General features: G+C 50.2%; 4 protein-coding genes and 2 long non-coding RNA genes across 11 annotated transcripts; 1 reads left to right on the top strand and 5 right to left on the bottom strand.

The window, feature by feature from the left end:
• Positions 1–48,930: 48,930 nt before the first annotated feature.
• Positions 48,931–65,604, bottom strand: MYBL2 (MYB proto-oncogene like 2). 2 transcript variants are annotated; one of them, XM_042050456.1, is made up of 14 exons: positions 65,492–65,604; positions 61,574–61,667; positions 60,393–60,464; positions 59,948–60,040; positions 58,115–58,335; positions 57,800–57,956; positions 56,784–57,053; positions 55,181–55,567; positions 53,686–53,825; positions 53,286–53,385; positions 52,590–52,703; positions 51,958–52,074; positions 51,647–51,793; positions 48,931–49,654 (listed from the first exon to the last, which is right to left on the bottom strand). In XM_042050456.1, exons 3-14 carry the CDS (start codon positions 60,447–60,449, stop codon positions 49,526–49,528), a joined length of 1,932 nt encoding a protein of 643 aa, XP_041906390.1. In that variant the 5' UTR covers positions 60,450–60,464; positions 61,574–61,667; positions 65,492–65,604; the 3' UTR covers positions 48,931–49,525. The 2 variants fall into 2 exon arrangements, with proteins under 2 accessions (XP_041906390.1, XP_041906380.1); XM_042050446.1 differs by lacking the exon at positions 65,492–65,604 and adding an exon at positions 62,222–62,299.
• A 2,062-nt stretch (positions 65,605–67,666) lies between these two features.
• IFT52 (intraflagellar transport 52) lies at positions 67,667–76,645 on the bottom strand. Its single transcript, XM_042050433.1, has 13 exons — positions 76,414–76,645; positions 75,432–75,519; positions 75,043–75,172; positions 74,092–74,167; positions 73,933–74,004; positions 73,469–73,595; positions 72,815–72,901; positions 72,458–72,526; positions 71,581–71,735; positions 70,471–70,558; positions 69,212–69,320; positions 68,569–68,714; positions 67,667–67,981 (listed from the first exon to the last, which is right to left on the bottom strand). Exons 1-13 carry the CDS (start codon positions 76,530–76,532, stop codon positions 67,934–67,936), a joined length of 1,314 nt encoding a protein of 437 aa, XP_041906367.1. The 5' UTR covers positions 76,533–76,645; the 3' UTR covers positions 67,667–67,933.
• Positions 76,646–77,220: 575 nt separating this feature from the next.
• Positions 77,221–95,970, bottom strand: SGK2 (serum/glucocorticoid regulated kinase 2). 4 transcript variants are annotated; one of them, XM_042050412.1, is made up of 15 exons: positions 95,716–95,970; positions 91,970–92,137; positions 86,633–86,702; positions 85,381–85,438; positions 84,862–84,911; positions 84,236–84,293; positions 83,566–83,649; positions 83,131–83,262; positions 82,193–82,305; positions 81,658–81,694; positions 81,021–81,107; positions 79,666–79,761; positions 79,239–79,394; positions 78,787–78,876; positions 77,221–78,579 (listed from the first exon to the last, which is right to left on the bottom strand). In XM_042050412.1, the coding sequence occupies exons 2-15, from the start codon at positions 91,980–91,982 to the stop codon at positions 78,424–78,426; spliced, it is 1,200 nt and encodes a 399-aa protein (XP_041906346.1). In that variant the 5' UTR covers positions 91,983–92,137; positions 95,716–95,970; the 3' UTR covers positions 77,221–78,423. The 4 variants fall into 4 exon arrangements, with proteins under 4 accessions (XP_041906346.1, XP_041906336.1, XP_041906356.1 ...); XM_042050402.1 differs by having other exon boundaries at positions 91,986–92,137; XM_042050422.1 differs by lacking the exons at positions 91,970–92,137; positions 95,716–95,970 and adding an exon at positions 90,321–91,720.
• Positions 95,971–99,878: 3,908 nt separating this feature from the next.
• SLC32A1 (solute carrier family 32 member 1) lies at positions 99,879–106,715 on the bottom strand. The gene is made up of 3 exons (XM_042050366.1): positions 106,630–106,715; positions 102,869–103,629; positions 99,879–102,049 (listed from the first exon to the last, which is right to left on the bottom strand). Exons 2-3 carry the CDS (start codon positions 103,238–103,240, stop codon positions 100,862–100,864), a joined length of 1,560 nt encoding a protein of 519 aa, XP_041906300.1. The 5' UTR covers positions 103,241–103,629; positions 106,630–106,715; the 3' UTR covers positions 99,879–100,861.
• LOC121675197 lies at positions 103,792–107,159 on the top strand. 2 transcript variants are annotated; one of them, XR_006019989.1, is made up of 3 exons: positions 103,792–104,487; positions 105,328–105,427; positions 106,660–107,159. It is a non-coding gene; the product is annotated as an uncharacterized LOC121675197 (long non-coding RNA). The 2 variants fall into 2 exon arrangements; XR_006019987.1 differs by having other exon boundaries at positions 103,792–105,427.
• A 1,243-nt stretch (positions 107,160–108,402) lies between these two features.
• On the bottom strand, positions 108,403–116,269 carry LOC121675204. The gene is made up of 2 exons (XR_006019999.1): positions 115,319–116,269; positions 108,403–113,518 (listed from the first exon to the last, which is right to left on the bottom strand). It is a non-coding gene; the product is annotated as an uncharacterized LOC121675204 (long non-coding RNA).
• Positions 116,270–140,802: the final 24,533 nt, after the last annotated feature.

Below are 140,802 nucleotides of genomic sequence, written 5' to 3'. Positions count from 1 at the left end.
GGAGAGAAGTGGGAAAAGAGCTGAGGGGGAGCTGAGCTGGAGTTCAATCACAACAGTGATTTAATAGTGAGTGAGGCTGAAAAAGAATTGCATCAGTCCCCAACCATTTTTTTTCCAAAAGTTACAATTTTCCTGTGCGTTGGTTTCCTGGTGTCCAATGTGCTGCCCCAGGCAGAGCTTGCATTGAGCCCTTTAAGGGTCCCTCACCAAGTCCCACCTGAGGAAGCCCAGCACGGAGGGGACTGAGGGGCACCTGAGCTTCCTCAGTGCCCCAGCAGTGACACTCCAGCCTGAGGAAATCGGGGAGGCTGCAGGTGCCAGCCACCCCTGCACCCACGCTGACAGTCCCACAGCAGTCGGTGCAGTGATTATCCTGCCCTGCAGAGCTGCAAGCACACCTCCAGAATGGCACAGGTGGGTATTAAATGCTCTTTCTTGCACTCCTACTGTTCCACACCATCATTAGGATGGATGGGGGGACTGGGAGAAAGTCAGGGAAGGTTGTGTCTTTTCGCTCCCCTGTGTGCTGAAGATTAATTTAGAACACATTAATTACATTTGGATATGCCTGAAAGCCAGCAGAGCAGTAAGAGTCCTGGAGGTAATTGAGTACTGCAACAAGAAAGTTATTTTGGCAGGATTTTCTTTGCAGAGTGGGGCAAAGCAGGAGATGGGAAGAGGAGCAGAGCACAGAGCATCCCTCCTGGACACTGCAGCATCAGCAGCACATCCCTGTGGGACTCAGCTGCTGCAGCACAGGGACCCATCCAGCCCAGAGCAGTGATCTGCCTCCTGAAGGGCTGCCAGGAGTGCTCTGAGGAGGATATTCAAGGCATTCGAGTACATGAGTGTCCTTCTTGGTACTCAGATCTCTGTCTAAACACACATCCCTCATACAATTGCTCTCCTTATTCCTGCTTCCTCTTCTCCTTCAAAGGATTCTGACATCAAGAAATCTCGGTGAAAAACTTTCTCAAGGCCAGAAGAGGCTAAAACTGGGACTAGGTCACATCTGTGTCCTTTCAAAGCACTTCACCTTCCCACTCACCTTTATCCATCTCCCCCATCCCTTCCACATACACCCAGCCCTCCAACACTTGTCTTGGAGCAGAGGCATTTGACAGGAGAATGAACCAGATTTTGGATCTCTATCCCCCAGGTGTTTTTCCCCCACACACACTTCCAGCACTCATCTTGCAGGCCTGGTGCATTTGAAAAAAAAAAAAAATTAAAAATGAAGTCTCTGCTCTTACCACATCCAGAGAGTCAAAACAAAACTGGAGCTTTAGACCTGAGGAAATGCCCTTTGCACCACTGCCCCAGCTCCAGAAGTGTGGTGGAAACTTGTGGTTGAGGTATTTTATGTAAATACTCCAAAGTGGGGAATATTTTGGAGGGAATAAAAATTTCCTTCACCCTACCCACCACACGAAGAGCCTGCTCTCCAGGCAGAAACACTTTGTGCTCAGCACCTACTTAGTTCTTTCCTGAGCTGCTCCAGTTTTCCCAAAATTCTCTTAAATTTCGTACAAAAGAAGAAGTGTGAACTCTCTCCCCCCATTTTTTGACCTACATTCATTTATCAAATTGTGGCTAAAAATAGCGCCAACTATGCAGAAATGTTTTAAACTGTTTTTTTTGCACTTCCTCTCTTTTACCGTCTATTTTAAGGCTGCCCTAGCACTTTTCAAAATACAACAAATGAGGGGTATGTGGTGGGCAGAAGGGAACATTGCCATCCCATCAGTGGGGCCACAGATGGTCCTCCAGCTCAGAGGCAGAACCCAAGAAAGAATTGGATCAACAGAACTTCTGCTCATATCCCTGAGACTGGCTTGTGGTGAGCACCTGCAGTGTGGAAGGGCTCAGTGGTTCAGGAGGTGGCCCTGCTTCTCTCCAGGTTCAGCTTGGGCAGAACCAGCCCTCCAGTCCTACCCCAGGGCAGAGCAAGGCTGTGGCCACCTCAGAGTTCACACGTGGCCACCCTGAGCAAGCAGTTCTCTCTTGTTGTCTCAGAGCACGGAGCTCCCACGGGCAGAGATGGGAGGCAGGAGTGCCTCAGGTCACAGCACAAGGCTGCCCTCAGCCCCAACAGCTTCACAGCACCTCCACACCCTGTCCACCTCCTGAGCTCTCCATAGCAAAACACCTTTCCCAGCATGGAAAGGAATGGAAAAAGCTTTTCCCCCACACTTATTGTACTTAAAGATGAAGCTTTCATGAGCATTTGTCTGGATTTCAGGTGAAGGAGGAACCTTTTGTGGTGGCTGTCCAGCTCCTGGAGGCCAACCCACAGCATGCTTGCACCCTGTGAATGACTCAGCCTGCCAAACATTTTCTGACTGCACAAACCTGTATTATTTCCACACAGAAAATTAGCGTTCTAGGAAAAGCAGAAGCAGGAGAACTGCCACCTGCCCTTGCCCAGGGAAGAAAAACCAGGGAGTATTTGGCAAAAAGCTGGAGAGAAACTATTGAAAAAGTGGGTTAAGAACAAGTACTTTGCATGGAAATAGTTACAGACTTCTGAGCACAGCAGCTGCTGAGCTGAAGCAGAGGAGCTCTGGTTAGTCCATTACTGCTCTCCCAGCTCCTCTCACTCCTCGCTTGTGCAGTTGCTCGTGCAGCTGTGGCAGGGCACAGGAGGAGGATATCACCTGCAACAGGGCCTGGAGGAGCAATGAAGGCTGGAACGATCTCACACTTGCAGTGCAGCAAAGTGCTCAGCGTTCCTGGGATCACAGCTGTGTGAGGGGACTTCTAACCTTTGCCTTTAGTTTCAGTCTCCTGGCCACTGCTCCAGCTCTCCATCTTCCTTAAGAGCTCTGAGCTGGTCCAGAGGAACAAGGGGAACCTGCCAGCCTGTGGGAAGGAAGGAACTTGTCCTCCAGGCAGCCTCGAGGCTGGTTACAAGCACTGGGCAGCACTTTGATGCAGCCACAAAAACCCACAGCAGTTTCATCACAGAGCAACTCAGCATCCCAGTGAAGAACACCAGCACCTCCCCTAAAGCCCCAAACCTGCATTACAGAGTGGTTTTAGTCTTGCTGCACACTCATGCCCAGTGGGTTTGATCACAAACACCAAGCTCAGCCCTGCCCATCAAACCTTCATTTCCCTCCTTCTCTCCCAGCCCAGACCTTCTCCAGGCTGGCCAGAGCAGCCTCCCAGGCTCTCACAGGTGCCCAGGCAGTGTAGAGAGCACCACGGTGGTAGCAGATTTTGGTAATTGATGATCAGGCCAGCATGGCAGAGGGGGAATTCAAGTGGATTTCGGTGTCAGCTTTAAGCTGATAACAGCAACTGTGGGTATCACTGAGAGCAACAGGAAGGAGAACCATGCCTGTGAACAGGAGAGAGGGGCTGAGGGGCAGCAGCCCAAATGCCTGCCCAGGGACCATGCCCAGCCCTTCCTTCACACTCAACCTGATGGAGATCTGTCCAAGCAGCTTGCCTGAACCTCCTCCTTCAGGTCACAGCCCACCTCCACAAGGGCAGGCAGGCCCAGTGCTCCCAGTGCCCACAGCCATTCCTCCACAGCCTGAGCCTCTTGCACTCACCCTGGAGCTCAAATTCAATGCTGCCAGGTGCCAGGGGAGAGCTGAGGGGGACTGGAGTACCCTGCCAGAGCAGTCTCCTGCATACTATTATAATATTTATTTAAGGAAACCAACCTTTTCGCTTCTCAGCAGGCAGCATCTCATTAAATGTGTTGGGTTACTGGCTGCACCAAGCAGCTGCTGAAGTGTTAGAGCTTCTTGTCACCTTATTACAATCCACTGCCAGCTGCTTCCAGCACGCCTTCCCTCCCCTCAGCCTTATTTTTGCACTCCATGCTTCCCCAGTTCTTGCACCCCTCCCTCCATACGCCATCAGAACACACCACAGGCAGCCTCTCCTGCTTTAAAACCCTGCCAGCAGCTGGGAGCAGAGTGGGATCTTGCTCTGAGACCTGAAAATCAGCTCCTAAATCTTGCAGCAGCCTGGCCAGCTTCCAGCTCCCACAGAGCGTGGTCTGCACAGCAACAGCAAGTTTTGCTCACCTGGAAATGGTCCTGAGGGCACTGGCAGCTTCCAGAGTTGTGGCATCAACACATGGACCTTTCAACAACCCCTTCCTGCTGCATAAACCCCTGACACATTCTCCCTCCTCAAGTTCTGCACTGACATTTCACAGCTCATCCCTCCATGCAGCAAATAAGAGAGTTTCAGGGAGAAACGAGATCAGCCCTTCCATTAATGAAAAGCATTAAGCACAAATAAAATGAAACAAAAGCTGACCTATCTGGAGATAAAGTGTCAAGAATCAGCAAGGAGAGGCTGCTCTGCCAAGGAAGATGAGCCAGGAGCTCAGTCCCAGAGCAGGGAGAGCTAATTTTGAGGGCAGCCCTGAAGTCAGAGCCAAGGAGCAAGGCCAGGTAAGGCACCCACACAGCCCAACCAAGAGGAAGAAGAAAACTGAGAGCCTGAGCTGAAATACACTCCTGACTAAGGGCTGAAGGTGGGTGGGTCACCTGGTCCCAGGTGAGGCTGGTGAGGTGTTTAGAGCTTGGACAGGTATGCAGACCTCTAGGAAAGCTCTCCTTCCTGGGGCTTGGCCAGGGTGCCAGAGCCACCACCACGGGAGGCTCCAGGATGATATTAAGCTCCTCTTACACTTCGAGATTTCCTGTGCTTGATCCTTGTGGTTAATTGCACCCCACTCACACTAATTACACCACAAAACTCCAGATTTGGCAGCTGAGGAATTATCAGTGCATTCCCTGAAGGAGCTGTCCCTGGAGTCCTGCCTAGGCAGGAGCACATCACTCTGCTGCTCCCCAGATGCTGCTGTCAACCCAGAACCACCAGTGTGTCCCAGTGTGACCAGTGCTGCTGGTCCAGCATGGGAGGAGCAGAGTGAAGACCCCCCATCCACCCTTCCCCATGGCCATCAAGCCTGATTGAAACCTCTCTTTCAACTGAAACCACACATTGCTGACACCTCTCTCCTCTGGACCCTTCTCCTCCAGCAGGTTTGTCCTCATGATGATCATTTCCACTTGTGCCAAACTTCACTCCTTTGTGTTTCTTCTCTCCTTCACTTTCTGGGTCCCATGAAACTAATCCATAATAAGCAGCTGCTGTTTTTCAGGCTGTACATTAGCAACAAAAACAATCCAAACTCTTCTTCCTCCTCTACCAGAAAATGAATAAGTAAAAGTAAAAAAAAATAAAATCCTCCCAGCACAGAACAAAACAGGAATGGGAAAGGCAGGTTTCAGGCAGAGCCAGATAAACCACCCCAGTGTCTCTGGGCTAGGAAATGGGTCAGAAGGGGGATAGGGCTGGGGTTCCCATGCTTATACCAACCACCCTCAAAATGATTCTGCAGCTCTTAACGACAGTATGAGAACATGAGGATTTGTGCTTAGAGAATTGTTTCCATTAAAACCCTTTGGGTGCTTTTAAGGGCTCTAATTCATTAACCTTTCCTTGGCTGAGACCAGCTAATGGATATCCAGAAATGCAAAAAGCAATTAGACAAATTCATGGGGAAAAAAGTCCATCAACGTTATTAACCACAGCCCCTCAAGGAAGTGCCTGAGCTGCAGGCAGGGAGAGCTGCTGTGGGCTGGGGAGGTGCAGCTGCTGTTTTCCCTGAATTCTACCCATTCCCTTGGCAGCTTTTTGGAGATGAGGGTGCTGGGGTAGACAGACCCTTGCTCTGACAGGTAATCACTGTCCCCAAATTAAGCTTTATTGATGGCAAAGCCCAAGGATGGCTGACCTTTCAGATCCCTCACTCTATACAGAAAATATTCAGGTTTTCTTTTGGCCACAAGACAACTCCTATGGAGAGTGAGACTTGTCAGAGAAGGTCACTTTTGGGGTGGCTGGTGCAGCTCCTGCAGCAGCTCAGCAAAGCACAGCCTCACATGGGCAGCACATGTGCTCAGCCAGACACAACTGGGACAGACACCTGCACACTGGGCCTCCTCCTTGATCCCAAAGAAATTCACATCCATAAGGACACAGAACCACGGGAGTGGTGTGAGCTGGGATGATGCAGGCAATGGTGACAACACTAATGCTGTCTGAGTGAGCTCTCTCTAATGCACAGCCACTCTCCAAGAACACCCTCCAAAAAGCTGCTCACTCATGGAAATGGGAACAAATGGGAGATGATGACTGTGAACATGAGCCCTCAGCCCTGACCCAGGGAATGAGACAGGATGAGGTGTGGATGAATCCTCTGCTTTTCGAGGAAAGAAGGAACCACCTGCAAATGCACAGCCTGCTCTGCCTGGGACCTGGGGTATGCAAAGAGAGGGGGGAGTGGAAATTAGGGGGATTTCTAGGGTCCTTTATGAGCCTTTTCTGAAGCTTGTCTGCATGTGACAATCTCCGGGGAGAGCAAGTTATTAAACCAGAGAGTGACCTCCTTCTTCCAGGATGCCCCACAGGGGTTTCAGCTGGCTTGGCAGTGCTGCATGGAGCCAGGCTCTGGGTACCACCACACACCCCGCAGGCAAGCAGGTCCCTGAGCCCCCAGCCCCCCCAGCTCTCAGACAGGGACAAACAGAGAAGATATAAAAGGAGACACAAACTAGAAGTAACAGCTATCAGCAGCCTTTAACAAATAACTTGGGGCTGCAGAGGGTTGTGTTTCCCAGATTTAATGTGCTGTGTACACAGACAATGTGCTGTGAGCCTCCTCCTCTGGCATTCAGTGCAGTGCTGAGGGCATGGCAACCGCAAAAGTGGGAGCCAGCAAGAAATGGAGAGCCCAGTTAAGGGTTCTGGCTGGCACCGACCAAATCTGTCAACTCCCTTACACAGTGGGGACAGATTCCTGCCAGGCAGGGCTACCTGATCCAGCTTCCCTGAGGAGAGACTGGCTGGATCCTTCCTGAGAACTCCTTCACTCTATGTTTCTATATGTTTCCCAGCAGTTTTCAGGTGGCAGTAGCAGATATTCATCTGTTTGATTCAGACCTTCACCCAGAAGGTGAACAGAGTAGCAGACACTGACAGATGTGGGTGGGAAACCACAACACTGGCTACCCCAGAGGCCAATCTGCAGGTTGCTAAAAGCTGGTCAGGAGGTGTGGATCTCTGCCAAAGAGTTTCTGGGGCAACCACAAGGATTTCCAGCTGGGAAAGAATTGGCCGAGTCCTTCAGAGAGGTACATCCCTGCAATGCCTGAGGGAGACCAGGTAATGGCCACCAAGCTGGGGCTGCAGGAGGTGTCTTCTGGTTGTGTGTGACAGGGACTAGTACAGGAGATCTGTGGGATCATGGAGGGAAGGCTGTGAGGAAAGAGCTGCCCCTGGCAGGTGCAGTGGTGGAGCGGTGGAACTGGGGGGAGATGCTGAGCTGCAGCAGGTCCATGGAGTCCGTGGCAGATGTGTCCCCAGGAGCCACAGCTAGATGGAGGCTTTCACCCAGCAGCTCTGCCCCAGCTGCCTGGACCTGCTGGAGCACAAGGAGGGAGATGTCCACTCTCTCCTCCTGGCTGCTGCTTGGGCAAGGGCTGCAGGGACCAAGAGGTCTTGAAGAGGAAGAGGAGGAGGGCTGATTACAGCACAAAAATAATTACAGAGCACCGAAGGGCATTTTCTGAAAGCACTCGTGTCATTATTTAGCAGATGCAGAAGAAATGAAATCAAAGAGACTGAAAGCTCAAATTAAAACAGACTTTGATGTTGAAATGGATTTTTTACAGTTGTAACAAGAAGGCTCTTGGGAAAGGGGTACATGGCAGTGTCAGGCTCTGCTGGCCCTTCCCTGGTCAGGACCCGTGCCCCCAGCAGCAGTTCTCCTCTCATCCCTGCCCGGCTCGGGCAGGCAGGGGACAGGGTCACAGTGCTGCTGCTGCTGCTGCAAAGGGCTCCAGCTTTGCTCAGAGCTCACTGTCAAAGTTCTTCACATGGTGGCTCAGCTCTGCTGCATCTTCATTGTTGTTTTCCCCTCTTCCTTCCCCCTTCCCCACCTTACAGCTCCCCATATCATACCATATCATATCATATCAATCATATCAAATCAATCATATCAATCATATCATATTAATCGTATCATATCATATCATTCTTCCCCCTGTTTCTTATAAAAAATGCAAGAGTCTGATTTCCCTCAGATGCCCTCTTTGTATCACTTCAACATTTCTTATCAGGCATTCAGCATCATGGGCACCTCAGGTCTGCCCTGGAGCCGACCTCCCTTGGCATTCCCAGCAGCTGCTCTGTCCAGATACCTAAGTCAAGGCACTTACTGGGTGGGCTGGTGTTCTGCTGTTGTGTTGTTAGGTTTTTTAGTCACAGTTTATGAAACATCTGCTGCTTATAAATTATTTCTTTTGAATGTCATAATCTTTACAGTTGTGTGAGACAGCAGGCACCTCTGAGCAGCAGAACAGTGCTGCCAGCTCTTGGAATTGGCACACATTCCAAAGGCTGTGCTGGGATGAGGTGTGCAGACCCCTGTCCTCCAGCACACACCTGTGTGCAGGCACATGTAGAGGGCTTTGGGGCCCTGGCACAGGGTGCCCAGAGAAGCTGTGGCTGCCCCATCCCTGGAAGTGTTCAAAGCCAGGTTGGACGGGCCTTGGAGAAACCTGGGATAGTGGAAGGTGTCCCTGCCCATGGCAGGGCTGGAATAATTTTAAAGTCCCTTCCAACCCAACCCATTCTCTGATTCTATGTACACACACAGCCCTTCTCTGTGCTACAGGCAACTCTTCAGAGTCACCTTCTGGCCACAAAAAGCCTCAGAGACACCCACACCATGGGCACAACCTCAGCCTTTGCCAACCCTGACAGCCAAGCCAGGCATGGACACACAGTGAGCCAACACACAAGCACACACACGCATTTTGGGAATTCCTCAAAACACAGCTAAGACCTTATCAGACAGACTTCTCCTAGAGGAATGATCCCCAAAAGCCTCTGACACAGCACCAAAGCCACCTGTGCCCAGCCCAGCTCATGCTCCTCTGTGCAGGGCTGGAAATGCCAATGGACTGAGGAGAAGCAATGCCTGGTACTGCAAATCTGCTTATGAAAAGTTAGGAAAGTACAGGAAAATTCTAAGAAAAAGAACCAAACCATGTAACTGATGCATTTGAACATCAAAGTGCTCTCAGCCAGCTCTACCCCGTTATTTTTGGTTTACTCATGGGTTTAATTTTTCTGCTTTGTTTTTTTTGTTTGTTTGTTGTTATTTCCTTGAGAGAACATGAGAACCCTCTGGGGGATCAGAAGATTTTCTCGTTCTGCTCAGTGAAAATTCTCTAATGATTGTAAAAACAAGGCAGAAATCAATAGAGGATTATTATCTGCAGGGATTCAGCTGCTCTCTGCCTGAGTGACAGCAGAGCTTTGCCAGACTGTCCCTCTGACACTGGCTCCTGCTCTAGTACCAAAGTGGAAAGGGAAGAGCAAGCACTCCTTTTTCATCAAGGAAGGAATATTTTAACTTATTTTTACTCTGGACACATCCAAGGGTGTTTCAGCCCCAATCCAAACTTTAGACCGTCTCCCTGCACACCTCTGCAGGACAGAAAAACCAAGTGGAGCTTACACCAGCTGGTAAGAGCTAACTGGAACTAACTGGTTGAAGCTTACACCAGCTGGGAAGCCCAGGGCACGAGGGTCTTGCAGAAGACTCAGTAATTTGTCCCCTTCTTTAAAAGATCATCTAAGTCCTTCTGCAAAGGCAGGTGGAATAGGGGATGGAGAATCCTTCCATGCACTTCCAAACTTCACAGCCACAAAGGGCTGTTCTAGGGGTGATTTCCTTTTGGTTTTGGCCTTTTTTGGGGTGACAAGTGTGTGCCTTGTGAACAAAGACCAAGGTGTTGACACACACCCACTTCCCAGAGGCAGGAGCTGGTGGGTTTTTAGAGGCAAGGACAACCTCAAACAGCTAAATACCCACTGATGGAAAAAATCACACTTACTCCCTAACCCTAACACTTCTCACAAGGAGTTCTCTCACAGAGCAGCTTCTCTAGAGTCACATCCCTTCTGTGCTGTGACATTGTCTCAGAAGTCAGTCAGGCAAGGTGAACACAGGGGCAAAAATGGATTAGAGATCTTTCATGCAGGCACAGGGGAGATGACCCACCAGAAGTGCCAAACCTCCCAGTCCTTTCTGGCAGGAAAGGTTTGGCTCAGGAAGGAGTTTTCAGAAGAGAAATACATGGAAAAAAAAAAAAAAAAACCAAACCACAAAGTAAATCTCTTGAATGCCTTCAAATAAAATAGACTAAAGATATTTTACAAATAAAACAACCAAACAATGAATGAAGATCGGGAGGAGAGACAATATAACGAATAATTAGACAATTAGGTTAATCCTCAGGAAATGGGCTAATTCCCAGGTAGACAATAGCCAGGGACTGATTAATTGTTCTGCCCCGGGAGGTACCATGCAGGGGACAAGTCCTGCTTCAGATCTTCAGCAAATGAGCAGGCAAAAATACTTCCTGGGGCTTCTCCTCTCCCTTCTGGGACTGGGTGGCCCCTGGGATCCTGCTCAGCCCTGCCAGCGCAGGGATGAGGGAGGGGACAGTGCTGCTGGAGGTCACCACACACCTCCAGAGCCAACAGGAGCAGGGGCAGAGAGCAGGATAGGAGCAGGAACTTGGATTAAATGAATGCTCCACGCAGCTGGGGTGAACTGAGCTTTGCCTGAGTGCAGTGGAAGTTGTAGGGACAGGAAGCACGTGCCCAATGCTTCCCATGGAGTGAGAGCCAGGAAAAACAGCAGGAGCACCGTTGTGCCCACAGGCATTATTTTTATCTCCTCAAGATTAAGATGAAATGTTATAATCATATTTATCTTACTTCAATGGAGATATATTAGGGATATAAGAAAAGTGGACTCTGACATTCAGATACGAATTCACCACGTCAGATCTGTGTTACGTTATCCTTTATCAGCTTCTTGTATGCATGACTAAATAACATTATTTTAGTCTTTTACCTTTATTTAATTTTTTAGCCTGAACATCCTTGCTGGCATGGATTCTTTGAGCTCTGGTGATTTTTTTTCAGCCAGTTTCTGAGGGTCAACACAGGCACACAAGGAATAGGCTGCCCATGTCACTGGGAAGCTGGGTCTTTTTCTGCATTAGTCCAATTATGAACTCACTGATTAAGGCCCCAGCCCACCCAGTTAGTCCTTTTGGATAAGCAAAGGGGTGGCCAAGCATCTAGAGCAATTCCTGCTGGAGCTGGCAGGCATTCCCCCACTCCCAAATGGAGGTACCAAAGCACATGAGGAAGCAGCAAAATGCACGATGTGAGCACCAGGGAGAGATTTTCTGTCCCTTCAGGCAGCCAACAGCTGTCATTTGATGTGGTTCCTCATTAAATCGCTCATTAACACACCAGATCTGGGCACTGCTCTCACTCCTGCTCACACTGGGGATGTGGCAGCCCCTGGTATCGCTCCAGTGAGACAGCAACTTTTCACCTTTTTTAACTTACCCATCATCATTTTTCCCAGCAGATGGAGTTGCACATTGAAGCTCCTGCCAGTGGTTCTAGTTTGCTGTAGCTCTCAGCATGCTCAGGTTAGAGAAGGAGCTCTAAACCCAAGCCCCAGAGCCGTGGTGATGGTTTGCTGTGACAGTGATGCTGGATGTCACCATAACACCACGTCAGCACACACAGCCAAAAGCTTGGCCCAGGCTGGCTGTGCAGCTGCAGCAAACAAACCCCAGCGTGGTGAGACACCCTCACTGCAAACGCATCCTCTGCAGCAGCTGCCAACAGCTCAGACCCTTGCTGATGCACAGGAGAAAGGGATGATATTCCTTTGCCCCATTGCGAGGCTGAGGATTAATCCTAACACTGATTTAAAAAGCTGTAAATTGGCATTTGGAGGAGAGGAGGGGGTAAGGCCAAGGATAGATTTTCTCACTGCACCTGCTTTGGGTGTCTGGCCATGGACACAAGCACCCCAGGGCGAGCTCTTGCGTTTGATACACTGGTAATGGTTTGAGAGGTAATGAACACATCTCTGCCAGGACACGGGTTCCTGCATATTTGATAGTGATGCTGTAACATTGCTTATTCTCCACTTTTCCCTCTCTCCCATTTCAGTAGCTTCCCCTTGCACAGCTGCAGAAAGAAACCTCGGAAAGGTTTTGTGCCTTGGAAATCTCCAGACGTTGTGTGTTGAGAGGCAGGGTAGAAATGTGTTTGAGCTCACACCCAGCAAAGCCACCAACACCAGCCTTGTGTCAGTGGGGTGGATCTCATATTTACACTCATCTGTATAATGCTGAGCATGGGGTAGTGTTGTGGTTACCCCACAAACACAGCAGCAGCCAGATGGAAGCTCCCAAAACACAGATACCACACTGGGGATGGCCTGGGAGGGGCATGAGCAAGGCCAGAACACCTCCCTGTGCCTGCACTGCAGGGTCACACATGCGTGAAACCCTCTCTGGTGGCTGCTGAGGGTGCAGAGCTGATGCAGGGAGGGTTTTCACAGGCTCAGGCAGCTTTGTGAAGGAGTCAGGATGGAGGGGTGCTGGGAGAAGGATCTGGAATTTTGATGTGATCACTGATGGCACTTTCACTTTGCATCCAAGTCCAGAAATAGTCTTTGCTGGGCTTTTCTGCCTCAAATCAAACTACATCCAGCCTCCTGACACAAAGAAGGCCTTTCCCAGCCCTCCAGCTGGATCCACGGATCCCCCAAACTCACCTGTGTATGGTCTCAGCTTGACAAGAGCCGGCACAGCTCTAGGAGGGGAACATCAGCTCGTTCCTCAGATGTGCAAAGACACCGGCATGTGCTTTCCAGCAGCACCAGCTGTACTACTCGGGGCCATTACCGACAATGGTTTGATTAAGAATTTATACATGTGTTTTACCTTGCTTCTATTGCCGCTGCTGGCAGCAGCAGCCCTCAGCTGAGAGCTAAAACCTCACAGCAGAGAGAATGCAGGGTCTAGCTAAAGGTAAACTCACTTTTCTTGGAAATCCCTCTGGGACAAAGTTTCTGGATTTCCGAGGGGAAGTGAGGCCCGTGGTGTAGGCTGTGAGAACACCTTGGTCTCCTACCTTCCTGTGGGGACAACAAAGCCACTCACTGGAGACTTGTCTGGGTGTCCCAGGTGGGCAGCAGAGATGGGATGTCTGTCTCCAAGGGTTATTGGGGATCCCAGAGGCCAAAGCCTCCCTTTCTCACTCTCCAGACAGGGAAAACCCAGCCCCAGTCTGTGCCTGGATGCAACAAGGATGCACCTGGAGAATCAAGAAGCCAAACAGAGGTTTGACAGTGTACTCTGTCTTGCTGAAATGAAAAACAAAAAAATCCCAACAAACCCAGACACATACAAAAGAAAATTCAATAATTTTTTTTCTGATGAACGCCGGTGGGGTTGCTCTTTTTTGGTACTTTGGGCATTTACATATAAATTGCTCTGTAATGGCTCTGCCCTCCTTCTCTTCAGTGTGTTGTTAATGAGCTGTACAAAAGGTCAGGGGCTGAGCAAATGCTGCTGCGGGCAGTGGTGTGATCCTGTCCTCCTTTCCCTCCCGAGCTCCCCACTGGCCAACCAGGTTACCAGGCACCCAAAAAAGCAGTTGGTCACCTCCACGATACCAGAGGAGTCCTGTCCCAGCAGCAATGAAGTTTGCATCCCATTCCCAGTGAGGTTTTGTCCATCATGTAGATGTGTTATAGTGGCACAGCTGGCAGAGGCGCTTGGGCTCTGCTGGCACCAGTGACAGGAGGATTAATTGAGTTTCTCACAAGCCTCCTCCAGCCCAGCATGCTCATGGCTGTCAGCCTGATAACCCCATCCTGACAGCGCTGCAGAGGCCAGCATCACCCTGAGTGAGGACATTTGTCCTGAGACATCTTGGGACACCCTGAGACAAAACGGGAAGAGCAGCCAGCCAGGCCCCTGCAGGGCACATGGGACAGAAAGGGGAGGCTGGCAAGTCGGGGACAGGCTGTTCACCTGGCAGGGGGGTTTGGGGAGCTCTAGGTTCCTCCAAGTATAGTCCCTGGCCCCCAAAGGCAGAAGGAGGGCAGGTGGGAGGCAGCCCCAAGTGCCCGACACCGACCGAGGCAGAGCTGACCCCATTCCTGCCATCTCCCCGGGATGCTCCTGTCTCCAGGAATGGATAAGGGTCGCATTGATCAATGCAGACTCGTGTGCCAGTCAGCTTTGGTCCACGCAGAATGGTGGGAGCAGGAGGGAGGGGGCCACACCGAGATGGGAGAGCCAGGGGGGACGGGCTGGAGAGAAATGCCATCGTGGGTGACTGACGTGGAAGTGACAGAGCCACAAGGCCCGTGCCACTGCCCAAATTGCCTCCAACAACAGGGAAAAAGAAATAAAAGGGAAAAAAAGAGCAACTTCATGCTGGAGTCTAAGCAGGGGAGTGGCTGCATCTGCAGGAGTAGGACCCGCCACTTCACCAGCATCAATCATCTCGTGGAAGATGAGCCTGTGCCTGCAGAACATGGAGAGTGTCACATGGACAGCTTTTAAATCCCTTCAGGGATGGTCACCCACCACTTCCCTGGGCAGCCTGTTCCTGACAACCCTTTTGGTGAAGAGATTTTAACTAATGTCCAATTTAAATCACGCCTGGCACAACTTGAGGCTATTTTCTCTCATCCTACTGCTTGCTGCCTGAGAGGAGAGACTGCCCCTGACCTGGTTCCACTCCTGTCAGGGGGTTATAGAGAGCAATGAGGGTCCCCCTGAGCCTCCTTTTCTCCAGGCTGAGCCCCCCCATTCCCTCAGTCCTTCCTCATAAGACTTGTGTTCTAGAACCTTCCCCAGCTCTGTTCCTTTTCATTGAACAAAATTTTAGTTATCTTTAAAGATTTTTTATCTTTTACCCAGCATAACCATGAAATAATTCAACCAGGAGTATGGTTTAAAATCTGAAAGGAAACATTGCTGCAGCATTTAAACTGAGTGGCACCAGGATGATCTCAGAGCACTTCATGCAGTGCTTTGGTGGCTCCATCATGGGCAACTTGTGAGCTTAGAAAAATTGAACAAGCACACAGCAAAGAGAAGATGACTTGTTAAGAGGCACCTGCTCCTTCTTCCTTGCAAATAAACTGGAGATGCCAGAAGCAGAAGTTCCCCCAGGGATCTAAAGGCCCTAGGGAGCAACAAAGGGACAGTGGAGACCAGGTCCCAAGAGCCACCTCGGGGCACAGAGTTGTGGCTCTGGGGTTGCCCTGGTCCCTCCAGGACTGCTCAGGCACAGAGCTGGGCACCCCCAAAAGAAATGCCTGTAAAGAGTAAATTGCCATTTCGTGAAGCAAAAAAACACTACATAAATTACCACCAATTCAGTATAATTTAAAGGACTGCCTTGTCCAAGGAGACAATTAAGCATTTCTCAGAACAAAAAGGGAGGTAAACAGACTGAACAATAGATTTCTAAAGCCGGAGAGAGTGTGAAATTCCTCTTTTTATTAGTCCTATCATAGTACTGCAATTAAAATTGTTGCCTGCAGGAAGGAAAGGGAAGCTTTAACCCAGCCGGTTGGATGATCCCACCGCAGCACTGGCAGGACATGGTTCCACTGCTAATCCAGACCCTCAAAAAGGCACTGAGGGACACAAGTGGTGGTGATTTCCACGGTGATCACAGCCAACTCGGCCAAGGTGGCTACAGCAAACCCCAGGGAAAGCAGCCTGTGATGGCCGTGGACACCTCAACCCTTCAGGGCCAGCTAGAGACCCATGAGCATGAACCAGAGCCTGAGCAAAGGGGTGCCCAGCATTCCTGAGGACCTGCTGATTACAGGCTGGTGGGAGAAGCTCACGTCCCACTCATAACCAGTCTCTGGAGCCCTCCCATCTGAGATGATTAGCAAAAAGCTCGTTTAGATGATCAGGGCTGCTCCCTCCCTCTCCCTCTCCTGTCACCCTCCCAGGAAGCAAGCCCTGTTTGCCATAATTGATGGACACAATTCCCTGCAATTAGTATTTCAGCAGCAGGTAGTTAACCCTCGGGGCAGAGCTGGGTGTCTCTATTTGGCTTGCTCTGCCTGGCCGTGAATTCAGAGCAAGCTCTTCCGATTCCTGTTTGTTTGCTGACCCATCAGAGCAGGCAGCCCTCTGCTCCTCCAACCAAAAAAATCTCACTGCTCAGGGCAGCAACGCGCTTCCTCAATCCCCCCTGGATGCAGAACCCATCCCAAAAAACCCCTGGGCCGTGACAGTTTCCTGCTCCAGTAACAAGGCTGAGGTCCTTCCCTGCCAGAGTGAATGCAGACACTAATGCAAAACTCCCTAATGACCCCAGAACCCAGGCTGATATTTAGACAAAAAGGGATTTGTTTATCCTCTAAGTTGCAAATAATCTGCATTTATTTTAATTGGCACTCATGGCAAGAGCATTTACAGACAGACAGCAGCTGGGAAGGTGTAATTATGTTACTGTCTGAGGCACTTGCACAGCCTACAGGGATTCTGCTCACACAATAAAAAGGCAAAAAGAACCAAAACCAAAGAAAAGGGACAGCCATGAAGCCATACAACAGGTTGCCCAGAGAGTCTGTGGGCTCCTCATCCCTGGAAGTGTTCAAGGCCAGCCCCTGAGCAACCTGGTTTGGTGGAAGGTGTCCCTGCCCACAGCAAGGCTTTGGAATGAGATTGTTTTTCAGAATTTAAACCCTTTGAACCCAAGCCATTCTGTAATTCTGTGACTTCTCATGATCATGCAGACCCAGGCCAGCGTGGAAGGCTTTGCACATCACACAGACACCACACCCCGTGCTGGAAAGAGGCTGATGTCTGCAGGGACTTCAAGGGCAGTACGGCTGAGGGGCAGTCCCACCCACAGTGCAAGGGAGGTGGAAATGTGGCAGAGAACCTTGCAGGGGTCATGAACTGCAAGAGTTTCCCTGGAGATATTAAATACCACATAATCATAAAACAGCCTGGGTTGGAAAGGACCTAAAAGACAACCTTGTTCCACTCCTGCCATGGGCAGGGACACCTTCCACTAGCCCAGGGTGCTCCAAGCCCCGTCCAGCCTGGCCTTGGGCACTGCCAGGGATCCAGGGGCAGCCACAGCTTCTCTGGGCACCCTGTGCCAGGGCCTCCCCGCCCTCACAGGGAAGGATTTCTTCCTAACATCTCATCTAAGCCTATCCTCTGTCAAATCTTCAATCTTTCCAACTCATATTTTCTGGACCTCCTGCACTGGGTGATGCATGCAAACACACTGTGGCATTTCAGCGAGCCGCTCTTCGTCAGCTGAGTTCTCTTGCTCCAAATAAAAGGTAAAATGTGTTGACTTTAAACTTAAAGGCAGTTTAAGCCAAGACCTTGGGTTTGCAGTTGGGTTGATCTAGTAGCATGTGCAGAGGCCACACGGCAGCTCAACACCACCATTGGCAGCTCATGGAGCTGCTGTTCCCCAAACTAGCTTTAATTGTGTTCATACCTCCCATATTCTAATTAAAGCTTGGTTTTCTTTTTTCCCCCTCAGAAAATAAATGGCCAGTCTTTACCAGCTTAACTCTGTCCTAGAAAACCTTTTTCTCATGAATAGTAATTTTTTTTTCAGATCATTTTTAACAAATCACAGCATGCCTCAACCTCTGTCTTAAATCCTCCCTGTCCTGGATATATTAACAAAACAGCTGAGAGCCAGCCTGGTCAGAATATTTAAAACTCAAATGGAAAAAACCACCCAGGTTAACCACCAGTAAAATAACATAAAATATACCACCACTTGCCCAAATAAACAAGGAGGAAGTGCCAGAACACAAATGGGGGACTTTACCTGCACAAATTTCCTCAGCCCCAGTGTAACAGGGCAGAGGCATCCCTGAGGCTTGGGGCTGCACCAAATTCGGGAGGGTCAGAGACGATGTCCCGCTCCCAGCCTCTCCCCCTTGCCAGCACCTCCGTGTCACCATCACATTGTCAGCCAGACTCCGAGGAACCAGCTCCTAAAGTGTAATTTGTTATTCTGTTACGGTCATTTTCCATATTAATTTTATGCGGCATCAAAAGCCCTTTCATATGTTAAACTCTAATTCATATGCTAATACCCAATTTATGGCAAGTTAATTATTTTTTGTCCAATTTATTACTCGGTGCTCATCGAGGAAAAGAGAGGTGGCAGCGGGTGGATTTTGGCACCCGGCCGAGGGGGTGAGCAGGGCTGAGCCAGATCCCTCCCATTTCCCTGCTGTGATCGTAGGGCACATCCCTGAAACCCGCTCCGGGCTTACACAGCAATTCCAGGGCCCTGCAGTTATTTCCTTACTGGTGGCATCTCTGGCAGAGAGGCTGGAAAAGTCTGCTCAGAAGGTTTGAACGGCACCGCTCAAACTGCCAGAGCTGTTCGAGCTGTTCCACTCAGCTCTTGCGTTTGTCCAAGTGCTCCAGAGCACGTGCCAGGAAAGCAGGGCTGGGGGGTTACCGAAAAAATGGGATTTTCAAATGAGTAATGGAATGATCCAGGCAGAAATCAGACAAGAATGGAGCAGGCACCCGCCTCTGCTCACTGCAGCCACATTCTGTCGTCCCATTCCATGGGTTTTTGCCCATCCTGCTCTGTACAATGAGCGTAGAATAGCTTCCCACAAACAGGCTCTGGGCTGCTCAGGACAGGCAGGAGGGGATGGGGACAGTCAGGGGTGCCCCAGACCCTGACCTGAGTGCACAGCCCACAGGGCAGCACAGTATTCCACTCTCCCTCCCATCCCAGGGAGAGTTTGGCACCTCAGGAAGAGCACCCACACCTCCGCCAGGAGCGTGTGATCAGAGCTGTGATCAGTGGGGCACACGGGAGCTCAGAGCAGTCCCTTGGTCCCAAGTGCCCATTCCCCAGCCTGCCACTGCCATGGCCTGCATGGGTGGCATTGATCATCCAGCACCACACCCGAGCCAAGCGGAAAAACGCACAGAGGAGGCACAGAGCAGGGATGGGGAGCATATGCTAAACATAAAAAACCACGGTAGCAGTTTAGCCTTCACCCTTTTTTTCTTTTTTTTAAGAGTCTATTTTCTGCTTGAGGAAGCAGGTGCATTTCCCATCCTCACAGCATCAACAGCCGACATGCTGTCGGAAGTGTGACGGCTCCAGGACAGTTGCACTGCCTGGGATTTCACATTCCTGACACATCCGATAATTATGCCAAATGAGCTCACCTCATCTTCAGCCTCATGAGCTGCACAGATTAAATTAAGTGAAAGCTGTTAGTGTCACAGACAAGGAAGGTGGGAGGGGAGAGGCACCAACCCCCCATTGTGCAGTGGGATGGGGCTCACGGGTCCCCAGCGCCGCTGCCTTGGCAGAGGATCCACCTGGAAGGGCGAGGGTCACCCCTCTGCCTCCTCCCATCTCCCAGCGCTGCCCTGGGACAGACAGGCACACCACCACTCTGCCCTTCCCCAGAGCCAGGCACTGCTTCTCCCATCTCCCCAGCTCTCTTTTCAATTAACCCTTTTTCTCAAATCCTGCACGGAACACCCCAGCCCATCCAGGGGATTTTGAGCATATATATTTTTTGATTCTCCGTCTTACATTTTTAGCATGAAAACCTCTACGATTTATTCCAGTGATATGAAGGAGCTCCACTAGGCAAAATGAAGCTGTAACTCCCTCAAGCTAAACTCCAAATTCATTTCATAATCCTTAGATAAAAGCTTAGAAGCCAGAATATTCATTACCAACCTGGGCTCCACAAGCAGCTGGGGTAGTAATGGAATGGAGCAGATTTGACACAGGGGATGTTGCTACAGAAATTAGCCTGTCATAAGATTACAGGGACTAAGTGTTATTGGGTGATAAGGTGTGATGTGTTAATATTAAATTATCTCACCAGTTTAAAAAAAAATTAAAAAAGAAAAAAAAGGCGCTGATGAAACTCACATTTATTAAAAGCCCTGAGTATGATATTAAAAGATCTAAGATAAACCAGTTTATTTCTTTGCTGGAGACCAAATTGAAAGGATTCTCCAGGAGGGATTCCTTTGAATGGAGCATTACAACAATAAAACAACAACAAAAAAGCCTTTAATAAATGTTGGGACTAAAGAAGCCTTAAATATTCCAGACTAATCTCTCTGGGGAGAGTTCATTAACCCTTCATTCCCTTGCTTGTTGCATCAAAACAGGGATTAACTAGAGAGTGTTTCCATAAAGCTCTGTACGTGCCAAATTCTCTGTCTATGGCAAGAGGAGATTAACAATCACCCCGTGCTTCATGTGGCACAAGGCTGGGACAGGATGCTAACAAAGGTTTCTGGAAAAAAAAAAAAATAAACCAAAGCACAAAGCTTAAGTGATTTGTCCAAGTCACCGGGACCAGCGAGATAACAACAGGGCCATTGAGTATCTGGAGTTTGCTTAAAAATTTGATTTGTTGCCATCAGACAGCAACAAATAACAGTGGGAACTGATGTGCATTTGTTCTGAGCTGTGTGGTCACATCCATCACACCCGGTCCGTGCTCATCCGCTCACCAGTTTAAGTCGCCACGGAGAAGCCCAGAGTGAATTCATGGCTGAGTTTGTGGGGCACTGGGACAGGGAGGGATTTATGAGGCAGGCACGGAGCAGCCAGGGTGCAGCAAAGGGATGGGGGCTCCGGGGAGCACAGCCCTGACCCACATAACCCCTATACACCCCAGCAGTGAGAGCTGGGGGGCTCTGTGGGGTGACCCTGCCCTGCAGACCCTGCACAGAGCTCCCGTGTGTTCCAGGGGGCTCCAGCCTTGCATTGCCTGGGGGTTTCACCTGGAGTTACACCTCAGTCAGAAATTAGAAGAGGTTCTCTAATCTCTTGGAGCACTAGAGCAAGAAATATAATTAGCTTTAAAAGGCTGCTAAGTTCATTACAATAAAACACAAGCCACTACCTTCGAGTAGGACAGACTGTATCCACCAGCCCACACTCCCCACAGGCACTTCCCTGTCTCTCTTACCCACAGCAGGTTGTCGTCCCCTGAAAGATCAGTGGAAAGGGGTCTGTAAATATGGTCTATAGTCCTAGGCCCCCTAGATCCCTGAAGGAGCCTCTAGGAAGGGGTCTATAAACTCCTAAGAAAACACTTGTGGTGTTTTCTCAAATCCCAGCTGTTTTTCCTTTTCCCCTTGAAAACCCCAGTGCTGTTTCCCCCCAGTGGCTGAGGAGGCAGGCGATGGTGCCCAGCATGGCAAGGTCACCCCGTGAGAGGTGCAGGGAGCAGCACCGTGCCTGGGGAGGGCAGAAATGGGCAGGCAGAGTGCAGCCCCTCCCTGCCCACCCACAGCCGGTTTTCCGAGGGTCCAAATTATTGCATCTCCTTCAACTCCTGAACCTGTATTTTGTCCTGCTGCCCCACCATCTCTCTCTCCATCCCATCATGTTGCACTCCCCTTGTTTAATTCCTTGCTGCTGTACAAACTCTAGGCACAGCCCCCTCTCTCCAGAGAGATAAAACCACCTCTCCCCCCTCCCACACCCCCTGCAAGCTGGCAGGGGGGACCATGCAGCTCCAGGAAAGCCAGGGACCCTCCCCACCCTGTGTCCTGGGACAAATGGCAGCTCTCAGGCTCCAGAGATACCACAAGTGGCGTGTTCTGCCCATGACCCAGCCGACTGAATAATTCAAATCTTTTCAAATCCAGCTGCATAACCTCTCACTTTTCTTTGCTCTGGTGCACTTGGCAGAGCTCTGGCTTCACGTGAAGCAGAGGAGCTGCAGCGATGAACCTGCACTACCCCCACACTGGCTTCTGACCTGCAGATTATTCCATCCCGAGCTGCCTGGGAGCTGCCCTGAAATCAAACCATGAAGAAAAAGAAGATAAATTTCTCTCCCCAGTTACAGCGAATTCTACAGTGGCAGGCTGCTTCTGTTCTCTCCGCACAAAGGATTACATTTTTTAAAATATTCTTTCTTTGAAATCTTTTGTGGCCCTTGAGCAGCATAAAAATGCAACCCGGGGGTGCCGAGCAAGGCTGGAGATCCACTGGGGGGACTCGGAAGCGAGCACAGTGCCGGCACTTAACAAATAATAAATAACCAGCATTAATTATTGATCACAACCCCAGCTAATCAAGTTTCAGCCCTGTGGTTACCACGCTCTCCACAGCCCCCTTTGATAGAGCCCGTGAACGGCCTTGCCGTGTGCGCCCGCCCGGTGCGCGGCTCCCCGGGAGCCTGGCGGATGCTGAGTGGGGATTCGGGAAGATGACACCCCCACACACGCAGCCCGCCCGCCTCCAGGCTCCCCGAGGATGTCTGCACATCCAGAGCATGCCAAGTTTGCAGGGCAGCAGGGCTGTGATGGCATCCCGGGGCACGGGTGGGCTGCAGTGGGGTGGCACGGTCTGGAATTGCGGCAGAGCGAAGCACGGAGCCAGCTCTGGCTTTGGTTGCACCGGGGGTTTTCTGTTGTACAGCCTGGGAATGGGTCCAAGAGAATCCCCAGGAGAGCATCCCCATGCAAGGATGCACAACCCAGACCCAGCGAGGTTCTGCCTCTTGGCCAGACCCTTCCAGGGAGCCCCAGCCCCAGTCCCAGCAGCCAACACTGTTTGTGGGTCAGGGCAATCCCCCTCAGGGACTGGGCTCCCCAAAGCCCACCACAGCCACCTCTTGCCTTCCACCCATCCGTGGCAGTGGTGCCTGCTCTGGCCAGGAAGAGGGAAGGGACACCACCTCTCTCTGCAGCCACCTGCCCCAATTTCACAAGTAGTTTGTGGAAGTGTAGTACACAGGAACTCTGTCTCGTGGTCCTGACAGGAGCTGCTGCCTGCTCCCTTTAGGGGATGTTAAATCCTGTTATTAAATGCAAGCCATTATCAGGATGTCACCATTGCCTCTTGATGGAGCTCTACACCTGTGCAGACAGACAGCCCTCTTTAGCTTATTTACTATTCATTATGAATGCTCCACATTGATTTGCCTCATCCTAATCTCTCTGCGGCTCGAGGATTTGTTTTCTCTGTGTGAGTTCAGGGCACTGGACCTCACTCCCTCCTCCCCAGAGATGTAGATGAATTGCCATTGCCGTCCTGCCCCAAAACTGGCACAATCTGGGGGGAAGAAAAAAAGAAAATATGAGGGTTTTCTCCTCATGTCCATGTGTTTTTCCTTAGGGAGGACAAAAGCCTTAGGAAAAGTCAGAGCTGGAAGTCAGGAAAGCAAACAGGATCTTACCAGGACCAGAACAGGGACTTGAGTTCCATCTTCTTTGCAACAGGAGATGCAGAAAGCCCTTCCCTTCCCTCTGAGCATCCTAAGCAGGCCAACTACTTAGCAAATAAGAATAAAAGCCAAAAAGATTTGCTGAAGGAAGAGTTAAATACACACTGCAAGTCCTAAAAGCAACATTTCTGGAAGCTTTGATAACTCTGCAAACAGAAGATTGTGCAAATGTTTTACCCACATTCATATTTCCCAGTAGATGCACCCTTCCCCCCGACAATTTATGAGCCTTCATCCAGACCAAACATCCATCTTTCTCTCAAAGACATTATGACCCTTTCCAAAATCTCCTTGAAAATGTGCATTTCAGTGATTCTTTCTTGCTGGAAGCAATAATGCCAGTTCCAAGAGCTAAAAAAAAATCAGACCTTCTCAAAGTGCATGAGATGAGGTTAAAAATCAGGAGGCTTTCACGTAACTTGCACAGATCTTTCACTTCAAGACACCATGGGGTTGGCAGCAACCCATTCCCAAGTGAGGATTTACTTTCAAAGGCAATTCCGGCTGCAGGTACCCACTGGAGAGATGGGAATGTGCTGGTCCTCATCCTTCCCTCCTACAGGAAAGGGCAAAGACATCTTGCAAGCCACGTGTAGTTTTTAACCCTCCTCTTCTGATTTTTAAGCACCCACCACTGCTTCTCACTCTGGGGAGTCCTCCCCACACAACACTGACCATGAGCGTGGCCAAAAGTTTGAATTTTTGCCAGGTGTGTTGGGAAAGCTCTGCAGGGACACATCCCAGCCAGGGAGCCAGGCACAGTGACACAGACATCTCCAAGAAATCAGGGCAGCGAGAGCAGCAGTCCCTGGGAGAAGAGCTGCCTCCTGCCTCATACAAGTTTCCTGATCACATTGTATTCCCTCCTGCTCAGGCAATATGCATTTGCTAATTTGTGCTGGAAAGGAGGGAATTCAATATTCCCCTCCCTCGCTGCATGGGGAATAGCCCAAATTTTCCAGAAATCTCCCCTGACTTGTCCTTCAAATAAATCTTAAATAATGCCATACCGTCCTTTAGGCAGCTGATGTCAGATATATTAAGAAATACAAATATATACTCATTTACAGAGAAATATATACACAATACCCTCTTTCAGGCTGCACAGCAAGTACAGCAGGAAAACACACCAATTTTCAAATATCTACAGATGAGTATTGTGGGTCAGGCCATTAACCCTTCCTTACCCCCACAGGATCCCTGACAGACACTTTGGAGAGCTGCTCCATTGCAAGGCGCTAGCCCTGAGCAGCCCCACCGCTGCTCTCCCTCTCTCGTTATTAGCCACGGGGTCGGGTAAAGCACGATGCAAAATGCTGTGATTATTTCCTGGGAGGGAGCAAAAGGAGCCTTTCAGCCTGGGTGATGCTGGGAGCTTTATCTTGCATCAGAAAAGGAATCAGTCTTGGCTGGAGCTGTGGTCTGTCCCACAGGGAAGGGAGGCAGAGAGGGGCTGAGACCCTCCTGCTTCATGGACAGACCCGACCAATGCCACCAGGCTCGAGTCATTGCAGCCATGACCCTCCTTTCTGGTAGCCACCAGCTGCTAAAATCCCCAGAGCACCCCATAATCTGGGTCTCTTTCTAAAGTCATCCCCAGTGTTTAACCCCACGGTGGGAAATGCGCATTCCCATCCCTGCAGGGGAGGAGGGGGGTGCTGGGGACAGAGATGCCCCAGGAGGACACAGGATGGGGCTCCTCAGGGGCAAAACACTATTTGCACCCCGTTCCCACCCAAGCTGGAGCTTTTTATCCTCCACAGCAAGCCAAGCAGGACTGGGAATTTTCCCTCTCCTCTTGTCATGCCTTTCGTCCACGGAGCATCCTAGAGCTCCACAGATCTTATGTTGCTCCGGGGTTTAAGGCAGATTCTCGCTGCCTGATTCAAGGGATGTGGAAATCAGCATAAAATGGGATTTAGAGAGCAAAGCTGTTACTAGGGATAACTGAGAGAAGAACAGGGGATGTCTGCGGGAGCCAAGGACCCTGCCCGGCTGCACACCGTGCTGCTGCCTTCCCACACCCGTGTCACGAGTATTTAGGGAAGGAAGAGGCATCCACGAAAGAAATTCCGCTTGCCCGTGGGGCCGAGCATCCCTTCTGCCCCGGCGTCCCTGCTCAGCTCTCCCTGGGGCCACAGGGACCTAAGCCCCGGCTCCTGCCGGAGGAGAGCAGGGAAGGACCTGGCACGGATAGGCTTTTTTCTCTCAATGGCATCGATTATTTCTGTAATCAGCACCTCGTTGCCGAAACTGAACATCCATTATTACAGGATTCTAAAACAAAAATAACCCAAGGGAAGGAAAAAGATGTAATTCAGACACCGCCGCTCCTGAGCCGTGCGCGTTGGGTCAGTGCCATCTAGAGGCAGCAAACCAGTCCAAAACGCCCAAAAACACCCACATCCCAGGGTTCTCCCGATGTTTGGAGACCTTGTGGCCCCAGAATGTTGGGAAGGGACATCAGAGGGGATGCTCTGTCCCGTCCCGGTGATGCAGAGCCACAGGTCCTGGCTGCTGCCCCATCGCACCGCGGTGGGAGCCACACCGCAAGCAGCACCGCATCCCACATGCCAGCACCGCATCCCGCATCCCGGCACAGCACCGGGGGCAGCCGCACCCCCCGGGATGGAGGCACAGCCGAACGTGCTCGCCGCTCGCAGGCAGCCGCTATTAATATGCGTGGAGCTGTATTAATAGAGCTGCTAAACACCGCCGCGGGCCACAGGAACAGTTCAGCGCTTCGTTTTCATCCCAAATTAGACTGGAACAGCCAAACAGGAACATTTTTTACTTTTTTTTTTCACTGATGGAAAGTTCAGGAAAAAAAATATCGAATGAGAAAATGAGGGATGAGCAAGTGCCACATCATTGCCGTTGGTGGGATCCGGGCTGGGGGTGTATCTGCCTGTGCTGCCCTGCCTCGTGCTCGTGCACTTTTAGGGCACCTTATTTCAGTGTGACAAACCTGCCCACAGGACCCAGCTGGCCCTGAAATGGCTGCAGACACCCCCGGGGTTTATGGCTGGTCTGCAGACAAGGCCAGGACAGAGCTTGTAACAGCTTCCTAATTGAGACTAAATCCTTGCCATCATCCAGCCCAAAGAAGCCTTTGGCACAACCCCGGTGGTCCCTGCTCCCATCCCCCCAGGAGCAGCGAAGATCTTCAAAAGCATCTCCCCTGTACAAACCTTTCCATTCACTTCTGTTCACTTCCTTTTTACCCAAAAAAAAAAAAAAAATTTCTCCTCATCATATTTAAGAGCAAAGAGCCTGCATAATGAAAGAATAAAATTGCCTCCTGTCCCTGGAAACGCTGTCCTATTTTGCAGTGATTTACTCACTGTATTTGCATACTGCCCATTCCTGGCTAAAGACTCAGGGGGACAATTTCCAAACACTTTCTAATCTTGCACGGCGCCTGCACGCAGTGTTGTCATTTCCTGACAACCCCCAGAGTGGCTGCATCTGGCAAGCTCCACTTTTGCTCCCTTTTATTGATATTATTTCATATTTCCACTGCTGGCTTGCCCGCTGCCAGGCCCTGCCATGCTGGGTGCTGCACTAATGAGAAGTGGAACATTGCTGCATAAATCAAGTGGTGCTCACATGAGAAATGGGCTATTAAGACCCATCATGGGGGCATCATGGGCTTTGCTGAGTTTTCTTTCCCATGCTCCCTGTTGGGGTGTCAGGAATTGCTGTTCCTTTTCTCCCCTGGGCTTTGCAGTGGAGGTTTCCCAGGACTGGGTCTCCCCAAAACACCTAAACATCCCAAGATGGTACCTATCTACTGGCACCTATTGATGAAAAGCAATGGGTCAGCCCATGCAACCCCAAATTATGCACTATACACCCCAGGCTGTCTCTCAGGGGAAGTACGGGACCACCAAGTGTCTTTGGGGCTGGGAATGCAATTGGAAATCAAAAGGGTTGGGCACTCTCTAATTGCTATGGCAGGGTTTTATTAAGCAAATTATTACTGAGCAAGTAAATAAAGCAGCAGGAATCAAAGTGGCAATCAATAGGATGGTTTGATGCAGGGCAGCCTGAGCATGGCCTCGTGCAGATCCCACAGAGCTGCCAAAGCCAGTGCCAAAGCCAGAGCCGAGGCGGGACACCCCAGTGCACAGTGCTTGAGGGGACCCAAGTGGGAATTCACGGAATAAACCCTGAAAAAGAGCTAGAAGGGCACTCCTGAGAAGCATCTCAGGAGTTTCCACCCTTTTTTTATACCACTTACACACTGGCCCCACTGCAGCCCTTCCCTTCCCCCCTGTGGATCAGCAGCACAGAGCAGCACATGCCCCTTGTAAGCCCTTTTTCTGCTGCCAAAAGCACCAGCAGCCCCCATCAGTGTGCTCTGCTGCAGCCCCCCTCGGCACAGGGCTGTCCCTTCCCAGCAGAGAGGGAAAGAGCCGCACTGGGAGTTCCTAATCTCCCATAAAAGCTCCCGTGTTGCACTTTCCCCTCTGTGCAGATGCAGGAGCCAGCACGGAGCACTTGGAAAGCTTCCTGAGCGCTCAAAGCAAAGCTTTCCATCTCCACACCGAGCCTGCCCTGTTTGCCATGCCCAACTGGAATGCAGCATCCTTTGTGGCCAGACTGTGGCCTGGGGTTGGACACAGAGGTTTGCTGCCCTCCCCGAGTGGCTGCCCCCTCCCCAGCACAGAGCATCCCACAGTCCCAGCCACTCCCAGTGGCCTCGGGGCTCACCCAAACCCCTCTGCCAAGCACAGCACCAGGGCAACTCCCTTTGGTGTGTATTTGTGGGACTGGGGGTGATCGAATGCTGGATATTTGTTAATAGAGCACAACAGAGGTGAGAGACGCCTGCGTGCCCTGGCGGGGATAAATCCCAGGCCCAGGGGAGCGGTGATGGACATGCTGGGTGTGCTCAGGCTGCATCACTCACCAGGGGCAGCACAGCAGCGTGCCCAGGACTGAGGACATCGATTTATTGGCTTGGGAGTGTTGTTTGTGACTGACCCAGGCCCACGGGGAGCAGCCCTGCATGGGGATTTTGTCACAGCAGGGGAACGTGAGCTGGCTGTGGATGTGTTCACCCTCACAGTCCTGTGCCCAGAGAGAGCAGTTCTTTCATGCTTCCCACCTCCCTTTGTTCATTCTTGTCTCCTTTCTCCCCAGCTATGATCTGAGGGAAAGGGTCACTATTTGTCCCCTTCCATGCAAACCCAGAGTAGAGCCCTCCCTCCCCAACACACTCAGGCAGCCCTGCACTGCTTGATGCTACTGGGAAGTGTCAGTGTCCCATATGTCCCGAATTTCCTGCTGCACCAGCCCAGCTGTAATCAGCTTTGGATTACCGTAGTCTCCTAAAGTACCACACTCTGATAACATCCCTTCTGTTACTGACTCCCTAAATCTCCCCAGTCACGCAGATGGTTTCCCCCCAGCAACCCAGCACCAATTACTAGGATGGGAAAAGAACCCCAAAACAGAAAAAAAAAAGTCAATAATGAGGGGAAAGCCAGACTGTTGCACTGAGCAACTGGGGGCTGGTTTTTGCAGCAGCACAAAGCCAAGAGGATATGAAGTGAAATCAGACAGCAGTGAATTTAAAACTGGCCACTCCCCACAACGTGTCGCTAACTTCCAGAAGATGCTGCTGCAAATTATCTCTGAGGGCTCAGTGGTGCAGGGCTTGGGCTGATTGGAGGCTCAAATTGATGGTGAGGGGAGCCACGGCCACCTGAAGAACAAGACAAAAATTGCCGTGGGGGTTTTAGGGGTTTATCCTTCAGGACACAGTCCGAGGGTTGTCTGAGCACATAAAGAATTTCCCTTTTCTCAACAGTCACCATTTTTTCCCATCCTTGCCGTGAAGCAGCAATAACTGGTCCTGTCCCAGTGCTTTGAGCAGCCTGGAGTGTACTTCTCATCTCTGATGTTCCAGCAGGTCCCCAGAGGCTCCTCACCTGAGCTCCTTTAACATCAGGATACTCTTTGGTCTCCAGCTTTCCAGAAGGTGCCGTTTTCCAAGCAGGAACGTGCTTTGGTGAGGAGCTGCACCCACACCAGCACAGCCCATGCACTGCAGGGTCACAGCACACCAGAGCCGGCTCCTCTCCCCATCACGGATTGGAAAGTGGAGATCCTGAAATTCAATGACTGCTGCTTTCCAACACTTCTCCTCATTCCACTTCATTCCGGGTTTAGACAACCTTGCAGAGGGGTTTTTATCACTCTGGTTGCCTCAAGTGGTAAAACCCAGGTCACATGGGAAAGAGATGAGGCCCAAATATAACTGCAGCAGCCAGAAAACAGATACAGGTTATTAATCATTATTTTAAGCCTCTATCCTCTGGGGTGCCTCCCACACCACAGCTGTGGGCCTGGGGCAGCTCTGTGAGGGGCAAACAGGCCCAGCATGGAGCAGCACAAGGAAAGCTGTCTCCCACTGACCTGGGACAAGGAGAGTGACGCTGGATGTTGTCCTTAGGGACCACATTTTGCAGCACTAATACATTTAAAAGCCCTGTGCAAAGAGCTGGGAGAGCAGGTGTTCATGGTGCAGGTGCAGGACAGTCCCAGGGGGACACTTTGGTCCCCAGTGCTGTCCAAAAAGCTTCACCGCCCACATCGCATCAGTGCCTGTGCAGCTCACAGCGAGCACCAGAGCCTGTGGGGAGGGACACATGGCAGGGCCACCGCTAGCAGAGCACAGCATGTCCCAGGAGTGCCCCTCCTGTGACCCTGCACTGGCCATTTGTCACCCTGACCCAGCAGCGAGGGCAGGGGCAGCCAGGAACAGAGGGCTCACAGCCCAGCCAGGCACAGAGAAGGAAAAAAGAGCTGTCAGAGAGCAGTGTGAGAAACTTTGCAGGCTCTTGTTGTTACCCCTCTGCACGGCGAGTGGGGAAGGACGAAGGGAAGAGGCCGGCACCTCTGCGGGGACACAGCGGCGGCTCTCGCCGTGGCACGCAGGCCTCAGCACTGCCATGCACGGGGTTTTCCTCTGGGGGAGGCAGACGGGGGTTTTAAATTCTTTAACATTTTCAAAAGAACGATAAGGTAAATCCTCCAGGCCCCAAGCAAGGCTCCCACTGGACCCCACGGGAGTTTCGCCTGAATACCTCAGGATTATTATAGCCAAAATATTTCTGTGGATTCAAATCTGAGGCTTTTCATCCACAGCCTGTAGCTGCAAGTTTTGTCAGAGAATAGTCCCGATAAAGCCTTCCTGGTTTTCCCCCCCCGTTTTAATATAATTGGTATTTCTCTCGCTGTAATCCAGGCAGCTCCTTTTCTATGCCATTTCACACCAGCACTAAGGATTTACTTTTTTTCCTCATAAAAGGGAAAAATCAGTTTTTCCACCCTGTGCCTCAAATGTTCCTTTTCCACCTGATCAAGCCCCAGGTGGCCCCTCTGAGAGTGCCACATGGACCCGAAAGCTGAGTGGAAGAGAACAGCAATCCGCGTCCTGTGGCATCTCACCCACCCCAATGGGATGGGAAACAGAGTCAGAAACAGGAGGGGATTTTGTATCCACCATCCATGTGTCAAACTGCTGCCCAGCAGAGTCTGGCCTTGTTGATGGAGGCAGGGGGCACACCTGGATGGGTCTGTGAGGCTGGGCTGCCCCAGGAGCTGCAGTGCTGGGTGAAACACCCAACCCCAAGGCTGGGGGACAGGGCAGTGACAGCTCTGAGGACTTGCTGCAGGCAGTGATCACACTCTGCCCCAGCTTCTTGTGAGGTTTCAAGACAGCAGAATTAAGTCTATCCATTCGGCTTAGTGCCCTGAGCTGCTCAGCAGCTTTGCCAGCTCCGCCTGCAGGGCAAGGGGTGAGGACTGGAGAGAATGCCAGCCTGGAAAGAGATGCTGAAGCAGCATCTGGAGGAAGGATTTTCTTCTCGGTGATCTCTTTTTGGTCATCAGCATTTATGACACCTCCTCTTGGTGATGTCCTGAGAGATGCCATCACCCAGCAAAGAGGTGAAGCTTGGAAGTTTCTTTAAAAAATGCTGTGCCCATGTACACCTCCAAGGTGGTACTTCAGAGAGGTTTCAGAGGCTGTACCCTCTCTCCTAGGGACCAGCACAGTGGAAAATTGAACCTGAAAGGAGGAAAATAGATTTCCTTGCTGGGACAGTGCTGTGCTGCCCAGAGGTCCACGAAGGAGCTTTGCCCCCGAGGTCTGAGCCTCACCTGGGGGATCATCTGCAGCCACAGCACAACTCCCCATTCCAGGCAAGGAGGGATCAGCACTGCCAGTGTGTGCCTGCAGAGCCCCAGAGCAAATGGGAAGGAAGAGGAGCGAGGCTGCAAAGCCCAGGTGATGTGTAAATCGATAGCACAGCAGCTCAGCAGCATTTCCTTACAAATCCAGGCAGCCACGCTCGCAAACGCCTCCCGTTTAACAGCAGAGTTCCCATCAGCTCAGCAAACCAGCACAGCTCAGGCACAAGCCTGCTCTGAAGGGCCTCTGCCTGCCTGGGGGAGAAATAGCAGCTGCTGCCACAGAGATGGAGTGGCAGGGGTCCCCAAAGACACCCACTACAGAGCTGGAGACAACCCTGATGTTCCTGCCCAGCTGTGTTCCAGTGTTTGGCCCTCCCTTCTCCTCCACCACACAGCGATATCTAGAGACCACTTACATCAGCTCTAGGGAAGAAAAAATAAACTATCCATAGAGGAATTAGCAGTTTTGCTAGCTGAATGTTTCAGCCAGGCCGTGGCTCACCAGGCTGTGTTATCCCAGAGCAGGAGGATGCCCAGCCCCCAAACTCAGTCTGGAGCTGGGTGAAACACCACTGAGTGGCACAGCACCCCAGGGAAATGGGTTGGCTCTGGGACAGGCACACAAACCCCCTGTGTGTGTGGCAAGGCAAGTTGGGGTCAATCCCTGCTCCCAGAGACTGCTTTTTGATTTCTGGGCCAACCAGCATCTCATCCCATCCCTCTCCTCCCACTAACCACTCCTTGCCAGCTCTTCCCGGCTTGTTAAAACCAGATTAGGCTTCTGGCTTCAATTTACTTTCAGCCCCTCTGTGGCTAGTGGTAAAAAGTACAATGCTCCCCTTCCACCTGTAAAAATCAGGCTCCAACTATCCCTTGGATTCTTATATTCCTCAGCCTTTCAGGAATGATGAAATGCATCGCTGTGAGCCAATCCCCACAGCTATGGGTGCCACACCAGCGTTCCTCTGCCCACAAGGAGTATTTCCTTCCACCCTACAGGGAGCCATAGCAATAAACAAAACCTCCTCAGACACAGCAACACATTTCAGCCTCACACTTGCTAGTCTCTACTCTTACAGCAAAGAGACGCTATAGAAACCAAGTGCTGAGTGCTGCTGGGCCCTGCTTCTGTCCCCAGAGTCCCACAGCCCTGGTCTTCACCCGTCATTATCCCTGCATCAGAATCAGGAGCTCCCAAAGAAACATACAGGATTTGATGTTGAGTAGTAGGGAAAAACAATTTGGAAAATTGGGAATAACCAGCAACAGGTACTCCAAAGTATTACAGCTGGTGGTGGGGTCCGAGGCAGTGACCCAAGAAGAGATGACCGGTCCGGGGAGATGGTCCCGAAAGGAATCGCCTTCCCGGGGTCCGGCGTCTTCCTCTCAGCTGCTGGCAGAGGAGCCCTTGCAGAAGCTGTCAGCTCTTTAGTGATTATCAGCTCGTGATTCCAGCTCAGTTCTGCAGGGCAGCCTCTAGGCCAAACCAGACCAGAGAGAGACGAGAAGGCTCGTGTGGCTGGTTCCGCACGAAGGGAGCTTTATTATGGGTCCCCTCCGGCGAAGGGAAGGCCAGGGACGAGCTCTCTCCCTACAGAGGCGAGCTGGTCTTCTTTTATAGGGATACAGGGGATCAGCAAGGGGACCAATGGGTCTGGGATAGACCAGTGGGTTACAGAATGATCTGCATAGGGTATCCCAAAGGATTGTGGGTCTACTTTCCCTCACCATGACTCAAAAGTCCTTTCCAGGGAGTCCTGCTGGGCGATAGCAAAATCCTTTATCTCAGCAGACATCCCTCCAGGGCAGTGGCTGGGCATATCCCACACCAAAGCACTCTGGAGGCTGTGCACAACCAGAGTCCCTCCTCCATGGACAAGTCTCCAACTGAAAGAGCTGAGCACAGAGCATCTAGAAAGGGTGTTCATCGGATGGGAAATTACTCCACAACTTTTACACGAAGAATATACACATACCTCTAATACATACATACCTCTAATACATACCTCAGCAGGATGGGAAAGCTGGGATCAATGACACCCTGCAGCAAAAGGCCCTTCCACTGCTTCATCCTAAACCTGCCGACTTATCCTCTCTGCTGAGGGATTGCACATGTGCCCGCTGGAAGGGACCAACAGGAACAGCTGTGGAGCTCCAAAAAGCACTGGTTCCTTCCTGGCAGGGGGGCAGGAAGGGAACAGATGCTGGTATTTGCTACATCTGCAAGTGCACCTCATGGCCATGAGACCAGGGGCTCTATGGAGCCTGAGCAGCACAGCTCTGCTCTGAGGGGATCACTGGCACATCATCAGCTGCCATCTCTGCTGAAGGGAATTAATTTTTTATTTGGTTTTATTAACCTTCACACATCTAGACCCGAGGCCTGTGCTTTGCAGCTCACTCACAGGAAAAGATGAAATCGCTGCATCTCCCTGTTTAAGATATTTGCAATCGTGATGTGCCATCTGCCCCGTTATTAAATGCTGTCCCAAATCCACTGATACAGGGGAAGCAATTTCCTAGGAGGTGGGAGAGCCCAGCTAACCCTCAACTCCTGCATCCCCCCACACCACCCTGGGCCTGTCCCCAACCCCTCCAGACCTCAGCCCACTTCTCTCTCTCACCTGTCTGGGACAGGGTCTCATTCCTGGCACAGGAAGCCATCACGTCTGATTTATAGCATTCAATAAGGAGAAGGAATGCAAAACAGAAGGTTTATGCAGAGGTAAGTTTTGGAATGTTTCTGCATCTCTACCTTTGTTCCCAAAAGACTGGAACTTGTTTTGAGTAGAAGAGGCAATTTGGGACAGTTTGCAGCTATCCCTGGGGCGCAGCAGAAGCTGAGAAGCTGAGCTAAAGTACACATTAATGATGTGCCCTTGTACATCCTTTCAAATACCTGCATCTTAATTACTTCAGAGAACAAATTTCTGATGCTGGAAATGCAGCTAACCCAGCTGGGGTGTCTTTCATGCCTTCCCAGCTCATTTTGCCACTGGTTCCTTCAAAGCAAACCATAAAGACAAAAACATTTCCTTGAATGCACTTGATGGGGGTTTGATGTGAGTGGTGGGCTCTTTCATCTGCTGCTTCTTCAAAACAGGCTGTGGATAAAAGGATGAAAGGAGAAGGGATCCTCATGCACGGACGTGTTGCTCCTGGAGATTTGCTTGCTCGGCACTTGCTCCATCAGCTCCAACGAGCTCCCACGTCACAGCTCCGGCTCCAGGCCTGTCCTGGTGGCCTTTGCTGTGGGACTGGGATCCTCTGTCACAGCCACCTGGAACAGCAAAAGCACAGGAGGATGGGGACAGGGCCAGCCAGCTTGTCTTGTTGGGACCAGCTCCCAGGCACCTCTGGTTAGTAGGGCAGAGGTATCCAGGGGGGTTGGGGCACCATGGTCCCACTCCGAGCCACATTTCCACAGCCCTCCAGCATCACCCAGACAGTGCCAGCACAGAGGGCAGGGCAGGGACCCCCCCAGCCCCTCATTCCCCCAACCTTCCCCCACAGTCTCTCAGGGATTCCTCCACAGTTTTTCCCCACTTCTGTCCTGGAGGGCTGAAGTTTCACCCTTCCTGGCAGGAGAACAGCTGGGAGTTGGAAGGAGGCTCTTGCACCCCTCTCCTGCTGAGGAGCTGAGTGAACAGCGCCAAACAGCATCAGGAGATGGGCCAGGCTGGGGCAGGGCAGCTTCTCTACCCCAGTTTCGCCTCACGCTGTTTGTGAAGAACTCTGAACATCCCCTTGTGCCTCCCTGCATGCCTGGGGACAGCTCCATCCCATTGCCACCACGCACACCATGGGCACCAGGCAGGATTCCAAGCATCCCTCCTTGCCACAGTTTTTGAACAATTCCCTGGGGGGGCCTGTGCCACCCGAGCCCAGCACAGGTCACAGGGACAGCGGCTGCTTGATTGCTCTGGCCTGTCCGAGCAGCAGAGAGTGGCTACTTGTCCCACTGGCCCTTGTGGGTCCCCACCTGGGCAACAAGAGCATCAGCCAGGGCCAGCTACACATATCTCCTTCCCAGGAACAAATAGGAGAGGGGAGATAAGGACGAGACAAGGATGAGAGGTGACAGCACTACCATCTATCACCTCAGGCCTTAGCCTCAGCACTCATTAAAGCCCTGAGTCTTCAAGTCATGAGATTAGAAGTGATAAAAAAAAGAAAATCAAAACAGCCTCTAATGGAATGGTTTCTTGTAGAACAAAGAAACAGCACTCTGTTGAAAAGTGAAAAAAATCTGTTTTGACTTAAAAATCTTTTGCTATTGCAAGTGAAACAGAGAGATAAGTATATTATAAATATATTTCATTTAGGTTTTATCACTACAACTCACTCTGACATTTACATTGTGTTAAAGTTTTAATATTAATACTGTGCTGCTACATAATATTTAATACCAAAATTAAATATATATATTTAAGTTAATACTTCATATGCCAAAGTCCAAATGGCAAAATCCTTTTTCTCCATCAAAGATAAAAGCACCCAGCACTAATTAAAAGTGATCTGATGCTTCTGAAGCTCAGGACCAAGAGCAGCATCAAATAAATCCCCTGGAAATAAATTGCAGTGATACCAGTGATGTTTGTAAGAGCATGCCAGGGCCCTGCACTGATGTGGGGATCAGGAAGGAAATGACCCCTGTTGCTCTCACACCTCTGTGCATCACACACTGCGAAAGCAGAGAAGGAGCAGTGAAGAACCTGTGGAGAAGTGGGATGAGGAGGGATGGTCGGTGGTGTTTTGCAGGGAAAACATCAGCTGTGAGAATGAGTCAATCCAGCCATGGCTCTGCAGGACTGGGCTGGGCACTGGTGGGGTCGGGAGCCCAGGGAAGGGAGCACTGCCTTGGGGCAGGGGCTTTGGACTGGATGCCATCTCTGTCACCATCATCTCACCTGAGATGTGTTTCTGAGCCATTCCCATTAACAAGGCAAGCATCCACACAAGGAATCCAGAGGAACTGTGCAATCCTGCAGGAAAACTGCCCTCACAGCCAGCAGGAAAGGCAGGCTCGTGCTGAGAGTGGAGCCCTCCAGCACCCAAACCGCAGAGCCCAGCCAAGCCATGCACAGTTCTGTTGGTCCTAGAAGACAGGTGAGTGCCCATATTTCCATGCAATCCACAGCTTGCTGGACAGCCAAGCCCTTTGTGGCTATCCAGGGCTTACCTCCCCATGTCCATGACACACCACCTCTCCAGAAAAAAAGAGTTCAGGTGTTATAGCCAGACACATCTCAAAATCAGAGAAAGATGAGGGGGGCACAGGGTTATTCCCCTGATTTCTCAAGCCCCTGATCCAGCCAGCAATATTCCCTTAGCCCCCTGTTGTTCACCTCTGAAGCCTCAAGCCTCCATCAGCCTGAAGACCACCCTCGCTCCTTTCCTGCTGGAAAATCCATTTGGGGTAATTCAGCATGGACAGGCAGGACCAACAGAACCCTGCCCACGGCTGGCCAGAGGCTCCTTCCCACCAGGGAGGAACAGGGAGCTGCTCCACAGGTCCCCCTCTCCCCTCAAGCCCCCGTTCCCCAACCGCCTCTGCCTAATTAGAGGCCAGCTTTGAACTGCCTGTGTATAACCAGACCTAATCTTCAAACTGAATATATTTAATGGGCCTGATCTCCATAATGGCTGTGTCTGAGGCCCTGGATTTCAAAGCAGCTCCACTTAACGGGACTTTGTCTGGAAGCTGCAACCATATAATAGGGCCTGGTTCTAACCCAGGAGTGTTTAATAGGATCTGATGTTTAAAGAGCATGTAACTAATTGGACCTAAGCTTCACAATCCTCCTTTCCTCCCCCTCTCCTGATGTTTTTCCTTCTCCTTTGCTGCTCTCCCTGCCTGCAGCACAGAGGTTCCTCATCTCTGCCATGGCAGATCCCCACCTTTCCCAGGGGCCCTACCAGGATCATGAGCTGATCTCACAAGGATCATACCAAAGTCTTTCAAAACCCTCCAGGGTCTCCCAGACAAGCTCCTAATTCCTGCTGCAGTTCCTCTGCTCTCACCATCTCCTCCTTAGGAGCTCGCTCAGGCCTGGCTTGTCCCAGAGACACAGGCACAAACCCATCATTAAAGCTTTGTTTAAACAGGGAGGCGAAGAGTGGCCAAAAGATCCCCAGACACCTGATTTGAGGAATGGAGAACACATGGGGGTTTTCTGTCCTTTTCTGCACCAATCACCAGGCTCAGACTGTTTTATTTCAGTATTTCCCTCTCTGGTGCTGTGGTAAAAGTTGCACTCTTTGGAAGAAGAGTCCTCTGCAGGAGTAGCCAAAACGTTCTGGTTTTGAGAATTATAACTGATTGCCTGAAACAACAAATCCCTTTGCTTTGTCATTTATGAAATTGGAAAAAATATATAAAAGGTTTTCCTATCATCCCTTCTTCACAAAGGTCAGGCGTGAGGAGTCAGCATCTCTTCCAAGCAAAGAAGCCACAAAATACACACACACAGTTTGTAGAGCAGCTCTGATCAGTCCCCTGCCCATCTGCACCCAAGTCTCAGATGTGCCCACCTCGAAGGACAGCAAACCTGTGTCTCAGTTTCCCCTGCCCTTGCTCCCTGCAGTGCTGTGAGAGAACAAGAACGGGAGGAATTTGTACTTCATGGCCCAATACTGTAGGACCTTCCAGCAATGCTCCTCAGACCCAAGAGGAAAATATTCCTGACACCAACTGACCAAGAGAAATCAAAGCAGAGAGAAACCAGGGGGTGTTCTCAGCAGAGAAGCTGTGGCTGCCCCATCCCTGGAAATGTTCAAGGTCAGGCTGGATGGGGCCCTGAGCAACCTGGGCTAAGAGAAGTGTCCCTGCCCACAGCAGTGGGGTTGGAACAAGAGGATCTTTCAGGCCCCTTCTAACCCAAACCATTCTGTGGTGCGGAGGACCAGGAAGGATGGAGCATGCAGATCCTGAGAGCGAGGACATCTCACATCTCCAGCCCCTCGGGTGATTGATCAACCCTTCCTCCTCTAGGAACACTCTCCGAGCTCCCTGTGCCAGCTGTAGCAGCTCCCCAGGCAGGGCAGCCCAGCTGGGACCGTGCCATGGGGTTACACACCCCCATCTGCCCCATGCTGCACCTCCACCATCGTTCACCACTGCTGGGTATCCCCATGGAATCAATCCACCCTGGTTTATTTGCAGCTGAATCCAGCTCTGGCACTGCCCTGAGATTTATGCTCCACACAAGCGGTGACAGACAGCAGGGTTGGGAGGTTAAGGAAGCAATATTTCCAGAATTTGCATAAAACAAGGGCATTTCATAATTTAGCTGATGCAGATTTGGATAAGATGAAATTGTTGGCCATTTTATAATTAGATGGCTAATCATAAAATAACCTTTGCGAGTCATCAAAAACCATTATTACACAAATGAATTCCTGCTTGGTACTAAACTTACTTTACCCTCGTCCTTGAGGACCAGAGACAGTAAAAGACGACCTTTTTTTTTTTGGTGGAATTCATTCTGCAGCCAGCCCCATGATTTTACTGTGTTTTACGGATCACAAATGCTTAATCAATAATGCAGTGCTTTCGGGAATGATGTTCTTTCTTGTGTCTCTGTCTGGAATTGTTTGGCTGGCTGCTCACAAATCTCTTGACATGGATTCATTGTTCTGGAGATACCCTTCCCTGCATCTCAGGGCAGATTCATCAGCTGAGCTGGAAGGAGTGGGAAGGTTTATTGGGGTAAAAAGAGACGTCATGGCAAGCAGGTAGAATCATTGCTCTGGGTTTGCTGGTTGACTCGTCAGGTTAATGAATGGCCCTAGAAAGCCATTAAGTATGCAGCTGCTGGAAGATCCCTTCTTCAGCAAATAAAAACAAAGCTGGGGCACCTCTTCCCACATGCCAGTGCTGCTTTTCTCAGAAAACAAGGATAGGAAAGGCAATTGCTGCCCCCTCCAAGCCCAGGAACCCTGTGCTTCTCAGTGCCTGGCTGTGGAGATGATGTTTCCCAGAAAAGCAAGTTTGCTTCCCCAGGGGTTTCCCTACTCTTAATTTCTGTCCAGTTATAGAGGCATGGGTGTGTTGCTCCATTAGAGCTCAAGAGGGGGGATCCAGCACCCCCAGCACAGACCTCCACACTCAACTCCCCCATATCACATTATTTCTCTGCCCTATAGGGTTGTTGTGAGAACTGCACTAAGCATCACACAAAACAACCCTACACCAGCCCTGGGGATCACTCAGCTCCAGACCAGCCCAGACCCAAAACTCACACCAAGCTTCAGTAGCACCCTGGGCTCCTGTGACCACATTCATCTCAGCACCAACAACTTCTACCACTCAGGCTTTGCTTCATTATCAAAGGTTGAGGGAAAGAGGCACTTAGATCAGGTACAGCTGTCTGCAGATGGGAAAAAATAGGAGAAAATGGCTGGACATTTTTAAATCTGGAGTCAAAGCAACAGCCATGGTCTGCAGGGCAGCACCTGCCCAGAGAAGGTGGTGAGAAGCTTCCCTAGGAATAGTCTCTGTAAAATAGAACCACCTCATTCCTGTCCTCTCTGTTTAACTTTCCGTGCTCATTGTAAGAGGAATTAACTGTTGTAGCTCATCCCTAATTTGTGTGCAGTGTGTAGCAGGTACTGACCGTGTTTGACTCGGCCACCTGAGTAAATGTTGGATCTGCTCACGCCCCATGGACAGGCAGCAGGGAGAGAAGGCTCTGTCAGGGTCTGGCTCATTACACAAAGCACCTGAGACTGCATCTCTCCGGGTGATCTCAAAGCACTGTGGCAAACAGCGATTAACCCATAGCCCCCCAACACCTCCACGGGCATGTGGGGCTGAGCAAATCCTCAGCTCACAGCAGGGAGGAGTCACCAGGGGCACCAGAGGCTGCAGATCCCTGCCCACCCCCTTGTCCCCACGGGGTCACACCCCATCACTGCTCCCCACAGCAGATGGGTCATCCCACTCATCCCCAAGCATACCAACCAGCACCTTTAGACACCATTTCGGCATAATCTGAACCAAGACCTTATCCCTAGCTCTGCTGCAGCTGCTGGGATGAATCAGGGAGAAGCAGGACACACAAGGACCAGCAGGTTGCGGAGCCTGCAGCAGTGGGGGGCCCTCAGACTTCTGTCCATGCAGCACAGAGCTGCTGCAGAGCATTGACTGCCTCATCAGCTGTGCAAACAGAGCGTTTCAAGGTCCAGCACATAAGCCCCTTCTCACTGCAGTACACTTATATTTTAATTAGCAGCTTATGGGCTGATTACCCTGTTGTTATCCGTGGCACTGTGTATCTGGGCTGGCGGGCTCCCAGCAGGAAGCTGGGCTCCAGGAGGGCAGGCAGGGAGCCCACACTCACTGCCTGGAGCTCCTCAGAGGGCTCTGCTAAGTGCATCCCCCCCCATCATACATTGCTCATTGCCCTGGGGCTGCTTCCTCGGGGGTGGAGGAAAACTGAGGTGAGAGAAGCAGCAAAGAGCCTCTGTCAGACTGCTGAGACATGAGATGTCCCAGCTCCGCAGCTGTAACTCACCCCTGCAGCACATAAGGCAGGCAGTTCATAAAATAACGCGAGGCTTTGGGGGCTGGGCCATCTCACCCCAAAGCCGTCAGTTACCTGATAACACTAAAGTCTTATTTTTATCCTAAGAGGGATTGAATAAACTAGGGCAGGTGGTGGAGGAAGAGGATTAAGTCCATAAACTTCTTTTTTTAAAGACAAAAAAACTACTTTAATATGTGGGTCATACATCATTTCTGCCACACACCTGCCCACATCTGCACACTGCAGCTCAGACATGTACATGATCCTCCTCTAAACCTGGTGCTAATCCTAAAATCCTAAAAACTGTTGACCCATCATTATTAATTAGCTTGCTTGCCAAAGCACACAAGAAAGATGATCATGTTATTAATCTCTGTGCTACCTGCTGTGATGCTGTCTTGGGCAGGGGGAGCCTGACAGAAAGGCTATGGAAGGATTTCCCTCCCATACCCCCCAGCAGCACCCCAGGAATCAGCTGCTCAGCCAGAGCAGAATTCCAGCTTGGAACTCGACAGTGCAGGATAGTGTGTCACCATAGCAAGCATGTAATAAACATAATTATAGAAGAAACTTATGATTATTCAGAAGAGCGTGTGGGCAGCAGCGAGCAATACATGATGTAAAAGCATTTCAGTAACTGCAGCAGAGCTTTCCAGATCTCCCAGATCCATATTTTATGAGAAGAACAGACAGAGGCATCAGCAGAGGGGCTAACAGAGCTCCCTCTTTAACCTCAGTACCGCCATCAAAAGCTCAGCATAAGCAGGGTTTGCTGACACCTCCTGCCACGAACATGTCTGGGTGTCACGGAGCTGATGGCACCCAGCTGTTTCCTCCCAGGTTTGTTTCCAGAAATTTACTTTTTCCTGAGGAAAAGACGCACTGGTGCCTTCCCACTTCTCTTTGCCTCTCCCATCACCCAACAGAGACACCCCAGTGGGGCACTGGATGAGCAAACCACTGGCAGCAGCAGATGGGAGGACACTCAGCTCATCTGGGAGGACACCAGGCTCTGTGACACAGCCCCAGCCTTGGCTGGGAGCCCCCCTGGGCATGCTGGAGCACATTTTGGCCCATGGCCTGAGCTGCTTCCAAGCCCAGGCAGGCTGGTGCTGTGTTGGATTCCCATTATTTATGGTTTGGGCGATGGGAAGCGCTACCAGACACACACACTGCACCACCACGAGCTGATGTGGATGCCTGGGGCATGTTTCCTAACAGAGCTATTATGGATTTAAATGATAGCATTTTCCAGGCACTTGCAGCAAGATGTTTTCAAAAGCCCCGTGTGCTAAGCTGTAGCTGAATAGCTGAGTGATCTCCTGCAGAGATGGGGACCCAGAAAGGAGGAATTTAGTTGATTCCTTATCAGCAATACCTAAAATGGCCTTTTTTTTTTTTTTTTTTCTAGAAGAAGGAAGAAGAAACAGTTTTTCTTAGAAACAGCAGCTTTGCCTTCCCATCCAATGGAGAGCTGGAGCCCTTTGTCCTTACTGCACCCTCCCACTGTGCTCTCACCAGCTTCCCACCCTGACCTGGCTCCTTCTCCATCTCCCAAAGTTGATCTGATGTCCTGGAATCATCCCTGGCCCAGTGCTGTGCTCACAGAGGCAGGAGAGAAGAACGGTCAGGCCAGAGTCAGATGGGCACCAGTGAAACCCCCAACTGGAATCTTGAAAAGATATGAGGGAGATGGAGAAGGTTTTGCATTTCAATGTGGCTTGTCCTGATAACAGAGGAAATTCAGCAGGTCTCCAGCCAGCCACAGAATGCTCAAAACACCCACGACAGACACAGCACGGCCTTTTATCAAACAGAAAAATGCTCACCTCCCTTCATTTTATCTTCAAAGACACCTCTCGAGGTCACTTACCCAGGGAAGGCAACAGGAAGAAATACACAAACATTATGCTTCAGAGTGGCTTTTTTTGACATAAATACTATGTGTGAATCCCCTTCCTGACCCCAAAACTGGGGCAGCTGCATGGGGACAGCTGACAGAGAGCACCCAGAGAGCATCTCCCAGGCATTTACAGCTCAACAAGCCATCCTCCCTCGGGTCACAGCCTCTGCCTGGGCACAGAGAGCCAGCACAACACCAGATCAGGCCTTCCTCCTCAGGATTTCACAGCTTGGGTGGCGTCTGGCTGGGTTTGACCTGGCAAATAGCTGTCTGGAGGAAAGTGCTTTGTAAGAATTTTGTTGATGTGGTGGGAGGATACAAGAGCCATAAACATCAGTCTGGACAGAGGCTGAGGGCCAGGAATGATCAGCCCCAGGGCTTTGGCCAGGGGGTCCCCATGAGGTGGGAGGCAAAGCAGGGCCCTTCCTTTGACACCAGCACCAAAAGTACCATGAGCTGTGCCTGAAGGCAGCAAAGGATTACAGCTTTTTCCTCCTGTTCCTCCTCCCCTCTCCTTCCCCAGGAGCAGCGTTTCCTGCCAGTGCCACAGCTCTGAACCCACACCCAGCAGAGCTCACCTGTCCCTTTACCCAGGAGGAAGCAGCACAAACCAAGAGCTGGAAGGTTTTCCAGCCTGCTGCGTGTCCCTGCTCTAGGGCTGTGCTCCTATTTACCCACTCCTGAAATGGATACAGCAGCTCCTCCCCATGCAGGCCCATCCAGCACACTGGGAAGAGCTCTTGATTTCATGGACCAGTATTTATAAGGAGTTCATGCTGGAGCCTGTGCTTCACCTCCCTGTTTTATTTTTAAGCTTCGTTTCATAGAGCTCAGACAATTCTTTCAAGGTTCCCATGAATGATCTTTATCCCTTCTGCAGCTCATTCCAATTCTGTGAATAAAATCCCTGGGTGGCCCTGAAAAAAGAAGAGAAAAAGGATGACATTTGAAGTGAAGTAAGAAACTGAAAGGAGAATGTATTTTTAAAGAAAACTCACAATTCTAACCACAGTAAGCCATAAACAAGAGTGTTTGGCATCTGTGGATGTAGATGCCAAAACCCTGTGCAGGGAGGGGTAAAAAAAAGATGGAAGGGGGTTATCTGCAGTTCGTAGGCAGAGGGACTGGGGTTCTAAGGAGGGAAAGGTCTGAACTGCACACACCTTTTATGTCTCTCACAGGGCAGGGGAATGACCTTGAGGTCAGCTGGAGCGCTTCAGGGATGACAGAAGCATCAGCACACATGAAAGCCACCAGAAGCAGAGATCCTGAACTGCCCTACCCCAATGAGCCCCTCAGCCCCATTTTTAACTCTCTTCTGCAGGCAGGGAGGGACCCTTTCCACTGGCAGTTTTGGGGCATTTCTCCTCTTCTTGATCCACTTCTTCCCGTAGCAGGGAAGCTCATTTCATCAGACTGCCAAGAGTCCTTCCACCCACCTACATCCTCATCATGCCCTCCCTACTCTTCACCAGTTTCCATCCTCCTGGGGCCTCGTGGATCAACTGGTGCCTCTTAGCCCACGCCAAAGCCGAGTGGTGACAAAGGCTGATGTTTGCGCTTATTGCCCAAGATGGGTCTGAAGTTTGTGTCGCTCCCCCTTTGATCCCGAACAGGAGGGTGTTTGCCCTGCCCTGGGTGCTGCTGTGGCGATCCCTGCTTCACTCCTGCCTTTCCCAGCCGCTCCAGGAGGGAAAGGACGCGCTGCTTCGGGCTCATCCAGCTGCTCCACGGCGTGGCAACACTCCCGCTTAGTGGCAGGAGCGGAGAATAATCCTTCAAACCAGAAATAACTCTAATTAAAGGGACAAAACGATCTCCTGGCTCGACATGGGTCCAAAGTGTAGAGCTGGGTGTTAATCCAGCTCCATTTCCACGGCGTGGGACTTGGAAAAAAAGTTCCTGGCATCCAGAAAGGGGGAAAGGATTTCCTTCCTTGCGATGGAAGGATGCTGGGTGCTCCCCTGAAGGCAGAGCAGGGTGGGCTTTGCAGGAGGGGTCAGGCAGGGTCCTCACACATCCCCTTGGCCGCAACAGCCCAGGATGATGGGCTGGGAGGAAACCCCAGGGCAGGATAGAAACCACAGCAGAGAGGGCTCCAGAGAGCTGCAGGGATTATTAGGCAGAAATTAATCTGTAAAGAAAACTTAGCAACAGTTAGAGCAAATATTGATTTTGTGTTTGTCTGCTTCTGCAGGGCCTGAGAAATGGCAGATTTAGACATTAACTGGGCTGTTTTGGCTTAATTCAAACCTCGATTTACACTGACCCTGGGAATAGATGAGTACATCAACAGAATTTAATCTAAAGTTATTATTTTTTATTTTTTTCCTCTTATCTGGTCCTTTTCTGCAGATCTGACAGCAATTTTGGCACCTGTTACCTGCTGTACAATTACAGATAACTGGCTTTATTTCCACAGCCAGACACTGGGCTCTCCCTTCCCTAATCGACTGACTTAGGCACTTTCAGCAGCCCAGTGCCCCTGGCTGAACTCAGGACTGGGCACAGCACAGTGGCACCAAAAACCCCCTAAAAACCCCAAATCCCACCTTTAAAGACATCACTGTTGTACAAGGCATCCCATTCCCTGGGCTGGCTGCCTTGCTCAAAGTCAAAGCTTTGGGTGAGATTTCCAAAACTGAACAAATTTTGAAAAACTCTAGGAGGGATTAGGAATGCAACATCAATTTATGTCCTACAGCATCTATTTAGTGTCTTGGGAAAACAAAACAAAACCAAAGCTAATGCATTTACAAACACAAACCCACTATAAAGTATTAGATTTGCCTCTCACAAGCTATTAGGTCACCAGGTCACACACGACCCAGGTGGTGATTTTGGCCACTGCCAGCTACCCTTGTACAGGCCAGAGCCTGCCCGTGGCCAGGGGAGATGAGCCTGTGCTTGCCCCCTGGGTAGTTTTGACAAGTCTTTTCCCAGCAGGGGTTTTAACTCCCTGAAATTTCTGATTCCTAACATTTTTCCAGTGAGAACATTTATTTCCTCATCCTGAACCCTTTGGTTTCCACAGCAAAATATTTTCCCCTGACCTAGTACCATATTTTAATATTCGATTATTCTGTTCAGGCAGAGATGAAGAACTGCAGTTTTCTCACTCCAGAAACAGGGGCAGGCAGGATTTTAGGTTTCCAAAGCTCAGTTGTTTTCCCATCCAGCTGCAGCCAGCTGTTAGCACAAGTGGTCTCCATCTCTTGCAAAACCCAGGAGCTGCTCAGCTAATCCTCAGCACATGTCTGCTCAGCTAAAATCATCCTTTTAATTTCCCAAACCTCTAAGCCCACAGGTTAGAGTGTCAAAACAAGCACATGGGAAATTTTACAAGGTTATTGCTGAGCTACTACTCAATGAATACCATAAGCAAAGGCAGGAGAGGAGGCACTCTGCTGGTCAGTAATCCCCGGGATCAAAGCATTTTTTGGCAAAGCAGAAACCCGGGACACCCCACACCAACCTCAGCATCCCCTTGCACTCCTCACAAGGTTCTTCCCTGCACTGAGGTGTAACCAACTAATATTTAGCTACTAATGACCCTCTAACGGAGAATTTCCTCTGCTCTGTGCCACGACACCTGTTAATGAGGAACTACCAAAGGGCAGCAGGGCAAGGCTGGCTTGCAGCAGGAATTGCAGCCAGGTCAGCAGCATGTCCTGCCGCAGCTGCCAACACCTGGGGAACACCAAAGCCCTGGAGCACAAACCGTGGATCCCGTGCCCACAGAGCCCTTGCTTTGCCAAGGCTGGCCTTGTACTCTGTTCCCCAGCTGAGCCCCATCAGCTGTCTTTTTCTTGTTTTTCCTTCAGGTGCAAGAAATGCCCAAAATACGAGGAATTACACTGTTCACCGTTTGTATTCCTCCACGGTCAGATCTCTCTCCCCAAGGGTGTGGAGCCACAGGCCCCTGTGAGCAACCTGCTGTTTGCACAGGCTTTAGCAGAATTAGCTGTGAAAACGAGACAAAAAAGCTGTGAAATCCCTTCAAGCAGCAGGAAGGAGCCCAGCAGCTGAGAGCCCTGGGAGGGACACACAGCACAGCAGCTCCCACACTGCTGACCATGGAGCTGTGTGAGCTCAGTGCTCCTCAGCCCCACCAGCCTCCATTTCAAAGCCAGACTTGCCAATAAAAAACCATGGATGTCCTTTTTTCATCTCCTTGCCCTATTATTTTTGCTTTCCCCAGCTTCTTTAAGGCCTATCCCAGCTGGAAACAACATCCTGTTAGCAGTCAGGACACTGCCATGACCCAGGAGCTCCAGCTGTGCTATTCCCTTCCCATTCCTGGTAAGAATCAATCCTTTTTCCATGTCTGGACTCAAACAGGGAGTCATCTGCTCTGTTGTGGAATGCAAAATACCGAAAGATAAACTTTAAAATCAAGCAGCAACATGGGGTTTGTGCAGGAAGTTGGGCCATGGGAGTGGATTCCTCCCACACACAGCCAATGCTCCTGGAACACTTTCATCCTGGTTTTTCATTTAAATCTAAATTAAACATCCAGATTTCCCTTTGTGAATGAAGGTTGGGCAGCCTGAGAAGGCTGTGTGAGGCTTCACAGGGACATCAGCCAGGGACAGGGAGCCTTGGACTGAGAGGGGTCTCCACCAAAACTCCCTCTCAGGGTCTCCAGCTCCAGTCCAGGAACTCCACAGCCAGCAAGTTCAACCTCTATGAAACTTTTACTGGAAGAAAGCAGAGCATCCAAACTAACAGGAAAAACAAAGCCAGTGCCACCTTTTTTACCCCACCTGTAGAACAATGTCTATTCCTGGGCCCCAGGACAATCAAGCCAGGCTGGCAACCTCCACACTAGAAAGAGCATCATTTTCAAATTAAAAGCTAATTGTCTTTTTACCCACTAACTATGCTAGGCCTTGGTATTTTTCTGCCCCTCAATCTTTCCCCACAAATGTTCTGCAATGCAGAACTGCCAGGATTTGCAGCCTCAGAGAAGCAGTTAATATTCTCAGCCTCCTCCTCCTTTAATTTGGGCACAGCTCTCAAACAGAGGTGCCAGGCCCACACCATGATTTATCCTCCAGCAGCCCCTGCCTGCTCAGAGCTCCCAGCTCGTGTCAGCTCCAGGAAGGAATTGCAATTCCAGGCTTGGGTTTGTACAGCCACACAGCGCAGGACCAGCTGAGCCCACCAAAGGCCGAGCAGACAGGGATAGGTTTATGACAATTTCTCTTAAAATAACACCAGAATGGGAGCAGCTAAAGCCAGGCTTCCAGACAAGTGCTCCCAGCCATCTTTCCAAAGCAAACGCTGCAACACTGAGAAACAGAAATAAAAATTACTTCATGGATTTGCTCTGGCCCCAAGCTTGTAAAAATGAAAAACAAGCTGGGTTTCTAAACCTCCCTCATTTCCCAGGATCCAAGGTTTTATTAACAAGTTTGTCAGTAAGGATTGTTTGACTCTATTTCCAGCATAAGCCACAACCTGAAACGAGGTTTGTGCAGCCCAGCTCTGGTTTTCCACCCTGGGGTGGGTACATCTTTGCTGTGTGCACACCCCCAGCCAGAGGCAGACCTGCCAGGACAGCTTTGGCCAAGGAAAGCACAGCACAGCTCACCCAAAAAGCTCTTCCTGTGCTGCTGAGCTGCTCCTCAGTTTTTCCAACACCTTTCCAATTGCAACGTTAATATGTTGCTAAGATCACCACATTTCATCCTTGGCTGCCTCAAAACAGGGCAGTGCTACTGTTCCCACACTGGAACAGCTACGTGGATGCAACTTTAGCGTTCACAGGAAAGGGAACAGAAAGGCTCTGCTACATCACACACTTCTGCTGCTCTTTCTCCAGCCTCCATCCACCCCTGCACCTCTGCAGGGATCCCAGCCACCCCGAGCTCAAACACACTGTGGCACCTGCCCATAAAGTAGCCCAAATTTCTGAACAGTTGATGAAACTACCAAGAGTGTGTGCTGGGGGAACGTCCCTTCTCCCCCGTGCTGAGAAGCCAACAGGAATTCAACAACTTGCCAGGAGAGCAAAGAGCCCACACAAAACCCAGCACTTCTCTGCCTTCCCCAAGGGCTGTGAGGCAGAGGCAGAGTCCAAGGGATGTGAGCACCATCATTTATTGGAAGAGGGAGCATTTTAGGTTCCCACAGTTGTGGGAGAGGCCCCGCTGGAGCCATGGCAGGACAAAGCAGGCCCATGGGGAGCAAGGGGCTCCAGGCACAGGTCACCCCACTGCACCACACCCTCCCTCCTCCTCCAGCCCAGGGGGACACTCCATCCCCTGGGGAAAGCTGGGAGGGAGGCTAAAGGCTCGCAGGAACCTTCACAAAGCTGTTCCTGAGGTAGCAGAGCAGCAGCAGGAATCCAGGGATGCTGTGAGGCCGGTCTCCAGCTCCAAGGTGGAACATGGCTGCTGCTTCCACTTTTCCAGAATTCAGGTCTTGCAGAGAGAGGTCTTGCTGTCAGCTGTCCAAGCCTCCCTGATTTGCCTTTCCATAATGATCCCAAAGCTTGCATTCCACACACTAGCCAGCAGTTAGCCCAATTTATAACAGTATAGATCTACCTGGGAACTGAAGGGGGGAAAAAAAATCCACACCCACGTACTAAGACCTGGCCAAAGATATTTTTTCCTGTGGTTCCCCCTCCACTTATTAAAAAGTTTAAAAAATAAAATTAAAAAGCTGAACAATCCTTCATGATAAGATTAAGGTCCTTGATGTGTGACTCTGTTTCAATGTGCCCAAAAACTGTCGAGCTTTCTCCTGCATGAAGAGTTGGTCTTGGGTTCCACCACAGGCCACTGCTTTCCAAGCCCTGCTCATCTGTAGAGGGAAAAGAAAGGATGTGTACAACACAGTCAAGGGAGAGGACCAATCTTGTCGACACCGTGTTCTGAAAGACTGCAAAAATAAACAAAACTAACAAGGGAAATAAAACTTCAGAACCCATCTGGCAACCAGGAGGCACTTGCACACCACCAGTTGCTCCTCACAGCTGAGGTGGCAATTTCTGGGGTTCAGGTTCAGCAGTTTCCCAGGTGAGTGCTCCATTTCAAGGCAATCCACATGCCCTTTTAGGGCTTTCCCTTAACTTGCCTCAAGACAAAAACCCCAAAGCACAAACCTATTAAAACTCACTGCCCTGAAGGGATTCCAGAAGGATAGAAGGAATTCAAGCACAGCTTTAGAGTTTATTGCCCACCAGTTCAATTCCTACAGGAGCTGCTTGGCCCCAGGCCTATTTTGATCAAATGCCATCCTTAACAGCAATTTAGCACCTTCAGCTTCAACAGGGCCCCACAGCACAAAGGAAGAGCCAAAAACCAGCTGTGCTTCAGTCTCTGCACACAGAGACTGAGGGCACCTACGAGGTGTTTCTGCACTCCAGGAAAGCCCCAGAGAATCCTCTGGTAAATGCAGCCAGGAGACAGGCAGTGCCCTGAGCTGGAAGTGCCTGTCCACATGCACTGCAGGGAACCAGGGCTCCAGCATTTGCCACAGCAGCAACATCCCACACAGCCACAGAGCAGCTTTGGGCCCACTGAGGCTCAGCCCAGAGCTGGATGAGCCTCCTTAATAAAGGACTGCCTGCCAGCAGCACCAGAGCAGCACAATAAATCCCCAGAGCCCAGCAGCAGCACAGCCAGCCCTGCTGCCTGTGGGCAATGGGATTTCACTGCACACCTGTACTCCATCACCACACAAGCTGCCTCACTGGCACCCCCGAGTCACTCCCAAAGTTTATTTATAGGGAGCTGTTAGCTCTCGGAGCAGTACGACCCTGGCGAGGACAGGAGGAAAAATTGAAGTGTTTAAGCAGGGTTTATTTGGGGAAGGGGAAGGAATTACTCTGGCTGAGGAGTACTTATTTGTCAGAATAAAGAGCTCTCACAGGACAGGGACAGATGCTGCTCACTGCAGTTTCCTGGGGACAACACTGCACCTGGGCTCTTCCTGGGATGGGAAAACACCCTCACACAAGGCCCCAGTTGCAGTCTAAGCCCCCCAACAAGGACAGCACACGTTTCCATCCTCACTGAAGCTCGAGGAGACATCCGATGACTCACCCTACAAACACCTACAAAATTATAGTCCCAATCCCTATGTCTGAGCTACACTGCCCAGCAAAGCAGGGATACCTCTCTACAAATGCATCCTGCATGCAAGCTGTGACGATTGCAGAGAGATCTGTTTATGCCCCAGAGGGCCTTTGTGGGCTGCTGTGACTCCAGCACAACCCAGTTCCAGAGCTGAGGAACAGAGCTGCTGTAACAGCACCAACCTCAGCAAGAGGTACAAGGTGCCACACCAGAGCTCTGCACTGCCACGGGGTCAGGATAAAGCAGGATAAAGCCAGCCCATGCTGCCTAAGGCACTCAGCCTTCCCCACAACCCAGAAGCACCCTAAAAAACACAGGGGTGGGAAATACCTTCCTGTTTAACCTTTATACAGCACTTCAGAGTTGCTCTGCCCTGACAAAAAAAAGGTGAGCTTCCTGCTGTCCACCCAAGGGGTGCTCACTGGAAAAAAGAAGGTTTACTTTACTGCCAGAGCAATCATCCAAATTCCTTGATGGGTGCGAATTCCCATGGGGAAACCCAGGGCCAAACATGCTGAGCAGGCCACAGCTGTGTTTTGTAGGAATGTAGAATGACACCTCTGGCTCAGCATCTCCCAGCCTGAGTGCAAAGACAGCCCTGGCAGTGTAGGGATGCCCTTGCAGGAGTTCAGAGCTCCATCCCTTACTCCTCGAGGGACAAGGGCAGTGTGCCAGATAAACTCCTGCCTGGGAGGGCAGTGGCTGCAGGGCTTACCGGCGCTGGTGGCCTGAAGTGGCTGGGCATTTTCCTGTAGGACATTTTCTCTGGCTGCACTTGCACAAAGGCTCTGTTGAGCAAACCACTGTCATTCTTCCTGCTCGAGGAGGAGAGGTTCAGGGACCGTGACAGGAAATTCACAGGCTGCACCAGGAGAAAAAGGAGAGCGTAAGGGAAGGAGAAATCCAGCCCTTCATACACATTCACATGGACTGTTCAAAGGCAGCTCCAGGCTGCTTCTGCTGCTTTGCACGGTTTTACCAGAGCAGAGCCAGCTCTGCCCCTGCTCTGAGCACACAAGCCCTCACCTGGGCTCTTTTGAAACACACAGTCTTGGGGAGGGCAGGCAGGTTCTGTGTCATGTCTTCATCCACAATATCCAGGGCCAGAGACTTCCGCACCTTCTTGATGGGACTCCTGCGCAACTGGAGGACGTAGGAAAACCAGTGTCACCATGAACCTACCCAGGAAAGTGCCCTCCTGAGGGCCCAGGGTGCACACCAAGGCCACATCACCCCAGTTCTGCATGGCACCAGCACCTCAGGAAGAAGGTGTGTGCAGCCTTCCCCACTACAGGGCACAGCAGCTTCCAGTGCCCCCCTCCTGGCACCTTGAGCCAGCAGCTTAGAGAAAGAGCTTTAGTAGGAAGGAAAGGCCACCAGGCAGCTGAGACTTCTTATACCAGCTCAGAGCCTTCTGGGAGCCCAACTTGCCCCAGGTGCTCCAAGCATGCCAGCAAGCCCTGAGCTCAGCATAAACCAGGACACTCCTGGCAGTATTTTAAGCAGGCCTTAACCTCAGGCACCTGTTGTTGATTAAGAGAGCAGCCACAAGGCTAAAAACATTTTGGCACCAAAAGCAGGATGACTAAAACCAGCCAGAACACTCCTTAAGAGTACACAGCAGATAGCAGCTGGCACTGGATGCACAGCCAGCTCACCCCTTGTTTCCTCTTTTGTTTCTCAGGCTTCACATCATCCTCAATGATTAGTTCGATGCCAGCTTCACTTCGGAGCACCTCCTTCAAATCTTCTTCCAGGTGAGGAGTCTGGGGCTGGGGTGGAAGGCAGAGAGAGCACAAGGCAGTCAAAATCTCTGTGCTAGGCAGGGTCACAAGTGTTTCCCTGAAGGGACAATGGGGTCAGGAGAGCCCACAGTGGGAGCACAAACACAACAACCTATTTGCTTCCCATCTGGAAAAGATATGACAAGCTTTCTGCTAGGCTGATGGATTTACAGGATCTCCAGGTGTGAGAGACTTATCAGCTGAACCCCACACGTGCCATCAGGAGACCAGTGTGCACACAATGCCTGGGAGATCCAGCTCCTCAGGGAGGTCTAGGCAGATCATTTCCCTGCTTTTCCTCAAGGTCATCAGTAGCCAAGCACTGCAGCCCGACTCAAGGGCAGCTTTTGGCACTTTTAGCTGGTTTACAGAGGAGCTGAAAGTCCTGTAGCTCCTTACAGTGAAAGGATCACTGTGACAATGTCCCCTTCACCCCTCCCCTCTCAGCCTGGCACTACCACACCACCCTTCGTTCTGGCACAGATAAAAGTTTGCTCACAGCCCTGCACAAACCTCTGCCCTCCATGTCTCATTTGCATTCATCAGCCCCACACCCTGCTCAATAATTACCAGAGGTCGAATTGGTCCATATTTCTCCAGGGCATTTTTGAAAGGCGTGGGAGTGTGGGGTGTGTTGTCCACCACATATGTCTGATCTGGTGTGACAAACCTGGAAGGAGAGCGGGAAAGAAAAGGGATCAGACAGGCTGGAACCCACACAAGGCCACAGCCCACCCAGCAGCTGAGCACAACAGAGGTCACTTAGCTGTGCCCCCGGCCAGCCTGGACACTCACTCCCTGCAGCTCAGAGAAGAGCTGTTTTGGGGGGGAAAACACTGATTTAAGGAAATCCCCAGCCTGCCTTGCCCCTCTCTCAGTAATGCCATGAGAAGTACTGAGAGCTGTGTCTGAACTGGAGCAGACTGCTGTGTGGAAAGGGACACTGCTCAGGGATGAGGAAAGGACTTACGCTAAGTTCTTCTGGAGCAGAGGGGTCTTGTCCCTGTGCAGCGGGGTGGTGACAATCACCTTCTGGCTGCACACGGGCGTGGAGGTCAGGGAAGGGTTCTCCAGTTCTAGTGTATCTTGTTTGGTCCAAAAGTTCAAGAACTGCACAGCACAGGGAAGAAAAATTGAAGACACTCAGTCTCAAGCATCACATCACAAGCCATTACTTTTTCCTAAATATGAGGGAAACCCTGAGGCAGGAACATTTCTCCCAACCCAGGATGGGTTACAGACTCAGTTCTGTGCATGGACACACACATGAAAGTGCCCAGAAGGTGCCTCTCACCCATAGAGATTATTCACTTCCCATAAGGGATGAGCTGATACAACTTTCACAGCTACCAGCTACAGAGTAGGAGAGAAGTCTCTCCTTGCACTGGTAATCCCAGCTCACCCAGTCTATTCCAACCTCAGGCTGGCAAACATGAGGGAAGTCCACATAACACAAAGTGTGCAAGTTAACAGGTGTTGCATTGAGCTGTCTTCAGCCTAAACTGTGAGAACACAATGAACTGTGTTAGCTCTGCTAGGATTTTACTTCCCTAGAGCCAGTAAGCAACAGCTCTGCCCCCATAAAGAACACAGTTTGTACCCAAGAACCTCTTGGGTGAGAAAAATTGTGTTTGTGACATTCACTGATGGCTGAAGCTCAGCTTGAGGTAGGACATGCACTTTGCCTTCTCAGATTCACTCCAGACGCTCCTGCCTTTCACACTCTGCAGAGCTGTACATTATGGGTCCCATTCTGATTGCTTCCTTCCTCCTGGCCTTTCCCTCAAGGTCCACCTAAACCTGCATTTTGGACTGTCCTGTGGTGCCCTCCCACGTTTTCTGCTGCAGAAACAGCAGAAATAAAAGCCTGGAAGGCACAGCTGGACCCTCGTGGGTCTGACCACCACAGAGACCACGTGTGGGGACACTGCAGGAGTCACAACAAAGGCTGAAAGACCCTGAGTCCCTTTTGCAACAAAGACAAGGCCAGGAGCGTTTTCATAAGCACAGCAACACAGATCTGCACAAGGTGTTTGCTGCCCTTGTCTGTGTGACTGAACTGCAAACAGACAGGGAAAGCAAGTTTTCAGTGTTGCCACTCTGCTGCCCACAGCTGGGCCAGCAATGCCCTGGGGACAGCAATGCCCTGGGGACAGCAATGCCCTGGGGACAGCAGCAGTGTGCTCTCCATCACAGGGGGCTCCTTCCTCACACTGGGCAGGTGCCCTGCCCCTCACACAGGATAGCTGGGCTTCCTTAAAACTGCAGGCACTCCCATATGGAGACACAGGCTGCTGCTCCCTCAGGAAGGGCAGCACTGAAGAGAAGCAGTGCCAGAAACCAGCTCTGAGCCTTCTTTTAGCACAGGAACACGCTCTGCACACTGGCACTGCCTCATTCAAGGCAAGAGGAACACAAAGAGGGCAGAGCTGATGGGAATGTATGACATTAGGGCGAGAAGATACCTGAGATGGAGAGAAGGGCAGTGTCTTTACAGGGGTGCCCTTGGGCGTCATGCTGTTGCAGGACTCCAGGAAGGACATGCTGGTGCTGGTGATGTTCTCTGTGACAGGCGAGAGGGAGATCTTCCTCTTCTTCTGCCTCTTCAGCACCGAGGGCGGGGTGCCAAAGCTGCCCTCGGCGTGTGGGGAGATGGGGATGAGCTCTCCCTTGCTGCTCCTGCTCAGGTCAGAGATGGTGTGGCCGTCCAGGCGGTACTCAGTGACGCTGGGCAGGGCCAGGGCCACCTCGCCGGGCACTGGCCTGGCCGGGCTGGCGCTGCCGCTGCTGCCACCGGCTGAGGGCTCCTCGGGCAGGTCGAACTGGGTCAGGTCACACCACCCATCTGGGTCCTGCACAAAAGGGAAAGTGTCAGCAGCAGCCCAGGGTGGAAGCTGAGCAGCCAGACTGAGCTGGGAGGTGAAATAAGTAGGGGTGTGAGATGGCACCAAGCTTTGGAAGGAGCCTGGCCAGGGACAGCTCAAGCCCTTCTCTCCTCTGCCATGGGCACAGCTGGAGCCAGATCAGGGATCTGACCCAGCTGAAAGCTGCTGCTTGTGCATGGGGCAGGTTTTTCTATTAATGCAAGGCTGGTTTCCCTGTTTGTTTCATAGCACAGCTGCACAAACAGCTGCACCCCCTCAGAGAACGGACAGAAAAAGCAGCTGGGCAGAGGGCTGGGACTGAATGAAGCAACTATCACCCAAGAGCGACCCACAGTCCTGGGCACACCTGTAAATCTGGGCACAGGGCTTGGGTGCAACCTGCACAGCTGAAAGCAGACTAAAACTAACCAGATAGTTCAGAAATGAGCTGCTTCACAGCTCCACCCCACCAACACCCAGTACCATACAAGGGCCCACAGATGCAGTGCTGAGCCTCAGGCACACACTGTCTGCCTATACACAGGCAAAGTGACTCCTTCACGGATTTTAAGTGCCTCAGGCAGGCTGGGGGCTGCAGAGGCAACTTCCTTCTGATGGCAGCAAAGAGCCCTGCTGGTTTTAGCCAGCCTCCCATCCTGGTGTGCCTCTGTCACCCAGGGGACCTCAGCACCGCTTGACTGGCTGAAAATAACTAATTTCAGTGAAGCTACCTCCACTGAAAGCAAATAGTGGCATTGTGCCAGCATGAAGGGGTCTCTCCTGCATAGTACAATGGGCTTGGCTTATTCCCAGTCTGTCCTGTCCTATCCCACCCCATAACAGGACAGAAAGGAAAGCCAATGAGCATGGGCCTGAACCATTACGAAAAGGAGAGCTGGGGACACTCTGGCTGGCAAAGAAGGGCTTGAAATCAGGTTTGCCAGCACTTAGAGCCTCCCACACAGGCAGAGCCCACACACAAGGACACCCACCTAGGAAAATCTACACAAGCCCACAGCAATACTGGCAGAGCTGGAAAGGTCTAATCCAGCCCCAGAAGAGAGAGAGGAGGAAGCTGCAAGGCAATGACAGACCCAGCTCTCCTCAGGGTGATGATCAAGGGGACCCAGTAAGTTCAGTCAAACAAAAAGGGTGAGGGTCGGTCTCCCTACAATAACTGGAGGAACAAGGGTCTGTTACTTACAGATTCAATCATGTCCAGAGCTTCACTGAAGGCTGGGGCACAGCTTGGGTACAAATAGTTGGTAGCTTCAACGACCCATTTGTACGGTGACTCGACCAATGAAGTGCCATCCTCAGGTACTGCATCATCTGGGGTCCCCTCCACGTTCTGCTCTGCCACTCCTGCAGCTGGCAGCTCCAAGGGCAACTCCTGTACACCCGTCACTTCTTCATCACTGACTTCTTCTTCCTTTATTTCAGAGACATCCACTGGCCAGTTTGGCAGGACATTCTTGGCACATACAACAAAGAAAGTCCAGATATCAGCAGAAAGCAAGGGAACAGTGTCAAGTCCTGGGGACAGAGAGCTCCTAGACACGTTCAGCTCTGCCCACTCTCCTACCTGCCACCAGGTTTGTTTCACACCCCCATTCTCCCTCACTGTTCTGTCCCATACAGTGAGCAGGAGTCCACACAACATAATAAGCACAGGACTGCTTAATCAAAGATGTCATTTTCCAGTGTCCCAGGAGGAAGTTGTACTTAGGCTGAGCATGTAGCACTAGTTCTATGCTTCCTATTTTCCAGGAGCCTGCCTTCAAAAACTATATGCTTTCTTCATGAAAACAATCACTGGGTGTACTTTCCTGCTTCCTTGTTAAGAAGAAAGGAACACAGTATCTCTGCACCCTGCTCCCACACACACACTGTCTGCAGCAGCCTCCTTCTCCCACCAGCCACAGCACAACAAAGCCAAAAGAATATTCCGTGTCCAAGACAAGCTTGTTGCTGGGATTGGCAAGGTAACAGCTCTAGCAGACTGCTGTCCTCTGCCTGGATAACACACTCAGGCTCCCATCACACCTCTAGCTCCTGAAGGGAGAGATCCGGGAGGCTGGGGAAGGCACAGACTGTCTGGGCAGACACCAGGCTGCGGAAAAGCATGAGGCAGCAGAAGGGTGGACGAACAGCTCCAAAATGCATTAGCAGGGCAGGAGACTGACCCAGCTGCCTGCTGCAAGTGTGCTGGTGCAGTACCTGGCTCTCAGCTGTCGTCTGACTTTGCCTCTCCTTGTTATCCACCTCCACAAGGAGGTACAATGACTTGGACTCCTTGGTTTCGTTGAGAAAACCTCCTGTGTCCACTTTCCGCTTGATGGTGGAGTTCCAGTGATTCTTCACAGCATTGTCAGTCCTGCAGAGAAAGCAGAAGGGAACAAATCATCACTTACAGCAGCTTTAAAGCACAGCTGGCAGCTCCAACACACGCCCCAGCCCCATCCTGAGAGCCTAACACACGGATCTCCAGGGGCCACCCAGCAGGGAAGGCAGCAGCGAGCAAAGGGGTCCTACCTCCCAGGCAGCAGCTTGGCAATCTCTGCCCAGCGGTTCCCCAGGACCTTGTGGGCCTCAAAAATGATGCGATCCTCCTCCTCTGTCCACGAGGACTTCTTCACCTCAGGGTTCAGGTGGTTATGCCAGCGTTCCCGGCACTGCTTCCCTAACCGCCCTTTCAGGTGCTTGGCTATCAGGGTCCACTGTTTGGTGCCATATTTTTTAACCAGTTCAATTACCTTTGGAGAGAGTGGGAGGGAAATAAGGAAATGGAAAAAAGGAGAGGAAGGTCAGTACAGTCATCTTCAGGCTTTGCTCTTCACCTCTCCTGGGACCAGGCACGGACAGACAAAGAAAGGCCCCTTTGGAGGAAGAGCTGGAGGGACCCAGCAGGGCAACCAGGTGTTCCAACCCTCATGAGAGCAATGATTCAGCCAAATTTCTCTAAGAGGCTGTTTCCACACAGATATTTTGCCACAGAGCGCCTGTGAATGCAGATGACCCCTCCCAGAAGATGGGGTGGAGACTGGCAGGGGCCCAGATATAGAAACACGTTCCCATTTCTGAGCAAGGGCCAAGTCCCACCTGCTCCAAGGCTCCTCTGCCCTCCCTGCTTCCGAGAACCTGGCTGTGTGACAACAGTCCCCATCAGCTGTGCACTGGGCTGCTGCTCCCTTTCACAGTGTGGTACACCTAGGACAGACAGGGCTGCAGCTCCACGCCCTGACAGCACCAGGACAAACAGGGAAAGAGCCAAATTCATTTAAGAACCATCCACTTTGCCTCTTCCCCTTCGCCCAGGGCTCAGTCACTTCTACCTGAGCCCCAACACAAATGCTTCTGGGCACTGAATCCATTCTGGGCTCCTACAATATCCAGGGCAGAGTCAGGATGAAACACTCCCTGCAATGTTCAGCCCATCAAAATCCTGGCTGAAGAGTTCTCAAAGAACACTTCTACCCTGGCCAGCTGTGCTGAGCAGAAAGGTGCAGGTAGACAGGTAACAAATGTCCCCACTGTAGACTCCTGCCTTTTGAGCACAGAAAAATGGACCCAAGATGCCAAACTGAGGCCAAGGAGCTGGGCCAAAGAAATGAGGAGTGAGTTGGAGCCCAGCCTGGCCAGGATGGGCAGGCTGGCAGAGTTGGGACAACACAAAGGGCAGAGGAAAGCAGGCAACAACTGCTCTGCTGTAAGAGCAGGGAACAACATCAGGAGAAGCTTCCTTAGGGCTTGACATAATGTAATGAGACCAAAAGGGAAAGAACTGGGGGAGCAGAAGTCTTACAGAGAATCTGCCAAACTAGGATGTTCTGCACCAGAAAACCTTGGTAAAATTTGAATTTCATTCCAGCTTTTCTGAAGTACATCAAGATGATGAGTCTGTCTGAGCTGGCCTCTCTCAGCTGACTCTGGAATCAGCAGAGAAACAGGCTCACAGAAGTCATGATTCACCCAGCCAACCTCAGACATCCACTCCAGCCTACCTACTGTGGGCACAGGAAATGCCAGTTTTATTTTCTCTCAGACCCAACCTGGCCAGGCCAGGTGGAGACCTGCCAGCAGGCAGATGAATTAATTCCCTTTTCAGCTCTCTCTCCCTTGGCAGCCTACTGTAGCAGCACTGTGTGAAAGGGAGAAGGTGTTTACCTGGAGAAGCCTAGATCACATCACATCCCAACCATGGCTGCCTGGGCTGCTCAGGGCAGGGCAGACAGAGCTGCTCTCACAGGTATCCCCCATGGGGAACAATTACACACAGTTTACAACGTCTGAGGATGGCTCTGACATCTCCATCCTCTCTGCAGACAGAGACAGCCCAACACTTTGATCCTCTCAGCCCTCACTTACCTTTTGGTCCTCTTCTTTGGTCCAAGGACCCTTAACCAGGTCTGGATTCAACACTCTCAGCCACCGGTACTGACACTGCTGGTCACTGCGGTTCTGGGAACAGGAATGGGAACAGCCCTGTGTTAGACCAGGGACTCAAAAAGCTCCAAAAGCAGCAGCAGTCCCCATACACACAGGCTGTCCCACAGAACACCTGCAGAAGCACGTGGAGAATACATATGGAGGTCCAGGGCACTGGACACAGGGACAGGAACCTCAGTTTCTCACCCCAACTCCAACAGACTCGCCCCAGAAAGCCCTCTGTGCAAGAAGGTCTCCTCCTGGTTTCACAGCCTGGAGCTGTGAAGTCAGAGCAGAGTCCCACTGCACAGACACAGGGAGCCAGCACGAGGAGAAGCAGCAACATGCAGACATGGCATTCCCAGCTGGGCACGAGGTCACTTACAGGAAAGTGACTGGCCAGGAACTTCCAGTCATTCTGCCCATAATGGCTCACTAACATCTTCAGCTGCTCATCCTGCAAAGGACAAAGACATCCACTTTCAGATACACTGAGGCAACACCTGCCACAAGGCTGATGACATTAAAAGAACAAGTTAGATATTTTGAACTGTCAAGGTTTTGTTGGCATTTTGTGTTCAGGGGAGGAAGGCAGCTCACATCAGCCTTTAGCAGCCCTCCAGTACATGGAGCCCACATGGCACAGACTGCTTCTGAGCTCTGTACTAGGACAAGCTCATACATTAAGTACAAAGTAAGAGCTCAGCCCTGTTCCTCTAGTCTGATTCAAACTCTGTGGCCAAGGGCCTGCTTATCCAGCCCCAGTACATCCCTGACCAGACAGTCCATCTCCCAGCTCAGCCACTGCTTTTGGCTGGCCAGGACAGCTGACTGATTGAAGTATATCACCACTAGCCCTGGCACTCTTCTGTCTTTCAGTGCTACAGGGCTCTACAGCATCTCTTTAGTGATCCCTGCTATAGCCTGGGTGTGCAGACTCCTACAGCTCACACAAAGCCTGTTAGAGGGGTCCTTGTCTGTGAGCTCTGGCTGGCTCAATAATTAAATTATTCCCTGCCCAACATGAGCCCAAGGCTTTGATCCCTCCCCACAGACCACCTTACTTGGTGTTCTGACCCCAGCTGTAGTTTTCACACTGCACAAACCAATAGTGAAACTAGGAGGAAGGAAGAGAATATCCCAGTAAATTCCAGGCTCTTAGCCAGGATGACTAAGCCATGATCCCAAGTGTCAATACTCCAGAAAAAGGAGTACATTTCCACTGCACATTTCAGCTTGTTGGAGGCATCAGCCATCATCTGGACCCCTCTGTGCTCACAGGAGTGTTACAGGCAGTGGTGTTTCACTCAGTACTCACATGCTTAAGTTAAAAATGTTTGAGTGCTTGCTCTTCAGGCTACATTTCAAACTCCCCTGAACCTCTGAGCCTCATTCAGGCCTGAGCTCAGTACAAAAGACACATGGTCCTCTCCAGTAGCAGGACAGCAGGAGGTGAGGTCGTGGCTGGCAGGTGAGGACTGGGGTGGAGTCACTCAAGCCCAGGGTGCCATGTCAGTGCCACCACCCCAAAGCACCTTTCTCAGCAAATTTCAAGCTCTCACTCACCTCTTCTTGTGTCCACTTGACTTTGCACCTGCCATCCCGCTGCTCCGGCACATCCAAGTCTGTATCCTGGTAATGCAGCTCATCCTGGTCCTCACTAGAAGTGAATAAAGGAAGATTATAACTTCCATGCAGGAGAGGGAACAACCTCCACCATACAGAGCAGAGCTCAAGAGCAACCTGCACCATTATAGAGCAGAGCTCCAGATCTCTCTTCCAGACCGAGCTCCAACCTCACCGACACCCACCCAGCCACCCCAGACTGAAAGGAGATCCTCAACTTTGGGCTCCAGCGTCTGCTGGCAAGTTTTATTCTGCCCAGAGCAGGGAAAAGAGCATTTCTTTCCATTTCTGCCCCTGCTGTCCCTCGGGGCGGACTTTGCATCTGGGCACCGGCCTCATTTCCCCGGTACAGCTCAGCAGCGCCCGGATCGCTGGCGCAAAGGGGCGCGGGGAGCGGTGCGGGGCAGCAGCCGCAGGGCTCCCGCTCACCCCCCGCTCCCGAGCGGATGCCGCGGGTACCGCGGGGCCGCCGCCCTGCGTCCCGCATCGCGCTGTCCGGCCGGCGAGCGGGAACGGGGCGGCCGGGAGGAGCCTGCCGGGGTTGGGAGCGGGCACGGGGAGCCCCGGCACGGCGGGGTCGGCACTCACCCGCGGGCGCGGCGAGCCATGGCGGTGCGGGATGGGGCCGGGATGGGGCTCGGGCCGGGCCGGGCGCGGGTCCGGAGCGGCGGCGCTGGCGGCACTTTCCTATCTCGCGCCAACGGCGCCCCCCCGCGCGGGGCCGGGCCGCGCATGCGCGCAGCGCCTCCCGCCCGCACAAAGAGGCGCGCGCGGGAGGGCGCCCGTCCGCCCCGCCCCCGGCACCCTCAGGGAACCCCGCGATCCCCGCACCGCCCCCGGCACCCTCAGGGAACCCCGCACCCAGCCCCGCACCGACCCCGGCACCCTCAGGGAACCCCGCGATCCCCGCACCCAGCCCCGCACCGCCCCCGGCACCCTCAGGGAACCCCGCGATCCCCGCACCCAGCCCCGCACCGACTCGCGACTCTGAGGGCACCCCGCATCCAGCCCCACGCCCGATCCGGGAACGCCACCTCCAGCCCCGGCACCCTCAGGGAACCCCGCATCCAGCCCCACGCCGCTCCCGGCACCCTCCGGGACCCCCACGATTCCCCGCATTCATCCCCGCGCCCGATCCAGGACCCCCGCAACCCTTCCTATCCCCACCCCGGGATTCTTCCACATCCACCCCTGCCCTGACCCGAAACCACCGGCATCCCCCGCACTGACCCAGGACATTCCTGCATCCACCCCTGCACTGACCCATCTCGTTTCCATCCTCAGGACCTCCGCATCCCCCTCCACATGGACCCAGGGCCCCCCCAGAAGCTCCACATCCACCCCCTCCACCAACCTGAAGCTACTGGGACCCCTCATGCCACCCCAGGACCCTCCATTTCCACCCTTGGGACTCCCTACATCCACCCCTACACCGAGCTGCGCCCCCCTCCAGCCACAGCAGTAGCCCTGGGCAAAGGGCAGGAGTGCCACACAAGCTACAGAATATTCCGGGTTAGAAGGAACCCCCAAAGATCATCCAAGTCCAACTCCTGGCCCCAGCCAGGACAACCCCAACAATCCCATACCTGAGAGCATTATCCAAACACTTCAACGTATACTATCCACATCATCCACTAGGTCTGTGTATGTGGGTATTCCTAACCAACATCTCACAAAACAAGGCAAAACTTAAAAAAAGGTGCCACCTTAATAAGGATCACTGACAGGACAAACACAACCCGGCCCTTACAGAACTCAGAGTACCTCCATCACTCAGCCATGACCCACCATCACTGCCCTTGTGCTTAAAAAGAGGCAAACAGAAGCCCCTCCCTCTCCCAAACCAGCTTAATTGGGAAACCAGCCTGTTAATTGATTACCAGAAGTATAAAACTCCTGTAAGTACCACTAGCAGAAAAGGGTCAGGAACTTTGAGGGATATTTATAGAAGCTGAAGGTAAGTAGTGCTATTTACTCTGTTTTCTTAATCTCTTTTTTATTTCTCACACACTAGGAGAAAAGGTTTTTAGTCTCTTAAAGAAGACTTTCCTTATAGACTGAGCATATGGGCCCTTTGTACTAGATTTAGGAGCTATTTATCACTGCTTAATGTGCATTCAGGGTAAAGATGGGTTTGGAGCATAGCTATCCCTTTCCTAGGCCTGCCCTCATTGCTTGGAATGGTGCTGGAAGTCAGCCAATGGTGAGGGTTATCACAAGTGAGACTAAGGTGAGAGCTGCCCCTCAACCTCTCCCATCCAAGCCTGAGCTTGGTTTTGGTGCCTCCCTCTCAAAGAGGCTCAATTCTAGCTGGGGTTAGTGGTCCTCTGACTTCAGGAGTGGGATAAAATGTTGCTTGATCCCCTGTATGGAGATAAGAGTAGTGATAAACAGGCTGAGGTCAACTAAATACAGCCTCCAGGGAGGCTCCCCAACGACCTCTGAGCAACAAACACACTGTGGTGCGCTATTTCTGACTCTAAAAAATGGATGCTCTCTTACTTGTCCTGGATCCTGCTCAGCTCCTTGCAAGACTGAGACAGGATTTTGGCAAGAGTGGTCCATGCTACTGTAAGTCTGTAATTCCTTAGTGAACAGTAATGTGTTTATTCTGACAGGGTTACCCTGATCTGTCTCTATAAGCCAGACAGCTGTTGGATTCTGCACCATGCTGTCCACCCGGAGGCACAGCGCCAGCATCCTGACCAGAAAGGAAATCCTAGAAAATGGGTTCTTGGCCGGGTCCTCCAATCATAGCCATTCTTTTCCTGTTCTGAGTTATTACATGGACTCTAGCAGTGCTTCCAAACTGGACACCGGGGAGCTTCCCATGGACTTGGACAGCACAGCAAGTGGCAGTTCTCTGTGTGTTGTCAAGCAGGTAGAGTCTCTGAGCAGCTGTGTGAAGACTGAGCTGCACAGCCTGACCCAGAGCATCTCTGACCTCGGTCTCATCTGCTTCTGCAAGGCCCACCATGGCCACGCCACCTTTGAGGTGTCTGGTTTGCCATGGGAGCACCCCAGCAGAGACGGCCGCCTGATGAATGTGTCACAGAAGACCTCGACACCTTGCAAACCACTGGAGAGCCTGCTCTTCAAGGGCCCTGGGCTGGTTGGAGATCTCTCAGCCCTTGGGAAAGTGCCAACACCCAGGTGGGACATCTCCACAGTAAAATCCTTTATGGATACCAGCACATCCCTTGACGTAAGCACTGAGGAGTTATGGTTACTGGGATGCTCCAAACCAGCCACATCATCCCTGGAGACCCCTGTGGTGATTCCTCTGGCTTGCCCTGGTGCCTTCAAGAAGCACCCTACACTGATCCACAGCTCTGCCACCCTGCAGACCCAGCTGAGCGATCCTGACACCGTCCCTGTGTTTCTGCACCGGACTCTGTGATGCTGCTGCCCTGGCTCCAGCTGGATCTGCTGGGTGCCTGCACCCTGCTGCAAGGAGCAGAGATCCACGCTGCCGCACAGAGGACGGAGCCAGCGGCTTGAGTGGTGACGGCGGCACCTGGTGACAAGTTAAATCTCCCCCCCCTGGGGTGACTGACTCGGCACTGCTGGTGGGGGATGTTTGGGCTGGTGATGGCACCCCCGAGAGCCGCAGCCTTGGCGGCTCCTCCCCCTCCTCCCCGATCCCTCTCTTTTGTATTAACACAATAAAGATATAAACGTCTCTCTGGTGCTGGTCTCCGACTCTCGCTGCATTCCCGACCTGAGGTTGAGCCCCCTAAACACCCAGGGCCGGCCTCCGGTACAACCTCACTGGGTGCAGCCCCCTCCGGCACCGCCCGGCGCAGGATCCTCCAAGGTGGCCGTGCCCGAGCCCCCCGCCCCGCCCGCCCGCGTTACCTGGCAGAGGGGTCGGGAGAGGTCCGTGCGGAGAAGGGGCAGCGGGATGCGGCTGCAGAGCCGGGGCCATGGCTGCGGGGCCGGCGCTGCCCGCCGGGAGCGCGGGCGGAGGCGCGCCGGGGCTCGGATCCCTCTCCTGGCGCAGCGGGAAAGCACAGCCTGGCAGCGGGGAGCAGCCCCGGGCACCCTGTCCTGTCACCCGCCCGCGGGAATCCAGCACCTGCCACCACGCAGGGAAGGCCTCCTCTGCCCTGTCCAAGCGCTGGTCATGAGAGAAGGAAAGGAGCCGGACTATAGCACCCACCCCTCTTACAGATTTTCATGCTCTCCCGTTAGATCTCACCCCACTCCCACAATCCTGATTTTCCTCTCCTGTCGCTGCTTACAGCAAAGAAAGGGAGAAGGACTTGTTAAAACCACATAAAAAAGGACATTTATGGTTTGCTGAATAACCAATGTTGTATGAGAGGACAGACAAAAAGGGAAAGCAGCAAGAGTTGCTTGTAACTCACTTTTGTGAATCGCAGCAATAATTTCATTAATATATAAACTCCTTCACTAGCTACGTGCCTAACCTGCCTCCTGGCCTCGCCTCACTTCTTCAAAGCACTCACCTACTTGTACTCCTTCAAAATTGTCGGTCAGCCACAAATTTTACATGTATCACACTGCCATGACTTTAAGTTTAAATACTTCCAGAGGGCTAAAGGAACAGCTTTGAAAGAGAGATGCTAGCTACATGTATTCCACCCTAGTAAAAAAACATTCATTCAGTGAAAAATTGGTTGTTCAGCTGTCAGAGAGGCCTCAGAGACACTCAGAAAACAAAGGGCTGTTTGTATCCCCTGGCTGCTCACCTGGCTTTTCTCTAAACCATATTACAACATCAGGAACAGGTGACAAAACAACTCCAAAACAGGGGTGGAAAACAGAAACTATTTACAGTTTGAAGTATAAACACCCCAGACGAGTACAAACCAGAGCTATAATTAGCAAGAGGAGCACTCGGGGACTTGGTTCAGCTGCAGTCTGTGCTGGCTGATTGGTATTGATACCACACAGGAGAAGAGATTAAGCTTGTTGTGTAAATCTGTAGCTGGAATGTACAAAGTGCTCTGGGTGACTTAAAGGCAAACAGAGGAAGAAATGAAAAATTTCCAACATTCTGCTGAGAAAAGGGAATGTCTGTAGCAGAAGAGACAAACACTTCTGCTAACATTTATATTAGCACATCTCAACTGGGCAGGAACGTGGCAGGGGCTTTGGGGCACCTCCTTTAGAAAAACCTGTGCCAAGAGGATATGTGAAGCATGAAGAAATGTAAAATAAAAAGATGTTTTTGGGGGATAAAAGATGAACAGATTTCTCCCAAAAAACAGCTTTGATTTTAAAAACCATGGAAGAGCAAGGTAAAGCACAGAAGTCATGGAAGGCCTGAGTGGGGGAAGAATTTATGTTTAACAATTTGAGTGTCAGATTGACAGCCAAACAAAGGCTTTATAATGCAATTTCACCACATTAATATAAAAAAAGTCCTTGCAATAGAGATGTGGTGTTGATGATGTTGACAAATGTTTTCTTCTCACCACTGATCTCCTTGTCTCTATTTTTGCTGTGCACTGAGCTTCAACATTTCACGGTCAATGAATTTAACCTGAATTTCCACTCCTGCACATTACTGAACTCACCACCTCAGGGAGTGGGCTAGATATCAAATAACTGGAAGTAAAAATATTCCTGAGTTTCTGTGCAGTATCAAAGTTTCTTAATAATGATCCATTAAATCTTAAGGTTTTCATCCATGTGCTGTCCTCTCTTTTTTAAATTATGTAGTTCCAGTCTGATATGAGGCAGTGATCTGCAACAATGTCATTATTGCTTAATTTCAAATCCTCCCCTCCCTTGGAAGAAATACTTTCCTTCTACAATAGCAAACTCACCTCTCCTTAGTACTCTTTGGCAGAGAGACAAAAGGAGGCTGCCCGAGGGTGATAAATGTATTTTCAGCAGCTCCTGTTAGAATCATGGCTCTACTTTTTGTCCTCAGTTCACAAATCAAAATAACAACCCCTCTCACAGTGCAATTAAGGATCTCATGTACACCAGGAGAACCAACAGTAAGACTTAACTACAAGAAAATAAATGCTGGAGCCAGAAAGAAGGACCCAAAACACATTTTCTTCGTATATTATTTTTTTAATATATTAAAAAATTACATTTTCAATAAAGAAGTAGAAAAATAAGAAATTCTTTGGAAAGTGCTTGTGAAATACAAGCAGTTCCCCAGAAGGCATTAATTATCTGAACTACCACATATAAATGATCCAAGTATTCAGTGAACTACTGAGACAGTCCTAATCAATATACTGAAAGGAGAGGCTTTAAAAATGGAAAAATATATTTTCACTAAAAGGTCTTTCTCAAACTGGGGAAAGCCAGGTCTCAGGTACTGTTCTGGAATCCAGCTTCACTTGGGTCAGTGTCGTGTTCCTTAAGTGAGGGAAGAGAAAGAAAAAAAAAAAAAGAAGGAAAATGAGTTTTAACAACAGGATAGAACTGTAAGATTTTTGGCTTAGCTAGATTATGTGTGAAACAACAGGCAATTCTTGCTAGCACAAACTGCTGCTCTGCCAATATGCTCCAAACACACTTTGAAGCATCAAATCTACTATGAGGAACTATTTCAGCACAGCTGTGTTTCAGTACAGCTGCTGAGGAACAGTGCTGGTGTCACCTCTGCACTGCAGCACTGGCCAGAGCTGTGAGCACTCCTGAGGCCTCACTGCTCTCACTCAGGCACCAGCAATCAACTGGATTTAGTTGAAATTACAAGCTACACTTGCATGTACTAATCCCCCAATTAAAATAAATGAGAGACTTAATAAATTGAGCACTACATGTTTTATAGAGATTAACAGTCATAAGTACTCTGGATCACACTTCACTGATCTCATTTATTGCACAACTAATGTCTTACATCACTGCACCTCTCGCCTGTGACAAGTGTAGCTGCTACAATGACACACCACCCTCACTGCTGCTACTACAGCTACTCATTGTACTTTTTATAAAAATACCTGATTCAGTTTCTTAAACTCAACCACTTGGAAGAAGATGTGCTCCAGGATATATTTGGCATCTTGCTTGTCCTTTGGGAGTTCACTCGTCACGCCCAGGATATCACCGCATTTCCGCACGTAAAACTCCAGGTCATCATCAGTGCCTAAACAAGAGCCCAGATGGAAGGCAGGTGAGTATCACACCCATCTGGAGCAGCTGGCCAAAAACTGCTCTGAATCTCCATTTGCTGTTGGCATTCGGGGAGGTTCAGTCCCATAACCAAGCTCAGTGGACCAGCCATGATGTATTCCTGCAGCCAGTACCTGCTCATCTTCCTTAGGTGTTTGGAATAATCCTAACGTTTTAACTTCAAAGCATAAAAAGGATGTGAAATTCATCAGCAAGAGTGCCCAAAGCAATTTATGCACAATATAGGAAACAGCAGGCAGAAGCAGGATAAAATGTCATGTAACAGACAAAATATAATGTCATGGTACATAAAGTCACACTATCCATTTCCAAAGCTTTTCAATTTCTTGGATCAGGATGAGAGCAATAGATTTTCCCAAATGAGGTCCATGCTTTAAAATTAAATATAACAGTTTTCCTCTAAAAATTTGGACTTTTTATATAAATGTGCAAAAAATCTGCTCCACTTACATTTGTTTGTGAGCTCTGCAAGACGTGCTCTCTCAGAGGAAAAAGTTTCATCCAAGTCAAACAGTTCCAAAGCGGGAGGAGGCAATTCTCTGAAAGCAGGTGGAAAAACCTTGAAGAGAAAAAGCAGCATGGTTGATTGCCACATATTTTTCTTACACTTTACAGATCTCTAAGACAACAGTTTTGAACTTTTACTGGACTTGAACAAACCTTTTAAAAAGCCATAAGCAACTCCAAAGCCCACTCAACAAAGGGGCACCATTTGAAAATTCCATTCTTACTTTGTAAAAATAACTGAACATTCCAAAAGAGTTTAGTCACAAGGGTGCCAGAATTATCACCCAGCATCACAACTAGACATTCTTATTTGCAGTTTCAGTTTTGCTCCATGAGACCCAGGTGATGGCTGAGGGCTGAGGAACTAAATTGGCCATAACAGATCACCCTGAAAAGATATTGACATCAGTTCTGGTCAGAGTATCTTCTGATTCATGCAGGCACCATTTATGTCACAAGTTGGACTTGGGTTTGTAAAAAGCAGTGCATGAGACACCACTTTCACTTGCAATCCTGCAGCTATAAGGATCCCAGCAATCTCAATAGCCAGGGTAAAGAAGGATGGAACAATGATGGCAAAATTCAGATACTCAGAGATTCCTGCTTTCTGAAATGAGTCTGACACCACCATAGCTCGTGTTGTTGCTGTCAGCTCAAATCTCTGCTGGTAAAAGTTTGATCAGCTCCTGCTGTAAAAGACCAGTGCTCCACTTTCTGCCTTTCCTGAGGGTCTGGGAGATGGAAGCAGAGCAGGACAGACTGGCTCCTCCCTGGCAGCACTCAGTGCAGTACTTACACCACCACTGCCTTCTGAAATACCACATCCTGTTTTCACAGGGAAGGCTGAGCCAGCACCTCACAGGACTGGGAGCAGCTACTCAACCAAAAGCTTATCACACAAGGATTCTGTTTTGGTACCACACACTACATTTTGAAGCTCTTTTAATAAAAATTAGAAGTGTAAATAAGTGCTCTTTCTAAAAGATGGTCCCTGTAGTGTATTCAACTCCCCAGTGATTAATGATTACTACAGTATTTCTCACCGCTTTTTTTACAGAAGTATGGAAATGACACACAGAGGTTTTGCATGAAACAAAGGAAGCAGAGACTCATTAAGGTTGGAAAAGACCTCCAAGATTCTCAAGTTCAGCTTTCATGGAGAAGGGTTCTCCCTGTACTGTACAAGCAAGAAAATTACTCACAGCTGGCTGGAGGACAGGTAGTGGACTCTCAAATTCAGGCTGAATGAGTCGAAGGGGTTCATGTTTCACATTCAGTTCTTCATAAGCTCTACAGCACAGAAAAATTCAAAGTATGCGAGAAAAAATGATACAACATCTATTTCCACTTGCAGGCTACAGAGATGGATTTTTGTGAACACACCAGCATCAAAGTTTTGCACTGTAACAGCACAAAAAAAAATGGGATGTCCATATTAGAAGGACCTCAGAGAACTACAGATCAGTAATAAACAACTTCTACAGTGAGAAAATTAAAATTGTGACAGAGGAAGATAATGATAGCTGGATATATCAGATGATCAAAAAAAAAATCACAGCTCAATTCTTCAATTGACTTTTAGCAGGATGAACATGGATGAACAAAAAGTGATCCAGCACAAAAAAGCAGAACTGGGATTTCAAAAATGTTTGTAAGGAAGTCAATAACCAAAATTTATTTTTGAAAAAAAAATTTGTTATGGTGGGATCAGAAGGGAGATCCTACTGTGAATTCACAACAAGTGAAAATACAAGAAATATAGAGTAAGAAGGAAGAGTGTCCACAGCAGAGTGGAGTTTCATGGAATCTGTGTTAAGCGGCCACTACTCAAGTGTTCAGACGTGATCTGGGTAACAGGGGAGTTATGATGGACAAAGCTGATAGTGACACAAACTGGGAAAACTGAGCAGCTGATAAACCTCAAAACACAATTATTGGGAAATGCAAAGGCGACTGAAATGCAGCTTTCAGTAAATGCCAAGTAATTCAAACGTGGGGAAATGAGCAGCTCTCAGCTATCACTCCAGAAAGTGCCCAACTTCACTGCAGACAGTTCTAAAAACATTAGATCAATGAATCTCGTGTAGTCAGAAAAAAACGGAGAGAAGAAGGCCAGAAACTACAGCTAAGACAAGCAGCAAGAGAAAACATCATTGCCACACTGTACAAATCCATCCTCTGGTATATCCATATTCAAAATGCTGCCCACAGCTCAGTCCTTCCTGCTCTTAAGGAGACACAGTTGAACACAAACAGAAAATGCAGAACACAGAATGGAATAAATAAATAATAAGAAAATTACAGATGCTGACTTGATAACTGAAGGGAGGGCAGTTGTGTCCAGCTGATAAAGGGACGTATCAAACAGCTTTGTGAAGTCTCTTGGGTTCTCATCTCCTTCCTGCAGGCAGACTCGCAGCTGCTCAGAGAGCGCGGCTGTGTCGGGGAGCACGGTGTAGTCTGAAATCTGAACACACAGGTACACATCCCTGTCATTTGAAACGGCCAACCCATTCCCATAGCCTCTTTCTAGTTTCTATCTCACATAAAATCTCACCTACAAGTTATTATTTCACTCTTTATCAGGTATGGCCCTTTGCAGTGCAGCTCACTAGATCAGTAATTGTGCCAACTCTTCTCTCAGCTGTAAAGCTACCCAACATACGGATGTTTCATCTGGATTTCTGTTAATTCTTTAAAATTAGAACAGCCAGCTTACTAAACAACCATGCAAAACTGTTGTTCTTTTATGCACACAGAGTATACAACTTTACCACATAAAGATATTTCCAAATAAAAATGGCATTTGTATACAACTAAAGCTGACACAAACGTTGATCCCTACTCACATACAGAAAATCTGCCTTTCCTTCCTGCACGCTCCTCCTGTCTGAGGGCTCAGAGTGAAAAAACTCATTACACTGGAGCAGTAAATCTCTTAAACATGGGCAAATTGAGAGAGACTTTCACAAATCCTATCTGATAACGAAGAGCAATCTAAGGCTGAGTGATACCATTATCTTTTACACCTAAGCCATCTGTCTACTCAATCTTAGACCATGAATAAAGGTACTGCAACAACAGCAGCACCCATCTGGCTGTTAACCACTCTGCTAAATACATGGTACACCAAAACTGGTGCTGCCAGATCACACTGTTCTTTACCTCCTCGTGATGGATCTCTCTTACCTCGGGGTCCTCCATATCCATCTGGTTTAAGTGGATATCTGATGTTGTGAGCCACTGGAAAAGCACATCCTGGAGAAGGGCAAAACTCAATTAATTTCAGGAGAATCCAAATAATCTCATACTATGCTTAAATATTCGTATTAAATCTATTAAATAACATGCCATGAAAAAGATTAAAAATAAGATAATAAATCAAAGAATATCCATTAGTATTGGCTTAGAATCCCTATACTGAATCCATTTCATAGCTGTCTTACTCTAAAATGAAGATGAGCCTGAAGTGCTTTGCAAACGTTGTGAAGACCCACTAGGGTGTTTTTAAAGAAAAAAAACAACTCCCAAAAAACTCCAACTTACCATGATCTTACCATTTTCTTCTTTATCTAAATACTGGTCATTGAACATGTGGGAAGATCCCAGCGCTGCCATCTTTCCACCTTTACTCTACCAACAAAGAATACAATATAGCAAAAATTCCTTCCAAAGCAGTTTTAGAGGTAATTGTTTTTGCACTGCTTTACTTGTCTACATAGTAAAAAACTGTGTTAACTTAATATCAATCCTGTGCTTGTAACCATTGACTATGACTAGATTTCTGAATTTATTTCTATAAATTAACAGGGTTGGATGAGCAAGACAATATATGAAAAATCTACTGGTTCTGAGGCGACAGGCCTCTTCCTTCATTCAATATGGTGTACTTACAAAGCTAAGGATAATTTTATTTAATAAACTATTACTAAAACAGTGGAAAAAAATCCCAAAACTTTAAAGAACTAAAGATATCCACCAGTCAACCAAAAAATAGGTAATCTTTGCTGACCAGCTCATTAACTCTCCTCTGAACCCCATGCAAAGAAGTTTATTATAAAAAGAAGTCGTCACAGGGCTCATCTGGAGTTTCCAGATGCATCAAAAATTGAGGTGGGTTTGTAAGTATCCCCAAAACATCCACTCACAGTTTTTGTGTGGGGCAGGGGGAATGCAGGGAGTGCCCCAGGCAGCTCATACCTCATGCTGATAGAAAGCCAGGATAGGCCTGTTGAGAGGGAAGCAGACGGATCCTGTGGACAGAATTGCCACTGCTGGCTTCATCACATTCAGTGTGGCTCCAAAAGGATAAACGAAGGTGAGAGCTCTGCAGGAAATACAGAAACTCCATAAGCACCTGCATGCATCAGGCAGGCTGGACAGAGTCACAGAACTCAAAATCAAACCCACAGACTAGAGGCTAAAAAGATCTGGTCATGAGAACAGTAATTCCTTTCCAAACCTATCCCTCCTGCTCCTTCAGAGGTTACCAAGCTCTACTAAACAGATTCCCCTTTCCAGATATAACCTAAGAAGCATAAGAACATAAGAAATGCATTAGAAAACCTCACCATAAGCACAGTGTACTGCTGCTAATCACAAACCTGCCAGTTCTGAGGTATTCTACGTATTTTCACATCAGTTTCCTCACAGAAAACACTCACTGTGAGTCATGGCCCCTTCCATCTTCATCTGTTGTCTCAAGCACTGTTTTCTTTGCAGCTTCACTGATTCCCCTACGAGATATTGAAAAACAAACCTTGCTGAAAACAATCCAGATGACAAGAGTTTACTGTGAGGATTCATGTACCCCAAATACTTACCTGTTCAAAACTCCATCAGAGATTAGTGCTTCCTTTGGGTGGTGGTACTTGTAATACACATTCCGTACTACAGCATCTTGAAACAAGAAAAAAATACAGAAATTCACACCTTAGCTGATCAGTGTGTTATATTTAGCAAAGAAAAATTAGTTTAGTTCTTGGATTCCCTGGGTGTTTGCTTCTAACAGCACAAAGCCGGCATTTGGATCCCAAAAGAATTGAAATCAGCCTTCACTACTGTTTCCTTTTGGACAAAACAGATTTAGGACAGGAATACCTTTGCAAATTCAAATAAAAATACAAAAAGTAAGCACATGTCCATCTTCTGCAAAGCAGAAGAGGCAAAAAGATGGTCCAGTTAAAACAGCCTGTATCAACTTTTACAGGCTGATTTTTTTAATACATCTTCCAAACACTTGATGAATCGAATCCGATTGATGCAAAAAAAAGGCACAGTTGAGAAAAGCCACCAAAGACCCAAAATATTTTATGTACACTGAGACACAGTTGCCTTGGGTTGTTGGGGGTTTTTTCCCCATTGGCAGCACAAAACTAATGAATGACATTTTGTTGGTCTGATAAAGAAAAGTGCCACTTCTTATTCAGGATGAGCATGAAGTGAGTCAATCCTTTAAAATGTGTGGAAAATATCTTAAAGGCTTTTGAATCAAGAAATTTCACTAGAATTAATTTTTCTAGTAAATTAAAACTAACAGCTACAGCAAAGGAATGGAGATGGCCGAGTTGTCCAGGTACTCTGTCCATGGAAAGCTTTTGCTGTGCTCCAGTATTACCCTGCCACGTGCATGCAGATTTAGAGAAAAAACATCTTTTAGATCAAAAGATACTTTGTGAGAAAGATCTGCTTGGCTTGTATCCACAAAGGCTGAACCTTGATCTTTCAATTTTGCTGCAAATTGATGAATAAAAGGCAGCAGTGAGCCCCATTACCATTATTGAAAATGATCCCATATTCTTCTAACAAAAAGTTAATATTTGTGCCATTCTGGGACTCTCCACCTTCTCTCAGCATCACCAGGATGGCCCCACCATCCTCCAGGAATTTCTTCAGAACAGAAAACTAGAAAACAACACAGATCCAGAAAAAAAAAACCAGACATGAGAAACTACACACAAAACTGTATGAAGTTATATTGAGAAGAGGAAGGTAAATGATTTTGACTACCTGCATTTAACTTGATCCTATGAGAAAAACATCAAATTTCAATTTATATTAATTCATTTAAAGCAGCATTACAGCAAAGTCTTCTGTCTTGCTCTTTTCTACTTCAGCAAATTTTAAAACATAATTAACTTGAAAACAATTATTGACTTTTTACCTCATCAGCACTGAACTTCTCTCTTGGTCCTGCTGTAATCCACAATTTCACCCCAAACAGTCTCTCAGATGTGATCTCATCTTTCAAGCTATGAATAGATTAATAAAGACACACATGATTCTTGGATAGAGCCCTGAACCACAACTTTTTCCTTTTATTTTTTTTAAAGGACTGGCAAATGAACACAAAGCAAACCACTTCAGTCAGTTCGCATCCTTTTATCTGGGTTTAAAGTTGACAACTTGAGCAAAAATAATCCTTATAAATGTCAACCAGCTAAACAGTGACACTCCTCTGACAAGGCACCGTGGCAGTTCCAGAGCTGCTGCAAGCTGTCACAGCTGCTATTGAACTTTGCACCTGAGGAGCTTCCTATTATTTTTTTCTTTTTCTTTTTGGTCTGGGTACATTTCATAGAAGAAGCTGAGCTGGAGGGACCCACAAGGATCACCCAGCCCAGCTCCAGGCCCTGCACATACACCCCAACAACCCCACCCTGGGCATCCCTGGCAGCGCTGTCCAAACGCTCCTGGAGCTCTGGCAGCCTCGGGGCCGTGCCCATTCCCTGGGGAGCCTGGGCAGTGCCCAGCACCCTCTGGGGGGAGAGCCTTTCCCTGATATCCAGCCTGAGCCTCTCCCAAACAGTGCATGCCGTGCCATCTTGCAGCGGCCAGATAAACAGTATCACCTGCACCGGGGCTGTTTTCTTTTTGTCCCAAACTCCAGATCGAGACAGACTCACAAATCTGCATGAGGCGCTTCATCCTTACAACTTACACTGCATCTCCGCCACAGCTGAGACACCTGTAGCTCCAAAGAACCATGCACAACATCCCACAGCGGCAGAAGATGCAACAGGGCGCAATCAACGCGAGAGAGCGACCTCAGCTCACGAGATACATCCCCAAGGCCACTCGGGCACCCAGCGCGGCCCGCACACCCCCGCCGGGGCCTCTGCGTGTCCCCGCGAGCCGCCCCTCACCTCTGCACCTTCCAGCTGCCGCGCAGCCTCTTCCGCAGGGCCTTGTAGCCGCCGGCCGGCGTGAAGCTCTCGCCCTTGGAGGCGTTGAACACTATGGCAGTGCGCGGGCCGCTCTCCATAGGCTCCCCCGGGCTTGCCGGAGGGCTCTGGGGGGCAGCGGATAAGCGCCGGCGCTGCGGCCGCCCGCGGGTCCCCACCGCGGCCCCGCCGTGCCGCCGTCACCACGCGCGCTCCGCCCTAGCAACGCTCCGGCCGCACGCATGCGCGGGTGTCCTGCCCCCGCCCCCCACCGAGTGCCGAGGTCACCGCGGTGGTTCGCTCCGCCCCCCGCCAGGGAAACGGGCGGGGCGGTACCACTGCGGAGGGCGGGGGTGTGGCGGGGCGGGGACAGGGCTGCGCGCACCCGGCCGCGGTCAGTCCGGGCCCGTGGCCGCGGGACGCGCTTGCCAGCAGGGCAGTCCCGCTGTGCTGAAGCCCCTCTTGACGCTTCTGGGCCTTTGATTGTACTTGTGTCTAAAATCCCAATCCTGACAACTGCAGGTTCTGCCCTGTGAGGGTGGGGAGGCCCTGGCACGGGGTGCCCGAAGAAGCTGTGGCTGCCCCGTCCCTGGAAGTGTCCAAGGGCAGGCTGGAGGGGGTTTAGAGCGACCTGGGAGAGTGGAAGGTGTCCCTGGCCCTAGCCTTTAAGATCCTTAACCCTTTCATGATTCTGTGATCATCTTAAATTAGGGAATTTCTCTTTAAATTAAACAGTGCAACCACCCCCTACCCTCCTCCCCTCAGATCCAAGACAGCCATAGAAGAACATCAGTGTTTGCACTTTAATATAAACCATGTCGGATTCCCAATGACTCCAGCATATACAAGATAAAGCCTGATAAAAAACCCAAACAATTGCTCCAGCACAAGGTTCCCCACAGCACGAGCATCACACAACTTTTAGAAAGGCCCTTGTTTATCCCTGTGTTGCACCAAGCCCCCTCTTCTCCCTACAGCAACAGCACAGAACAGCTTAACAAAAAAAAAAAAAGTGGGAAGTGACACTCAATGAATACACCATCATTTAAATTAAGGCAGAATAAATAACGGTTCCACAGCAGTGATGGGCATTTTCAGGTGAGTGCTGGAGCCTGGAACGCAGCTACCCCTCACTGTGCACTGCCCCGTGCTCATCACAGAAGTGTTGGTGTGCCTGGGACAAGTCAAGCACATGCTGTGAAAGCACCCCCCAACCCCAACCAGAGTTCAGCTATAAAGTTAACTTTTATTTTTCCAAGCAGCTCAGCCTCTTTCCCCACACCTTTGATCTGGGATTTTCCTCCTACAGAGTGGCTCCTCCATCACAGCCTTGTTGTTGCAGCAGTAGCATCCCAGTCCTGGACCAGAGAGATAATCCATTCCCTTTGAGGAGGGACAGACTGGCATGAAGGGCCACAGTGCAGTTCAGGACTTACAGATCTGCAGCTGCCTTTGGAGCAATAACTGATGAACAGTTTTTCCCTCAGCCCAGCTCAGTCCAGGATGAGTAGCTTGAGAGAGTTTACTTAAAAGAAGGAAGCCACTGTTCTTGGTGATGTGAAGAGTATCCTTCTCTGTGGAAGGCTTGGGGAAAGATATTGGACATAGCTGAGCATAGCTCCACAAAAAATAAAAAAAAAAAAAAAGTGTCCAGTTACAGGGCCATGGCTGTTGATGTGAATGATGGCACATTCCTCAACCATAAATACAATCACAGAGTGAATACAATTCTGCCAAGTAGCACAAGACACTCGGGGAAAATCATAATCAGTGTCCCACTTTCCCCGGCAGGGAAACATTCCTTTAGGGAGAAAATCCACCAAACAGCAAAAATTAAGAGCTCTGATCCATCCCAGCCAGTTAGTGTGTTAGTGCCAATTTCCTTAAACCATGAGCAAAGGATGGTACCAATCCTCTCAAAAGGAAAAGGAAAACAAAATAAACATAAAACCCAATCATTTAAAATATGGCTTCACAAAACCTTTGTAAAACTTAAATGTCCTCTTCAGCTGGTGCATAAGAAAATCCTAAAAATGCATCTGAGGCACTGGAGCTGCTGGCTGCTAGGTCAGGTGTGTGGGTGATGGAGGCAGAGATGGCTTCTTGGGTGAACTCGGGATCAAAGTGTCGCAGATCAGCTGGACCAGCCTAAGCCAAGGAGCAGAGACACACAGTCATGGAGTGGGCAGACCCAAACCAGCCACTTGTGTTCAGGCAGTCCAACACAGCTGCTCTTCCAAAAGAGAGATCACCACTGCATCTGCAGGTCCCAACCCACACCTCAGAACCCTCGGTGCCAGCATGAGAGATCTGGAAAGGATCCCTTTGGTACAGCAGACAGAATTACCCACTTACCACATTGGGGTTGAATGGAGGAGTAATCCTCTTGTGATATAAATCATCCCAGTTTATTGGGCTGAAGAATACGTGGTTCTTTATCTCAAGCTGTACAGAAAGCAGGAAGGAGAAGTCAGTTTTCCACCAACCCTCCTTTTCCAGCACCTGGTCTCACAGCTTGAAGCAAGACTTGAAGTTACCACATACCCATATCCACAAATCCTTGATACACGAGGGTCATGGTCCAGGAATCCCTTGAAGGGAAATGACCCATTGGTGTCCTTAGCTGGCCACCACCCCTTTCCCGTTGGGGAAATCCAAGTCAACCCCATGTGTCCCTTGTAGGAGGCTGAAGGGACAGACTGTGTGGGAAGCTTTTTCCAAGGCAGTGCTGTTATGAAAGAAATGCTCAGAACAGAAATTTTCCCATCCTCCCTCCCTCCCTCCCGATCATAGTGGAGGCCACCTACAAAGTCTGTTTTGGCACCCAGCCTCCTCTTCTGGTCCTTGTGGAGAAGTCCCTGGAGGATGTCACAAGCTGCCACAGTCTTGGTTCCTTGGATCTGTAGTGGCTTGTGCAGAATGTTGTCATACATCTGAGACACATCCCGGCTGTAAAAAGGAGGCTAATTTGAAAGAGAGGAGAAGCAGCCAGGTAAAACATGAGCTACCAGAAGGAGCCACAAATTGCAGGTCAAAATGAGTCCTGCCATGAGTAGATGAGGCAGACCTGCCACACCTCTGCTCAGAAGGGCAGAGGCAGGATTGAACCAGGTCGTTGATTCAGGATTTAGTTGTCTATCAAGTACCTTCTGAACACCAGACCAACCTCACACCACAGCTTTTGAAAATAAAGTTTCCACCATGTAAAGTAAACCAACCTCTTTCCAAACTTACCAGTCCAAAGAGCATTTCATAGAGGACAGCTCCTAGGCACCACCAGTCTACTGTCCTGTCATAGGGCTGCTTCTTTAGCACCTCAGGAGCCAGGTACTGGGAAGCCAGAAGGAAATATTTGAGTCAAATTATAAAGGAAGGGCTTTACCCTTATAAGCCCCAAACCTGGCTGCACATTATTCCTAATGTGTTGAGCAAACATTAGGAATAACGCAGATGTATTTCCTATTATTATCTAATAAACTCTCCATTTGCTTTGGTGCAAAGGCGTTGAAAGACACCTACCAAAGCCCTCAAAGTGTCCTTCCAGAGAACAGAAGGTTCTCTTCCTAGAGAGGATTTGTACAAGGGCTTGCCACCCACCACAGTTCAACCAACCAACTTGTGCCACCCTGACACATCACACCTCTAAAAAGCTGCAGTTTCCAGCCCCGGTAAGCCTGCCCAAAGCAGCAAAACTACCAAGAGCCACCACCAAGGAGCAACAGGCAAGAATTTGAGCATTCTGCAGAACAGTCTGCCACAGAATTATCTCTGTGTGCTATCAGGCTCTGTCTAGAACAGGAAAACACCAACACACAGAGCAAAACTAGAAAACAAAGCTCAAACATTCCTCCTTGGTTCATGCTATGCTATGGCATAAGAGGCATCCCCCCGGAAAAGGGGGGAAATTCCTGCCCCCTTCTGCTGAGTTTGAACACTGAAAGGTGTCATGTTTACAGAGCCTTTGTCAAGCTGTCTGGGGAACAGCTGAAGTGCTACCAAAATCCCCAGCAGGCTCCGTCAGGAGCAGGTTAAAAAGCCTCCAAGAAGCCAGACTGGAAACAGGTTTTTACAAACACCAGCTGGAACGCATTGGAGAAAAGGCATTTCCTCCCCTCTGAGCAGTGATCACATTCCAGAGGGAGCCTGGTGCTCTCCTCCATGCAGGGCATTCTGTAGCTCCTGCATGCACCAAGGACACACAGGAGAGCACAGCAAGGTCCTGTGCACGCCAGTACCAGCAGGCTCCTTGTCCTGCACCTCTGGGGTCTCAGAACTGGTAAACATCCTGCTCACAGGCTCCCAGGGACACTGTTGTCTCCACCTCCACAGCTATTTTCACAAGCCTGGCCATTTCCAAGTGCAGGAACCCCTGCCCCAATAACTGATTAATACTCAGAAATTGCTGTGTTGTTACAGGTAGAGCTGTCTCTGCTGAATAGGGAAGGCCTTATCTGAACTCCAGCTTCAGGCTGACAGCCTCAGAGAGCCCATAATTTTTTGAGGTGTCACATAAACCCAAGACCCAGAGCAACAAGTGTCTGAAGGCTTCCAGCCCTCAGGTCACAGCAAAGCCCCAGCATATGCAGTACCTCAGGAGTGCCACAAAAGGTAGAAGTTGTCTCCTCTTGCTCCATTCCTTCTTTGCAGAGTCCAAAGTCTGTCAATACTATGTGTCCCTAAAGAAATGAGATATTTTAGCTTGTCCCAGTCTTTCTGGAGAGGAGACAGGATTTCCAAGTATTCACCTATGCATTACATCTCATGTGGGTTTTAGTTTCCCACTGCTCCTCTGCCCCCCCTCCCTCCCCTTGTGTTCATCCTACAGCACAGGCACTGGAGCCTATAGAGGAAATAAAGTCTAGATTTCTTTTTTTTAAATTTGTCTACAGCCAGATAGCCATGAAGAGATGCAGCACTGTGGTGATTTTCTGCTGCTTTATCCCAGAGCCAATTTATGTAACAGTCACCACCAGAGTTGCAGCAGTGACCTGCTCTTCACACCCCTGATCCCTACCCACAGCTTCTGGGAACGAGCCAAGGGCCCCAAATCCATGCAGTCCTTCAGAGGGCAGGCCCAGTCATCCTTCCCACAGAAGTGCAGTGGGGCAGACAGACAAAACCCATGCCATCCGTCAGCTATAGCCCAGCTTGCAGAGCCACAGCCCTCTGTTTGTGGTCTTGACATTTTTAAAGGCAGCAGGAAGACAGCCCAAGCTGTGACTATACCTGGCAATCCAGGAGAATGTTCTCAGGCTTTAAGTCCCTGCAAGACAAAGTGCTGTTTGAGCAGATTTGGCCAGATATTTAGAAAACATGGATCTGAAACAGCATCAGCTAAGAACAGGAGCTGACAAAACCTCCCAATCCAGACCGCCAAGACCTTCCCAAATTGCAGATTCCCATCAGTATACATACATGCAAACATAGGTAGGCTGCTTTCACAGCCTATCAGGATCAAGCGTTAGCCAGGATTTCCACGCATAAATTGTTACTGAGAGATATTTCTTACTTATTGAGCCAGTTTTCTTTTATATCTTTAAACTTAATACTCTCAGACAGATACTGGGAAGGGGAAAGAATGGCTTATTGCCTGTTGGGTCCTGTGCAGACCCCTCTTGCAGGGTAAAGTGCCAGCAGCACAGTCTTGTCTGGGGTAGGAGATTCTTCAGCTATGCCAGTCCTGCCTTTCACTTCCCCAGTGAATCCCATTCCCTCGCAGCACTGCACCCCTGGCTGGGCAGGCTTGGTGCCCCTGCCTTACCTGTAGATGATGTTTAGGGAATGCAGGTACCCAATGGCACTGGCGACTTCCGCAGCGTAGAATCGGGCCCGGGGCTCACGGAAACAGCGCTCCCTTTGTAAGTGGAAGAAGAGCTATGGGAAGGTGAGAGGGTGGATCATGTCTCTAAATAAATGAAGGCTAATCTGGAGCAAGGGTGAAAGCCAGCTATATAAATGACAAGCATTTTGCAGCAGGTAGCACATGAACAGCATGAAATAAGCCCAAGCCAAGTAAATTTAAGCAATCCAAACACCTTTCTAGAAATTGCTTCATTTGTCCTCCTCTTCATTCACAAAAATTAATAATTAGTTCTCAAATCCTCCATCATCTGCTGACCTGATTAAGCTCCTAGCTTACTACAACCCACAAGATGATTTCAGTGGTAGTATGGCCATGAGAAGTGGTACATGCAGAGAGCTGAACATGTGAAGGTCCCCAACATGAACTCAGCTTGGGCAGGATATCTGCTTTCACAATGTCTCCCAGCCAGTTTCAGATAGCACAGAAAGACAGCTGAAAAAGGTAAGCCTCTACAGGACAGAAAAAGTCTACAAAGTTGCAGTGGCATCACACACGAGCTTTAGACATGGATCCAGAGCTGGGCCAAAAGTGAGTTTCCCTAAAGCTCACCAACACCAATACTTACCAGATTCTCCCCAGCATTTTCAAATGCCCCAACACTGCTTTTCTCAGCATCTTTACTTTGGGAATCATCTGACCCAGGTCATAGCCAGCAAGATCTTGACTGAATTTACAGGTGAGGCATCCTGCCAGGTATTCCTGGCTGCTCTTTGCCAGCAGTCAAAACAACATCATCCCTCAACATCATTATCTTCTGACAAGAAACAGTTTTAAATGAAGCAGCATGTTTGTGAAGGACCAAAAACGATTAAAACAAAGCCTGTAAGTGCACTCACCTCTCCTCCATTTACATAGTCAAGCACAAAGTAAAGCTTCTCCGAGGTCTGGAAGGAGTAGTGGAGTCCCACGAGGAAGGGGTGCTTGACATTTTTCAGAAGCACGTTACGTTCTGCCATGATGTGGTTTTGCTACCAAAAAGCAGACGAGGCATTAAGGTCTCAGGCAAGGGTCCAGCCCAGCCTGCCCTAGGGGCTCACTGCTGCTTTCAAAACAGATGGAAGCTGGGAGCCCACGAGGGTCATTCTCCAAAAGGAGAACAAATCCCTCCTATCTGACCCAATTAATCTGTGTTCTTTTGTTCTCATGGCACAGAGAAATCCGTGTTTAACACGTGAACTGCCTACATGAACACCAGGTACCCCAACTGCATTACCCAGAGAGCTCATACACCGAGCACTGTTCGCAGAAGTAGCCCAGGAGAGCAGACACACCTCCTTTTTCTTGAGGATGGTTTTCTTGTGCAACACTTTCACTGCATAAAAAGTCCCGTCACACTTGCGTTTGGCCAGGAGAACCTGCAACAGAAGGTCCTGGTCACAGCTTTCAGTCTCACCTTGGTCAGTGGTTCTTCATTAGCTCAACACTCTTGTGAGTGATCATACACAGAACTGCTTCAGAGGGCCAGATACAGGGTTTTAAAGACCAAGCTCCAGCCCTCTCAATTCCCAGCACTTTTTCATTGCCAGAAGAAAAACACACAATATCTCCACATATATCCCCTAGACACCCAATAGAAAATACTTTTGGAACATTTGGGGACAGTCCCCTTTAAAGTGAATCCTGACTGTCTCCAAGGTACAGATTTCTCTGGAGATCTTTTGCTGAACAAGTCTGAAACTTATTCTGAATCAAGCACTGCTCCTTACCATCACCCCCTGAGCATAAAGCACCTCACTCTTCAGTCCTTAGAGAGGTTGCGGGACCTTAAAGTAAGAATGGACTATTGATAACTGTCTCAGGTCTTATTTAATCTCAGTCCCACTCAGGCCAGACAGCCAGAGAGGTGCAAGCAAAGGACACAGCCAGAAACTCTTTCAGAAACACATGTTCCTTCCAAGCTGCCTCTAAAGATCTACAGCCCACCTGCACAAGCCCACTTACTTTTCCAAAGCTTCCTTTGCCAATAACCTTCAGGAAGTCAAAGTCTGTTGGCTTGGCACTGTTGGGCAAGAATGAAACAAGTTAATGTTTCTGGGAGAGAAACATGCAACAGTGACACCACCATCAAAGCAGAGTTCCTGCTTGGAAAAGCGAGTGTTTGTGAGTTTGTGAAAGGGATTAAAGGGCACTGGTGGGTGACCCTCGCTCCCAGCCAGCTCAGGATTCGCACTGTGGGTGTCAGTGCGCCCTGCAGAGCACCAAGAGCAGTTCCCAGGCTGAAGGCAGCAGCAGTGAAAGCACCTGTAAGGATAAAGTGATGCCTTACAGGGGACACAGTTTATCCCTGTTTCTAGAGAAAGGTAGTCAGGAAGCCAGCAGGGATGAGGAAGACTTTCTCTTATCACCTCTCAAAAGAAAAGGGACAAGAGGCTACAGATATGGCCAGGAGAAAATGATTATAAGTGCCAGCTACAGCTTAGTCTTGAAAGCTGGTGTGTTGGTGACACACATGGTGTTAGAGGCCAAGAAATGTAATTATTGAGACTTCTGCAGACACAGGGACCTGCTGCATCCCCCAGGCAGATTTCTTCATGCTCCACACCCTACCTGGCTTTGCAGAGGCTTACTTGGGGTTAGCAGAAGGTCCAAGGTTGATGTTGTCAGTTGGTGTTGAAGGCTAGAGAAGATAACAAGAATTTTAGTCAAAAGGACTACGCTGCACGTTGGGTTTTCCCTTCCTCAACACAGTGTCCCTCACACAGAGCCATTGATAAACACCCATCAGCAAGAGACCCAGCTGATACTTCGGCAAACCTTTCAGGTCTCTTTGGATGGCCTTATGCACACCCAGCACCACAGAGCTGCAGCCGCCCTCTTCCCAAAGACAAGAGGATACATACACATACATGCTCTTCCTCCTCTTCCTGCTCCCTAGGAATCTTCCCCTCCCCAGACTCTGGGAACATTGTGCCTTGTCCAAAAGGGCCTCTCTGCTGTTTTTCTTCGCCCAGCATCACCCAGAGGACAAGGCAGCAGTAAGACTGCCAGCAGGCTAACACAGGCTCTCTCCTTGTTTTTCATCTAAAAGCACCAGCCCCCCTCTGTCCCAAAGGTGAGGATCTGCTTGTTCAGAGCCATGATCTTACCTGGGTGCTTTTGTCTGGGCTCCGGGAACGATCCATTAAAAAAGCAACTCTCTCAGCACTTGGGAAAAGAAGAAGTAGTCAGTGTTGAAAACAAAATCCAAGGGAGAAACAGCTTCACACCATTAACTTTCCAGGGAGCAGTGCAGACCCCAGTGCACCCCATCCATCACAGGAGGGCTGAGCTGAGCTCCCCAGCACTGCTATCCCCAAAGGATGGGGATGCCCACACTCTGGAGGAGGCAGGGAACAGTGTGTGCTGACAGGAGGTTAGGGGAAAAGGGTTCCTGGGTGCACGAGCACATGAAATGTCTGCCCTTGACTTGCAACAGCACAAAGTGCTCAGGGCATCAGCACATGAGGACCAGCACAGCCCCAGCAGCAACACAGCACCAGGCCAGGTGAAGTCACAGCTCTCCTGGCCAGACCCCTCTCGAGGCAGCTGCAGCCCCCACCCCACTGCCCAGGGACACCGCAGCCCAGTGAGTATCCCCACAGGGCAGCCAGGAGAGTCCAACCACCATGGTCCATGGGGCTGGCAGCAGCCAGAGGCCACTCCCCAGGCCAGGTCAGACCAGGGCAGCTCAGGGCTGTTGACATTGCAGGAGAGCTGCCATGGCAGCCAGGACAGGCTCGGTGAGCAGAAGCATTAAAGACCAGGGCTCTTGTCTGCCTGGTGCAGCTTTTGCTGGGGCTGGAAGAGCTGGACTTGAACACTTGTTGGTTCAGATCCATCCTGCCTGAGCATCACTGGGGATAGGTGGACCCTGCTTCAGGGATTCCTCTCTTTGGTTTTAAGGGTTCCCCCATGCTCCTTGCAAAGGCCAGAATTAAGGAGATAACACAAAACAAACAGCTCTGCTCCCTTCTCCCCTACCCCAGAGAGCTTTGACTCCCCCTCACATGAAGGCTCTGAAGGCTCCCATCCCCACAGCCACTCTCTGCCCTACCCCTCCCAAAAAGGGGGTCCAAAGATCCCACCAGCCTCCCCACATCTCACCTGTGGGTGCTCCCACTCGCTGCCCCCACACAGCACCAGGCACAGACCCCCAGCCATTCCAAAGAAGCCCCTCCTGCGCAGCCAGGCTGAGCATGGCAGGAGCTGCCGGGCAGCAGCGGATACTGGCAGCTGTCCCCAGGGACTGCCCACATCTGCCCGGTGCCAGCCAGCTCCATCCGCCACCCAGCCAGCGCAGGGGTTATCGGGCTGAGCTGTTAAAGGGCTCCCATCCCACTGGGAGGGTTTCATACTCACTACAAGCAGAGCCTGGAGCCGGAGGCCTTGATGGTTTGTTCTATCCTCTCCCGGCCGTGCTTGATGAGTTCTGTGAGGAAAGTTGGAGCACCGAAGCCGATTAGCTGGCAGCGTGATCACAAGTGCACAGAGGCACATTTGTTCTTCTCTGACCTTGCTCTTCTCTCCACAGCCACCCTCCTCCCCCTTCCACTCACATACCAAAATAACCGGGAAATTATAGGAACCAGGACATCTTCCCTCCCAGCTTCACCAGGAGCCCTCAATAGCTCACAGGACAGCGATGAGTGCCACAAAACAGACACCTTCTCTGGTGGCCGAGGGGACTCAGGCTAAAGCACCACTGACAAGCCTTCCTGAGCCACCCCTGTGTCCCCAGGGGGAACAAGGAGAGTGCTTACAAGGACGAGGTTGTACTGGGATACATCACACACTTGGCACATCCACTGTCCCTTTCATCCAGGACTCTGCGAGTAATTAGGGACATGAATGAAACCTTTCAGGCCCTGCAGGAGGTAAGCCAGCACACACACAGCACAGGAGTGACTTGCCCAAGGACACATAGCCAGTGCCAGAAGCTGGGATTCCACCATGGAGCATCCCTGCTGCTCAGCCGCGCAGGCGGTTGCCATCACTCATCATCATCATCACCTCTCCCTTCACAGAAGGGCAGCCCTGAGCCTGCTCCCTGCTGCTGCACAGGCTGAGCCAGAGGGAAGCCCAAGGAGTGCAGCCTGTACAGAGGAGATCCTTGTTTTGCTTAGGAGAGTAGATAGCAAGATTATTTCAAGACTCAGTTTTACTCAGTTCTGCCACTGAAGGGAAAGGAAGAATCAAAGCATTCACAGAAACATGTGTTTACCTCAATTTAAAAAGAAGGGGCTTTGTGGACATAAGCAAGTTGTGTCCATAAATATCCTGGAATAGCTCTTCTACAGACCAGGGAATGGACAGCACCAACTGCCAGAGGCCATCTCTCTGGGCAAAGAATTTGTAGGACAATGAGTTTTGAGGCAAATGAGTCCATAACAGAGCCCTTCCCGCATGGATATTTGGATCTGCCAGGCAGAGGGACCTGTGAAGTCCTGAGAGCCACTGAACTGGCCCCACCAGCAGATCTGGGGGCAGCTCTGATGAGCAGCCAAAAAATTAAGCTGTGGGTTTAGAGTTTCTGAATGGATAAGAAAGGGAAAGCAGGAATTTAAAGCAAAATCCACAAACCATGCAGAGGGAAAACTTACAACCTCAGTCTGGCCCGAGCCCCTGACCTTGTCCGTACTTTGCCCTGCAGCAGGTCCAAGATCCTGTCCCAGCTGGCACCCACCAGCGGGGACAGCACACAGACAGCACCCAGACAGATCAAACCCCATCTCCTCCCACTGGGCATAGTCCTTTCCCGGAAAGTCTGGCTTTCCCTGGCTCCCTGAGGTCTGCTGAAGGGCATCCAACACCTGCCTCGGGGCTGCATCTGTCCCGCAGGCTGGGCAGGTATCATGGCCACAGCAGAGGGACATCAGTGCTGCTGTCTCTGACCAGACAACACTCACTGAAGGCTCAGGGCCAGGGAGGAGGTTGGCACAGCGGATGGCCAGGGCACACAGGTGTGTGTGGACAAGCCCCAAGCTGCACATGGCAGCAGTACGTAGAGGAGTGAAGGTTCCCACCCCTGCTCAGGAGCCTCTTGCCAGAGCAGCCCAACCGAACACCTCACTCCTTCTCCCTGCCTGCAGCTCCATCAGGTGATACAGCCCATTTCCTCCAAATCTGAACCCCCACAAGCCTGGGTTTGGCCCCAGGGTCAGCGTGCTGCCACTGCTCCAACCCCAGACTTGGGGGGGACATAACGACTCAGGCACAGATGGAGATATCACAGCTTGGACATCTTGGAGAGCACATGGGCAAGCCATGGAAACACATCCATCTGCTTTGGAGGTATTTACTAGCAGCACAGGATGCAGGACAAGTTCCTGGCTTGCTCCAAGGGGCTTGGACAAGCCTGTTTTAGCAACCTGCAGCTAGGCAAGAGCCCCTTCCAGCCTGGCAGCCCGTTAATGCCTCCCTCCACCAACCCTGTTCTGCTCCACTGCCTCTTTGCTGGAAGTGAAGCCACTCAACAAGTCCCTGCTGACCAAGGACAGCCTTTTCCAGAAAAGCTTTTTCATTAAAGGGACTTGCTCTGAGGTTAAAGTCTCTGGCACTGAAGTACCATACCCATTTTTAGGATGTGTATATCCCCATCCCATATCACTTTCTATTCAGCTTCAGAGCCACCTTCCCCAGCCCAAGTCCACCTTCAAAACCAGGTTAGTTTGTGGTTTAAATCTCACAAGCAGTCGAGCAGGCTTTTCTTTATCACTAACAAACCCTACTCCCCCTGAAGCACAAAGATTTCCTGAGCGCACACACTGAACAACAGAACCAGAAATAGGTCACAGAAATACGCTGGAATCCTTGGTTATACATGCCCAGCTGCATCCCTCCTTGTGCCTGCTGGTGCAGCACAGATGCTCCAGGCACAGCCAGGGCCACGGAGAGCATCGGCAAGCAAGTCTAGGAGTTTCCCAGTATAATGTGACTATTACACACCAGGAATAACCCCTGCACCCTGCTCCCCACTCCTCAAAGACGATTTCACCCCAAGTCCCAGCCAGAGGCATCCCCCAGGAACGAAGTCCCCGCTCACACAACAGAAAGCCACTACTTACAAGTTGGAGCAGTTACTGCAGCTAAATCTCCCCCCACCACACATCCCTCAGTAACATACGTTTGCTTCCCAGCACAGCACGAGCAGCTCTCTCTTCCTTGCACAGTTCTGGCAGTGCTGACCCACATTCCCATGCTAGCCCAGCGTTATTTGCTACAAACACATTACTAATGCAACGCGTACCCTGCACGGAGATACAACCTCACAGCCTCGTCATCTGCGGGCTGCCTCCCACCCTCCTCCCTGATGTCACCGCTCTCGGCAGCCTCCCCTACCTAACCTACATTGCAAACCCCTCCGAGCGAGTCCCTCGTCCTCTCCCGCTCTGGTTATACAGAAGGGCTGGCTGCCAGCATGGAGAGGCATGGCAGGGCTGTCACCGGGACAGCAGGTGATGCTTTGGAGGAAGCACAGAGTTTGGAAGGGCAGGATTGAGAGAGGGGCACCGAAGGCAGCCCACAGCTTTCACCCAGCACAGGGGCTGCTCTCAGCCTAAGGGGGAGGTGCCCCAGTTTCAGTTCAGAGAAGAGCAGGGAGAGAGGTGGGAAGGAGGGGATTCCCGCAAACACGTGCTTTTACTGGGGAGAGGAAAAAAAGGCTCAAGTTTTCCCCAGCTACAGATCTAAGAGATAGCTGCAAGCCAGTACTGAACTGCACTTTCATTCCTATTGAGGCACTACAGTAAGTCCAGGAAGAGGTTAGGAAAGACTTTAAAGCACTTCTGTATTTGAGGAAGCTTTCTTAGCCACCCTCTGGAGAGCTCCTGGCTTGTCCAATTTTCTCCTGCAGATCCTGGGACGCTGCAAACCAAAGCAGGAGCCCAGCCAAGCAGCCATGGCTCAGGGCAAGCTGGAGCCCACAGACAACCAATCCTTGAAATTTTAGAGAAAAGCTGTATGCAGAACTTAAAGAAAACAGCAGGTGGCTAAAGTTTGAAGCACTTGGCAGAAAAATAATTCCATGAAAACAAGTCACTAAACATACCTGGGAGCACATCTGCCAGAGGCTGAGTCCTGAAGCACGGGAAGCAGCCCACAACCAGTGAGTGCAGAGACCTCTCACTCCCCCCATTTCCCATCCTTGCACCAGCCCACCCTGTTAGGCCAGGAGCCCAAAGCCCCTTCCTAAAACCCAGAGGGGAAGAGCTTTGTTTCCTGCAGCAGTTCATTTAGCCCCTAAACACAACCACCCTCAACCCCTCAAAGTGATCATGCCACTGCTAGTGCCTCACTGCAACACTTTAAAGAGAGCAGGAAAAGCTGCCCAGCTGCAAAAGATGAATAGACACCTGCTAGCTATACCCTAGGAGTGAGAATTTAGGTGGGAGGGGTAGTTTTGGGTGGGGAGGAAAGGGTGTAGGTTGTGGCTAGGAGCAGATTACAGCCTAGCAGGCAGCTCAGGTGTTCTGAATAATTTTTTACAAGTCAGCTGGAAATTTGTCTGCCATCCAGTGGTTTGGAGGAAGGTCAAAACTGGCATTTGGTTTAGGTCAAACCCTGAAGGAGCTGCTTTTTCCACTGTCCTCAGGAATCCTGGAGGGCTGCAGCCAGGGCAGCCAGGCTGGTGCTTTGCAGCACTGTTAGCTGCAAACATAAACACGCAGGGAGCCTGGTGATTTGAGAGACCAGGGACTAAGCTCTGAGCAAAAGGGACCTGGGAGAAGGGCTGGTGTCTTCTCTCTCTTCGTTAAAAATAAAGCAGTCACTTTTTGCTTCCATTGTAATTTCCTACAAAATCTCCCTGTGTGCAGCTGCAGCAGCAGGAAAGCAGCTTGCAGAGCAATTTCAGTGGTGGGTGCAAGGAGGTAAAAGCCAGGCTGTGGGCAGCATTCCTTGTGGGAAGCAGAACAGCCACCATGGGATGAGTGGCCCTCACTCCAGACTGCAGCTACTGTGGGAAATCACTTGGGACATCTGATGTGCTTGGTGCCATGTGTAGCGAGGAAGGGGAAGCAGCATTTTGCTTGAAATGTTGCCTTCTCTCAGGTCAAAACCTGATTTTTTGCTCAGCCAATATTCTCAGGCTGTCAGCATTGACATCTTTTAAGAATATCCCTTAACATGTTTTTCTTTTCTCCAGCTTTGCCTCCACTTGCATTGAAATTGTCAAACTTCAGATTAATTTCATCAGTTAACTTACATTTTCTAGTCAGTGCCTTCTGCTTTTGTTTCTTTAATGAAAATCTCGGTGCTATCAACTTGATTTTAATTTCCATAGGAAGAGGCATCTTTAATTAAAACCCACTTCCTATCTAAAGACGAGAAAGCAGAAGGATCCTGTAAGGCAAATTTTAACTGCTAAAATGCATAAAACACCTAATCTGTTGACAGATAGTGATGGTAAAATGATGTTGGGTCGGTTTTGTCCCTCCTACCCGCTCTGTGAGGGTCACTGACACTCCGGGGCTGGGTGTCACTCAGGACCAGGTGTGCAATGCAAAGGTGCCACCTCCCCTCACACACGAGTCCCCTGTGTGTGTCCCATGGGAACCAGGCTCCCTGCAGCCCTTGCTGGGCAGGCTGAGCCCAGCTGGAGCCCACCGGGAAGGCTCTGCAGCCCAACACTAGTGGGAGACCTCCATGGGGAAGTCTTTTCCATGCCCTCACCGCCCCCAGGGCTTAGTGACACCTTACCATCCAGCAGCATTACCCTTTGTCTTGCCCAGGGCAGTGGAGGAGGGCTCCATCCAGGCCACGAACATTAAACAGCTGAAATAATCTCCTCTCCTCACAGCTGGGGCAGGAATCCAGCTGCTGGCTCCGGGTGTCCTCGGGAAGCAGAGCGTGCAGATGTTCCTCTGTCTGCAAAGGTGAAGGGCACAGAGTAAGAGCAGAAACAAGTCCCTGGGTGCAGCACTGGCTGCCTGCCAGCCAGGCACGGCTCTGGGACACAGGGACAGCTCCTGACCCTCGTTTGGGCAGCACCCACTCAGCATTCAGTCTGGTGGAGGTCACTGGGGGGCTCTGCCATCACCCCGGTGACAAAGTGCTTTGGGACTGGCAGACGGGGAATGGAAGAGAGCTGAGTGGTTTGGCTTCTGTACCGCAGAAGAAATTTACCCCAAAGCTGTTGAATTCATGTATTTCTGCTCTTGGGAAAGGATTTGGGGTTTAGATGCTTTTGAGGAGCTAAAACCCGTACCCGGGGTGACTGCCCTGACACTGGTGGCTCCCTGGCACAGGAGAAAACATTCCCTGGAAGCACAGGGACACATGGCCCACCAGAAAATGCCCATCCTCACTGGAGATTCAGCATCAGACACCACCAGATGCCTGGGGCAGCTGCAAAGGGCTTTGCCTGTGGAGCCCTGTGACTCTCCCTGGAGAGGTGACCATGGTGAGCAGTTGTCACCACGATGATAGGAGTGGGACAGGTAGGTGTGAGCAGGGTTAGCCTCCTGCCCTCCCCACGTGTAAGAGGTGAGACTTTCCCCTGGCCCTGTCCTGTGTGCCCACAGCCGGTCACCCCCTGCAGCAGCTCTTGTCCCTCACTGACCATCGGCCGTGCCCATGGCTGGACAGGTTAATGCTGTGCTGAAGGCACTTCTGAGTGTGGGAGCCCTTGCAGGGCACACACATCACACAGGCACGTGTCCCTGCAGGTGCCAGCAGGGTGACCGTGCCCCCTTACACCAGCACTGACCTTGGCCCGTTCCCCTGCCCAGCACCCACGCACTCCTATGCAAAATTAAACAATTCCGGTGCAGCTGCTGATCTCAGGGCTGGGTTTTGCCAGCGTTGCTGCTCTTCTGTGTCTGGCTGCTGTTTCCCTGCCCTCCAGAGAACACATCTGTGCCAGGAAAACCTCTGGCTGGACCTGAGTTCAAAGGTGAGGAGCAGCTCTGGGGAAATTTAACCCCTTCTGTGCACACCTCCTGCCTGGACCTTGTCAGGCCATAGGGGGAGCAGGCTCTGGCCACAGAAAGGGAATTTTTGCAGCTGCACTGGCACAGCTCAGAGCCTCCACACACTGCCTGTACTTGGAAACATTTTCTTTTCCACCAAGGAAGGGAAGCTACCTTCACTTCCCCAAGCCCTATAAGGGGTCAAGGGCTGCGTGGTCCTTCTGTGGCTGAGTTGGATCCCTCCAGGCAGAGCCATCCCAGGGAAGCCACATTTGCAGCTTCTCTGGGGCAGGACACATCCAGTGGGAACAACATTGTCTCTACACACAGAGAAGCACCCTCTCTCTCACACACACAATATTTTATATGTTATTTTACAGGGAAAGATAATCCTAATCTCCCTATCTAGCAATATCCATAACCATAATCATAAAAGTATCACTGAAGTGGAGCCACACAGTCCTGAGCAGTTGGAATTGCAGGGAAGGTCCAGATAAGGCTAAATCAAATACTTCTCTAGAAAGCACAGAGCAAGAGTCCGTGGATCTGCAGTGAAAGCTGACCTAAAATATTTGGCTACTCAGCTATCTCTGCTGGGTAAGAGCTAAGATAGAATAGGACAGGGTGGGATAGGATAGGACGTTCTTTAAAAGCCCAGAGGCTATTTGTTCATTTTAGGAGGATCCATAAAAGACTAAATAGATTACTGGTGACCATTGCACTTCTTTAAAATATTTCCCTTTTTTTCCCTCTCTACATTTTTCTTTCAGCTTCAAAAAACCAGGGCTCTGCCTGAGGCTTTGCCTTTGATTTTGCCAAGGAATCTCACATAGATGCTGGGATATTTCCCTATGGAGAAAGGAGACGAGACCACTGGGGATCAGGTTTTTATTCCAAAGGACAGCTAAGGTGGGTTTGAGCAACTCTTGCCACTTTTCATGCCTCTGTTTCTGTAAATATGAATGTGGCAGAATGATTACTGATCTCTTGTAAAGCCTTTACATCTTCTGAGGAATAAATTCCTGAGGTTATTATTGCCATTAAATTAATTGGCTGGGACTTTTTTTTGCTCCCAAGTGCTTTTCAAGTGTAGGCACAGTCTCAGTGAATAAATAACACGTGGTTGGAAGCAGCCTGACTGTAAGTGGCCCTTCCTGGCCAGCCTTGTCCTTGGGGAAGGCTCAGCTCTCCTGCTTGCTGTCCCCTCCTCTCCTTCCCAGCTGCACTTCAGGACACATTACAGCCCGTGTTTTAGGGTCTTTAAAAAAAAAACAAACAAAAAACACAAACACCAAAACCTGGTTTTTGGGGTGAATGCCTCTTTTCCCCTGTAGCACAGCTCAGTGTGACACAGGGCCACCACCCACAACTCAAACCCCAAATGTGCTCAGCCTGGTGGGGACAAGGGCAGAGAGGCAGTCTCCTGGCTGGATTGAGCAGGGTTTAGCAGTCCAGGAGTGGCTCTGAGAGCTGCACTGCCCGGACCCAGGCCCTCACTGCTGGCACAACACTGGGTTTGTGAGGATAGCTTATGGGTGCAGTGTCCCTGGGAATGCCTCCCCTCTGCCTGCTCCACCCCTGAGAGCTGCCAACTCCAGCTCCTCTGCATGGGATATATGTTTTCACCCCTTTTTATCCACGTGCAAATCCTGGGAAGCAACTGGTGCTGGCACAGCCAGAGAGTATCTCCAGCAGAGTTATACATACTGGATCCAGTGAGCAGCCCAGTCCAAGCTGGGCTCAAGGCATTGCCAGGACCTGTGAGCCCCTGCACAAGAGCAGCAGAGCTGTCCTGAAATCTGCCAAGCCCAGCTCTGTTCCCATGCTCTGGAACTGAGCAGGAACAGCCGTCCCTGTCCTGCCAGCGAGGGGGTTGGGAATGCCCTCTTAGAAGGCTGCTGGGCACAGCACCCCTGAGCTTCACCAGGCCGGGCCCCGAGACTCTCACAGCCCAGGAGACCACAGCCAATTCACAACCTGAAATTTCCGGTGTAAACTTCACCCTTCTGGTGCTGGCTGCAAATCCCAGTGGAGCCCAAGGCTCCTTTCCATGTGCAGGTGGCCCAGGAACATGCGGACACACACAGTCGGTCTCTGCTGATCTGCCAGCTCCTGGAATCACCCAGATCAGGAACACCTGTGGGTGCTCCCCACAGGAGCTCACCCAGTGAGCTGATGTGGGGCTGCAGGGACAAGCAGGGTGGTGGAAGTTCCTTTGATGGAACTTTCCTGAGGGAGGCAGAGCTAGTGCCATAAGTCTTCCCAACTACTGCAGCATTTGCAGGGGGAGCAAGGAGGCTGGTCATCTCCTCTCTGGACTTCTCCACAGCTGGGAAACAACCCCAGTGCTGGAACTCAACCCCCCTCCACTTCCAGCTGCTGGCCCTGAGGAGCAGCTCTTCCACTGGCCAGCTGGGCTCTTGGCAGCAAGGGATGAGTCCTTCACAAAACCCTCTGCTCCTCCCAAAGGGGTTCAGGAACTCATTAAAAGAAGGGAAAGTCACAATCATCCCAGAGAAAGCAAATGGGCATTACCTGCAGAGACAGGGCTCCCAGGATCCGGCAGCAGGGCTGGCGGGCACTGCCACACTCTCGCTGTGGGAAGCAGCTTGTACTGCTCCCTCCCGTTGTTTTTATTTTGGCAATGCAGTCTGAAGGTCGAAGAAAAAGTCCGAAGGAGTGGCTTGTGGCAGGCAGTAAATTATTACCCTGGACCGCTCTCCGAGGGGACCAAGGCACAGGGAGCCAGAGTGGGAGAGGAAAATCCCTCCTTGGGGGGATTAGAGGGCAGCTCGCTGGCAGGGAAGTGCAAAGGGTCAGAACAAAGTGCTCTGTTTGCCGGAGGCTGTGCCGGGTCACATGCCGGGTCCCAGCAGAGGTAGTGAGGCATGGGTCACCTCCCAAACGCCAGCAAGACCTCCCGGCTGTGGACATGACCTCTTGCCAATCCTCCAGCAACCCACAGACCTTGCCAGACAGGAAGGAGCTGGGTGAGGGGGAGCCTTGTCCTCTGGCAGCACTGAGGGGCAAGAAATCCAGGGACTTTTACATGCTTGATCTGTACAGGTGTGACAGTCCTACAACCTCCCTTCTGCCTCCTGTGTGCCCCCCCTTCGCTCCACACTCCCCATCCTGGGTCACTAACATGCAGGAACACCCACCTGAGCAGCCAAGAAGATCAAGCCCCACGGGCACATCAGAACTGAGCCCAGAGGAGCACTCTTAGAGCCAAAATCTACTGCCTCCATGCCCTCCCCAATTTGCTGCATTCCTCTTCCTTGCCCTCTGCACAAGCCCAGCACCAGTGGTCACACATCCCTATGTGGGGGCCCAAATGAGGGTCTGACAGATGAGTGCATTGGTGGGGTCACTGGTGGAGCCTCCAGCTCCTCACCTGAAACACAAAGATGTACAGAAAGAGTTGATGGAGAACATTGGTGCCACTGTCAAAACAGGCGTTTTCTAAAATAGCCTGGAATATGTGATACGGAGCATGAGGCCGAGATTTCCAGCTGCCACCACAGCCAAGGACTCTGGCTTCCTGTGTGTGGGGAGAAGGCAGAGCCACACCTGCCCTCTGCCCACAGGGAGGACTGGGCTCAGCCCTCACCTCACTCCAGCTCCCACCAATGGTCCTGTTGGGTGGCACGACTGTGTGGGTGCATGAGGGCAACAGAGATTTGGCATTACCCTCATGTCTCAGGAAACGAGCCCAAATAGAGGTCCCCATTGTGTTTGAGGAACTGTACGGACAGAGAGAGAAATAAATCCATTCCCTGGTAGTGCAGAGAGGGCCTTTGTTTGTCTGGTTTTCAGAGTGAGAAGGTTTAGAGGATTGTTGCAGCACATGACCAGAAGCTACGAAGCTGCAGACAAAAGCCATTTGGAGCACAGATCAGACTTTGCCATCGCGCTGGCTGTTCAGGAGATCTCTGCTTTGTTCAAGTTAAACCTGCTGCTATTTTGGGGGTTATTTTCCTCACTCCGCTGCATCCCTTGCTGTAAGGGCTGCACATGTCCCGCAGCGCTGGGCTCACGAAGACTTTCACCGGCACCAGCACAGCATAAAAATGTCTGCTGCGACGGGCTGGAGGGGCTGCCCGTGTTCCAAGCCCAAGGCACAAGTGTTGCACCGACATCTGCGTTCGCTCCAGCCACGGACAAGTTTAGAGGACAAAGGCTCCGCTTATCGCCCGGCTTGCAGAGCCGGCTCGTTTCGCAAGCTGGTCGCACGTCAGCCGCCAGCGAGCGCCGGCTCCCGGCAGGAACACGCAGGGAAGCGCCTGAGCAGAGCTGACAGCGAGACAAAGCCCTTTGGGGCTCTCTGGGTAATCGCTGGCTTCGCCACAGCTGAAATCTGCAGCGCAGCGAGCCAGACGCTGAGATGCCCTGTCGTCCCCGGGAGCAGCACCGCCGGCTGCTGCCAGCCGGCAGCGGGAGGCACGAATGCCTCGCGGAGCTCCTCCAGCCAGAGGCATCTCCCTGGATGCAGGAGCTTGGGGGGCTCCGGGATTTGAGGTGTCCTTGCAGGGGCTGAGGGCACCCTCTGCTCATGCTTCTCTGTTCTTCACCCTGAGGGATAGGAGCGAGGATCCCTGACTTTCCCCTCACTGTCACAAAAAGGGGACAAACCTTACAGCCCCAATTACAGCAGGAGCCACTTCTGCTTGCAAAACAGAGGGGGAAAAAAAGTGCTGAATTAGGTTTAAAACCTCTGCAAAATTAAAGCTTCATAAAAGGGTCTCCATCATCATGTACCCTGAACCAGAGAAGTTTTGGCCCCTGTAAAGCACAAAGACCAGGACAGGTTAGTCTGTGAGCATCCCGTATCCAGACACAAGCCCACAGGAGAGGAGAGCCAGTTGCCGCGCTGCTGCGGCATGGCATGGCATGGCATGGCATGGCATGGCATGGCATGGCATGGCATGGCATGGCATGGGTCCCTTTGCTTCCCTGGTGAGGAACAGAGAGACAAAACCACCCTGAAACCATCTTGTTCAAAGCCGATGCAAGCCACAGATGTGCAGAGCAGTGTGTTAACCTGCCGGGGAGCCTCAGCTCTTATTCCCAGGATCCGAGGGGTTATCTCAGCCCTGCTCAGGGCAGGGAGACGGGCTGGATCTCCTCCCACACTGGCCCCTTATCATCGCCCTGAGGAGAAAACAGAGCTGGGACAGAGAGTTCAGGGCAGAAGCAAGAGCAGTGAGCACCCCTGAAGTGAAGCTCCCAGGCCGGGCTGGCTCCCCTCATCCCGGGCGGATGGACGCGGTGGCTCTGGGCTGGGCACATCCCATCTCCCGGCTGTGGATGCCGTGGCCCCGGGCCGGGCACATCCCATCTCCCGGCTGTGGATGCCGTGGCCCCGGGCCGGGCACATCCCATCTCCCGGCTGTGGATGCCGTGGCTCCGGGCCGGGCACATCCCATCTCCCGGCTGTGGATGCCGTTGCTCCGGGCCGGGAGCGCCGTCGGGCGAGGGCGCTGCGCCTCCGGGCCGGCTCCGGGCCGGCTGCGGGCGGGGAGCGCACGGGGCGGGGGATCGGATCGGGCTGTCGGTGCCTGCGGCAGGGCGGCAATCGCGGGTAACCTGCATCGGGGTGGGAGCAGGGGTGATGAGGATGAATATGATGCGTGTAGGGGTGAGCATGGAGATGATGGGGATGAGCTTGAGAACGGGATAGGACAGCGCTGGATGTCCCCAGGAAAGGGCGCCGGCGTGGAGGGAAGCGTGGCTAATCCGGGGGCGCAGGCGCCCCACCACGATGCCCCCCCCACTCATCCACCCCCGGCGCCACACCGCCCTGTCTCCACATGGAATAGACCCCACAGCTCCCCTGTGCTTTCCTTTCGGAGGCTGCTCGGAGAGCCGCCCGAAATGCGTTTTTCTCCGGGCAGGGACATCCCCCGCTCCCGCTCGCAGCCCCTTTCCCAGCTTGTGCCAACACCCCCCTCCCGCCCCCGGTACCGCATTGCGGAGCTGCCCGCTAGCGCCGGACCGGACGGGGGACATGGAGGGACATCCCGGCCCTACCGGGGCTCGACGCGATTTGGGGGCAAAAATAAGACCCCCACAGGGATCTCAGCCGTGCCTGTGCTGCGAGAGTGCTGCCGGTGGGTACCCCCATCCTCATCCTCGCTGTGTAGCGGCAGCGGGTGGACAATTAATCGTTGTGGCTTTTAAAATGGTGTAAATCGAGGTGTTTTCTGTCACAGGAGTGGAGTGTGGGGCTGATTTTCCCCGCGGTGGCGGCTTTGCCTGCAGCGGGGATCAGCGCGGTGCTCCACAGCCGTGGGCAGGATTTGATGAGTTTGGATCAAGCCAGGGGTACATCCAGCACTTTTTTTCGGTTTTTTCTCCCCTTTTATTTGTTTGTAACGGGTTTTTTTCCCCTCCTTCACAAGAACAAAAACCTCGGGGTGCATCTGCAAACTCCCTCCATCCCTGGAGTCTGAGCACTACGGGGGAAAGCAAAACTGTGAGGAGGGGGTGAAAGCAGCCCCACCACCCCCAGACGTAAGACGACCTCTTCCCAAAAAAACGTGTCCTACCTCTCGCAAACAGCTTAATGCCACCTTCAATGGCAACCCAGCACTGCCTCGCTTTAAGCCGAGGATGTGCTGTAGCCCCGACACGGAGAGGATGAACCTCCTGCCCCTGCCCTGCTTCTCCGTGGCCCCCCACGAACCAGGCCAGCCTCATCATCTATGTTTTCTCTTTATTGTTCGATATATTTATGTACCACATTATATGTTAAAGATAGATTTTTTTTTTCTGATATACATTTTTCATCTTATTTACCACAATGACACCACACGTACATTGGAAACAGCTCCACGGATCTGGTAGATTGCACAGAATGAATTGTGTCGTAGTTTTGTTCCTGTAATCCTGAACGACATCAAATCCAACCATATATATATATATTTTTTTTTTTTTTAGCTTTTCATAATTTAGAAATAACGATTGTTAAAACGAAACGAAACATAAGTCACCGAGAAGTGGACTCCAGGGCTGCGATTTCAACCAGAGGCAACACATTTGTATTCGATGGGAAGCGCCGTTCCTCGGTGCAGATTCGGATGAAAGAATCAAGCAGTCCTGACATCTGTGTGACTATGGTGTAAACATTGCAGGAAAGCAGCATCACCGGCCGTCAGCTGCTGCTTGGGCTTGTTGGGCTGGTCGTACAATCTGGGTCTCATCTACATCCATCTCTCAAAGTGTTAAAACAAAGGTCCCTGCTCCTTTAAAGGCGGGTTTGCTTCCGTCTGTGAGCGCAGCGACCCAATCCCATGGGATCGGCACCTGTGTTTCAGCTCCTGAAACACTGAATTGCATATCTGTGAGGAGTGTTGAAAACTGCGACTGTTTCCCAACAGGCCGTTTGTGGGGGCCAAGCTTCAGGCAACGAGTGAGGAGATAGGGACGGGGCACCAGATAATTTCCTTCAAAAAAATCTAAATAACAAAAAAATAGATTTAAATCTGAGCTTATTTAAAAAGACATCAGGGAGAGCACTTTCATCTCTTCTTGTTTTCCTTAATTTGCAGATTCTATGACATAGAATTTGTTGGATGCACGTAACGAAAATAATGATTCTTTCCATTAAAGGGATGCAGAATTATTTGGCTATGTGGATGTTCAGTGTGATTCTCTTCCTGCACCCGACTCTGGCCCCTCCTTAGTCTTCAGCATTGGTTCTGAAAGCCTCTATGAGGCCTTCTAAAGAGTGGATGAACCCAGAGATGCTGCAGATACCACCTATAACGAAAATGGCAACGTCAAAGAAGACATGATGCCACAAGAGCTTCCTCCACAAGAGTTTGAGGTGGAAGAGACTGGGGAGCAGGAAACAGAGCCCTGCGCCTGTGAGGCTCCCAGTAAGACCCATCAAGAGGGCAAAATGGGGGACATAAATAGCCATGAGCAGGGTGAAAACTACCAGGGCACATCTGAGGGTGAGTCCCCAGGATTTGAGCCGCCCGTCACCCCCGTAGCAGTTGGGGAAGAAAGCCCTGTTTCCATCTTGGAAAAGGGACCTCTCCAGGACTTCTACAGCTGCAAAGAACGGCAAGGGGTATGAGAGCAAGGCTTTGGCCACCAAGAAAATATTGACTACTGCCCTAATGGTGGATGGCAAGTTGTCTGTAATGACCTCCTTGGTCTCATCAGCCCAGGTCAGGTAGGCGACCAAGGCAAAGAGTCCCTTAAGGATGCAAGCTGCTATGTGAGTCCAGTTCATCATGCAATGAAACTCCTTGGGGTTCTGCATGTTCCCCTCCAAGGAAGGCAGAAAGATCTGGGAGGTGTAGCTGAAGACAATGATGCCAATGGAGATGGGAAACTTCTTGACATCAATGTAAAACTTGACTTTGTCCCAGGCCCAGTCGCGCGCCCTGGAGAGGCAGTAGGCGATCACCAGGATGTTGATGACAAAGTGGGCTAAGGTGCAGAGCAAACTGAACTTGGAGACTGCCTTGAGGTTCTTCAAGAACGCACAAGGCAGGAGCACTGCCGTGGCAATGATGGACCATGACTTCTGGGAGACGGGCAGGTTGGGGAAGCTGTTGTACATCAGGTTCCCACTGACCACCACATAGAGGATGCAGGTCATGACCAGTTCAATGATCTGAGCCACATTCACAATTCTGCCCCCGAGGGTGGGGAAGCGGGGCGCGCAGCACGCGTTCGCGATGTCCACGTAGGAGTCTCTCACCCTGACTATCTCCCCATCCTCATTCTCTTCATAAAGACAGGCAATAAGGATTTTCCCAGTGTAGCAGCAAACCACTGCAGCAAAAATTATTAAAAAGAGTCCTAGGTATCCACCATGAAGGATGGCATAGGGCAGGCCCAGAACAAACATTCCCTAGAAAGAGACAAAATAGAAACCGTGTTGCTGGGTCTTGGAGGGGCCCAGGCTGAGCACACGCAGCCGCAGCACGGCGGTCATGTGCGTGCTCTGTGTCTCGTCCGCGCACCATCACACCCACGCAGGCGGTCACACAGTCACGCCATGCAGTCGCGGCCCCGCGGTGACGCAGCCCCGTGTCCCTGTGACGTGCAGCCCCCTCAGTCACACCCGCGCAGTCACACCCGCATCATCGCACCCCCGAGCGCCCGGAACAGGCCAGCAAGGCTTTGGCGCCCGGGCTTTGCCCCAGTCTCTACTGTCTCTGTCCCCAGCCCCTCTCGGTGTGCCAAGACCTCCGTAGCTGGGGACATCCAGAGGGGCCACACTTGGCCCACTCCAGTGCAGCCCCACCAGCAGCCCAGTCACGCGCGGGGCCCCTGTCCCTCCTTGCTCCCTGACCCTGCTGGGGGCAGCCTGATGGGGTCACTGGCCAGCCCCCGCCCCGCAGAAGCTGCAGTGTCACAGGGCTGGGGCCCCTCCCTGGCGCTGTGCCCTGTTCGGGGGTGGGGGGAAAAGCAGAAAGCCGGCCTGGGGAGTTTTAATCTCCTTTTTTAAAATCTATTTCCCTTTTCCTTTCTCCCTATTATTCTCCTCTATCTTTCACCTATCTTTATTTCTTTTCCCCCCCCTTTTATTCTCTTTTTCCCCTTTTCCCCGAAGCGGGTTTGCAATCAGCTCACGGCTGCTGGCCAAGACACAGAGCATGTAAGAGGAGCGGGATCAGGGAGCGCTGTCCGGCGGCCCTCGGCCGTGGCGGCGCGGCGGCGGCCGTACCTGGATGGCGTTGGTGACGTTCCATCCCGCCTCCCATGCCGTGATCTTGGGCTTGCCCTGCCCCGAGAGCTCGGAGCAGGCCTCCTTGGAGCCGGAGGGCGGCAGGGGCCCTGTGCCGTCCCGCTGGTAGTGGATGTCCCCCTCCAGGGGCGGCTCCCCGCCCTCCTCGCTGCCCTCGGACTTGAGGATGTCCATCTGCAGCCCTTGCCGATGCTCCATGTCCAGGTCGTCGCAGTGGGCGAAGCCCACCGCCTCCTCGTCGGTGGCCGCCTGGAAGCCCATCCTGGCGAACATGCCGCTCATCTTCGCCTGGGATTTGTGCGACACCGAGGTGGCCACGTTGGAGAGCTTGCTGCGGAGGAGGGTGGCCATGGCGGCGGCTCTGGTGACTCCGCTGCTCGCGGACCCTCGGGGATGCAGAGACCCGACGGGGCGGGCGGGCGGCGGGGCGGTGGACGGGACTTGGTCGTCCGGCGAGGGGCGGCTGCGGAGATCTGCTCCGAGCCGCTACCTCCTCGTGCCGGCGCAGTGCGGGCGGCTCCCGGCCGGGATGCCCAGGGGCATGACACCGCTGCGGGGGGAGCGGGCCCGCACGCCCCGCCGCCCGCTCCGCGCTGCTCCGCGCCGCTCCGCCGAGCCCCGCGGCGGGATCGGAGGGCGAATCGGGCGGGATGGGGGCTGTCAGCAGCCGGCGGATGTCACCAGACGGGCAGCGCAAGCCCCTGGCAGAGCGCGCCGCGTCTCCATCGCAGTGCGCCCACCTCGCGGAGAGAAGAGGAGAGGGGAGAGAATTGCTGCATTTCTGGGGGAGGTACCAGCCTCCCCGGCCAAGCCCAGCCCCCCGCACTCCCCCCCCGCCCCACCCACGCCCGCCGGGCCCCGCCAGCAGCGCCGCAGCCCGGGACCCCCCCCCCGCACCCGGCTCCGCATCCCCTGCACTGCCCGCCCTGCCCCTCACCTGCCCCGCACTCGCCCGCAGGCCTCCGGCCGCCAGCCCCTTCCCCACGGAGAAACAAAAGAGCCCTGCTGAGGAGGTGGACAGGCAGCTTTCGACAGGTTCTGAACGGGATTTTCCTCCTCGCACCCCCTTCTTTTTCTTTTCTCTGCCCCCCGAAACGCGCGGCTCCTTTGGAGGCGGGGGGCGGCCTGGGCAGCGGCCCCTGCCCAGGGGACTCAGCAGAGCGTGGCCACCCGCGCACAAGGAGCGAAGGCTCAGCTCTCTTTAACGATTCCTGGGATCAGGGAGCTCCAAAACCGGCGGGACAAGGGGCCCAGCTCCCGGTCGGGGCCCGCATCCGGGTGGCATCGCATCGGCACCGCACCGGTACCGCCCGGCCGCGAGGGGCACCGGCACCAGGGAGATGCTCCGTGCAGAGCTCTCGGTCCCCACCAGCCAATTCTGAGGTTCTCCTTTCTTTAAACAAAGTACCGATATTTTCCGCTTCCGTGCAAGCGCTTATGTTCGTTTGTAAGTCAAAAGCCTTACGATTTTTAATTTATTTTAATTTTTTCCGAGGTGAGCGGCCAGCACAGCCAACAACGGCAACGGGAAATGCCGGTCCTGTGCTGTGGCACAGACAAGTGGAGAGTGGCAGTGGGAGCGATGGCATTTGGGGGAGGTGTGTGGGAAAGCACGTCCCCTCTGCGGCGGGAGAGCCTTTGAATCGTTGTTAAAACAAAGACAAAACAAAAAAATTATATCTATATGTTCTTTAAAAGGCGCGTGGGGGGAGGAATTTCTGTTACCTTTGCTATTTTGGAAGGCAAAAGAAGAACATTATTTTACTACAGATGGGAGGAAAAGCCACCACTAAATTATTTCCTAATATCGTTGTTGAGGGAGCAGGGAGAGAGCGCTCAGGCTGCGGTTGCAGGTGGGATCCGGTACCGAACAGAGATGGGGAAAAAAAACCGATTCCTAGGAAAAAAACCTTAAATAACCTCCTTAAATACCTTTTAAATTTTTTTCCCAGTCACAATCCAAAAGCAAATTGGGTGCAAAAAGGTTGAAGGGCGCAAAAAACCAGAAAAAACCTAAAATATCCCCGGTGAGAGCTGTAGCCTTAAGGGGTCTCTCGGCCGCTGCTCCCGGCGGAGGGATGGGGAGCTGCTGCTACAGCCGGCCCCCCAAAAATAGGGGTTTTGATGGCAGCAGAGGAGAAGGGCGACTGAGCGTAGCGCATCCTTGGCTTTGCGTGGGAATTATTACATGTCAGTGCACAAATAGGTCGAGAAAACCGAGCGGGGCACGGCTTCGCCTCGGGTTTAGCAGCGTCTAAGGGCTGGGATTTAACGGGCGAAAGTGAAAAGCTCGGGCCGTCCCCGCTGCCCTCGGCTGCCGCAGCCGCCGTCTCGCCTCTTCACAGCCCGGGAAAACCACTGCTACGACGGACACCTTGAGGGACTCGTCCAACGATTCCTTTTTCTTTTTATTAACATTAATTTTTCTTCATCCTAAGACGAATTCGTTATGAAGGAAGACGTGAAGGAGCTCTGTTTCTGGAGGCTGCAGGGGGCATCAGGGAAGAAGGAACGAAAATGCATCCAAACCTCTGTCTGGTGCGTGATTATTTCCTCAAATAGCCCTGACACATCCCCGCCCCTGCCCCGGCACCCCCGAACGTCGGCTGGGAGACCCAAAATGGTCCCACCGGGCATCGCGCCGCACCCGGCCAGCAGCCCTCGATGCCGGGGGGTGGAGGGGGTTCCACTGGGAGCCACCCAGCTGACCTTTAAGGTCCCTTCCAACCCAAGCCTTTCTATGATCACGCCAAGGGTGGAGGAAGCGGGCTTTCGGCTCTTCGTTGAGCATCCACAATGTCACGGATGGGTCGGGCTCGGGAGATAGCGCTTAGAGAAAAAAAAAAAAAAAACCCTAACCGAAATAAATAATAATATTAAAAAGCCCCAACAAACAAAACAAACAAACAAAACCGGAACAAAAAAAACAAACCGACAGAAAACCAACCAATAAAAAAACCTCTAACCGAGAAAAGAAAAAAAAAAAAAACAAAAAGTCACAGGGAGCTTGAAAATAAGCCCAGGATGGCGGGGCCGGTGCGCAGAGAATGCCCCGGGGCAGGGGCTGCCTTGCGAGAGCCGTGGCACCCTCCGTCCGCTCGGCGGGCTCGGGCCGTTCCGCCGGCCGGGGATGCCCGGGGGTCAGGGGTCGCTTTTCCCCCTGCTGTACGGGGCCGTGCCCGTTTCTTGCCCGGGGGACCCCTCAAGCCGAGAGCCCACAGAGCGCCGGGGGGGGGCTGCCGAGCCTCGTAGGACCCCGAGGTGAGTGGGAAACTGTGAGGGGTGCGAGGATGCGCGGGGAAGCAGAGGATGCTGAGGGGTCAGGGTCTGGGGGCTCCGAGGGATACAGGAGCTGGGCGTGCCGCTCTGCCCCCCGGTTTTAACGCCGAGAGCTGAGCCCGCACCCGCCTCCCCTGTCCCCACTGGCGGGGCGCACCTCGGAACCTCCCCCGCCACCCCCTGCCCGGCTGGGAACACCCACCCGGGTCCCTCTGCCTCCGGGACGCCGGCTCGCTCCTGCCCCGTTTCCAGGAGAGGGAGAAAAAGATTTTCTGTAGCAGCGGCTGGAAAAAAAAGACTTTTCCTCCCTTCCCCTCCCCCCGAACTAATACCGGCGGCTGAAATCGGGGAGAAAGCACAAAAATAGGAACGGGGGCGGAGGGAAGGGCTACGGGACACAGAAAGAGGGAGAGCAAGAGAGGAAAACCCGGAGAGATGGAGAGGAGGGTCTGGGCATTTACCTCTGCTTCTCTCCCCATCGCTGCCCGCAGCGCGCCGGGGAAGGCTGGAGGGGCGGCTGGATGGACGGACGGACGGACGGACGGACGGATGGATGGAGGCAGCCGCGACACTCCTGGGCTCTCTCTAACTCCCAATTAACCCAAGCAGGATAACGGTGCCAGACCTTATCCAAAGGTTAGCGGCTCTCAGGGGGGCGTTTGAGCTGCAAATCGTTTCAGCCGAAGCTCAAAGGCGAGAGCGAGCCCGCGAACGAGCGGCAGCCTCCCCTCTGCCAGCGCTGACGCCGGGGGGCTCTGGCACTATCTTCTTTTTCTGCAGCTGCTCCCCGGGGCGGGCTGAGGGTCTCCTGTACCCCCCCGAGCAGCCCTAGGGGTGTGCAGCTCTGCTCCTGCGGGGAGCAGCTCGTCCAGACCCCACCATCCTCCCCTGGCACGTCCAAGCCGGAGGAGCGACTCTGCCTTATCTCTGCAGAGCAGGCTCGTGAGGGTTGTGGCTGGGTCTTCTGATTAATAAACGGAAGGGAAAAAGCTATTTGTGGTCAAAAATACTTAAAGCAAGCCAGGAAGGCCAATCCTGGATGTGCTGTCTCTCTAAATCCCTCACCACCAGCCCCTCTGCAGGTTGCTGGGCGGCATAGAAGGTGCTGCTTGCACGAAGGTGCAGTTATTTGGGAGCAGGATGGGCATCACTCCTAGTTCACTGCTCAGTCAGGCTCCAAGCCCCCAAAGGATTTGATTCTCAAGGGCCTTGGGGGACTGTGAACTGCTACAAACACACCAGACTGCAAATTGTGACCATATGAAAAAAGGAGATGTGCAAATCCTGAATGTTCACCCTCATCCTCCCCTGTAACACTCGGGGAAAACGTGGGTGTCCAAATGCAGGTGTGCAACCCCCTGATTCCTGCTCAGCCTCCTGGCCAATGCCACAATATTTCCCCACACCTTTCTAACCTGCTGCAGGGCACCTCCAGCACAGATACCAGGCTGCAGAGACAGGAAGGCCGAGGGGCACCTTCTGCCCAACCAGCCAAGAAAATTCCATGGTCACATCTGCCCGAGGAGCAAACTTCATGCAGGTCAGCAGGCACTCTTGGAGCAGCAGCCACCCCTCTGGACACGTCCATGTCCACCCAGGGAGGTGATCCCAGGAGTTGGGAGTTATTCCACCTTCCTCCAGCCGTTGCCAAAAGCAGCTCCCGCGTTTATGGCCAGGCCGATGCCACCCCAGCAGCACCAGCAATGCACAGGCACAAGAGGCTGCACAGCACTGCCCTTCATCCCAGCTCGGCCTCCTCATCCCCGCTCCAGCACCGTGCTGGGAAACTCTGACAGGATAATGAAGAGTTGCATGATATACTATAAAAAGGCAATTAGATAAACTGCTGGATTGGGACCAGCTCCTGTGACCTAGTTAATAGCCCTGGGAATTTTGGGCTGTTAGGGAAGGAAAAGGCATTGCTGTCAGGACGTGGTGCAGAGTGAGTGGGTTTTGGAGGGGAGGGAGGGCTGTGGGCTGCAGCACAGGGTGCTGGAATGCCCCAAGCTTTGGGTTCTCCCTCCTGGTCGTGTTTAGAGCTCGTCAGCAGCTGTGAGTGAAAGTACAAAGTGAAAACTCTGGATGTAGAATCAAAGAAGCTGCTGCTGGGTTTGTGCTCTGGCTGTTGGGGCTGGATCCACAGGACAGTGCTCAAGACAAAGACAGCTGCAGCCACACTGACAGATACTCTGCAGTAAAATAACCATAACAGAGCGAAATCCAAAGGCAAAGTCTCCAGGAGAAAGCCCGCAGTGGATGTCCCCTCTTTATTTCATTTTTTTTACTCAACAGAAAATGGCTGCCTAAATTAAAGACTTATAAAAAAAAGACCACACATATAAAGGACTGGGAATATCATAATTTTAGATTAATGTGTATTATGATAAGAAAATTTTACTATATGTAGAAAAAAAAAGGCTTCTTGATTTAACCTCACTATTTGCAAAATAAATAACTTCTGATCTGTAATTTGGGATACAATTTGTACAAGAATTGCTGTGATTTCTGCTTCCCCTGGGGAAAAGCCTTGATAAACCATTATCACCTATAAACTAAAAATTAATTTGCAATTTGAGCACAACACATTCCCAAAAACACTTTCAATAGGTTGGAATAATGTTTGTCTTTATGCTTCATGTCAAAATTAAGTGGTAGCCACTGGGTACCAAATTCCCAACTCACTACACAAGTAGTATTGTTCCCATGAGCTTTAACAGCATTTTCACTGACTTAATATATAAAGCTTCATCACTGTCAAATTAAATATTCATATATGTACTTGCCCTTGTATTTCACAGGAAATGACTGTGGACTAGGAAAGGAAGGTGCACACTTCATTGTTGCCAAGCTTTTTAGTATCAACTTTCAAATAAAAAGCTCTTCTGCTGCAGTTGTAGAGGCTATAACAAACAGTGACTGGTCTGAACAGGAAATTTCTCCCTGTGGCCAGATGATGCCCCAGTACTGGAGAGTTTTTATATAATCTATATTTTTTTCTTATTCTTTTAATATTGTTTTTTCTTAATTGTATTTAATCTGTGTGTGCTGTGGGAAGGGCCTCTCAGAGCAGAGGGCCGGCCGGCAGCCAGCCTGCCTTTGGGGTGTTTCTTGTCAGGAGGGCTCAATCTCAGCCTGTTCCATCCCCCATCTGTCTGTTTTCCTTCTTCCTTTATGTGTTCATTTCTGATAAAAGCAGGTCAGCAACACACAGTTACTCACATCTCCTGCAAACTTCTTCCAGCTCTACCCAAAAGCCAAGAGGAGCTCTTTGGGAAACCCCAGCCCCTGCTTTGTGATATTCCTGACACCTCAGGCAAGGCTAACAAGGGAAGGCAGTAGGCACAGGTTTGTGTATCTTCCTTTAACAGGACCTCTCTCAGTGTTTTGGAGTGACAGAAACCAGGTTCACCTAAGCCAGGGACTGGAGCAACTGGCAAAATTGCAGTTGGGTCTCTGGACCTGACTCCCACACCAATTTGTGGAGCCTCACATGTGGAGGGTGCTGTTTCCCACAGCAGGATTTGGATGTGCAGCCTCTGAGTGCAGGTATCATCAATTAGTCGGGTCTTTTTTCTAGAGAGCAAAAATAAACTCCAGGTAAAGGATACAATCAAAACCTGAGCCCAGAAAAACACCACGTGAAGCTGCTGCTGTGACCTAAGGAAAGCCAAAGGGCAAAGCGAGGTACGTCACAGCTTGATCGAAAGGGAAGGAGAGCTCAGCCCACAGCAACACTTCCCGTGCTGCTGGAGAGGATGAGACAGAAAACCTCACCTCGTGCTGCTGCCACTGAGTCCCCTGAATGCCCACTGCCAGCTGAGGGGATGCTGGTGCTCGTGGACGAGGACTGGATTCTGCACTCGCCTTGGCTGCCCCTGCTCTGCAGTGCGGGCAGAGTCCTGCTTTTAGCAAAGAAAGGCAAAAAAAAAAAAAAAAGAGAAAAAACCTCTTTTTGCAGGGAGGCTCCACACACATCATTCCCTTTTATCCCACAATGCCAGTGTGAGCAGTGCAATGCACAGTGCTGGGAAAACTCACTGTAGCACAGGGAGGGTGTGAGTGCCCAGCTCTCTGCAGCCAGAGGGGGACTTGGCACGGGGCAGACCCAGCCCTCCTGGTCCTGCACTGAGAGGGTGCAAGGAGCTCCAGTCACCTGTGTCCAACGCAAGCAATACCTGCTTGTTTTTTACATGTCTCAGAGAGACCAGCTCATCACATTTTCTTAGTCTGCTGTTGCAGGGGTGCCCATAATAACCCTCGATACCTGACAGTGCTGGCAGCTCCTCCGTGGTGACTCCAGAGCCAGTCACGGGGACAGCACTCAGTAATTACAGCCTAAATGTAGCATTTCTATAGAGTTTCTCAAATACTGTGACCTGAAAAGCTTTCCTGTCAGTGTTTCAGACTGGCAAAGCTGGGACAGGGTAATATTTATTGTCCTCACAAGCAGGCAAGCAGCCAGTTCCTTGTCCAGAGGCACCAGAAGAGTCCAGCCAGCCCTGGGAGCCTCAGCATCAACCCCACAGGCAGAACACCAGATCTTCGCAGAGGGGCCTTCCTTCTTTCATCCAGGATAATGTACAGAAAAAGAACAGGTACTAGGGCAGGACTGAAATTATCCCTCGCCAGGAGACAATAAGGAGGCAACAGACCATGAGCTGGAAATCACAGCTGCAGCAGAGGATGTATTTTTGGTGACGCAGCAGAACAGTGCACAGCTGTGCAGCTCCCACTGACACACAGCAAATCTCTCAGCAAAATAGAAATTTCACCTGTTACCACTGCAGCAAACCTCCTGTGGGGATTTTGGTCACTTCCTGGTGAGATGCTCTGCTCCATAACAGGCAGAATTGGGTGCAGGACTGGGCAAGGTGCAGGCAGGGTGGTTCTCACCAGGGTCTGCTCTGCGGCTGCCAGGAACCCGAGGGTCTCTGCTTCATGGGTATTACAGGGACAGATTCTGTGCCTTTCCATGAATTTAGCTTAAGCCTTCAAATTAAGAGAGGAGGGCAAATGGGATTTAAAAATATTCGCAAATAAGTACCTTCTGGGCACTCAAGCAGCATTTCTGCCCACTGCCTCCATCCTTGCAGTGAGCAGAGAGCAGCAGCACAGGGTGGCTGCCCGAGGCTCAGAGGTGCTCGTGGTACCAGCACCACCCCGCCCCTGAGCACTCCAGGAGCCCAGCCCAGCGTGGTGCATTCTTTTGGGACACACAGCAGGATATGGAGGGGACTTTACCCTCCCCTGCTGCTGCTTTTCCATCAGGAAGGAAACTCAAACACGGGGGAGCCTTGCTTTTTTTTTGCTGTTCTCCCACACCACTTTCCTCCTGGGACAGCTCCTAATAAAGGGGACAAGCTGGTTCATGAAGTGCGTCGCTGCATCCCGTGAAGGAGTCCATGGATGCACCAGCTGGGCTCACTCTTTGTGCCTCAGGAGCTTCCCAAACCCACTCAGGACTACCAAGAATTCAGGCACCTCTACAGCTTTGTGTGGGGATCCAAGGATCTTCAGCAAATAAAATAACCAATATTTTAGCCACATTTATATGTTTTCATCCATTTGTACCTTGCTGTAGGCCTCTGTAAATACCTACCAAAATATTTATTTCACAGGAGTTTTAAGCAGTCTTTAAACTTTGAAACTCTGACTTAGCAGTCAGTAATCTCGAAGTATTACTATTAAAAATACAGTTCTCCTAATAAACCTTTTGGCATCACAACACTATCTGCTTTTAATAGAACAGTACTTCTTAAGCAATTTAGTTAATTTGATTTATGACAAAAAGGAATTTGGAGAGTGTGAAACCTCAGGAAGAGAACAGCAGGGAAGGCAGCTCCGTGATTACCTCCCCCTGCACACATGTAAACTGCAGATGAGGTAAATTAACAATGAGACTTAAAGTTACTACTTCTCCGCGTTAGAAAGCTGAGTGAGAGGAGACTGCAAGGCTGGGAAAGGAGAGGGCTGTGCTGTCCCACAGCAGGACTGTGATTCAGGATAGACTTTCCAGTACTAAAACACCTCATCCTAGCTATTAAATAGACATGTGGTGGTTGCACTGGGTAGAAGATCCTCAAGACTTGTTTCCTAAGGCTTGAAAATGTCATTGAACTCACCAAACTGGGCACAGCACTCTCAGTTTTTCCCTGAGGAGCTGACATCCTCCCTGTCACATCAAAGGTCTTCTGCTGTTAAACTGGACACTTGGTTTTGCCAAAAACTTCTCTATGTGGTGCAAACCCCTGACGGGGAAAGGGAAACCTGGGATTCCAAATTTCCAACTTGTGCAGGAAGGCAGAGATTAAGCTTCCTTGTTCTATTTCAGGCACTGTAGCTCTGTCACTGTAGATAAATCACTGGAGCCCGGTTCAGCTCACATCCCAACTGATAATAGGACAGAAGTGCCCAGAGCGAAAGTTAAAGTAGAGGGTCTCACATTCCTTGGTCTCTCTAGGTTTGATTCTTTCTACAGACCAGGATTCCTTTCTGGGCACCTGACGTTCCCTCTATTACCTTGCTGTCGCTGCAACAGAGCCCTGCACATGGAGCCCCTCCTCACCCCATGGATCCACCACTGGCCATGCTGGAGGCTTCTGCACTTCCCAATCCATGCTCCTCCCTTCTACTGTCCCTTCTTTCCTGTCCCAGGGAGTGTCAATCCTGATGTCCCCCCTCCCAGCCCCTGCGAGGTGACCTGAGTGACACCGCTGAACTAGAGGGGCCAGAGGTAACATTTATTTGCTCTCATTAACAGATAATTACTGAGGGCTCTGAAGCTGTCAGATCTGATAAATGGACATTAAAATAGTCCTTATCTTCCTTCACTTTTGCAGTTTCCCTCAGAACAGGGCACTGAGCTCTATCTGGGAAGGTTGAGGGTGACCTTACAAGCCCCTGTCTCCACAGAGGCTGCTAAAAGCAGCATGTTCTCCTGCTGAGTCAAACCCCGTATCTGTTCAGATCACCACCCATGGCTTCTCAGTTTGTTTGTACCCATCCGTCAAATCTTTCCAAGGAAATTCAATCTTTAGAATGATTTTCCCATTAACCTTCACCACAGAAAGCCACCAGAAAGAGCAGTGAAACAGTCACATTCAAAACCAGCTCTCAGAGCAACCAAACAGCTGCTGGGTGGAAACTCTGGGGCAATGTGAGAGGCTGCAACAAACCAAAAGGGACCATTACCCAAGGAAACAGCAGCTGAAAAGCAACTATTACCCAAATAAACTTCTTGAAAGGCCAGTTTTGAAGCAGGGAGGAGGTCAGAGCAGATAATCCCATGTCTCCAGGAGCTCAGGTGGTGCCCTGCAACAAGACGGGGTGTCTGCAGAACCATCAGCAGGGCTGAAAGCAGGGAAATAAGTCAATAATTGTGTAATCACTAGCATCTTACTTTTTTTAAATGAACCTGTAGGATGAGGGTTTCCCCCCAGCACCCTCCCTCTCCTCTTTTTCCCAGAGCTCATCTTTCACTTTGTCATGCAATTCCCAGCTGGCCAGCTGCAGCCTGCCTCGATCCCTTTTCCATTACACACTCGGCTGAGCCGAGGACGAAAGGGCCCCCGGATTCCAGCGAGAAGGTAATTAATTGACTTTCTGCTCTCGTTGCTATGCGGCAAAGGTGGAAGCCGCAGCAGCTACAGTTCATTTTTAATCCTGGAAGATTAGTCACAAATGGCATCATTACCGGGGTGATCAGCTGCCCCAATAAAGACACTGGCTCAGGGAAGGGGTGTTCTCGGGAAGAGGAGGGCTGTGAGGAAGAGACCTGGAGCTATGAGTAACATGCCCACCCCCTGTTAACCCGTCAGCCAGGTGTTAATTCTGTAGCTCATCTCGGTAGTCTTTACCTCTGTATCTTAAACCTGCCCTAACCTCCAGGCTGGGCAGAGAGCAGAGCCACCACTGCTTTGCTGGCTGGTGTCAGCCGCCAAGCCACGCATTCCAGGTAGGAGCAAAAAAAATCACTTCTTGGAGCTGAAAATAAGTGGCTGATTGGATATGCTGTCCCTGGCAGTGTCCAAGGCCAGGTTGGACAGGGCTTGGTGTCACTTGGTCCGGTGGAAGGTGTCCCTGCCCATGGCAGGGGGGTGGAATGAGATGTTCTCCAAGGTCCTTCCCAACCCAAACCATTCTGTGATTCTGTGCCTGTGCCATGTGCCCAGCTCAGGCGAGCACCTTTCCCTGTTGTGGCAGCAGTGCTGTGCCCTTGGAAGTACAGACATCACCAAAATCAGCTTCTTAGTGTGATAGAATGGCAAATTCTATCAAAAACTTTTAGAAGATCATTTTTCAGATCAAAATACTAAAAACTATTCTCTAGCTGAGACGGCAGGACCAATTACATGCAGAAAATTATAGATATGCTGAAAATATGTTTGAATTTTGACTCTAGACATACACTGGAAATTAATTCCTTTCTCTTCAGCAGCAAAGAAGTAATGGCAAAAATATATCTGTTATTTGGGCACATTCATCCAGGTAAGGGCTTCTCACTGCGTTGGAATTTGACTCCCCTGAGTAATCAGCTGGTTCTCGACAGCCCCCTCTGGCTTTTGGTGATTTCTCACTTCCCAGCAGCACGATGCCTCCAGCCCCACAGGGCCTCCCGTGCTATTTGCCTGAGAAGGTCAGCAGCAGAACAAATATTTGCTCTTCCTGTGTCTCATTGAGGGCTTTATAAGAATTAAAGTTTTACTTTATGGTCAAATTCTGTATCTCTCTCTCTGTTTTTTTCCAGGTTCCTTGTCACTCTGGGATTGTTTCCTTTGATTTTCAGGTAGTACCAATGCCATTTTGTCAGCACACAGGACTTTGCTGTGATCCAAGCCTTAGTGATAGCACAGAAAATACTATTTTAATAGAATCACAGAATGGTTTGGGTGGGAAGAAACTTTAAAATCTCATTCCAACCTTCTGTCACAGGCAGGGACCCCTTCTACTGTGCCAGGTTGCTCCAAGCCCCATCCAACCTGGCCTCGGGCACTTCCAGGGATGGGGGTCTCTACAGGAATGCCTTGATGTGGGGTCAGACTAAACACATCTATAACAACAGAAGGGATTCTTCTGCCTGGGTGCCTTGTCCTCCCCTCAACAGGGGAAGTTCAGCATTTCCCACTCACTCGTGTCCCGGGACAGACTCACCTGTGCATTGAGGGCTCGGTTTTCGTCAGCCTCCAAGCACTGCATGAGGAGCACGCAGGGGCTCCTGCAGAACGTGCTGAGGGTGGAAGGAGGGTTAATGGCCATGAGGTGAAAGCTGCCATTGGAAACAAGGCAGGGATCCTCTTCTCACTTCTGGCCAGGGCCATCATCAAATTTACAACGCCTGTAAAAGCACAAGGCTCCCTCCCCTGCCAGCAATCCCAGCAGAGCTGTTTCATTCCTCTAAGGTGTCAACTGCTCTCCCACGCGGACCTGAGCGCAGGATTCACGCACAGGGGGCTGTGGAGGGGCCTCAGCTGCAACTACAGCAGGAGTAAAAGCACATCGTTAAAGGTGTCGGCTCACAGCACACGGCTGGGGCGAGGCACAGATTCATTTTCACCTTTCTGAAACTGTTGCAAAGCCTGAAAGTAATTTCTTTCACCGTTCTTTGAGCCGTGTGAACTGCCTCCTTCATCCCCTGCGTGGTGTTTGCTCGGAACCTCGATGACGGTGACCCGTGTTTCTGTACTGCTTGCAAACACCTGGTTTTATGTGATCCTCACAACCCATGTGGCTCTACAGCAGCGTCAATGTGTGCAGACAGCAGCAGCATCCCAAGAAGCTAAATCCAGAGGTTCCCACCTCCCTCTCTGTCGCTGTATCCCAGGGATTTCTGCTGGCGTCACCGATGGCATTCAAGCCCTTACCTGCATAAGAGCCGTGCTTCTCCCTCCTCCTCCCCCTCAGCCGTCTGCTCTCAGGAACTGGGACACACCTCGGAGGTGCTCACCAGAGCCATTCTGAAGAAAATAAAAAGCTAAAATGGGTTTTGCTGTTTGAACATTTAACAGCTCACGCAGATTTCATCAGCTTGGCGTTTACAACCCCCTGTACTTTTCCTGTGCCTGGCCAGGCATGCTGTGAGCTGTGGTTTATACAACTGGAGCACTTCCCTGTGCCCACAGCGGGGCTGCAGAGCTGCTGCACGATGCCTCTGACGTGGGATTTGCATCAACAGAAAAGCGGTGCCTGAGGTTGTAAAGAGGAATTTCTGAATGGGCACAGCCCCGTCAGCAGAGTACTGCCTTATGAAAGAAGCAAGTTTATTTCCCGAGACGTAATAAAATGAATTGTCTTCAAATGTGGAGGTGGAGAAATGCACACATATGCCTTGTACATAGAGTCAAGAATCTCCTGAGATGGAAGGGCCCCACAAGGATCAAGTCCGAGTCCAAGTCCTGTCCCTCCCTGCACAGGGCACCCTGAAGAATCCCACCCTGTGCCTGAGAGCAGTGTCCAAGCACTCCTTGAGCCCTGGCAGCCTTGAATAGATTCATCTATTATGTACAGAATACAGTGGCTACAGTAGATTTTTTTTTTTCCCTGTGGAGTTACAGCAGGGTAACTGATGTAACGGATGTAATCAGGTAAACCTGATTTGATTCAGGTTTTGTGCCCTCAGATTCTCTCTGGGGCAATTTCTGTGGGTTCCTGGGCAGATGCTGGAGGCACAGCCACTCACCAACATCCGTCCCTCCATCCATCCTTCTTCCAGCTGCCCCTTTGCTCAGGAAATCACTTTGCTCCTTGGGGGCCAATCGCAGAGGAGCAGCCAGCGCTGACTTACACCCTTCAGAAGGGTCGAGCTGGGCAGATTCAGAGTTCTGAATTTTGAACACTTTGTTGTGCTGCTGATATGCTGGGTGGGTATTGTTGGACCAAGTGCCAAACGCTCGGCCTACACAGAGCGAGGGGCTGTGATTGTGTAGATAGAAGGCCTGAAACAGTGTGAGGCAACCGGGAATTATTCCTTGCCTTATCTCCTCTGCTCAGTGCACGTCATCATCCCTGCCTTTCCCCGATCTCACAGGTCCCAGAGGACGTGGCTGCCAGTGCTGCTCACCTGATAAGGGAAGCTCCATCATGTGTGTTTGTACAGCTTCTTTCCTTATATATGTTGCATAGCCACGACTGTTACTTCACATTTCTTATACAAAAAGACACCTGGAAGACAGCACATGCAATGAACTCTGATTAAAATGCATGTCACAGCATCCATGGTGGGGACCAGGCCTGGAGGCCTCGTATTACAGCATCACATGCAAATTGCTATTTGATGGGAAGCAATATGATAATTGCCCCAGAAAAAAACTGCCTGCCCGAGAAGACGTGGTGAACACTCCCCTCTCTGCCTCTCCCTTCCCCACATTTTAGCAGCCGAGGTGAGACTTACTGGGCATTTGAAATGGGACACACTCAGCTACTGCAAATTGTGCCTGTACCCATCAGAGACATCAGCTGGGATCTGCAATTCCCTGTTGCAGAGCCCATCTTTAGCATTTAGCTATGGACTGTCCAGGGGGAAAAGGGTCAGCCTGTGATATCTCCTCAGCTGGAAACGAGGGAGGCTGGCTAAGAAGTGTCCATCACTCATTTAGTGGCCAATGTCTGATTCTCAAGTGTGGCTCTTTTTGGGCTGAAGCCACAGTCAGCAGACATTGTGAGTATCATGTCTGCAGTGCCAGGTGATATCCCTCAGCTTTTGTGCTTTTAGTCAAGGTGAAAACACCACAATGTCCAGGAAAGCTGGAGGCCCAGGTTTCATTTAAACAAGAGCAGGTGTCTGGGAAAATGCACACCATGGAACAGAAGGGCATTTTCTGCCTTTCAGAACTCTCCTCTCTGTTGGAAAGAGGCTAAAGGCAACTTCTAGACAAGAAATTAGGGAAGGAGATGCTCTGTGCAAGTACGATGTGCCTATTTATCCATAGAAAAAGGTTTTATTCATCCACTTCTAAAAACATGGCAGAACACCCCATATCTGTTTCTGTGTCTCAGCATGCCTGTTCAAAAACTGGCTAAGCCTACTTTTGTCCACAGCTTTTGGGGAAGTCAAATATTTTGGTCTCTACCTTTAGATCACTGGGCCCTTGGTATTTCTTTCCAGACACCCTACTCTGGTCCCATTGCAAGGGGTGGAGGAAATTCTGTTGCTTTCATGGGCAGATGGATCAGGCTCATTGGGAATTTCAGACCTTGTCTCTTTGTTGTGTTTCAGGCTTGTGTGCTTAAGAATTGGCTTATTGTCCAGCCTGCTAATGTTTTCAATTATGTGGAGCCCAATTCAATATCCCTACCTGATGGGGAGGCAGCAGGAGTTGGCTTTTTGTGTTCTCTGACCTAGAGCTGACTCCATTTGCTGCCTATCTGACTAACCAGTGAAGCAGAAAATGCTCACAATACAGCACAATTAATGACAGACTCTGAAAAACACACCAGATCCCAGAGGAGAGGAAGAAATTAGGCTCTTGCACAGTGAAGGAGTTTGTTGATGATGTTTTTCTATTTATAACATTTTAAAGGGCAGGCGTGAGCTAGGCTTAGTGGAAAATCCTGACTGCTTAATTTTTTTTCCTAAAATTGGCTTTTTTTTTTTTTTTAATTGGAGACAATAATTTTAAAACTCACTCCAGCTGTGTGGCCCTGTGGAGTGCCAAGAAAGAGAGAGGGTTTCTCTGGCCTTTAACAATCTGTCTCTCTAGGCAAACATGGCAAAGTGTTTAAACCTACATAAAATGAGAAATACCCTTTAAAAATAATTGTCAGTGCTGATATGCTACCATTAAACAGGATTTTATGGCAAAGGGGCATATGAAAAGATACATCTGGAGCACCGTGTCCAGTTCTGGGCTCCTCAGAACAAGAAAGAGCTTCTAGAGAGGTCCACTGGAAGTCACAAAGTTCATTTGGAGTTTGGAGCATCTCCTTTCCGAGGGCAGACTGTGGGAGCTGGGCCTGTTCAGTCTGGAGAAAAGCAGACTGAGAGGGGATCTCATCAATCCATACAAACCTCTCCAAGGGATGTCAGAGGATGGTGCCAGACTTTCTGGTGGTACCCATTGACAGGATGAGGAGTAATGGCCATAAACTAAAATACAAGGAATTTCACCTCAACACTTGGAGGAATTTCTTTACATTGAGAGGGGCAGAACTCTGGAACAGGCTACAGCTCGGGTTCTGAACCCCTCAGCCTGCAGGAAAACACCAACACTGTGTCAGCAATCACTAATTTCATTAAGCTCACAAAGAGGATGGGTTGTTGTAACCTCCTGGTCTTTAGGTCTGGTGCGTTGAGGTGCCTTTGGACACTGTAAAAGAACCTTCAGGAGCAGCATAAGCTCATTAATGTGATGATAGTAGAGGGAACAGGACCCAAGGCATCACAGTGAGGTGTAACAAGGCGAAAGAACAGGCACACAGAGCTATCTCAAGGCACGACCTCTGTAAACCAGGAATACACTGACTGATTTACAGTGCCCTTCTCTCCAGGTTACCTTAGGAGGAGCAAATGCTACTTTGGCAAATGTATACTAATACTTTTTAAACACTTCCTGCCACATTTACATATCCAGTGGAGATTTTTACCTCATTTTATCTCTCTGCCCTGGAAAGTTTCCCCATGCCCTGTATCCCCCCATGGCGAGGTTTCCAGCCAACACATGGGTCCTGCTTCACATCACACACGGAAAGGACACTGCTCCAGGAGGCAATAAAGAGCAGCAGCATCATCTATTTCTGCTGTTCGCTCCATGGCCACGAGCTTCATTCATTGCACAGAGGCAGAGGCTGTTCTCAATGATGAGTTCGTGTTTCCCCACAGGCCATTTTTCATGGCCAATAGAGCAACCAGATTTTTCAAGCACTAATAAATACATCTGCCCAACGATTCAGCAGGACCCGGCAGCATCAGTCCCGTCTTACCTTTGAAGCAGAGTGCCTGGCCGTGGAGTCAGCTTGAAACACACAGGATCTCCTGGTTTTCCAAAGGACTTTAATATTCTTCACCCTCTGCTATCTTCAAAATCCAAATCTCTTGGCTTTAATTGCAGACTGGAGGAGTTGGACTAGTGAAAAACCAGATCTCAGAGTATCAAGTTGCGAAATGTTAACACAGCTCTACACTTATCCTTTAGTGAGCAGTTTTTTGAAAGCAAATATTCTTTAGCTTGATAACATTAGTTTTAATGCCAATATCTGTCATTAATCCTCTCTGCAAGCACTGAGCACTGTGCCAGGCCAGGGCTGTGATAAACAGGAATGTGCCATTTGCCCTCTTTGAACTTCACATCATTTGCATATTTTGGCAGTGAATTTCTAATTCTCTCCTGCTTACAAGAGTTTGTGGGGATGGTTTTTTGTTTGGTTTTGGGAATTTTTTTTTTTTGGTTTCTTGGGTTTTTTTTTTTAATGGTAATTTAGTATCTGAACATATATTTTAGTAAAAAAAAAGAAAAAGAAAATATTTCGAAATTCCAGTTCCCCTACTGCTTTTCCACACTTCCCAACATTTTATTAGGGAGATATAACCTTGGATCCAACTGGTAATACAGGGCCTTGAGAGAGCCTGTAAATGGATTCTAAATTGATGTTTAAAAGCCTTTTTTTTTTTCCTAAATGGGAGAGGCTAATGAGTTTTAATTCCTTGAAAAGCCAGCTACTGCAGTAAAAGGAGATTTTTCTACTACCAGAAAATCATCTGGTTTGGAGACAGGTTTACTTATTTATGTAACTCCTGACTGAAAAAGTGTTTGATTAAGGCTGTGTTTTGTCTTTCAATAAATTCTAAGGAGTGCTGCTGAAGCAGGTTGTACTTTGTAAACATTTATGTGGAAGGAGAGGTGGAATGGAATAGACATTTTAGCCAAAGGGAAAAATCTGAGCATTTCTTACCAGCACCCTGGTATATACATAATTTTCATGTGCTGAGAACACTAAAACACCCACAGAGTGGTTTAGGCCCTACAAGGAGAACAGCAGCAGCTGGATCTTACTCCCACTCTCAAGCCTAGGATAATATGTCAGATTTTAATTCACAATTTGGGCTCTCCACCTGAGGGTTTCCATGTCTGCCCATGGCAGGAGAAATCCTTCCAGTTTCAAGAACAGGAAAGAAAACACTTCTGCCTCTTGCCATCTTCCTTGGGCGAGAGCCTGGAACACCAAATAAATGGGGAGGAGATGAAAAACCTGCTGTCTCTTAAAAAAAAAAAAGTGTTCAGGGACACTGGGATACAATTTGGAGGTCTGGACAGCTCCTAGCTGCTGCTGGGGCAGAGGAGAGCCACGAAAAGCATGGTGAGCGAGGCCCTTGATAACACAGCAGCAGAAGCAGAAAAAAGGGAGGGACTTGAGGGAAGGACGACAGCCTGTGCTGGAGCCCATGAACCCCTGAACTGCCCCCACTAGGATTCCCTCTGCACAAACAGAGGTGCCTGGGGACAACTCTCCATTCAGGAACAAGGGGGTGCCATCCCCTTCTTTGCACCACCAAGGAGCTGCAGGGGAGAAAACCAAAACTGGAAGCCTCAGGAGTGAGATTTATGGCTTGGTTAATGACATCCTTCCCTTCCCAATGACCCCAGTGAAGCAAGAAAAGGCTGAGTGGCTTTATCTTTATTCGTGCCTGGTCCTTCTGGGACACTTGAACCTGATTGCATCACTTTCGGTGTCAGCCTTGATAAGATGCTGATTGTGTTTCCCGGTTTTCCCGTGGCAGAGGACTCCCCCCGGCAGCCTGGATGGTTAATGGGACCTGACTGGCTCTCCAGTTTGCCAGAGCAGTTCCCTTTGGCTTCCTGCTGTAGCACATTAACACAACAAATTAACATTGTAATTGCATTTTAACTATTTATCACTGTGGAAAAGGGGGAAAAAAAAAAACCAACAACCTAGAAAAAAGGAACATCATAGGCAAGGGCCCAAGAGACAGGTTAGTGAGGCAAGTCTCTGTCTGCACCTCCCTTCACTTCTATTTATAGCCAGCCATTAAGTTATGCTAATAAACAGCCAGCCACAGGCCATGGCAAATCCCCTGCTCAGACACAGTAAAAGCTGAGTTAAATGTATTCAGCTTACTCAACTCACAGGACTGGTGTGACTGCTACCAAACCCAAAACCACAGGGATCTAAGAGCAGCTCCAGCATCTCTCACTGACACCCATTCGTGCAGCAGAGCCCTGGCAAGAGCCCGTACATTGGGCATTCATATAAATACATATGTAAATCAAGCACAGGATAAATAAAACATGGAAATTCCAACAAAATACCCGGCCTCAATGGCTCTGACTTAATAAATTATTTTGGCAAAGGCCAATTCACTACAGTTCACAAACTGACTCATCTGGGAGAAAACAGCCCTTTTAACCAAATAGCAGAGCGATGCATCTGCCACCAATTTCTCCAGAGCAATTGCATCAAAAATAGCATTTATTGTAGCTCTGCCTCACATGCAATTGGTTATTTTATTTCTGTGTATATGCAGCAGTTTAAGGTCATAGCATCAGGTCCTCACATAACCTATATATTTAATCAGATTATCCAATTAAATAATACAGCCTTAAATGAAAAGTCTGTTATTCCCTCGAGCAGTTCTGGGAATGTTTTCATTGCTTGTTCTTGTGCCTAAAATGTACTGGCAGCACTGTCTTCTGCAGCTATTTTTGGGTATGCAGACATTTGTAAAGCACCCATCACTAATTTTTAGATGCCAATACCTTGTTTTCCTCATCAGATTATGTCAGTCAGAAATGTCACGTTCACCTATAAAGTCACAGAGCACATAAAAATAACGAGTGCCGTTATCTTTTCTGACTGAGCAAACACAGGATGAAAAAGTGAGTGTGGTGATGGGGTTTTTGTGGAGGAAAGAGGGGAATCCCAGCAGGGAGATGTGATTATTGTCCCCCACAGGGCTGAGCTGCACCCTTGGGAACTTGCCAGCATGGACCTGGCAGAGGAGCAGCCAGGGAGGCTGGATAACCCCCAGGATTCCCTCTGACTTTCCCAGCAGCCAGCACAGGAGGTGCTGTGTGACAATTCTGTTCTTGGGGTGACTCATTGCAGTTCACCCCTGGCTGCCCCACACTGGCTGTGGCACTGCAGCAGCTCTGATGCTCCAGCTTTGAGGCTCTCTCTGCCCTTCTGAGCAAGGATATACAGGCATGGAAAGGCTTTTTATCAACTCTGAGCAGAAAGTGTGGGGTTTGCAAATCCCCAGAGAAGGATTTCATGTGAGGAAGGTCATCACAATGCTCTGCCCACAGGGAATGCTTCTTCCCACAGCAAGCCCTGTGAGGATGGTAACACCCCTGGCTGTTTTCCCTCCCAGTCCCATCCTGGTAGGACATGTTGCCTTACTATTGATTTACAGGTTAATCCAATGTCTCCATGTAATTTCTTAAATAGGTTACAAATACAAAGTACTGCCAGGAGAAAGGCAGGGAGGTGCTGCATCACAGCGGCCTCAGGGAGGTGGAAGAAGCCACGCAGTGGTTCAGCACTGTGGATAAGTGAACACAAACACCAAGTGTTATAACACCGTGTTTTCCCATGGGAAAAACTGGGGGAAGGTGACAGATTCAGCCTAGACTGAGCAGACTCTGCTGGCTACTGCAGCACTGAGCTCTATCCAAAAACCAGTCACAAGGTCCAGGGATGTCGATGGGACTCCAGCAAGAGGCTCTGACTTGGTGCTCAGGAGTTTCTGCCAGTCTGGCTCTCCCAGAGTGCCCAAGCTTGGGCAGAGTGGGAGGTGCTGGTCAGAGTCCAAAACACGTTCTGTGTTCAGGTATAAGTTACATCACAGCCATATGAACAGAGCCATGAGCCTGGGTATGCCACTACCACGTCAAACAAATGATTCCCAGCGAATTTTCTCCATCCACAACACCTGAAGACAATAAAATTAATTTTTTAAATGGTTAAATAAAATGTCTTTTCTATTTCTTTACTCCTCCCTACCATCACACACCTCAGCAAAGCGAGAGGCATCAACCCCTGCATCATCTCTTGGACATTCCCTGGCTTCGCAGCCCTCCCCTTCCTCCAGAGGGCAATTGGGTGGAAAGGGGATATTTTGCAGTCATTAAAATTTCATTTTATTTTTAGCCAGAGATGCTGCCGTTTAAAAAGCTCCCTGGTGAGCAGGGGATTGGCAGTCTGGGGAGGAGAGAGTAGCGACAGCAGGGGCTGGGGAGGATGCAGGGGGTGTCGAACACAGTGGGTGCAGGAGCAGCGGAGATGCTGCCGGAGCAGGGAAGGGTTGGCCTCTTGCCAGCCTGCTCTGTGCTTTGAAAAATAGCAAAGCTAATAACCTCAATTACAGCCCAGCCTCTCTGGGGGCTGCTGCTGATACCTTTGTTTATCTGAGTCCCAATGTGAAAGCAAAGATTGTTTTTTGTCTGCAGGGGCATGTGTCATACAGACACTGGAGAAATAAACAGTCCAAGTCAGGGAAAGAAAGGTCAGAGACCCACAGGCTGGTTGGGGTTGAAAGGGACCTTTAACAACCCCCTAGCTCCAACCCCCCTGACATGGGCAGGGACAACTTCCACTAGACCAGTTTGCTCAAAGTGCCATCCAACATGTCATTGAAGCCAGTACAGATCAGCTACACTTTCTTCCAAAATCCACTTTAGACACTGACAGCTGTAATGCCTTAAATTCTGACTCTTTTGGGCTTGTAGATATTTTAATTTGGCACCCAGAATGCAGTAAACCACCCAGAAGGTCCCTATCAATATCTCGGCCTCAGCTGAAACAGTGATGGGCTTTCACCCTGACCTTCTGTGGCTGTACCACTGTCCACACTTGCACTGCAGCACTCATAACCAAAATGGGTCTGCTGGCTTTTTAAAGAAGGTTGGAGTTATTCTGTAACAGCAGTTGGGAGTTGATTACCAAAATATTTATTTAATGGGCATATTAGTTAGAGAGGGATGCCCAGAAGAACTAGGCAGAAAGAAAACCACCCCATGTCTGTAGAATACTCAAGACTGATGCAACATTGCTGGACTTTTGCAATTTTTCCTCCCTGGTTATGAATCTACTCTATGTTTGGGAAATCTGGAAGGATGGGCTAAAGAAACCGCTACCTTCATCATGAGATGAGGGACCTGAGAATGGAGTACAGCAACATCTGTGATGGGTCAAGAGAAATCCAGCCCGTGGCAGAGGCGAGCTCTGCCTTCCTCACTGGGAAGAATTAACTACAATAGGTTTCACAGAAATGACTGTCACTGTAAAATCCTCCTTGTATTTAAGCACTGCTCCTGCTGATGAGACGAGCAGTGCTTTTGTTCATGCGTGGCTTCCCTCCGTGTGTCCCAGCACCCCGAGCCTGCAGGCTCAGCCATTCAGTTGGCTCTGCCAGATGGTCCCTACGGATGGGCCCCCACTGCAGCTGCAATGCAGTTTACTGTGCTGCAACTGCATTTTCTCTATAAGAAAAGCCGCATAAAGGCTTGTCAGGACCAGCAAAACCTGATGTTGTCAAGTTACAGGCTCCCCCTCAGCACCCCCGAGCACCTCAGGTGCTTGCAGCAGTACACCTCCAGGTTGTATTCGTATAAATTTCAGTGAGGGTGAACTTACGTAATGGGAGTTAAATTTTCTCAATTCCCTGACGAAGCAGAAGCAATCAGCCAGCACACACAGCCATGTCACGAGTTGACTCTGTGCCCTGTGTACACACATGAGAAACACAAGCCTTCTTCAGCTGCAGCAGCATAAATCTGAAAATACATCTAATAATCCCCAGTCCCCACTCACCAGATACTGGATGCAGAGAAACAAAGTACTTCCTCATGACATAAGCCAATAAAAGTGCAATGCCAGCCAGTTTTTGGCAGCCTACAGTTGGATGAGCTCTGGATAACAGGTTACCAGGGTGTGTTAGACCAGGTTTACACAGACTGACTAAAACCCACACCCCTCACAGCCAGCAGGGATAGTGGGGTTATGCCGTAGATATGTTTTGGCTATGAAAAACCAGGATCTAACGAGCAGTGTAACAGCTCAGGTTAGATACCCCTGCCTCGGGCTAGGAGTCAAATCTCTCCTTGGCTAAGAGAGCCTGACAATTTAACCTTTGCCTGATCTCACACATGGCTGGCTCTTAAAAAATTACAGCGGAAGAATTGTGAAAGGGGGAGGGGGGGATTATTTTATCTTTGACCTTGTTCACTCACATTACATGACAAGACACAGGAGGGTCTGACACAGCCAGGCTGAACCTCTCTGTGGACTCATGCTGGCTTTTCTATTAGCCACAAGAGGTGTTGGGAAATTCACATGAACCAGTCGTACAAGACCCACAGAACAAGGCAGGAGTCATTGCCTTGCCCTCACCACAGAGCTGAACATCACCCAAGCCACGCTGCACTAGTGCTGCCCTACCAGAGATTTGAGCCTTTACACCCTGGAACCACCAGCTGCACCTTCCTCTTCAGATCCCTTTTCTTTCTTTAAAGACAGCAAAAATTGCACAGAACTTAGAGCTGGAGGTTTACCTTGGAGATATTTCGTGATTTTTCAGTAAAATCACAGAAACACCAAATACATTTAAGTTCATCAGCCAAACCCTCCCTAGATGCCTTCAGTCCCCTCGAGTCCTCTCCTGCCTCCACACTCCTGCAGAAACACTTGCTATTCCTGCCATGTTTTGGCACACTGATAACAACTGGGATATTAACGTCCCAGGCAAAGGCAGCCAGAGCAGCAGGAGAAATAGGAGTGGTGACAGGAATATTGAAAGAGAAACTGAGTTTTGTTTGTGTGGGTTTTTTTACAAAATAATCCAAGAAACACTAAGGTCAGAGAACTGGTCAACTCCAGATCAAGACACCTGTGTGGGTGATGGACCAAATCCCAATGTGGGCCGTCCTCCTGCAGATGATGTAGATCTCACTAGAGCATCCTTCCTGCTGTCCCTTGCTGAGGAGCTACAGTTTGTCACACAAGCCCCTTGCAGTAGTGCTGACTGGATTCTGTGGGTCACCAAAAAAACACTTGGCACTAACTGGGAGAGTGACCCAGAGGTGACAACAAGCAGCCGTCAACCAGGCTGGAGCTCCAAGAGAAGAGGATTTGCAGCAGGTCCCCTAAAGCAAAGGGGTTGGAAGCAGGGCTACACCACCCAGCAACACAGTACAAACACTGGTGTTACTGGGGCCAGAGGGAGAGCTGACCTTAATATTAAAGACTAGGTGGGTAGCATAAAACAAATTCAAATAGCTCTGTGCTTCAAATTAAGGATCAGCTAATTGTTGATGCAGCAACTCAATAATCATAATTAACTGTGCTCCAATTTTTAAGCTTAGGGAGCTTGCAGACAGCAAAGGATGCTCCCCCCTCCAATAAGATGAGAAGGGAATAAGGAAGAGGGAGCAGTGCAGATGCTGTTGATGTTTTGGGGAGATCTGCATGCTCGAGGTTGATTAGCAGTTGCCAGCGTCCTTTCTGTGTCAGCAGCAGATAAGCCGGGAGCAGAACACTGCAGGCAGCTGATAGCAGCAATTCCCAGATCAGGGCGTGTGGGGGCTGAGGATGCGGAGCAGGAAAGATTTCCTGGAGAAAACAACTTGTGATGCTGAATGGTTCTGAAGTTTGTGAAAAGTGCCTTGAGCCTACTAAATACAAACATGTCATTGAAATCTTCTTCTCATCCTAGAGAACAGTTTTGTTTAAAACAGAAAGCAGTATTTCCCGAGTTCAAGCCCAAAGTAGTTTCAAATGTAGTTAAGTTTGCCAAATACAACCCTTCAGCCATCACTTAGAACCTCAACTACTTACAAATGTGCAGGTTTGTTCTGGAAAACATCACAAATCTTGTGCTGTCACCCCACACATCACCCTCACCAATAAAGGACATCAACTTCATTAAAATAAACAAGAAAAAACCCCAGCTGTAAAACAAAGCAGTCACTCATCCACTGTCAGGGGGTTTACATGGGAATGTAGGTGACTAGAAGGACTTATCCATCTTTAATTTCTTAAGCCTATTAAAAAACCCCACAACTGTTATGCAAAGAACTACAAACCCTTAGTTGCCAAGGAAAATAGAGAGATGGAGTTTCCAAGCCTCAAGCAGGACAAGTGTCCCCAGCCAGCTGGGCCATGGAGGGGCTCTGCCTTTCAGACAGAGCATCAAACTCATTTCTGGGTAATAGCCCTATAATTTAGATATCAAACCCAGGCCAATGAGGGCCCAGCAGCCACAATCACCATGTTTTTAGCCATCCAGCCTAGCACAGAAACCCTCCTGTAATCCCCTCTCCTAGCACATTTTCTTTAATCACAGGCATAATAGAGATTCAATTTGAGCCTTCAGCTGCATTTTCTTCTTTGTTATTCACAGTGCTGTATTTTCCTCAGCAATAAACAATTTTCCCCCATTTCACTTTGCATTGATCTACCTCAAAGAGTCTTTTAAGGTTTTAATAGCCCTATGTGGAAGCCCCTGGTCAGTAATGAAGACAGAATTCTACTCAGGGTTTTTACCCAGAAAATCGAATTGCACAAAGCTACTGCCAAGAGAGCACCCACTTCCTTTGTTCTCCTGCAGACAACATCCCTGGAAATTTGAGTTATTTGCAGCCATTTGCCAACATTCAAGAGCCCAAATCCCACCATCAAGAGTTGCTCCAGCACAGGCAGGGGCTGTTCAATCTGATGCTCTCTCAGGGTGCAGTGACCACCCAAATGCTTTGTTACCAGAGTCTGGGCTTCACCTCTTTGCTCTGGAACCTCATCCAGTCCTTTCTCAACTAGTAACCTCTTTTAGCAGTATCAGGAGTCTCGACTGTTTAAAAAGAAAGTTGCCAAAACATGAAATTAATCCAGGCTGTGTAAATACACAGCTTCCCCCTAATTGACCCTTTAAACGCACCTGTGTCAATTGCAGGCACCCCCAGCGATGTATCAGCTTGCAGGGCTGAAAGGTCTGTTCCCCCCCAGAGGCAGCTGGGCTAACATTTCATAAATTACAATCATGTTTTCCTTTTCTGTTAATATTTTCATTCCAAAGGTCATTTACCACACACACACTCACTCACTCACAAAGCAGAGGAAGGTGGGGGGAGCTGCTTCATTCCCAGGCACAGGAGTCAGTCACTCCATTAAGTGTAAAATGCAAATCTACAATCTTACTACAAAGGTATTTCTATCTGCACTTGCCTAGGAAGAGCTTCATGCTCTGGATCAGCTTGTGTCTATCACCAGGCTCTGGGAGCAGGTGCAAGGCACCTCTCTACATGTCCCTTGGGCTACTGAAGGTGTCAGATCATCATCAGGGCTTGGAGCAAGCTGCTCCTGAGGAAGGTGTCCCTGGCCATGGCAGGGGGTTGGATGGAGATGAGTTTTAGGTCCTTTCCAACCCAATCTATTCTGGGATCTCTTCTGAAGCTCAGTGCTTTGGTTGGGCACCCTCATTCCACACCAAGGCAGCTAAGCTTCAGTCACCAGGAGCTGCTGCTGCCAGCCTCAGTCAGCAAGGTCTCACAGGGCATCTCTCTTTTTTCCTGCGAGGCAAAAAGGACCAGACTACACAGAAACCATGGATCAACACCAAAAGAGGGACCCCTAAGGTGATGGGAGTACTGAGCCTGCCCCAGCCTGATCTGGGGTCTCTGACAAGGGGTGCTTGATCCCAGGAAACCAGCAATTACCTGAGCAGTGCTGGGGTGCAGACAGCACGGTTTATACACACAGATCTGAGAGCCTTCAATGGTTAATAACCTTTCTGAAATTTCTAAGGAACATAATATTTCCTTTATTATCATATTAGCCTGTGAAGGTTTGTGTGCCCCATCCCAGAGGGTGTCAGGAGCTTAATGTTAATTAAATAGCAGATTTAAGGTTATTTCTCATAATCACAGCTGTGATTTGAATTATTGCTTGATGATATTCTACTTTGGCCCACTCGCTGCTTTTGATTGATTATTTGCATTTACTGGTTTATAACATCCATGCATTGCTTCAGACAGAGGCATCCTTTTTGATTCTAACTGCATTATATTCTCTGGTCAGATGATGGATTGGAGTTCCCAGCACACCATAAACACCAGCCCATCTTTGCCAGCGTGATATGTATCTATATCCCATATTCACTCCTCAGCATATCCTGTATTCAATCATCCTTATATTCATTTCTCCTGATATTATTATTATTAGCCTTGGGGAACTTGTTTTATAGGCTATTTAGTCTGAATTAAGCATGTATGCCTGTCACTTCTTATTTCCAGGAGAGCACAGATGATAAATGGTGGGATTTATGCCTGGACTCCGCCGTGGACTAGTTCCCATCTTTACTTATATTTAAGTATTATTACTATTAGGAAAACAACAATGTCAAAACCTTCCACACACACATCCCACAGGCTTGTTAGTGGGCTCACGAGGCACAACTGGAAATTGCATTTTCTTTCTCCCAACTTTCTGGTTTAATCAAATATGCTCTCAAGCTAACGAGGTCTTTTGCCATTTTTCCCCCATAGAACTCACTGCCACTTCCCAAACATAAATTCCTTGACTGATCAAGATATTGATTATATTTCAACCACATTTCATCTTCATTTTAAACTGTCTACCCATTGAGACCCATTGAAATTTCAATTATTTTTTTAATCAAACACACTTGGTTGTTTAGGAACAATTGAATGTCTAGGCACTTACTCGGGCCAAGTGTTTGACCATCCTTTCTCTGAGCTTTAACAAGACCAAATCAGATAGGCCCACACAGTCAAATGACCACGTGTGCAAGTTCTGATGGAATATTCAGACACATAATCCAGTGCTCCCCCACACTCAGTGCAGCTACGTTAGATTTTGGTGCTTTATCCCCTTCCCACAAGTTCTGCAGCAAAGCACACTTCAGATGACACAATGCTCAAATTGCTCCCCATTATCCCTCCACTTTCTCATCCCACAAATGAATCATAGAAACGTCCCTGGGGATCTGGGGAGTAGCTGGCATCCCTTGTGACTGGGGGAACACGCTGTTGCCTGCTGCTCTGCACCCCTTTGAAGCAGGAGTGAGTCACCATTCCCTATTTTTGGCCTGGAGCCCATGTTTCCCTCTAACACTGCTGAGATGGGCCAGGCTGCAGACGGACAGCACGAGGGATGTCACTCCCCTGCCCTGCCCCTGATGACTGCACGGACACAGTGACTTCTCCTCCTGTGAGTCACAATTCAGGGTTCTCTCCATGACTTTGTGTGATGTTTTTGTTTCAGTTTCCAACTCATACTAAAAAATCCCTGCATTTACCCCCTTTCTGGAGGCATTTGCTGCACTGTGACAGCCTTTGGCACAGCAGTGTCACACACCATCAGCCAGAGCTACACATTAGTCAGCCCTGCTCTCCCAGAATAGAAGTGAGCAGCCTGATGCACGCAAGCGGATTATGAAACTATTTTGTCACATCTGCACTGGGAGATTAAAAGCTGACAAATGATTATCATCATGGAAATGGGTTCTCCAGCAAGGTGAAGATTGGAAACAGCTGGGATGCCACCACCAGAGCTGAACGCTGTAAAGACTGGCAGATTATCTCCTGTCTCCCTCATTTTTACATACAATTCCAGCTACCTGACCAGAGATTAAGGCAGGGAAGCCTAAAATAAGGTAAAATTCTATTTTTCAGACAGAAGTTTTCCTTCAGTATGCAGCTATGGGGATATTTGGGAAGGAAAATCAAACAAAGAAATCATATCCCTCCAAACCCAGATAGAAAGCAAATCCTCTGTGAGCCAAAATAGACAAGAAAAACATGCACCCACAATCAAAGGCTTTGCCTGGGAATATTACTATGAATTAAGGTGATAATTCTTGCTCTCTACAGATCTGTAAGCAACACATCTAAACAGAATGAATCCCCAGATGCTGCAGAATGGTTTTAAATCAAGGGAATAAAGAAAGCAGCCAAGCAGCAGCCAGCAATGCAGGCTCTGGTCACCTGATGTAGCAGCAGGCATCCCTCCCTCCTCACACGGAGACAAACCCCGCACCCCGGGAGCCCATGGTCAGTGCCCTGTAGCCAAACCAGCAAGAGATGACTCAGGAATGGCTTTGAGAGCAGAGGCATCCTTGAGGATAGGACTGCAGGAGGATGAGGCATAACACATTCTCCCCACTTGATCCCTGCCAGTGTAAGGACATTTCTTGTGGTAGCTTTAAAAAATAAAGTCCTTGAACCAGCAGAGAAGGGAAGTGTGTCCCTGTGTCCCGCACCTGCATCCTGCTGCAGGTTCACACAGGCTCAGGCCCACGGCCAAGGCAGTGTGTGGGCACTGAGCAGGAGCAGAGGAGGGGATGGGAGCTCAGGATCCATCACTTTTCTGTCTCATTACCCTGCCAGCTGCAGCGCTCTCATGCAAGGGATACTTGCCCAGAGTCCTGTTTCATTGGGTCAGAGAGATCATGGGCTTCAGAACAGGAGGAAGGAAGAAGGAGGGGGTGAAGATATTTTTATGCCTGAGCTTCCTTAGAAGGTCAGGAGCTGGGGTTTGTTTCTTTGAAGATCCAGGTCTTGGTCTCAGACACAGCCTCAAAGTGCTGCAGCACTGAGAGAGAGCTCCACGCTGGAGCAGACTCCTGGCAGGACCTGTGGCCCCACGGAGAGAGGAGCCCATGCTGGGGCAGGATCTGTGACCCTGGCGGGGTTCAGGCTGGAGCAGCCTGTTCCTGAAGGGCTGCACCCTGTGGGAAATCCATGCTGGAGCAGCTCCTGGAGAACTGCAGCCTGTGGGAAAGCCCAGTACTGGAGAAGCTCATGGAGAATTGTCTGCTGGGGGAGGGACCCCATGGTGAAGCAGCAGAGGGTTGTGAGGAGTCCTCCCCTGAGAAGGAAGGAGCAGCAGAGTCAGTGTGTGATGAACTGACTACAACCCCACTCCCTGTACCACCATGGGGAGGAGGGAAAGAATTCAGGAGTGAAGCTGAGCCCAGAAAAAAAAGGGGGTGGAGGGAAGGTATTTTTAGGATTTGTTTGTGTTTGCCATTACTCCACTCTGATTTTGTTGGTAATAAATTAAACTAATTTCCCCAAGTCAAGTCTGTTTTGCCTGCAGTGGTAATGGGTAAGAGATCTCTCCCTGCCCTGATCTCAACCCATGAACCTTTTCCTGTACCTTCTCTCCCCTGTCCAGCTGAGGAGGGGAGTGATGCAGCAGCTTTGGGTGACATCTGGCACCCAGCCGGGCTCAACTCACCCCAGCTCACACCATTATTCACACAACCTCTGCGGGCAGCGACACCTGCAGCTCCAGTGTCACCCTGACCACCACTGAAGCCTCTGTTTCAAATGAGAAATTCTGCAGGTAAGTCCATCAACAGGCAAAAGACGCCAAGATTTTGGTGCAGCTCTTCCTGCCAAGCTGGAGGAGGGGAAGGTCAGTGTGGGAAGCCTGTTCAGAAACAGTTCATCTCTTCAGACCCTGCAGCCCGCACTTGTGAGATTTATTTAAAGTACCCAGATACAGAAAACATCTCGTGAATTCCTAGGGGCTCACAGTGTGAGCTTCTAATAAGTGAGCACTCAGGAACATTAAGGAAAAAGTTAGGACTTTTAAATAAGCATTCAAGCTGAGCACCTGATTTATAAATATTCTGTTTAACCAAAATAAAAGCAGAAGCAGCTCACCTCCCTGGCCAGCCACAGCCCAAACTCCAGCTGAGTGGGAACAGCAGAGATAATCTCCCTGCTCAATTACTCACAGAAGTTATCTAACAAATAGATATCTAACAAATTATGTCTAACAAAGAGGTCTGTTGAGTTAGATAACACTTTAATCAAACTCAATATTTTGATTATCCAGGAAAAATCTACCACACTTCATGCTCCACAGAGAGAAGGGGGTGTCTTTCTACCAGGAGTAATCTGAAAGGAAACTTGACCAACAGAAATCAATTTTCCAATATCCGTGTACTAACACCAGTCTGACTACTCCAGCTTTTTGAAGCTTGTTTACATTTTGAACCTGCTACCCTGAACATGGGATATGCAGAAGAAAAGCCCTTCCTGATCTGGAGAGCCCAAAGCTCCCGTAAGCAGAGCAGGACGCAAAGCAGAGCAATTCACCTTGGCTCTTCTGCATGTTCTGTGTTTCAAAGGGAGATAATAAAACCTAAACCCACCAAAATCTCTGTCTGAATATCCACAGAGGGAAGCAGGAGATAGGTGAATGTTTCTACACATTCCACTTGACCTGCTCAGTGTCCCACGTGGTTTGTAAAAGGTGTTTTCAACAAATACTATTAACCTATTTTGTTTCCTACAAGGTACTGATTTCCAATATTTTTAACAAGTCCTTTGAAGCACTCTGTGACGCTTGTATTTATTGCTTGAGTAGATTGGAGGTCTCAGGTGCAAAAACCCGCCTGGGGCTATGTGTCTCCTTCCACCATGGACTTGATTAAAGGGAAAATCCAGACCAACACGCAGAAGAACAATTTTACTGTTACAAGAGAACAGTTTGGAAGAGAGAGGATCAGAATTTTCTCCCTTTTGGCATATATAGCTCCAAATTTTCACTTGCTCTCAATAGTTCAGCGGAGAAATATTGATTATGAGAAGGATTTGTTTTTCAAATGAGCCTTTAATTTGTCAGACCCAAGAACCACACGATTCTCTGTGCTCCTGTCTCAACGTGCCTGTGTCCTTTGAGCTCCCTTCCACACAAAGTCTGCCACCCTGCCTTATTTATTATTGACCCATCACAGTTTGAAAACACAGTTTAAAATAAATGAGCCTGAATGCCATGGCCATGGAGATTAAACTGCCTGGCACTGAGGAAATTGCTTTTCATAAACATCCTGAGCTCCTATGGCTTTTTTTTTCCTAAAGTGCTTAATATAGCGAGAGCCCAAGTTAATCTGAATCAGTCTTCAAACTGAATTGTTAATAAGAAGGGAAGATGTATTATTGTTCAATATTGAAAGGCTGAAGCCAGAGGACAGAGCAGAGAAAGGAGTTTTCCATGTACAAATGACATTCTTTGTACTTGCTGTCACTTGATGCACAAGCTGATCAGTGACAGAAAATGCCTCCACATTCTCAGCAGGTGAGGCCACAGAGAGGACGTTCATTTAATCTCTCCTGCGTCACGGATCCCAAATCCCAATGCCACTACCAGCACCCTCCTGCTGTTACCTGCTCACCCTGGCAATAGAGACAGTAACAGGTGAACAAAGAATGAAACAGTAATTTCCACATTACTGTATGGGACCAGTAAGTATCCTGTAGTTGTTAATTCCCTATTAATCTTTCTGTCTGGGAGCACTCAGGCATGCCCTGCCTGTCCTAGGCACCAGAGAGGAGTGCACAAGGGTAGGGGCAAGTCCACACAAGTTTTTGGAAAGCCAGATACATCATCCAGATAAATGGCACATGGAGAATGTGAATCCCTCTACACAGCTACCAAATCTCGACAGATGCGTTAGGGACGCCCTCATGATGTCTGGGCATCCCAGCTCCTCTTCCAGGGCAGGCTGACTCTCCCCCACTGCTCTTACTGCACAGCACACACCAAAGTTGAAGTTTGAAAAAGCTCTTTGAGCCCCTTGTGTGTGAAACAGCCAGAGCTTCAGCAGGACAGGGAGACCACAGGGTGCCCTGCCCTACCTGCACACTTGGCAATCCCACTCAGAGCTGGGATTTGTTTCTTACTTGCACTATATAATCATGCTGCCCTTCAAAACAGGCCTGGGCAGCCTCTGCCTCAATCTCAACATCTCAGTGTCCAGACAAAAGCAGACTGATGAATCTCTTTCCTATCCTTACATCCAGTGCTCCTTCCCAGCCTCACAGGTATTGCGGGTTTGTAGTTTCTCTGAAGTCTGACCAATTCTCCAGCCTGACCAGGGGATGCAGCAGCAGAAACACACCCTTTCTGCACTTTGCTCTCTGAACAGGGCACAGAGGCAAGAGGGACCATGATCACCCTCCTCACCTGGAGTAACCAATGTGGCGCCAAGGAGGGCTCCCTGGACATGCCTTTACATCAGGCCTGAAAGGAGCAATGCAATTTCCAGTACTCATCCCATTTCAACCCCAGCAGGACAAAAAGATGAAAACCAGCACTGAAAACCCAGACAAAACCTGGATTATCTTAGGTTCATTTACCTTGTGAGTTTGCACCCACACGATGATAAAACAAGGCCAACACCAGCTGCCATCTCTTTAAGAGATGTTAAACTTAAGCAAATCCTCCATCAGCAATGAATTCCTGTTTGAAATGCCTCTAAATTGAAGAAAATGAGTATTTCTTTTTCCGGCGGAGCAGCGGCCCGGTCCCCAGCCGGGGTTGCTACGCAACCACCTCCTGCACATGGCTGATAACACTCCCGGCATTATTTCCCCGCCTGACTGCGCCGTCAGAACAAAGCCCGGCTAATGAAGCTCTCAGATGCTCTTGGCTCTGCCTCTGACAGTTCAACACGGGTTTTCCCTGCTCGTAAGTGACAGTCACAGCAGCGACTGGCTGTCCCTTCCAGCCAGGGGTGCTTCCAAGCGGGATGGAGGAGAGATGCCCAGTGGAGAGCCATGGACAGCACTAGGGAAGAGAAGAGCAGCCCCTAAAACGGAGAGCAGCCACGCCAGCGACAGAACTGGGCAGTGATGACCAAGCCCTCTGAAATGCTGAGCCATCAGCATTACAGGTCAAGCCAGACACTCTCTGGTTCCCATTTGTCCATCTGCCCTAATACCCTCACCACACCTCACTGCTGCCTGCAGGTGTGGGGACAGTGAGGATGAACTTCCTCTGGCCTATGCAAAAAGGGCCAGAATGAAGACAACTCTCCAGGTTAAGCAGTTCAGTCCCTTGAAGCACTTACAGGTTATTTTTTTAACAATCTGTTGAAATAAATGCGACTGTGATGGTCTCACGCAGCACGGGTGGGCAAACCTAGGTGAGCTGGTGTAGCAAGAACAACCACTGCTGGCAGGAGCACCAGCTTCATCCTCCTGCAAGACCTGAGGCTGAAACAGACCCATTTTGTACTGCTACCTCCACACACCTTTTATGAGCCCTGCCAGGGATGGTGATTCCACCACTTCCCTGGGCAGCCTGCTCCACTCTTTCAGTGAAGAAATTTTTCCTATTCTCTGATTTAAACTTCCTCTGACACAACTTGAGGCCATTTCCTTTTATTTTATCACTTGTTATCTGGGAGAATAGACCCACTCCTACCTGGCTACTTCCTATCCAGTTGTTGTAAAGAGGGAAAAGATCCCCCCTGAGCCTCCTTTTCTCCAGGCTGAGCACCACCAGCTCCCTCAGCTCCTCCCCATATTGTTCCCCAGACCCTTCCCCAGCTGCAGCAGATCTACCCTTTATCAGCTCATTTCCCAGGAGGGCAGAACACAGTGAAACAGAGCATTTCCTGGGCCCTCCAGCACCTCATCTCCTTCATGGGATCACCCTCCATACATGTGGGGATGTGACACGATCCTGGCGTGGCCAGGCAGGGAAGGTCGGTGACAACACATGCAGTGTCAGCTTGCCAGAGAGCACGGACACACCACACAAGCTTCAAGAGGGACAAATTCCTGTAGCCAAATGCTTTTTAGACAGCACATGGCTCTGAAAGAAGAGCTGGGGACAAGTGTTTCCCACACCAGCGAGCTGGGAGGATTCCTGGCGATAAAAGCACAGGTACCTTCAGACAGCGAAGTAACACGAAAAGCAGCAGCTGGGAAGATGGAGAAGGCAACATCTGCCCAGCTAAAGACAACCTGAGGAATCAATCTTACTCTCAAAGACATAAATTCTGCAAACAACCTGCTAAGAGTCACAAGTGAGCCCAGAAGACAGGGAATCCAAGCCAGCCCTGCTCGAGGGGGAGGTTATAACCAAACAACCCACCTGACTGCTCACCCGCCGTGACTCTGCCTCTCCGGGCTGAGCTGAACAAAGTGCAGCGTGGGCGCTTTTTGTTGGAGACAAAATTGCCTAGCAAGAGACAATTATGAGACATTACCATTAAAAGCAGCGTGTGACAAAAAAAGCTCTGAGCCTGTGTATCCTGAGGTCTGCAAACCCCTTTCTCCACTTTTGTGCTAAATAGGTCTCATTTAGCCCATTTGTTCTGTCCCAGCCAGGCAAAGTGAAAGTAGGGTTGATCGATTTGTTAATTACAGTAATTTTATCTTAAATAGAGACAGCTGAGTGTTCATCAAGTCACAACTCCGCCTGTTACCGAGAGCCCTACCCCCTGCTCAATAATTAGGGATAATAAGTGGCTCATAATAAATGCAACCCACAACAACACGCTCCGAGACCGCGGCAAAGAATCAGGAGGGCTATTAGGGAGCCCCCAGGTCTATTTCTCTTTTTGAAAGAAACAATGTAAAATCTTTAATTGTCTCCTTGAAACCCTGAGACAGCTCTGCCAGTTTGTTATAAGTAAAAGGCAATTATTCCACTTTGTGGCTGCTCTTGTGTCCAGAGAAGGCTTAACCAGACTCATCAAGGCAGGTAAAAGTGACTCTTCTCCTCCTGCACTGACTGGGCACATACAAAAAGCTGAGGTGGGAGGTAACACCAGAAAGTTACGGATAACCACCCTCCTCGGGAGTTTTAAAACTCTGGGTAAGGCTTAAAAGATTAAGTTTCAACACAAATCACAAGCAGTCCATGCTCAGCTTACAGCTTCCATCCACTCACACAGACAAACAAGAAGTATATTCAGTACTGAGGGCTCACCTCACCCTTCCAGCACAGAAAGCTGGCAGAAGCTGAAAGCAAGGGAAAACCAACCTTTCATCCTCATCCTGCACAGGATAGGGAATTTCTGAAGCAGGTTTCTGCTACAGCCTGCCAAGAGCAAGGTTTGGGATGAGTGAGGAGAGGGCAGCAGAGCTCATGTGCATCTGTGTCTCTTCCAAACGCTGAAAAACAAACAAAATGACACACAACCCACATAGGTACACTCACACCCTCCATTTCTGTGGGATTTCTTCCTCTTTTCCTGCTTTACCCCCTAGGTAATTAGCCCTACAACTTCACCAGCTAGAAAGTGCAGACGGCCAAGGTGCTCACAGAGATGAAAACATCACCACTTCAAATTCCCTTCCAAGGACTAAGGAGAAAAGGAATACCTTCCTCCACTCCCATTCTTCAGGTCAGCCCTGGCCAGGCCTAGATAACAGAGCTCAGTGTGGAGGGAAAGGCTTCAACCCCTTGAGCTCAGTAGGTCCTGCCAGGTGCAGGGGAGAAGGACTTTGGCAGGGGAGGTCACCATTCCTCGCTGTCCTGGGGAAGGACAACAAACACAAAGCTGCTCTGACAAAGGGTGTTTGCCACCACAAACAACAAAAAAAGCATACAAACCTGAGATTGGAGGGACTAGAGACTGCCCAGGCCATTTCCCAGCTGGTAAATCAGTGCAGCTGCATATTTTCTTTTCCAGTGACTTAATATTGAACTCCAGCTTCTATTTCCCCCCCACAAGGTGAAGACATGTGCAGCCCTCATGTGCAAACAAGAGCAAACAGGATTTGGAGAGAACTTTAAAGTTCCATTCTCTCAGCGTGCAAAACCATGGATGTCATTTGTCTTGTTTCCAGCACTGGGGAGTGCATGGGGGTAAAGAAATAGATTTAATCAAATGCAGTTGTATTTTCTTTACAACAATACTTGCTGTCACTTACTTTGCTCCAGGAAGTGCATTTACTTGTGGCATTTCCCTCCAAGAGCTGAAGCTTCACTTGCTCCTGTGGAGAGTCTGTATTTTTGCAAATACTTTTTCCTAAGGCAAACTACAATTTCTTTTAAATTATTATTATTATTATTTGGATACTTCAGTTCCATTTCATCCACAACTATGTCTAACCAGCATTTGCAAGATTCTTTTATGCTCTGTCTCTTATCTCAGTACAACATACAGTTGCATTCAGAATAAATCCTGGGCTTCTGTTCTAAGCAGGGGAGAGCTGTGTGATGATCAATCACAAAAGCCCTTGGGGATGGGAGAGATTAGCACTTTGATACTACTGAAGATGAATGGGTGGAATGAGTTTGATAAACTGGTGTTTTCCTCAGATAATTGCTCTGAAAGCTTGCTGAAGCTGCTTGGATCCTCCACCCCCTTTCTTTTTGTGTCTGGGTAGGAGAGCAAGGCCTGCTTTTACACCAGCACTGCTGGCCAGGCTGCTGCACTGTTTCTAACAGTTCACAGTGGACTTATGCCACATTTCATCACTATTGAACACTAAAGTCTTAGTCGTGATTTAACCAAAGATCCAGACTGGTTCCTGTTACTCTTGGCCAGTGTGGCTGGTCCAGCACCCAAGTCACTGAGCAGGGCTCAGCTGAGCAGGACTGAGAGAATGGGAAGGGGATTTCTCATGGGATACGGACACGTATTCTCACACTCAAATCTTGAACAACTGCTCTTCTCCCTTCAGAAGTCACTAATCCTTGGTGTTCACCTTCAGCTCCCATCCACCTTTCTCTGGGCTTTTTATACCCAATACCAACCTCCCCCTTCCTCCTTCTGGATCATCCACAGGATCAGGCCAAGAGGAACTTCTCCTGAAGCTGTAACACAAAACTCTTGCCCAGCTCACTCAGACCCCAGGTACATCCCTCTTCAGGCACGAAGCAAGTCCTGCTGCATTCACAGATGTGGTGCCATTTAA

This window comes from Corvus kubaryi, unplaced genomic scaffold (assembly GCF_017639235.1).
Source record: "Corvus kubaryi isolate FWS band 111438036 unplaced genomic scaffold, C.kubaryi_AGA036_p1.0 134, whole genome shotgun sequence".
Classification (NCBI taxonomy): domain Eukaryota; kingdom Metazoa; phylum Chordata; class Aves; order Passeriformes; family Corvidae; genus Corvus; species Corvus kubaryi.
The sequence above is the reverse complement of the archived record's forward strand: the minus strand, read 5'-3'. Positions and strand labels throughout refer to the sequence as shown.

Coding starts and splice junctions, on each gene's coding strand:
- SGK2 (XM_042050422.1), bottom strand. CDS start 90,504: ATGAACTGCTGCAGGAAACAAAGCTCTTCCCCTCTGGGTTTTAGGAAG. Junction 81,108..81,657: donor ACATTCTCCTGGATTGCCAG/GTATAGTCACAG, acceptor TCATTTCTTTAG/GGACACATAGTATTGACAGA. Junction 78,877..79,238: donor TGGGTGCCAAAACAGACTTT/GTAGGTGGCCTC, acceptor CTTTCTGTACAG/CTTGAGATAAAGAACCACGT.
- IFT52 (XM_042050433.1), bottom strand. CDS start 76,532: ATGGAGAGCGGCCCGCGCACTGCCATAGTGTTCAACGCCTCCAAGGGC. Junction 72,527..72,814: donor AAGAAAATGGTAAGATCATG/GTAAGTTGGAGT, acceptor GCCCTTCTCCAG/GATGTGCTTTTCCAGTGGCT. Junction 70,559..71,580: donor GCCCTCCCTTCAGTTATCAA/GTCAGCATCTGT, acceptor TCTGTGCTGTAG/AGCTTATGAAGAACTGAATG.
- SLC32A1 (XM_042050366.1), bottom strand. CDS start 103,240: ATGGCCACCCTCCTCCGCAGCAAGCTCTCCAACGTGGCCACCTCGGTG. Junction 102,050..102,868: donor ACGTCACCAACGCCATCCAG/GTACGGCCGCCG, acceptor GTCTCTTTCTAG/GGAATGTTTGTTCTGGGCCT.
- MYBL2 (XM_042050446.1), bottom strand. CDS start 62,241: ATGGCTCGCCGCGCCCGCGG. Junction 57,957..58,114: donor GCCAAGCTGCTGCCTGGGAG/GTAGGACCCCTT, acceptor CTTTCTCTGCAG/GACTGACAATGCTGTGAAGA. Junction 52,704..53,285: donor ATGGACCAATTCGACCTCTG/GTAATTATTGAG, acceptor CTTCCACCCCAG/CCCCAGACTCCTCACCTGGA.